The 144,179-nt window shown below is 36.2% G+C and overlaps 3 protein-coding genes across 4 annotated transcripts in view; 1 reads left to right on the top strand and 2 right to left on the bottom strand.

Annotated features, from left to right (window-relative positions):
• The window catches only part of Tsp66E (Tetraspanin 66E), a 39,241-nt gene extending 1,663 nt beyond the window's left edge, over positions 1 to 37,578 (bottom strand). The window contains exons 1-8 of one of the 2 annotated variants that reach the window (XM_089089530.1): positions 37,560 to 37,578; positions 37,343 to 37,385; positions 17,796 to 17,870; positions 13,934 to 14,032; positions 11,313 to 11,441; positions 9,982 to 10,164; positions 2,779 to 2,961; positions 1 to 417 (exon numbers count right to left, since the gene is read on the bottom strand). The exon at positions 1 to 417 is cut by the window's left edge and continues 1,663 nt beyond it. In XM_089089530.1, the coding sequence (XP_088945656.1) occupies positions 268 to 417; positions 2,779 to 2,961; positions 9,982 to 10,164; positions 11,313 to 11,441; positions 13,934 to 14,032; positions 17,796 to 17,861 (810 nt within the window). In that variant the 5' untranslated portion in view covers positions 17,862 to 17,870; positions 37,343 to 37,385; positions 37,560 to 37,578 and the 3' untranslated portion in view covers positions 1 to 267. Of the gene's footprint in view, positions 418 to 2,778; positions 2,962 to 9,981; positions 10,165 to 11,312; positions 11,442 to 13,933; positions 14,033 to 17,795; positions 17,871 to 37,342; positions 37,491 to 37,559 lie in introns of those variants that run through there. The other variant, XM_089089529.1, reaches the window with a different exon arrangement.
• Positions 37,579 to 53,890: 16,312 nt separating this feature from the next.
• Positions 53,891 to 95,177, bottom strand: LOC148952091 (uncharacterized). Its single transcript, XM_089088842.1, has 3 exons — positions 95,044 to 95,177; positions 66,321 to 66,504; positions 53,891 to 54,027 (listed from the first exon to the last, which is right to left on the bottom strand). The coding sequence occupies exons 1-3, from the start codon at positions 95,140 to 95,142 to the stop codon at positions 53,960 to 53,962; spliced, it is 351 nt and encodes a 116-aa protein (XP_088944968.1). The 5' UTR covers positions 95,143 to 95,177; the 3' UTR covers positions 53,891 to 53,959.
• Positions 95,178 to 95,284: 107 nt separating this feature from the next.
• Positions 95,285 to 138,814, top strand: LOC148952090 (arfGAP with SH3 domain, ANK repeat and PH domain-containing protein-like). The gene is made up of 7 exons (XM_089089133.1): positions 95,285 to 95,390; positions 108,986 to 109,270; positions 112,843 to 112,991; positions 120,158 to 120,412; positions 128,248 to 128,333; positions 128,620 to 128,773; positions 138,518 to 138,814. The coding sequence occupies exons 2-7, from the start codon at positions 109,072 to 109,074 to the stop codon at positions 138,812 to 138,814; spliced, it is 1,140 nt and encodes a 379-aa protein (XP_088945259.1). The 5' UTR covers positions 95,285 to 95,390; positions 108,986 to 109,071.
• Positions 138,815 to 144,179: the final 5,365 nt, after the last annotated feature.

Below are 144,179 nucleotides of genomic sequence, written 5' to 3'. Positions count from 1 at the left end.
AAACACAAATTATTTGTACAAATATACCAAAAAACACACATTTCTAAAAACAGCCTGTATATTACAGATCGATGAATAAAAACCGAAACATGATATGAGATTTAGTACTCGTGATCCACCATATTTTTCACAAAAAAAGTTAACAGCCCATTATGGTCCCTTTATAGTCGAACACAGGTGAACAAGAATTTAAATTGTAATAAGGAAAAACGAGAATAAAAATAAATGGCCTGCCTCTGTGGCGATTTATTCTGTGGCCATATGTGGCTAATATTTTATGAAATCCTCTTCAATGGCTTTACACAAACAAAAAGCAAAGAATATGATAAGCAATTGTGAGAGACCTAAACCAATGCCAATACCGATTAGAACTTCGAAATTGTATTCCACAAATGCGTTCATTTTGTACCAGCAGCCCTGAAAAATAAAATTCGATTGCACATTTAATAAAAAAAAAAATCCCCTTTTCACATACTGTCAACTTAGTGGTGCAATTTGGATACATTGCTACAAAGAAGAAATACATTATTTGGGCGAAAAGTCAAAATATGTAATTTTAATAGAACTTTCGCTAAATTCAAAACTGGAACCAGATATATCAATCGCCAGTATGTGGCGAGGAATAATTTCTCTGAATTTTATTTGTTTGACACAGACTAAAATCAAAAAAAGAAAAAAAAACATTATTACAAAATTTTTCGACAGAAATTAGGACTTTTTTCATACAAAGACAACTACAAAGATATTATTAGATAAGATTTTTTTTTTGTCCAAACCATAATCACCATCCGATTTTCTTTTTCCATTTATCACAGAAATCTGCATTAGAAAATATTCTAAAACATTGCAAATTTCTTCGTTTCTCAAAAACCCAAAATCAGAATTTTGCAGACAAAATAGTTCAAAATTGCTGCCGAAATCTGTCTGTTGAAAAAATTCCGATCATATATTTTCATGCAGCGTAAATAGTCTTATTCAATATAAAAAGTAGTTTTCTTGAGTCGAAATTGGGTGTCAAGTGTAATTCTATAAGAGAACTGTAAAGAATCATAACACCAATTTACTACGAGAAGCACAAATCACTTTCAGTTAAAAGCTGAGAATAATAAACCACAGCGAAATTGAATGGATTTTTTTTAACATTTACTCTGAAAGAATATCACATATTTCCAGACCACAGCACGCATGGCTCAGATGCCACATCGATTCACTTAATAAAAAAAAAGTCAAAAGAAAATTCATTGCTTGTTTGATAATATTTCACAGATCAATCAGTTATTTTAGGTTTGTTAGGTTTTTTTTTAGGTCTATACTTTTTTATGTTAGCTATTTGAGCATAGAGGGTCGAACATTTTAAGTACACTTTAGGGCTCAATTGTCTAATCGGTTTACGTGCGCCGAGCCTAGTCAATCATTTATGCCATCTGACATTTCATTTCAATCAAACAAGCATTTATTTTTCAGGTTAGTTGTTAGTTGTACGTGGCTTTTTGTAGATTAAGCGAGAATTTCAATTATTTCAGACACTAAACGCTTTAAATATACAAGGTAATCACCGCTTTATTGTTACAACGCTTTATTGTTTCTAAACATAGTGTGGACTTGTAGCTTTTATTAAAATCGAATTTTTAGCTAAATGTAGCTTTTTAGCTAAAATGTAGCTTTTTAGTTAAAATGTAGCTTTTTAGTTAGTTGTTAGTTGTACGTGGCTTTTTATAGATTAAGCGAGAATTTCAATTATCTCAGGCACTAAACGCTTTAAATATACAAGGTAATCACCGCTCCATTGTTACGAATTTCTAAACATAGTGTGGACTTGTAGCTTTTTAGCTAAAATCAATATCCTAATTATGTAAACAATATTTTTTGTTCGATCTAGCGTAACGTGATCAGAAACGTTCTAGTGAGAATTTAGCTAAAAAGAACCAACTTACTACTGGAAAAGAAAGGTTAAAAGAAAAGAAACTTCTATGAAACGAATTAAACTACTAATAAGGGCTGAAACATCCCAACATGTTGATAAAAACAACTGAAATTTAAAAAAAAATCTAATTAAAATATAATTATCATAGGGAACGACAAGTAAAAATGAAGCTTGTTTTTTTACTTATTTATTTTTCTTTGCATTTATATATAACTGAATATAGCATATAGATACGGAACTGTTCCCTTAATATTCACTTAATGACCTCAGTTTCGTCACCAAAATCTAGACTTGAGACATGATGGAAGGAAATGGACAGAACTGACGAACAAAGGAAGGGATGAATGGATGAATTTGCCAAGAAACAGTGACAAGCCTATGAATACAGCAGTAACGATTAGGTCAATGTGTGCATCAATCCTGTCAGAAAATAGAGCAAGTGAATGAACAGAAAACCAAGGTGGTTTTTCTGTTATTTCATGAGTTCCATGTGCCCTCGTGTGTTTCCAAGTGTATAAGTAAACTGCTACCTATGTGCTCCAATTTTTAGGCCTTCGATGCCATGTGGAAGAAGCTCTAAAAATATTTTGAAAAAAATATAAGTGATTTGTGCTTTGTCGTGTTTTTTTTACAGCATATACTACTTTTGACTCTAAGGAAATGTTTTATTATATTAACAGCCGACAGTAAAATATGAAATAAAGAATATGTTAGCATCTTTTTTATTATTTTTTTTCCTTTTTTTATTACAAGTTTTATAGCACCTTTTTTCTATTATCTCTTGGGAATAATTAATTATACAAGGCCATAAACCTTCATATTTATTAAACCCGAAGAGAAGAAAAATAGCAAACCTCTTCTGCATATGAGTTAGATGGCGTAGGAGCAAAGATACAGTTCGGATCCGCTGGCTTCATTAGAACCTTATCCTCGAGTTTACAGCATGCTTCCGGAACCAGTTGACCGGCTGTTTTATTCTTCATCCACAATGGGGCTTCATTGAAATCAGTATAACGATCAATTCCACAGCATGAAAACTAGATGGGACGAAGAAAGAAGGTTAACAAAATACATATACAGATGCTGACGTCCAGTCTCGATCTCACCGTATTATTTATTCGTTTCAACCCTTAGATATTCAACCTTTCAGAACAGGTATGACTAAAGTTTCACCTCGAGTCAATAACAATTTGCTCTTTTTCTGTTGCACTTGCATAATCGATATAGAATGTACACAGTATATGCGGTTATTTGTATCGAAAATTAATAACCGCTATCAATTCATAAAATTGTTTTCATAACCAGCCCCTAGGTAAAAGAGGAGTGTGAAATATTATTATTTTTACACAATTATCTATTCCCTAAATTAATTACTACTCCTACCCTTACATATTTTGATGAAATCATTAGGGCAAGTACGAAAATTAAAGGTTTACGATGTCTATTTAAGTTGATTGCTGCTACTTTTACCCCCCCCCCCCATATCCACAAAAATACTACAAAAAGACAGCAATTCTACCAGCCGCTGCACAGCAATCCCGATTTTATCGTCTGTCAATTTCAAAACACTGCATATTTCAGGAGTGATACTAATTAATAATATAAAATTAGTTTCCGAAATTAAAATAAATAATACAAATAGCAACAGCAAACCCCCTTCGCCAAATTCCTCCCTTAGGGGGAAGCTATAATTTATTTATTGGTTAAACTTCTTTCAAGCTTCAATCATAATTTCAATCATAAATGTCTTAATTTATCTTGCTGCGCAAGCCAATAATAAGGGGCTCCCACGACGTCAATAAAGCTAATAAACTTTTTCATGAAAGTACGAACCATAAAGTGAAGTCCCACTCACAAAAAGATTTCACCTTTTTGACTTTACAGCAATTTTTCATAGAAAGTAACTGAAACAGTCAGACATGGAGCCGAGAAAACCATCTTTTTAAGCATTTTTTCCTTTTAATAACATAAAAAAATATTTTTTTTGCTTTTATCAAGCAAAATATTTAAACAAGTATACATTATTATACTTGTAGACAGTAATTTGTATAATGTTTATTTGAAATTTTCAACACGTCTTGTGCTATTAGTTGAATTTTGTGGACTTTCTTGAAAAAGTTAAATAAAGCTCAACCTTTTTCCGACAGCAATAAAGTCAATAAAGTCGATTTATTAACTTTGTGGACAGCTTTATTAACTTTCTTGGCGCCGTGGGAACCCCGCATAAAAAATGGAAATAGTTAAATCTACTTCTTCATGCTGCAAATATAAAGTCAGGGTTTGCCGAGAATTCGAAGTAGTAGATGGCGGTATTGGGGCCGTATGGTCCGTATGGGCGATGCCAAGCTCCCTCATGTTGTTTGGTGTTGGGTTCCCTCCAGCAATAGCGTCAGCAATAGAAGGCGTGGACCGTAAAAAGCGTCGCTTGGCCGATGCCTAGAGAGGGAGGCTACACTGGCGGGTACATCTTTGATTCACCTGTGGACGCAAGCTCTCAGAGGTCGTCGTGGAGAGGCACCGTTGTCACCTTATGCACCGACCGGCGTGGGAGGAACTAAGTCTAAAGCTAGGTACCCATAGAAAGCGAATTCGCTGACGCTAGGCGAATTCGTCAGGCGAATATTTTCATCTTCGTACGTCCAAAATTCACAGTTCGCACCTTTCAACTCCGAGTCGAATTTTATTCGCACGGTAGATATTCGCAATACGAAATACAATAAACTTCTAAAAACAGGAAAATGAACAAGGAAAAGGGTGAAGGATCGTTTCAGCTTATCTCTCCGACGTCTTAAGGACAAAACCAGTAACAATCCACAAATATTTTGTTTCTGTCTTTTAGAAATCACATTTGAAATTTCGCGTTCTGTGAGGCATACCATGCGAATTCGCTGTCGTGATGCGGACTCACGAATTCGTCTGCGAAAAAAATCGCTTTCTGTGGGCACCTAGCTTAAGTAAGTTTGTACTATACTAAGTCGAAACAATGACATAACAAGGTAAAAATATTCGTAGGAAAATTCGAAACAATATTGACTACCATCTCCAAGAAGAGCCGTTAGTTACTGACAAAAATCTATAAAAATTCCTTTTCCCATCTCCTCTCTTTAGGCGCTTTGATCATCTAATGTCTCTCAATTTGACAGTTAGTTGCCCTTGGACAAGGAGACAAAAATTAAGAACGTAAAAAACCGAAGTAATTGTCAAGTAGATATTCCGATAGTACTAATTAAAGTCATTGTCGATGATCTTTCAAGGCCTCAGTCTTCAAATTTTTACCAAATTAACTCCACCGGTAAGTTCCCATATTTATGGAAATTAGGTTTGTCACCATGAAAAAAAAAATGTACTCAAGCAAGATTTTGCTGGCATCTAATGCATTATAATTGCCCCCATTTCTCCAAATAACAGTAAAGTTTTTTAGCCGAGTTGTTGTTGGAACAGACGATTCCAAATGTTGACCTAGGGCGATCTTGAAACTTGCGTTCTACATTGTTATTGTTATCATTATTGTCATGAGACGCCTCATCAAACTAAGTCGAAACTCAGGCCACAGTTGCTTGAGCACCAAATGCCACAATTACCACGGTATCCATCACATATTGCCAATTTATTATCACAATTGTCAATTTGTGTTTTAGTATGAGTCTATAAAGACAAGATAAAAATACCTTTTGCAATTACAGAATAACCAGTCCAAAAGAAGTTCCGTTAGCGAAAAGGTTGTGACAAAATTGCTTGAGCAAAAATAAAAACAAAAAATAATGGTTTGGGCCTAGGCACTAATTTCCCCATCCTTACCATTTACCTTGCCGGCTGTCAAACCTTGCTTTCCAAAGGTATATTCTCCAGGTTAACATCCAACATATGAAATGTTTCCAGTCGGTATCTAATTCACACTATTAGCACAAAATATAATAAACTTGAAAAACCTAACGCATGTCTCAATATTATACCAGTAAGCTTAAAAATCTTTGATTTAACCTTACCCCAATACATTGGTAGAATAAATCCTATATAATTCTATATAAACTTCAAATTCGCCACCATTTGATTAGAATCGTTGCGTCTCTTTTCTAACAGAACACAAGTAGTGAAATAGCTACACACCTATTTCGTTCCTCTTTCAATTTACAATGGTGTGCAACAGGTAAAGCTTGTAATGACTAATAGCCGGCGTCAATTTTTACAATACATGGGAACTTGTTGCTGATCTAACTGTCTTAGAAACATGTTTCAAAATTTAGAAAATAGCCCAATGAACATTCTGGAACTGATATAGGATGAAGAGGTTACTAACGATATGGCAGTTAATCCTTCGAACTGAACAATCTTAATAATTAATTGTGTTAAAATTCTCTCATTCTATCCCCTCTGAAATGTCGGTTAGTACTACGAAATTATTTGGTATTACTTTCTTCAACATGATATCTTACAAAATAATATCTTACGACATGCAAATGCCCCAGCTTTCTTCTTTAGACTTCTTAGAAAGTTAATACGTCCTAAATGACACTGTTTGAGAACTAAAGGGGAACAAATATTTGATTACGTTTTGCTAAAAGTAATCTATAAAACCCTCAACAAATTCTCTATGCCCTAGTCATTACCCCCCTCCCTAGACCTCCCTTCCTTATCCGGCCTAAAAAAAAGATCTCCATTTTTACCCCAACAAAAATTTTCACAAAAATATACAAATAGTTTCACCCATATATAATTTAGATGTGAATTAAGTAAATCCCCTCACCATCTTTCCGTAATTTTCTTTGTGTTCAGTTTTTCTTCTTTTTTTTTTTACTACATACCGTGTAGAGTTTATTTGATCCGTTTTTGGATAGGCTATTTTTACATTCTATATTCTGCTGATATCCTTTAATTTTTACAGGGCTTATTTTATATATTTGACACTAGATGTACATTGACAGAATTCGTTTTTTATTAATTTTCAAGGTAATTTTTGTTTATTTTGTATGAAACCCTTTAATTATCTTAGAGTTTGTGATAATCCTTTCGAAATATACATTACCCTATGACCAATACCATTATTATTATGCGTCTAATCAACCACAAAGACTTGTGTGACAAATGCGACTTGAGGACAAAAATTCCAAGAACTTTAGGACTCTCAACATACCCTGTTTGATTATTTGTCTGAATATAATTTCTCTTCCATTAAACAAAACAATGTTGCGGTTCTTTAAAATAAAGAATATCAAACAGTTCGTGGTAACGAACTGTAAGTAAGGAGCGACCCGGATCAATAGTAACCAATACTCTAAAAACGGAATTTTGAAAACAATATATACATCAAAAGAATCAAATTTTTGTGCTTATTTCAAATATATAAGTTTCACCAAGTTTAGTTTTACCAATAAAAAATTATGCGCCTGAGTAAATTTGCCTTATTTTCGAAAAAAGAGTGCAAAAATCCCAAATGACGCTAATTGTTTCTTATAATATTTGAACATGCTTGGGCACTGAATGTATTTTAATTTTGAACAAGCTTAGGGAGCTAGTTCATTCCACAAAAGTCAAACATTTCCAGGTGCTGAGGCCAAATTCCCATCAGTGCCCATCAGCCTTTTGATACACGGATGGTGAGATGCCGACTTCTCTCTCAAATGCGATTTATATTCTGTTATTTAACTCATATTGTAACAGGAACTTTCGTACTCTTCTAACTCTTCTTGATTTTGGAATAAATTAACGATGAGAAATTAATTCAAAACAAACAAGTTTTTTCAAATGAAACTAAAGAGTAATGTTAAAACCCAGAACGGACAGACATTATTCCGTGCATGAGGGTGTTGTCCCCTCCTTAATACCTTGCTCTTTACGCTAAAGTTTGACTGTTTGTCCCAATTTTTTAAGAACGACTTTTGAAACACAAGGACCGTTTTAATTACAATAGGAAGCTTTTTAAGTGGTAAAAATTTTAGCGCGAAGAGCAAGGTTTTTGTGGAGGGAGGGGGGATAGCCCCTTCATATACTGTATATTTTCTGTCCGTTTTGAGTCTTAATGTTGCTCCTTACTTTCATTTGAAAACTTTTTTTTCTTATTTAATCTCTCTAAGGCATTGGGAGGTTATATTGAGTTTATATTACTAACAGAAATTAATAGTGAGATCAACCTATTTAGAATTTATACATCCTATTAGCCATTGGAATTTTTCGGAGCGGGAGAAATAAGGTAACTGACCCCCTTGAAATGACCCCTTTGAAATATCTAATTTATGTACACGATACAATTACTACTGCATAAAATCCATAGCGTATAATTTGGTAAAGAAAAAGGAGACAATAAATAAACTTTAAGCACAGATCAGTGACCCAGCAATAAATCAGTGCTTCCAATTTAAGAATAAAACTAGTTCTGTAATTATAACCCGACCGCTAAATCTTGAAGTACTGGAAAATAATACGCACTTACTGCGTAGCCACGATTAGTAAGAAGGTACTTGTCCCTGATAACAGTTTTGAAAATTGTTCCTGGTGGAAATTTTTGAAAATTGTTAGAAAGTTTCTGGTGCAGAAGTAAACAAGAGAACATAAATCTATGGAAATGTCATAATGACACATAGGTGCTGACAGGTCCGACCCTAACCTGGGAGGTCGAATAACGAAAAAGACATTTTCTGTCACAAATATTCGAGGACGACGCATCTTCAGACCAAACCCAGAGGGGAGGTGGAATACCCATCGTGTTCAGTTACGAAAAAACTCTTTAAATATATTGAAAATAACTACACTCAGTAACAATAGCAAGCTTTGGGGATTTCAAATCTAACCCAGGATTTCATAAGAGATCAGTACGTGTTTGACATTCATGCTTTGGCATCAGTCTATAAAAAATAAAATAAAAATACCTTTTGCAATTACAACAAAAGCAGTGGAAAAGAAGTCCTGTCGAAAAGAAGTTCTGGTAGACTCCAAATTTTTTGGGGAAGGCGAATTTGTCTGTGTGTAATTCCCGGAAGCAAAAGCCAAAACAGACCAGAGCAGGAGAAAACACTTCATGATCGTGTTATTTTTAGGACCGCGTTAAGTTGCTTTTATCATTTTTATAAATATTCGCTTCTTCTTTCACATTAAAGAGCTTCTAGGTTTATAACAACAAACCCTCGATTTTTGTCGATTATTAATTAAAAAGGAAAATCCTCAAAAGAAATTATCAAGAGAAAGTAAAATTGATAGTAATTTACGGAGCTTGAAAAATTATTCAACTTTATTTCTGCTCATCTTTGGCTTAACACAGTTCTTTACTTTTCTTTGAAAAGCTTCTTCCGTTAAAAAAGTTTTCAAAAATGAAATTCTGTCTCTTTTTAATTGACAGAGTTTTTTCATTGATTAGATAAAGAATATTCTACATCTTTTCGGTTTTTCTCTACAAAAATCCAGATTTTGGCTTACTATTTATGCGTTGGACAAAATTTTGCAACATTGTATGCAATACAACGCTTTGGATTAATGGGTAAATGGAAACTATTTAAATATATGGATTGAAAATCTACACAAACTTTAAGGCTCTCAAAGTTTGGCTATCCCAAAAATTTTATGGCTATCCCAAAATTTTTATCGGACGTCTGCAGAATAAGCGACGTGTGAGAGGCTGGCTTGCCCTCCAATCGCTTTCGACTCTTAAAAAGGGCACTAGAACTTTTAATTTTCAATCGAATGAGCCCCCCTTCAAAGTTTCTAAGACAACTTTTTCCATACGAATTACTTTGGTGAAAAATAAATTAATGAAAAGCAAAATAATACATAAAGTCCCCTTAACCCTTTAATTAGGCAACGCTATAGCGCTGCTTATGATAAATGTATCCATTTTATCGGCTGGCAGTTTTTAAAGAGCCTTATATTTCCTAGGACTACATATAAACTTTATTTATTTCATCAGTTGAAATATAATCTCCCTCTAGCTTTTAGGGCGAAGGAGGTTTATTCCCTTGCATTTTTGTCAGCAACAGAATTCTTCTTGAATACAGCAATGAAAGAAAACAAGACGACAGACTATTCAGTGAAAGAGCGAGAATTGAAAGCGGGACTAGGACATCATTTACCTCCGCCATAGCAGCATTCCATGCAAGAGTAATGGCATCCGCCTGTTTCATGGTGGTGTAGTGATCCTTGATAGTTTGAGTTAGGTAAACCTTGAGCTGTCTCTCCGTTTCGCGTCGATAAACAGCGGCCAAAGTACCAGCTGCTATTTCCATCGTAAAAATCAGCACAATGAAAACACCATACTGCAAATAGTAAATAAGAAGAATAAAAAAAAATATTTACAACTATTGCCAATTCACCTTAATTTTTACCTTATTATATATAAAAAGACAATTTTACCAATTGAATATTTAATTCAGTTGTTATTACCAAAACGAAATTTATCAAAGACTAACCAAAAGGGTCGTGGTAACAAACTGTAAGCAAATAGCACCATGTGTCTATTGTAACTAAAAAACTAAATTTTGAAAAGAATAAATATGTTCAAGTTAAATATCATATCAACCTGAGGCAATTTGCGTAATTTCAGAGGGGGGGGGATAGAAACAGTACACCGTCATATACGAGGGTGGTCTGAAAAGTTTACGACCTAACATAGATAAAAGAATGTTGATCAAATTTATTTTAATTTTCTACATAGTCTCCTTGTGACTATACACTTCTCCAAGCGATGCTCCCATCTCTTTAATCTATCAAAATAGTACTCGGCATTCTTCTCTGCAAAATAATTGTTAACGAAGGTGATTGCCTCCTCATTTGACAAAAATTTTTGTCCTCCGAGCCCATTTTTTAGTTTAGGGAACAGAAAGAAGTCGCTTGGGGCTAAATCTGGTGAGTAAGGTGGATGGTAAACAGTTCAAACCGTAATTCATGGATTTTCGCCATCGCAAATGTTGAGGTGTGAGACGGGGCGTTGTCTTGGTGAAACAGGATCTTTTTTTCTGCTAATGTGGCCCTTTATCCGCAATTTCTGCCTTCAGATTGTCAAGTAAAGATGCGTAGAACTCTCTTGTAATGGGTCTTCCCTTTTTGAAGAAAATTGATTAGGAGAACTTCATGACTATGAGCTACATTTCTAGCTAGACAGCTGGCACACACAAAACTACTCTGAATCGTTATTCCAGGCATAGACAAGAAGAAATTTTCTCTGTTCTTTCCAAACTATCACAACCCCCTACCCCTAAAAAACAACTAGATACTAGTCAGTTATTTAATATTTTATTTTTTTAATCCACGCCATTTTCTGGGCTGTCTGGATGAGGAACTTCAACGGCAGATTCAAGTAATGTTTTTCCTTAAAACACAGCAACAGAATATTGTGGATTGTTAGAAATTGCGATTCGGCTTACTACAAGATTCATTAGCCTATATAGTGAATTAGTGATCTTACCAGCATTAATAAGAGCCTTGACTCTTTGATAGCACCACAGTAACCAAGGAAACTGATAATGAACACAAACGCTCCAGCGGATATCAAGATATAGGCTCCCTGCTCTATTACTGGTGGCTGACTATATTGCTAAAAAAGAGAAGGGGGAATTATTTGAACTTGTTTTTAGAACTGGAGTGTCTCACTTCAACTTGATATTGTTATTTCCAAAAAAGCACAAAGCTTCAAGACAGAATACACACTTACATACACAAAGAAAAACGAATATACACTTAAAACCAATTATATGATCTTTAGCCAAACTGGTGTTATAATTACTTACCTGAAAATTTTTTTTTTTTCGGTGATTTTGTAATCAAGTTTTCGAGACAAAGTCCCAGGGATCTTTGTTGGACCTGTACTGGAAGAAACATTGCAAATTTATATCATCTGAGGCTGCGAGAGGCCTAGGTTTACTTCAATGTTTTCGTAAATTTTCTCAGTATCTGTGTTAGAAACCATTTATTGTATGATTATTCAAGCTTATATTTTGTGCGGATATACAGTTTCGGAAAGTAATTTTTATATCAATTACAGAAGAATTCAGAGCAAGGCGGTTCATATAACAGAATAATATGCTAATTTTAGTCATTAATACTTCTTATAGATATTTGGTATTTTATAGGTTAGTCAGTTAAGCGATCATCAGCTCTACCACTAGAGTACCAAACCTTGAATGGTATTTCACCAGTTTATTTTGCTGAAACATTATTCCGATTATCATTTGTATTTCACTAGGAATGCAGATAAGCTTGTATATGAGGGACGATTTCCTCATTTAAATCAACATAATAAAAATTACTTCTTAGTCGTGACATAGAATGAGAGCAGGTTGCTGGTCAGGATGATAGTTCAATTTTTCTTTTCGTCTTTCTGTTATTCTAAATTTACCCTCTTGTCTGTTTTTTTCTTCATGCTTGTACTGTTGATTTAATTCGTCGAACCATTGTGCACCTGCCACTTGACCTTCTGGCAATCAGTGGGCTTAATTCGGGGGGATGGGTATGTGCCCCATAGATTTTGAAAAATACCAATTAGGGCATTTTGATTGAAAAATGCTTTTTTTCACTTTCATTGAGAAATTGAATAAAACGACAGATCCGCACCCCCTAGATTTTGGAAAGCACTCCTCCCTTCCAAAAACACATAATTGTGAATTGGCACCACTACTAGCAATGGTTGTTTTTTAGATTTTTTTTTCATTGTATAAATTGATTGATGGACAAAAGATATTTAAAATTCCATCATGACTGAAAAATAATATTATAGCTCAATCCAAGTGATTAAAACAAGATTATTGTACTTATATGCACCAACATTGGGGATTTCGATATGGCATTCTTTTCTTTGAAAATAAAGCAGAAATGAAAAGTATATATCCCCACACCAATCCCATGATAAGCCAGCGCTGCACCATCACCATCTGTGCTAAGACATCATTTGTCGTTATTCCTCAGCTCCATGTAGCACTGCTGCAAATTCCCGATGACCAATCGGTGTCATTAGTTCAGGTTGACAGAACTGCAAACTACCTATTGACAGCCCCTGTAAGGCTTCTTTGCCATGCTGAATTGATTGGCTGTGTCTTAACTCGTCATCATTTTGCTTTTATCATCTTTTTCGTTACCAGAACTCAAAAAGAGGAATAGAACTGTAAATATCCCTTACGAATATTCTCCTTCCAACATTCTCCAACCACTGCTTCAATACGAATATCCCTGAAGGAAACAAAGGTGACAAAAGTGCATCTCAAGCTGAAATGCGATTTCCTTGGTTCTAAAATTTGTAGACCTCTTCGGGTTAAGGCTCTTCGGCCAGGGTGATCCGAGTGGCACACTAATCTTTTGAATAGTCGATATTTTTAGAGTTTCTAGCTCCTTTTTGGACATTCTCTCAAAAATATGTTTTAGCAATCGCAAATCGCTTTTTAGTCGAACATGAATAATAGTAACCATTTACAATTCAGTGATAGCAAATTATTATTATTCTTTTAAACAAGTAACAGTTACTTTCAAAAACTGTTTTAATTTTTGGTTATTTTAGTAGGCCAAGGCCTGTAGGCTGTAGCTACTGCTGTAACCATGAAAACATTGACCAAAATTTACACTTCGTTCAATAGCGATAATACACTCAATTTTTGTTGTTTTTGGCATTCAATGGGTAATTGAAATCATTGAATTGCGTGTCAGAACTCAATAAGCTGTAATTCGTCTTTTTCTAGATAGAAAATATTGGTGTATTTATCTGTCCAGATAAATTAAAAACCTTCCTGTTAGAACCTTTCTTGATATGTCCTATAAAGCTGCTACATTTTTCATTCTAATAGGTTTTTCCACTTCAACTATAATTTTTGGCGCAATAGGAACAACATAGGTGTAGAGAGACGGAGATTTATTGATGATAAGAATTACACTTATTTAATAAGGAATTGCAATTGGTTATAGTCACCTGTATTGGACGTGGGGATAGTAGTATATGTACGTTTACTGCAAGAATCAAGCCACATATACTGGCACAATTTGGGCGCTTATATCTTGTCTTTTTTTTTACATCGAAAGTAAAATCAATAAAGGTGACTGTACCTGTAATGCTTCTTGCTCAGTTAATCTCATCAGCGCAATGAAGGAGTTTTGGTCAGCAGCCAGCCATATACCAACACAAAGTACAACCATGCCGCCAAACTGAAAAAAAAACAACCAATTATTGTATAGAAGCTTGAGCTTTCTAATTAAAGTCACTATTCAAGTGTTTCTTTCACTTTTGCTTTATTATATAGTCTATTTTTACTGAATCAAAGAGTCGCATAGGGTTATTCTTGGACGGATTTTTTTTTTGTTTCAAAATCCAATAGAGGGAAATGAGTCTTATATTGAAATAATGTACAATTCGAAAAAGAATGGTTAATATCAAACAACACCTTGAGGTACTCCTTGACATTGACGGCCAAAATATTAAAATATTTGTGATTTTTTTTTCAAAAAAAAAAGATATGGACATTTGTTGTGATCCGACATAATTTTCTACTGGTGTGGATCCCACTAGAGGCGAATGAACAAAAAACTTCATTATGTGTATAGTCTATAAACGCTGCAAATGTTCTATAGCCGTCTATAAAGGGATGAGATATTTGATAAGTAAATTGTCATTAGAACAATACAATTCGTCAAAAAAAGGAAGAAAAAGGCGAAAGTAGTGAAAGAAACGCTTGACGTTAGGCAAACAAAAAGATCGACAATTTTTTGTAGCAAAAACAGCAATGTTACCAGGAGTTTACAATAGATTCTCTAAAATTGTGACGACATAACATGCGTCCGTATTTTGAAAATCAGATGTCAAGTATAGACACTCAAATTGTTTTCGTGAAACAAAATTCCGGCGCGCAACTGTGCCGGCATGTTGGAAACGGTGGCTGGCGTTTACCCCCTCACCGGCGAATACCCCCCGCGGGCAATAAGCCTCCCCCCCCCAAAAAAATACACCCCGTGGAAAATAAGGCTTTCCTAGTTTAGAATTTTATTTGAGTTTTATTTTTTTAACTTCCGTAGGGGGATGGAATTTTGGTACTTGTGTATTATGCGCCACTCACAAGTTTACGCTGTGTAAAATTCGAGAACACACCTTTTTTTTTGTTAGCTTGTTCGTTACTTTAGAAATAGATTTGCGCTATAGATTTGCAAATTAGGAGGGGGATGGGGTAAGCATAACGGGTCTGCATGCAAAATGTGTTTGGTACAATTATTCTGCATATTAGATAGATAGATAAATAAGTGTATTTTAAAGCCAAATATACGGTCATGAACACAGTAAATTAACATAAATGAATAGAGTGAATGGGGGGGGGGGTGTTTAACTCCCCCAAAAAATGCCCTTCCATTTTTTTAATTTCCGTAGGGAGAAGGAATTTTGGTAATTGTATATTATGCGCCACTCACTCAAGTTTACGCTGTGTAAAATTCGAGAACACGCCGGTTTTTTTTTTTAGTTTCTTCGTTACTTTAGAAATAAATTTGCACTATAGATTTTCGAATTAGGAGGGGGGGGGGGGTAAGCATAACGGGTCTGCATGCAAAATGTGTTGGGTACAATTATTCTGCTTATTAGATAGATAGACAAATAAGTGTATTTTAAAGCCAAATATACAGCCATGAACACAGTAAAATAACATAATGCCTTCCCTTGTGCTTTTGATTTGGAAGTTAAGCTGGATAATGCGTATTTTGTTAAATAATACGTATATACTTTGCAAAACAAACGGAATCAAAAGTACTTTCAGCGTCGCCTCAACGCGGCGGGGAAGTGACAACAGGGTGATGTTAGATATGACTTTTACGAAAAGAAAATAATAATCAAAGTAAGGATTAATTTCAGATATAAGCATCCTGGACCCAAAGCTCTTCTTTTTTCTATATTACTTGAAAATGGTTTTCCAGTAGCTAATAATTTCGCAGTGTTGTTAATATCTAACTCCACTCTGGCTAAGCACGCTGAATCTATTTATCTGTAAACTCAAAGCTATAAGAAGAGCTGACGCATTTGTAGTAGTCTTAATTTAAGGGTTTGGGGATATGATGGGCGTGGAAGGGGGAGGGGGTGTTGTTGCCCTCCAGTCACTTTCGACTATTTGAAACGGCACTAGATCTTTTAATTTCCAGGGCAACTAGGCCCCCTCCCACGTCACTTTTTCCCAAAATCGTCCAATCAAAATTTTGAGATAGTTTTTTTTTTCTTCAGCATAGCTATAAGGCCCAATAACTATGTCTTTAGAGGTAAAATGACCCCCTACATCCCCTGGGGATAGGTTTTTAAGTTAAAAAAATCGTCCTTTGTTTTATCTGTTATTGGGAAGTATGCATACATTTTTCGGGTGGGGAGGACGAATTTTCTGCTGGGAGAATTTTAAATAGTTTCCAGGAGATGAAATTTCAAGAAGAAATTTTGCGCGGGGTGAATTTGCAAGAATTCATATACGAAATTTCTTTATATGTCTTGCTTTCTCTTTGCCAATTTAATTTTACGCGTGGGGATTTTAAGGGTAATTGTCCGGGGTAAATCTTTGCCAGGATTGAATTGTCCAGAGGATATTTCTATGGGGAGGGGTATTTTTCGTGGAAGAGGGCATTTTTGGGGGTGGTAAACCCCCCCCCCCCTCCCATTCATTATATTTATTTATGTTATTTTTCTGTGTTCATGGCCGTATATTTGGCTTTAAATTACACTTATTTGTCTATCTATCTAATACGCAGAATAATTGTACAAAATACATTTTGCATGCAGACCCGTTATGCTTACCCACCCCCCTAATGTGCAAATCTATAGCGCAAATTTATTTCTAAAGTAACACAGAAACTAACAAAAAAAAAACCGGTGTATTCACGAATTTTACACAGTGTAAACTAGAGCGAGTGGCGCATAATACACAAGTACCAAAATTTCATCCCCCTACGGAAATTAAAAAAAAATGAGAGGGCTTTTTTTGGGGGGTTAAACACCCCCCCCCCCCTCCATTCACTATATTCATTTATATTATTTTACTGTGTTCATGGCCGTATATTTCGCTTTAAAATACACTTATTTGTCTATCTATCTAATATGCAGAATAATTGCACCAAACACATTTTGCATGCAGACCAGTAATGGTTACCCCCCCCCCCCTAATATGCAAATCTATAGCGCAAATTTATTTCTAAAGTAACGAAGAAACTAACAACAAAACCGGTGTGTTCTCGAGTTTTACACAGTTGAGTGAGTGGCGCATAATACACAAGTACCAAAATTTCATCCCCCTACAGAAATAAAAAAAATAAAACTCAAATAAAATTCTAAAATTTGGAAAGCCTTATTTTCCACGGGGGTTAGGCTATTTTTTTTTGGGGGGGGGGGGTATTTTCCTCGAGTGGGTAATTTTCGGGGGGGGGGGGGTATTCGCCGGAGGGATATTCGCCTAGAACCGTTGGAAACACCATTTGCTTTGCGCATTGTATATTACAATGTGGAAACCACTTCTCACCCTTACCTGCTTTCCATCCCCAATACCAGTTATAAAGGATCAAGTAGGAGTGGATCACGACAAAGCGACTGACTCTATTTTGGCTATAACAAAATATTGCGACATTAGGTGGGATTCAACCCGCCGAATTACATTGTCTTAAGTTTTTCCGAGCCTCATTGATATCAAGATCGCAACTGGTACGAAAAAAAGAAGGATTAAAAATAACTCGATCTCTAACCTAACATTGTTATTAATTTCTTTATCATCTTTGACTGTGCTCATCCTCACAATTTTTTATTCCATAGTCAGCCTCAAATATAAGAATTTTGATACGTTGCTATGGTATCCACAAAAATTCACACTTTACCCAAAAGAATCGGGCCCTAGACCCCCTCCGGAAAAATGAAAGCTTTGCACTAATTTTCAGGAGAGTAGTTAAGCTGTGAGATACTTACAAAGAAGAAAAAATTTAGAAGGCATAGCAAATATTTGACCAATGTTGCTCCGCAGCTTAGGCCCATCTTTGAAACCTGCAATTTAAAGAACGGATTTAGAATGGGATCATATTTCTCACGCCAAGACAACGCCCTATAAAATACGAGCCCAGAAAACAGAATTAAGAAAAGCTGAAACTTTCGGAAGCTTTAGTCAAAAGCTATATTGTCAAGGAAAACTTAAGTCTTAAGAAGAGAATGGTAATTAGTTCTGAAAGGGGTGCAAATCCAGGGAAGGGCGGGTTTGGGGCCTAGGTCCTCCTAAACTTCATAGCTTTTACAATATACTCCACATTTTAAATGATCATCACATAAATACACACATGCTTTGCCAAAAATACAATATACTCCACATTTTAAATGATCATCACATAAATACACACATGCTTTGCCAAAAATACAAAATAAATCCCACTAAAAACTGGGGATCATGATTCAAATGGAATTCGGGATCCCATGCCAACGATTATAAAAACAAGAGAACAAAAGAAAAAAAAACAACATTCTTAGCGTGACATTAAAAATTTCGGAAATCGGAAGGTCTCTGAAATGCCCTAAAACCTGACTACCTTTAGGCACTGAATGAATAAAAGAAAAAAGAATCTAATAGAAAATATTTTACTGTAAGAAAAATAAGCTATATTTTCTTTATGAAACATTAAATACGAGCTAGATAATTTAACGTTAAAAAAAAAAAAAAAAATTTAAAGACCCTGCACATTGCAAACGCAAAACTTCACGTAACGCTTAGTTCTAAAGTTATTATATTTCACTGTATGGTTCTTATGTCTATTTTCTTTGTACCAAAATAGGCTAGTCATTCTACGTAAAAAAGAAAGGACCTGGAGCAAACTGCAACACAAATGATTTTTAAACCTAAATATCATCTGGAAAATACCGTACAGAAAGTCTGCAAAAACCCAAAACCAGGAAATCCCCCAAAATCGCACTAAGACTCACATTTTAGCCCCCCCCCCAAAAAAAAAAGAAGCTTTGGAATCAAATAAAAAAGGGCCTTTTATTATGCATTCGGACCTGCTGAGAACGAATATCAGACCAAAAAACATATAAACGCCAAATTTTGCGGAGAAAAGAATGAATTCAGAATGGCATTTTATACCTTATCTTACTAACTGAATTACACAAAATTTAGGTACGATAGTACGATCTCGAATTCACATAGCAAAAACTTCTTAGGCAGCCCAAAAGACCAAAAACACATTTTCTTTTAGCATTTGAGTAACACTAAAAAACATACACATTAAGTTTACGCATTAGAAAAGATATTTGTAATAAGAAATACGTACAAACGGTCCATCATACCACCAGCGATTTCAACTTTCTTATTGTTAAGACAGTTGTTTCTATTACGATTACGACGGAAGTTTCGATTGTAGGTAGTGATACAGATTGTTGGTTCCACTGATTCATCAACCCCCCCCCCCAAAAAAAAACGAGTTTGACTCGGTTAATTATTGTAATTTCTGTTCGTTTTGGGTTTCATTTATTTATCAATCCTGATTTGTGGTAGTTTCACGCTTGGCATATTAGTTGATTTTAGTTTTCCTCATTTTTTGTTTAATGGAGTTCTTTACTTTTTTTTTAACAAATAACTTTATGGAAAAAGTTGTTTTCAATTAATTTCTGCTTGTCTTAGATTCACTTAGTCTTTTCAGGGAAAAAGAAAAAATTACTTTAAACGTTTTCGTCTTTTAAAAACTTATAGTTTTGCCTGCTATTTGTATGCTGGAGAAAAATTTTCAGCAATTTTTAACAACATACACCCTTTTAAAAATCTGGACACAATTAGTACTGCTTAATATAGTTTCATACCTCCTCTAGTTGATCTGAAATGGAAAACTTGATACCATTCGCAAAGAAATCTGTTTACTTTCTTTGATAGCTTGGATACACTTACGCTATTTTGATTTGTTTAAATTTTAAGAGCAGAAATGGGAGGGTTGGCGTGGGAGGGTGGGCGCAGGAGGGGGATTAGTTGCCCTCAAATCACTCTCGACTATTAAAAAGGGCATCAGCCCTTTCTATTTTCAATCGAATGAGCCCTTTTCGAAGTTCCCACGACAACTCCTTCGAATTCGGAGAAAAATTTTCAGCAATTTTTAACAGCATACACCCTTTTAAAAATCTGGACACAAATAGTACTGTCAAATTTAGTTTCATAATTCCTCTAGTTGACCTGTAATGGAAAACTTCGATACCATTCGCAAAAAAATCTGTTTACTTTCTTTGATAGCTTGGATACACTTACGCTATTTTGATTTGGTTAAATTTTAAGAGCAGAAGTAGCCCTGAAAGTATGAACTTAATACCCTCAGTGGTTCTTGGGATAGTGCTGAGATGCCTTATTGGGAATTAGCATTATCACAATGCATTTTGATTTAATTTAAAGGCAACATTTAGTTCTTAAACATATAAAAATTGGATTTGAGGAAGACTAAAATCTATTCTATAAATCATATACAACTTTCTATATAAACCTTATATGCCCCCAGGGCATAACTTACAACCCTTGCACTGAGGACTCTGAGGGGGCTATCATCCTAAAAGACCTAATTTCAAAAACTTTCAACTAAGTTGAATAAAATGCATAACTAAAAATTTTGAATTTATGTGTTTTAGGAAATGGGGGCGTGATAGGGGCTTTAGTGTCTCTCTAATCACTTTCAACTATTAAAGAAGGAACTGGCCCTTTAAATTTTTAAGTGAATAAGCCTTTTTGAAGTCTCGATGACATCAATTTAAGTAAAAACTTTAAATGCCACCAGGGTATAAATAACAACCCTTGCCCTGAGGACTGTGGGGGGAGGGGTTTGATCTTCAAATATCAAATTTCCGAATCTTCCAACTACGCTGATTAAAAAGGATTCATAAAATTTTGATTGGATGTGTTTGGCGAAAAGGAGGGCGTGAGAGGGGGGTTAGTTGCCCTCAAATCCCTTTCGACTATTATAAATGGTACTAGTCCTTTTTAATTTCAAATCGAATGAGCCCTTTTTCAACTTTCTACGACAAAGATTTCAATAAAAACCTTATATGCCCCCAGGGCATAACTTATAATCCTTGCCCTGAGGGTTGTGCGTAAGTGTCCTCCTTAAAAATATTTTTTATATCTGTAAATAAACTACCCTTAACAAACGGGCTATCTCAAAATGTTGTTGGTAGTGGTTTGGGAAAATAAAGGGTGTGGGGGGGCTAGCTGCCCTCCAATCAATTTCGACTATTAAAAAGGGTACTAGCCCTTCGAATTTCCAGTCGAATGAGCTTTTATTGAAGTTTCTACGACAACGCCTTCTTTAAAAACCTTATATAACCCCAGGGCATAACTTAAAACCCTTGCCCCGAGGGATGTGGGGAAGTGTCCTCCTCAAAAACATATTTTCTATCAGGAAATCAACTACGCTGGACAAAATGGCTATCTCAAAATTTTGATTGGATGTGTTTGGGGGAATGAAGGGCGTGAGGGGGGGGGGGGCTAGTAGCAATCCAATCGCTTTCGACTATTAAAAAGGGTACTAGTCCTGTGAATTTCCAATCGAATGAGCCTGTTTTGAAGTTTCTATGACAACGCCTTCTATAAAAACCTTATATCCCCCCAGGGCTTAACTTAAAACCCTTGCCCTGAGGGTTGTGGGGGAGTGTCCTCCTCAAAAAAATATTTTATATCCGGAAATCAAAAACGCTGAACAAAATGGCTATCTCAAAATTTTGAGTGGATGTGTTTGGGGGAATGATCGGCGTGGGGGAGGGGGCTAGTTGCCCTCCAATCACTTTCGACTATTAAAAAGGGTACAAGCGCTTTGAATATCCAATCGAATGAGCCTGTTTTGAAGTTTCTACGACAACGCCTTCTATAAAAACCTCATATGCCCCCAGGGCATAACTTACAACTCTTGCACTGAGGGCACTGAGGGGGTTGTTATCCTAACAGACCTAATGTCCAGAACTTTTACCTACGCTGCACGACTTGAATGTCTAGTAACTTTTAGTATGGGTGTTTGAAGACAAGATTGATGTATGTGGGCGGTCATTCTCTCTCCAATAACTTTTACCTAATAATAAAGGCTCCTGCTATTTAAATTTCAATGCGAACTAGCCCGTTTGAGGTTTTTGAGACAACGCTTTCAATAAAAACTTTATATGCCCCAAGGGCATAACTTACAACCCTTGCCCTGAGGGCTGTGGGGGGAGGGGTTGCCATCCTGAAATACCTAATTTCCAAAAGTTTTAACTACGTTGAATAAAATGGCTATCTAAAAATTGTGATTGGATGTGCTTTGGGAAAAGGTGGGAGAGAGAGGGGGGTTAGTTGCCCTCAAATCACTTTTGACTATTAAAAATGGTACTAGTCCTTTGAATTTCAAATCGAATGAGTCCTTTTTCAAGTTTCTACGACAAAGATTTCAATAAAAACCTTATATGCCCCCAGGGCATAACTTATAATCCTTGCCCTGAGGGTTGTGGGCGAGTTTCCTCATCAAAAATATGTTTTCTATCTGGAAATCAACTACCCTGAACAAAATAGCTATCTCAACATTTTTATTGGAGGTGTTTGGGGGAATGATGGGTGGAGGGGGGGCTAGTTGCCCTCCGATCACTTTGGACTATTAAAAAGGGCACTAGCCCTTTGAATTTCCAGTCGAATGAGCTTTTATTGAAGTTTCTACGACAAAGCCTTCTTTAAAAACCTTATATCCCCCCAGGGCATAACTTAAAACCCTTGCCCCGAGGAATGTGATGGAGTTTCCTCCTCAAAAACATATTTTATATCTGGAAATCAACTACGCTGAACAAAATGGCTATCTCAAAATTTTGATTGGATGTCTTTGGGGGAATGAAGGGCGTGAGGGGGGGGGGGGCTAGTTGCAATCCAATCACTTTCGACTATTAAAAAGGGCACTAGTCCTTTGAATTTTCAATCGATTGAGCCTGTTTTGGATTTACAACGACAATACCTATAAAAACCATATATGCCCCCCAGGGCGAAGCCTAAAACCCTTGCTTTGTGGGTTTTGGGGGAGTGCCCACCTCAAAAAAATATTTTCTATCTGGAAATCAACTATGCCGAACAAAATGGCTATCTAAAAATTTTGACTGGATGTGTTTGGGGGAATGATGGGTGTGGGGGGGGGGGGGCTAGTTGCCCTCCAATCACTTTCGACGATTAAAAAGGGTACTGGCCCTTTGAATTTCCAATCATATGAGCCTGTTTTGAAGTTTCTACGACAACACCTTATATAAAAAGCTCATATACCACACGGGCATAACTTAAAACCCTTGCCTAGAAAGCTTTGGGGGAGTCTCCTACTCGAAAACATATTTTCTATCTGGACATCAAGTATGCTGTACAAAATGGTTATCTCAACGTTTCTATTAGATGTATTTGGGGAAATGAAGGGCATGGGGTGGGGGCGAGTTGCCCTCCAATCACTTTCGACTATTAGAAAAGGGTACTAGCCCTTTGAATTTACAATCGTATGATCCTGTTTTGAAGTTTATAAGACGACAACTTCTATAAAAACCTTATATGCCCCAAGGCCATAAGTTAAAACATTTGTCCCAAGAGTCGTGGGGGAGTTTCCTCATCAAAAAAATATTTTCTATCTGGAAATCAACTACGCTGAACAAAATGGCTATCTCAAAATTTTGATTGGATGTTCTTGGGGGATTGATGGGCGTGGTGTTTTGAAGTTTCTACGACAACGCCTTCTATAAAAACCTCATATACCCCCAGGGCATAACTTAAAACCCTTGCCCAGCGGGATTTGGGGGAGTGTTCTGCTCAAATACATATTGTCTATCTTGAAATCAACTACGCTGAACGAAATGGCTATATAAAAATTTTGATTGGATGTGTTTGGGGGAATGATGGGTGTGGAGGGGCTAGTTTCCCTCCACTCACTTTCGACTATTAAAAAGGGTTCTGGCCCTTTTAATATCCTATCGCATGAGCCTGTTTTTAAGTTTCTACGACAACGTCTTCTATAAAAACTGTATATGCCCCCAGGGTATAAGTTTAAACTCTTGCCCTGAGGGTTGTGGTGGAGTATCCTCATCGAAAACATAATTTCAATCTGTAAACCAACTACGGTGAACAAAATGGCTATCTCAAAATTTTGATTGGATGTGTTTGGGGGAATGATGGGCGTGGGGGGGGGGCTAGTTGCCCTCCAATCACTTTCGACTATTAGAAAACGGTACTAGCCCTTTGAATTTCCAATAGAATGAGCCTTTCTTGAAGTTTCTACGACAACACCTTCTATAAAAACCTTATCTAATCCCAAGGCATAACTTAAAACCCTTGCCCCGAGGGTTGTAGGTAATTGTCCTACTCAAAAAACTTATATTCTATCTGGAAATCAACTACGCTGGACAAAACGGATATCTCAAAATTTTGATTGGATGTGTTTAGGGGAATGATGGGCACGGGAGGAGGGCTAGATGCCCTCCAATCACTTTCGACTATTAAAACGGACACTAGCCCTTTGAATTTCCAATCGAATGAGCCTTTTTTGAAGTTTCTACAACAACACCTTCTATAAAAACCTTATACGCCCCCAGGGCATAACTTAAAATCCTTGCCCCGAGGGTTGTGGGGGAGTGTCCTCCAAAAAGACATTTTCTATCTGGAAATCAACTACGCTAAACAAAATGGCTATCTCAAAATTTTTTTTGGCTGTGCTAGGGGAATTGGTGGGCGTGGGGTGGAGGCCGTATGGTCCCTCCCATCGTATTCGCAAATTAATCACGGTAAAAGCTCTATGAATTTATTCTCGAAGGATCCTTTTTTGAATCTTATGCGACAACGTATTCAATAAGAACTTAAAATGACCCCAGGGCATAACTTAAAACCCTTGCCCTAAGGGTTGTGAGAGAGTCTCCTCCTCAAAAAGATATTTTCTATGTGGATATCAACTACGCTGAACTGAATGACCATCTCAAAATTTTGATTGGATGTATTTTATTTTCAATGCTGTAAGAACTGGAAAAGAAACTATTTGTAATATAATTCGTTTTCAGTTAAGCCCCACTGATGCAGTAGGTTTTATTTCATTTCACTGTATTTTTTATTTCACTGTAATTTCATTTTTATTTTCAATGTTGTAAGAACTGGAAAAGAAAATATTTGTAATATAATTCGTTTTCAGGTAAGCACCAATGACGCAGTAGGCTTTTAGTTTTTATTTACAGTTAAGGAAGAGGGCAATATCCAAACTCTTGTTTTTAGGGAAACTATATTCGTCTTGAACAAAAAAAAATGGCTATCTCAAAATTTGTATCGGATTGGTTTGGAGAAAAAGAGCGTGGGGGAGCTAGGGGCCCTCCGATCTCTTTTGACTCTTAAAAATTGAACTCGAACTTTCAATTTCCATTCAAATCAGCCCTCTCTGAAGTTTATAGAAACATCCCTTCCGTAGAAACCATATATGACTCCAGGGCATAGCATTCGACGTCTAGCCTCGAGCCCAGGGTGGTGCTTTTTGCACGGGAGTTTTTCTTATCTGAGCTTTGAAGTAGCTTTAGTAAAATAGATAACTAATAATTTTAATCGGATGCACTTTGGGGAGAGAGGGCGTGGGGGGATGGTTTCCCTCTGATCTCTTTTGACTCTTAAAATCCGAACTAGAACTTTCAAATCAAATGAGCCTTCTCTGAAGTTTATAGGAGCATCCCTTCCACAACAGCTGTATATGCCCTCCGGGCCCTGAAGGATTGTGTCAACCCCAGAGTTTTCGTTATGTGATCTTTGGGCCATTTTGAAAAATGGCTCTCTCAAATTTCTTATCGAATGGGTTCGAGAAAAATAGGACGTGGAGGGGGTGGGGGGAGGGGCTAGTTGCCCTCCAATCTCTTTTGTCAATTAAAAAGAGAATGAGAACTTTTAATTTCCAATCATATGAGCCTTTTCCGAAGTTCATACAAGCATCCCTTCCATAAGAACTATATATGCCCCCAGAGCAATGCTTACAACGCCTGCCTCCGGGCCCTGCCTTCGGATGGGCTTGGGGGAAAAGGGTGTCTGGAGGGGGGCTAGTTGCCCTTAACTTTCATGATTCTTAAAAAGTGAACTAGAACTTTAAAATTCCAGTCAAATGAGCCGTCTATGAAGTTTATACAAGCATCCCTTTCATAAAAACCATACATGCCCTTAGGGCATAACTTAGAATGCCTTCCACTAGGCCTTGGGGGTTGTATTAGCACCTGAGTTTTTCTTATCTGACCGTTTAACTATTTTTAACAAAATATCTATATCAAAATTTTCATCAGATGGGTTTGGAAAAAGAAGGCGTGGGGGGGGGGGGGGAATAGCTGCCCTCGGATATCTTTTGATTATTAAAAAGTGAGCTCGAACTTTCAATTTCCAATCTAAGGAGCCCTCCCTGAAGTTTATGCGAGCATCCCTTTCATAAAAACCATATATGCCTCAGGGCATAACTTACAATGCCTGCCCCCGGGCCCTGGGGGGTTGTGTTGACACCTGACCTTTTTTATTTGACTTTTGAGCAATTTTGGCTATCTCAGAATTTTTATCATACGCATTTGGAGGAAAAGGGGCGTGGGGGGGGGGGTAGTTGCCCTCCAATCTCTTTTGACTGTCAAAAATTGAACTAGAAATTTCAATTTCCAATCAAATGAGCCCTGTCTAAAGTTTTTACGAGCAACCTTCCAATAAGAGCCATATATTCCCCCAGGGCATAACTTACAACGCCTGACCTCGGGCCCTGGGGGGTTGTGTCGACCCCCGAGTTTTCGTTATATTGTCTTTGAACTATTTAAAAAAAAGGCTAATCTCTAACCTCTAATCTGATTTGACTCTTAAAATGTGAACTAGAACTTTCAATTTCCAATCAAATGAGCCCTCTTTGAAGTTTATACGAGCATCCCTTCCATAAGACCCGTATATGCCCACAAAGCATAACTTACAACGCCTGCCTCCGGCCCCTGGGGGTTTGTCTCGACACCCGAATTTTTGTTATATGATCTTTGAACTATTTTTAACAAAATAGCTATCTCAAAATTTTTATCGGATGCACTGGGGAAAAAAAGTTTGGGGGGGGGGGGGGACGCTGGTTACCCTTCAATATATTTTGATGCTTAAAAAGTGAAATAGAAGTTTCAATTTTCAATCAAATCAGTCCTCTCTGAAGTTTATACAAGCATTCCTTCCATAAGAACCATATATGCCCCGAGGGCATAACTTATAACCCCTGCCCTGAAGACTGTGGGGGATTCTCCTGCTCAAAGACATAATTTCCAGAACTTTCAACTACGATGATTTATTCTTTAATAGTAATTTCTGGTCGTTTTGAGTCTGAATTTTAACAGGTATTTGTATCTAACTTTTTTTGAAAAACTTATTTTTTCAGAAAGTTCTTTTTTAAATTGATTTTTTGTTCATTTTTGATTGAAAAAAGTTTCAAGTTTTTAAGAATTCCTTATTTCAAAATCAAACTTAAAAAAAAATATCAAATGTTCATCAATGTATCAAAACTGGTATCAAAGTAACAATATCAAAGTGAAAAAATAGGGTTTGTGTCAACCTTGGAGTCTTTATTATCTGATGTTTGAACAATTTTGAACAAAATGGCTATCTCAAAATTTTATCAGATGGGTTTGGGGAAACGGGCGTGGGGGGGGGGGCTAATTAACCTTCGGTCTGTTTTGAGTCTTTTAAAGTGAACTAGAACTTTCTATTTTCAATCAAAAGAGCCCTCTCTGAAATTCAAGCATCCCTTCTATAAGAACCTATACCCCTGCCCTGAAGACTGTGGGGGATTCTCCTGCTCAAAGATATAATTTCCAGAACTTTCAACTACAATGAACAAAATGACTATATCAAAATTTTCATTGGATGTGTTTTGGGAAATGGTGGGCGTGGAAGGGGTGTTAGTTGCTTTCCAATCACTTTCGACTATTAAAAAGGGAACTAGCCATTTAAATTTCCAATCAAATGAGCCCTTTCTGAAGTTTCTACGACAACGCTTTCTATAAGAACCTTATATGCCCCCAGGGCATAACTTACAACCCTTGCCCTGAGGGCTGTGTGGGGGTTGTTATCCCCAAAAACCTAATTTCCAGAATTTTCAACTACGTTGAACAAAATGGCTATCTCAGAATTTTGATTCGATGTGTTTGGAGAAAAGGTGGGCGTGAGAGGGGGGTTAGTTGACCTCCAATCACTTTCAACTATTAAAAAGGCCACTAGCCCTTTGAATTTCCAATCGAATGAGCCCTTTTTGAAGTTTCTACAACAATGCTTTCTGTAAAAACCTTATATCCCCCAGGGCATAACTTACAACCCTTGTCCTGAGGGCTGTGGGGGAGTGTCCTCCTCAAAAACATAATTTCTATATGGAAATCAACTACGTAGAACAAAATGGCTATCTCGAAATTATTATTGGATGTGTTTGGGGAAGTGGTGGGCGTGGAAGGTGTGTTAGTTGTCTTCCAATCACTTTTGACCTTAAAAAGGGCACTAGAATTCTCGATTTTCAATCGAATGAGACCCCTTTGGAGTTTCTACAACGACCCCTTCCATATGAAGTGCCTCTGGGAAAAATATAGGCAACGCTATAGCATTGCCTCTGATGGGAGGGTGTAAAGAGGGAGGCTATGAATAGATTGGGATGGAAGAAAAGCACGCATAGCTGTGTTGGCCTCAGATGGCTTGGTGCTGCAATGAATTGTTAGTAGTAGTAGTAGTACGTGTCAAAACTATTACCATAGTATACCTATATCCAATTTTAAAAGAATTTCAGACCTGTTGCATATCAATCATTTAAAAATGATTTGCATATGGGTAACAATGGAAGTAAGAATTTTGTTGTTTAGGGTGTTTTTTTTTTTTGGTAAATTTGTAGTTTTAAACATAATTTAGCTAGGATGAAAGTGAATATATTACTTGATGCCTTTTTTATGCTCTTTCATACTTCAATAATTGCTTCTGGGGGGAATTACATTCTGAGCCATTAATAAGACCCCAAAAGGTAAAACAGAGAAACCAAATGTTAAAAACTTGACTCTAAAAGAAATGTCTAGTGAGAAAAAATTCTACTTGCAACAGATTCAGGAATGGTAATTTTTATTTTCTTTAGTCTTAATAGTAAAATGTGATTTTGGAAACAAATTTGGAGGGATTTTTAGAAAGAGCCCGAAATCCCTATAAAAATGACATCACAGCAAAACTGACATCATTTTAGAGGGGTTTCTGGCTTTTTGAACAATTTCAGCAAATTTATTCTCACAATACCATTTTACTGTTAAGACCAATGGAAATAATAATTACCATTCTTTGATCAGCCACAAAGGGTGATTTTTTCTCACAAGTCTGTTTTTTTAGAAAATTTTTTTTTAAACTGTTGGTTACTACACGCTGTTTTTAGCCGTTTTATTCCTTTGAGGGCTCAAAACATAATTTCTCCTAGAAGCAATTATTGAATTATGAAATAGCATAAAAAAGGAAATGATGCACTCACTTTCATCCTAGCTAAATTATGTTGAAAGCTGCAAATTTACCATCTGTTTCCAAGTTTTGTATAAACATACAGTCTAGGACTATATATAGAACTGTAAGGGGGATGCACTTGTGACTGAAACAGTTATTATTTTAGGAAAAAGCACAAAAAGGCATCAAATAGTATTTTCATCTTGTCCCTAGCTTTGTTAGGAAATCTCAGAGACTAAAATCTACAGCAAGTACTTCAATGTAAGCATAAATCACCTTTGACAAAGTGCTTCATCCTTTTAGAAAATTGAGAATAAATAAACTTTACAAAAGATGCAATTTTGGAACCACTGTCAAAATTTTCCTTCAAAACAGGATAACTCTGCTTAGTTGTGACTTGGAACAATATCTCTTGAATCTGTCATTATATTTTGACAATGCAAAACGTGGACACTATATCCATTACACCCAGATAAGAAAAGAATATTCAATTCAATCAGGTTCCTGATTCTAACACAAAATGAGCTCCTGACAATTTTTTTAGCTACGAAATGTTCAAACTGTCATTACTTGGTTATTTTTTTTTTTGCAAAAAAAAGAGTTGTGATCAGCATCAATGCATCACAATACATCTGATCTTCTCTGAAATGTAGCCACATTGACTTTTTCTTTATAAAATTAAGTTAAAATGGCAGCTAATATTATATTGACAAAACTATGTTTCAAGTGTTGAAAATTCTTGTCTGATGTAGTGGAATACCAGACCAACTAAAAATGTTTCTTCAGCTGAATTCAAATGTAGATATTGGCTTCTATTATGAGATTCATTTCTTTTGAGAATAGGCCTATCTTGTAGTAACCTTGTTGAAATTTTCGACAGAAAGCAACAGGCCCTGTTGATATATAGGTGACTTGCTTGAAACTTCACTGAACATGTAAAACAGATGAGAAACGATTAGTATCGAAATCAAAGGGTTCTTTGACAAAAACATAGTTGTCGAATTTATGGGTACTTTCCCAACAACAAGAGATTTTCATGATGATTATTTGTAATAATATTTCATATGAAAAAAAAAAAAAATTTTTTTCAATTGTAGTTTTACTGATTTGATTTTTTTAATCATCTACTGATCATTTTACTGATCATTTTTAATCATTTTACTAGATTTTTTTAATCATCTGAGGAACTGCTGCTTGGCCTCATATTTTTAAGCATTTGACTTGGTTGATCACAACACCCTAATTCATTTCTCAGTTAATAATTTTAAGTAGACCCTTTCTTAGTAAATTTTATATATGTTTTCTTTTAAATAGATCCCAAGCTATAAAATACAAAATATTCTCTCTGAATCCCTCCCTAGTTAGCATATAATTCCCCAAGGAACCTTGATAGGAACACTCTTATAGGTAGTATTCATTAATGAAATTGGCAAGATTCCCTCAAAGCTGTTAATATGTAGATGACTAGCTGATCCTTGAAGCAGGCCTCCCGCTAGATTTTTTGTGAAAAATATGAACTTTTGACCACAAAAATATGAACTTTATGAACTATTGATTGCGCTTTTTATGAACCTAAATTTACAATAGGTGCACCTCAGAAACTGTCCGTGGACACAAAAAGTGGCGGTTGGTGTGCAAAAATTTGCACATTAGGGGGGTGGGGGTAATTTTATTTCTGATGTAAATGAGAGGTAATTTTAAAATTTCCCCCCTACCCCCCTAATGTGCAAATATATACCCTGAATTGGTATATAAGGGGGTGGCGGCTAAAAATGACAAAAATGACTATTATATTCGCAAAGAGCATAAAAAAAGGCATCGAGTGGTATATTCACTTTAGTCGTAACTCAATAATATGATTGGGTAAATATTTACCCAAAATACAATAGTACAAAATAGTCCACTCTACTTGTTCCTTTTTTTTGGCAAAACATAACAAAATTAAGGACGACTTCCGTTTGTTTACCCTGCTCTGTATCCGCTCAACCTCTCAGGCTGCCTCATCATCTTTGCGCATTTTCCGGCTCAAAGCCTCAATCAAATTTTGTGTGAGGCTTATTTCTACAAGTCTTTGGCATCTATGGCTTTTCTCAGCTTTTCATTAGCTTCTTGAAGAAGCCTTTCTGCTACTTGTCTCTTCTCCTTTTCAACTGACTTCTTCTCAATCAAATCTTTTTCCAGGTGTTCAATGGTCTTCTTCTCTTCTTCTTCTTCTATTTAACAGCAGGCGGGCTTTTCAGTAATACTATTTAGCCCTTTTCCTTTTGCTTCACTCTGTGGGCTACAGAGCTACTGGCTTGATTGCCTCATGATTATTAGATATTTTCAGATATCTTTCAGTAGATCTTTCGACTCTAGGGGTTCAATTATGAGATGATAGATGTCGATTTCTATGCTCTGTGTGCAGGTATAGTTGGCTAGGCTCTTGGCTGATAGTGAGATTTTGTGGTGTTTGAAGCATTTTAACAGTTTACAAGTATGTTGTGCAGACGTCAGCATATTACATTCAAATAGATAATGGTCAATTGTTTCATTATTCATATTACAGTGCCTGTAAAGAGGGGACAGGGGAATTGAACCACTTGAATTAGAAAACTTATACGAGAATGCAAGAAAATTTAGTCCATTTGTTCCAGAACGAATTCTATGATAAATTTTAGAAACATGCTTATTGGGAAAGGGGGAAAGGATAGGATTAATCTTAATAAAATTAATATCTGATAGCCTCCATCAGTAAATATCTCTAATCAGGATTGGTCTCCCACTTGGCTGGTCAATATTTATAGCATTTTTTGCTATTTCATCAACCTGATGATTACCACTTATGCCAGAGTGGATAGGAATGTACTAAAAATAAGTTTTTATGCCACTTGAAGCAAAATTATCTATAATACTAAGACAATGATAAGTGTCAATGTCCAACTTGTACTGAGGAGCTGAGGCCAGCAACTCAAGGCTTGATAAAGAGTCGGAATATACAATAATATTATTTGAATTTGCAATCAATGGTTTTCCTTAAGGTGTATCAGTCAAAGCACTTTGCTTGACAAAACGGCTGGCAGTCATCATTACTAGTCGACGCATTTCGTCATTCAGAATGTTGATAAGTGGTTCTTCTTGTTGAAACAACTCTGTGAACTGAGCAAATAGCTTTCCAAAAGATATGACAAAGAGGACTAACACTTTAGTTGTGGTACACTCGAGACTGCTAGAAATCTCTTGCTATCCACTAGACTTTATCAATTCTGGTCTTTTCTTAGAGATGAATTTCAGGAAATACTCATTGAGAGCATCCCATTGCTCATCAAGTCTCTCAGCTGAAACAACAAGGGTTAGCCATCGACTTGGCACATGTTTCAGCTAAACGGGCAGGCCAACCACTAAAGAAGTAGAAAATTCGAATCGCAAAATTGGAAACTTTGGATCTGTGATGGTCCAAACCTTTCAAAAAAGCATTGTGGACTATGTGTATGTTGCCTGTCCCAATGTCAGCTAGGCCTTGGTTGCTGTGCACAGTTCTAACTTCGGAATCAAATAACCTCCAAACTTTCTTGTTGACATTAGGTCCATCACTTCCCACCATCAAGACTTGATGGAGATCAAGGTTAGCATCCTTTAGAGCTTGTAGTAGGTGCTGATGTAAATCTTCCACTTTTGCATGTCCTATGAAAAAGGACTGTAGGTGGAGTACAGAGACTCTTTCTTCACTAGATACTGGTCTCCAACCAGTATCTAATCATGATATTCAACTTCTTTGCACCTTTGGCATTTGTAGTCTCATCATAAAGCAATGCCAAGTAAGAAGATCCAATGTCGTGTAGAAGGTCCTTGCAAAAAGCATTAGTGTGAATCCATGTAAAAAACAAAAGAAAAAGAAAAAAAAAGAATAATCAATCAACTTATGATCTTCTGCCAAGAAGTTATGTTACAGTTCATAAGCTTAAATCAACTATTTAGGAATATTACTACTAGAAAACTCTATGAAGGTAGCAAAGACTCAAGACAAAAAAAGGAAAAGACTAAAAGATAGCTTAGTACAAGAAGATATAGGGGCCAAATTAGATGTAACAAATTAGAAACCAAATTAGATGTAACAATGTCTTTTTGAACAGAAGAAAATGTATGTTCACAAAACATGCTGAGTGTTACAGCTTGAAATGTTCTAAATAAAACTTTTGCACCTACATTTGCTTTGCTTGTCCTTTATAAGGAAAAAGACAGCAACTGCAAGTGCTTTCCAGCTGATGACAAGAAATGAACTTTATGAACCTTTTTTCTAACCATTTATAAACCTAGGTTAAAAATATGAACTTTTTTCATAATTATGAACCCAGTGGGCCTGTATGTCATAGAACTATCAAATGACCCATCACAATCCTACCCATGTTTTGGACAAAGCTAAGAATTTACATACAAAAGTAAATTCAACTAAGTCAAATATAATGCCAATAAACTTCTTAAAAATTTTGAAATCCACTAACATTTTCAACTGTCAAATCATTTATACATTTACCCTATAACTTGGTAAATATTGAGCAGTTCATATTATTGATTTAAAAATACAGTGGACATACCACTAGATGCCATTTTCTATGCTTTTTTTAATATTATAATTACTTTTCTTCCAAATTCAGTTTTAAGGCTTTTTTGGACTGTTGAAAACGATAATTTCTTTCTATGTTTTTTTTCGGTATAAAAAGGGTTAAAACATTTGTTTCAAACTTTCTATTTCATTATAAAATCCATTTTGTTTAAGTTGTGTAAACCGCAATCATTGATTTGTCACAATTATGTTGGATGAAAAATTCAGAACAATTTCTCCATTTTTCCATCTACCATGTTCCTACTGTTAGCTTTGATGTTTTTTAAAATATAGGTGAAATGGCAGTTTACAAGTGGCCTAACAAAATAAGAAGAAAACATAGCAGGTTTTTGTTGATTTTTTTGGATTCAATTTAACCTTGACAAATCAATGTTTGTGAATTATACAACTTTTACAAAATAGATTTACAATGAAATAGTAAATTTGAAACACATGTCATAACTCATTTTTGTGTCTAAACAATGGTTCCATTGTAACTGAACCCCTGTATAACCAAACCCCCGTGATACTGAACCCTTGTGCTACTGAACCCTCATGCAACTGAACCCTTGTGCAACTCAACCCCATTTAACTAAACCCCCATGTAACTGTAACTGTGTGTAACCATGTAACTGTGTTTTAACAGAACACAGCTAATGAGCAAAAAGTGATGAAAGAGAGGGGTAATACCAAACTCTCAGCTACTATTCTTGGGAGACATCTGACAGTTTATAAGTGACCATGGAATTCCTGTGTTGTTTTAAAGTCACTTTTCTGTGAATAGGCAGCATGGCGGCAAAGTGCACCTGGTGACAATAAATCACATCAGTCCAGTTTTTGTCAGGAAAAAATTACTCAGTGATAATTTATTGCTCCCACTAGCATTTTGCACTTCTAGGTCCGGGCCTAGGGACCTAGTGGTAAGTCCAGGCCTGAGCATGGACATATTTCCTTTTGGTGAATTGACTTTTGCTTTAAGCACTCTCTGAAAGTTCCAACTTAATACACAAATCCCATTTTGAGATATGCCATTTTGAAAATCTGCATGCACATAGTGTCTTTTGATTTAGTTCAAGTTCCACCTCAAATACCTCATTCTCTCAAATTTTCAACTTGATATGTGTAGCCTTAATAATGCTAGTTTAATAGTAGCAGAGGTCATAGTAGCAGCAGGAGAAGTAATAATAGTGTTGAATTAGTAGTAGTAGTAGCAGTATTAATTGCAGCAGTAGCAGGTAGATGCCCCAGAAGTTTCATCTTGATACACTAAACTGTTTCAAAAAAAAATTGCTGATACACCTGTATCAGCAATCTGTATGTTATTGCAAGTTACCAATTGTTAAAATTTAAGGTTTTTATAGAAGGGATGATTTTAAAAAACTTTGAAGGAGGCTCATTCAATTGGAAATTGAAAGTTCAATTTCAAATAATCAAAGGTAATCACAGGACAATCCGCCTTTCCCTCTTAACCAACATCCCCCCCCCCAAATACATTTGATCAAAATAAAAATAAACATTTTGTTCAAAATTGTCTGAAGAACAAATAACCATGCCTTTCGGGTTAACAACCCCACCAGCAGCCTCTGGGGCAAGGGCTGTAAGTTAAGCTAGTTGCTCATTGCTAACACATAAGGTTTTTTGTAGAAAAAGTTTGTATGAACTTTGGGGGGGGGGGGCTCATTCGATTGGAAATCAAAATTTCCAGTGCACTTTTTCAGAGTTAAAAGTGATCAGAGGGCTTCCACCCCACCCTATTTTTCCCCCAAATATATCCAATCTAAATTTTATTTAAAACAGTTTAAAGGTTAAATAACTATACCATAGTTAAATAACTATGGTTCATAACCCTATTGTGTTTTACCCAATGTAGGTATGGTGGTTGAGTTGCACAAGGATTCAGTTATACAGGGGTTCAGTTACATAAGGGTTCAGTAGCACAATGGTTCAGTTGCATGGGAGTTGAGTTGCACAAGGGTTCAGTTGCACAGGGGTTTGTTTATATGGGGGTTCAATTGCATGGTGGTTTGGTTATACAGGGGTTCAGTTACATGCACACCCTAAACAATATAGAATAAAATAATTATTTTCAATGGTCCTAAAAGAGATTAAAATTTAAATTGCTAGAAAAGCAATTACTATATTCAGAAAGAGCATAAAAAAATGGCACCTAGTGATATATTCACTTTATTTGCAGGTCAATAATATGAACTGCTCAATATTTACCTATAACTCTACTCTCTTTGCAAATATCCCACAACAAAAAAAGCCCTAATATGTTAGCTGGTAAATTTGCAGTAGGTCTTGAAAGATGAAAGATGAAAATGTCAACTGATGTCTTTTTATTCTCTTTTATGATTCAATAACTGCTTCTGGGGCTAATTATATCTTGAGCCCTTAAAGGGGCCTCAAAGGTATTTCATTTTTGTAACCACACAAAGAAGTTATCAACACTAGTTAAGTTATTGAAAAGTGGTTAAAAACATTTCACTAGTTTATAAATAGGTTGTTCAAGAGTAGGCTAATATATTCCAAAAATACTTACTTATATCAATTCAAACCTCACTTATTAAGCAACTCAAATATAAACTGTTTTCCCACCATTTCAGGTTCTTCAAATGCCATCAACAAAAATAGCACAGAATTTTGAGATTTAAAACTTTGCTTTTGATAATTCAGGGTATATAGGCTATTTGCATGTTAGGGGGGTAGGGATGGGTAAATTTCATGGTAAATTTGCAGTGGGCCATATAATTTAGCTAGGATGAAAGTGAAAACATCATTTGATGCTTTTTTTATGCTCTTTCATTATTCATATAAAATACCTTCAGGGTCCCTATAAGGGCTCAGGATGCAATTAGGGTAAATTTTTGGCAGTTCATATTATTGACTTACAAATAAAGTGAACATACCACTCAATGCCTTTTTTTACGCTCTTTACAAATATACTAATTGCTTCTATCAGAAATTCAAATTCACCCACCCCCACCCCCTAATGTGCAAATATATAGGCCTACCCTGAGTTGGAATATACCATGAATGTCAACAGCAAAGTTTTGAATTGCAAAATTCAGTGCCATTTTTTCTTACAACAGCATTCAAAAACTTGAACTGGTAAGAAAACATTTTATATTTAAGTTGCGTAAATTTGAATTCCTGATAGAAGCAATTAGGCCTATTATATTTATAAAGAGCATAAAAAAATGCATCAAGTGGTATATGTTCACTTTATTCCTAGGTCAATAATATGAACTGCCAAAAATTTACTGCAATTAGCCACAGAAACAATTACTAAATTATAAAAGAGCATAAAAAAGGCATCAAATGTTGTTTTCACTTTCATCTTAGCTAAATTAGGCTATAAGGCCCACTGCAAATTTACCTGTTAGCCTATGTACCTTATCTTAAATGTAACTTTGAACTAGCCTATAGTTTTAATATACCAGCAATTTTTCAGCAGCCTACCTTTTTATTTATAAACTTTATTTGAATGATAGTCAAACACAATCTGATCTGATCTGACAGATTTGAGCCTCCTCTTGACAGCAATGTCAGTTGAGACTTCTTTCAATATGACTAATTTTCTTTCTTCTCAACACAATACCTTTAGCTGCAAATATTTTCAATGCAACAATAATTAATGCAACTCAGCTTCAATCTAAAAAGAAAAGTCAAACACAATTCAGTAGTGTTTATTTCTTTTCGAAATTGCGCTCGAGTTATTGTCAGTGTTACAAAATCAGATGCAAAGGATCATGCTTCCTTGAGCCCGAAATCCTGCTTTATGCAGCTTTATGCTAGGCTTCTATTTTTTCCCATGTTTCACGAATAAGTTAATGAGGGATATATTGTCGTTTGCTTTGATTAGTTTTCTTTCCGAAAAAACTTTCCGAAAAGAATGTTTTCAAAGGAAATTAAATAGCCATATTAAACTTAAGCCCAGCGGAAACAATTCCTATACATGGGCGCCCATAGGCTAAATTTTAGGGGGGAGGGGGGGGGGGCTTACCTGGTCTATTTGGCACTTCCAGTGCTGTATAATATTAATATCAAAAAAAAATATCATAGGCAGCATAGTGCTACCTAAGTAAAGTGCGATATGGGCACATTATATTCTTTATTTTTACTTTTTAGACCAGGGCACTTCTTATAGTTAAAAATGTCATAGAAACTTCAAAGAGAGCTCATGGAGGGCAACTCCCCCCCCGTGTCAATTATTTTCCCAAACGTATACATTCAAAATTTTGAGATAACCATTTTTTCAGCGTAGTTTGAAAGTCTGGAAATTATTACTTTGAGGATGACAACCCCCCGTCTATACGCACACAACCCTCAGTGTAAGGGTTGTAAGTAGTCCCCGAAGCCGCGCCAAGCCGAAATGACGGCGGAGAATGTGTGATTCAGTATCGGCAGCGGCGGATTTTTTTTTTGGCGGCGCGCCGCCGATTTTAGACCGGCGGCGTGCCACGGCGCGCCGATTTTTCTGATTAAAAATAATAATAAAAATTCCACTTCACCAAGCACGTTCAACCTCGATTTTAGTAAGGATTTTTAAATGGTTGGCTAAAAACATACAAGAAAAATATGACAAAACAGGAATTTGTTGGGCCGTGGGGAAAGTGTTATGTTTACCGTCGATCAAACCAAGTAGAATTCTCATTTTTAGCCACTAGACCCAGGGAAACCTATGATTTGTTTATGTTTAACATCGCATTGTTCCTATAAAATCCCGTGTTTAGTCATTTCCTTCTTATTAATGATTTGGGCTAATGCGTGTATAACTTTCAAAGTTTGAAGTTCAAACATCTCCTGTTCATCAAATACATACGAAAAGGAAGTGAAAAAACAACAAACAAATAACAACATCGAAAAAACACTGTATACAAATCAGATACCATGGCTTAACAACACCAACAATTTTAAACCAGCGTTTACATCACTACTGTTAAATTTGAGGCGCCTAAATTTTTTGGGCGGCGTGCCGCCTATTTTAGCCCGGGGGGGCGCCACGGCGCGCCGCTTTTTGTGGTTTAAAAAAATAATAAAAATTCCACTTCACCAAGCACATTCAACCTTGATTTTAGTAAGGATTTTTAAATGGTTGGCTAAAAACATACAAGAACAATATGACAAAACAGGAATTTGTTGGGCCGTGGGGAAAGTGTTATGTTTACCGTCGATCAAACCAAGTAGAATTCTCATTTTTAGCCACTAGACCCAGGGAAACCTATGATTTGTTTATGTTTAACATCGCATTGTTCCTATAAGATCCCGTGTTTAGTCATTTCCTTCTTATTAATGATTTGGGCTAATGTATGTATAACTTTCAAATTTTGAAGTTCAAACTTCTCCTTTTCATCAGATACATACAAAAAGGAAGTGAAAAAACAACAAACAAATAACAACATCAAAAAAACACTGCATACAAACCAAATAACATGGCTTGACAACACCAACTATTTAAATCAGCGGTTACATCACTTCAGGTACAATTCATGTAACAAAAGTGAGTTTGTTCACTCTGCCTGGAGTCATTTAACTTTTTGCAGTCACTATCAGTCCTGTCGTGCTAAAGAGCCGTTTAGCTGGGGCACATGTGGCCGGTACAGCCAGCTTGACGAGCGTAAACTGCCACTCGCGGGATCTGATACTAGTTTTGGACCTTGGGGTCCCACAGAATGCCGCAAATGGGCTTCTTCTTTGTATCTGCTGAAATAAGTTGTTTTATAAGGGAGAACAAACCTGCACCATAGGGCTCCTGTGCCCTACACTACAGAGGAACTAAACTGCACCTTTACCCTCTTTTCTTATCAACACGGAATAACCCTCCAAAATTCTTTTCTGAAAGAAGTGGTCAAGCTATAACGTTTCAAGTCAAAGTTTAAGGCTACTTCAACTTCAATGTGCTCTGCTAACTGTGCAAAAAAAATGTAATTCATTTCTATAGATATATTTCTATACTAGCTCTAGATAATCTACCCAGCGGGAAACTACCGCAAATCAGCATCGACCCAAAACGAACAAAAATAACAATAAATAACTGAGTCAAACTCAAAACGAGCAGAAATTAACAAAAGTTGGGCTCAAAATCCCTATGCCTTCCCAAGGCCAGAACATAATTTTCACTTTACTGAAATAAATGTAAATGTTTTGAATTTTATAACTTTCATAAATCAAATAATATTAACATTTTGATTACTAAATATCAGTATATGTGTATTAAACTGACAATGCATATTCATTTGTATTTTTTTTAGTAAAGTACAAATTATGTTCTGGCCTTGGGAAGGCATAGGGGTTTTAAGCCCAACTTGTGTTAATTTCTGCACGTTTTTAGTTTGACTCGGTTATTTATTGTAAATTTCTGTTCGTTTTGGGTTTCATTTATTTATCGATGCTGATCTGTGGTAGTTTCACGCTTGGTAGATTATTTGATTTTATTTTTGCTCATTTTTGGTTTAATAGAGTTCTTTACTTCTCTTTGAAAAAACTTATTGTTTGGAAACAATTTTTTTAATTAATTTCTGTTCGTTTTATATTGACATAGTCTTTTCAGGGGAAAAGAAAATCATACTTTAAATCTTTTCGTTTTTTTAAGAATTTAAGTTTGGTCTGCTATTTGTATGCTGGAAAACAATTTTCAGCAAAATTTAACAATATAGACCCTTATAAAAATCTGGATACAAATAATAGTGTTTAATTTAGTTTCATACCTCCTCCAGTTGACCTGAAATGGAAAACTTGATAACATTCGCAAAAAAATTTGTTTACTTTCTTTGATAGCTTGGATACACTTACGCTATTTTGATTTGGTCAAATTTTAAGAGCAGAAGAAGCCCTGAAAGTTTGAACATAATACCCTCAGTTGTTCTTGGGATACTGCTGAGATGCCTTATTGGGAATTAGCATAAACACAGTGCATTTTGATTTAATTTTAAGGCAACATTTAATTTTTAAACATAAAGGCAATTGGGTGGGTGGGGGTGTTAGGGGGATTAATTTCCCTCCAATTACTTTCGACTATTTAAAAGGGCATCAGCCCTTTCTATTTTCAATCGAATGAGCCCTTTTCGAAGTTCCTACGACAACTTCTTCGATACGAAGTGCCCTTGTCTAAACAACAATAACAACAAAAAATGATACATTATACCCACATCGATCTCTACTATAAAAATGTCAAGCCTTCCAATCACTATCAATTACTAAAAAGGGCACTAGACTTTTCGATTTCCAAACTAATGAGCCCTTTTTGACTTTCTACAACAACACTTTCCATGAAAACCTTACATTTCCCCAGGCCATAAATTCCAACCCTTACCCTAAGGGCTGTGAGGGTGGTTGTCATCCTCAAAAGCATAATTTTCAGAACTTTCAACTATGTTAAGCAAAATGGATATCTAAAAATTTTGATTGGATGTGTTTCGGGAAATGGTGGGCGTAGAAGGGGTGTTAGTTGCCTTCCAATCATTTTCGACTATTAAAAAGGGCACAAGCCACTCTAATCTCTAATTGAATGAACACTTTTCGAAGTTTCTACGACAACTTCTTCGATATGAAGTGCCCTGGTCTAAAGGAAAAAAAAATACATTGTGCCAACATCGTTCTTATATACCTCCAGGGCATAAATACAAAACCCTTGCCCTAAGGGTTGTGGGGGAGTAACCTCCTCAAAAAACATATTTTCTCTGTGGAAATCAGTTACTCTGAACAAAATGGCTATCTTAAAATTTTTATTGGGTATGTGTGGGCAAATGGTGGGCATGAAAGGGGTGTTAGGTGCTTTCTAATCACTTTCGACTATTAAAAAGGGCACTAGTTATTCCAATTTCAAATCGAATGCGCCCTTTTTGAAGTTTCTACGACAACTCCTTCGATACGAATTGCCCTGGTATGGAAAAATAAAATAAAAAAATAATACATTGTGCCAACATTGTTCTTTACTTAGACAGCTCGATTGCGCTGCCTATGACAACATCCTGAATTGCCTAATGCTCTTTTACTTACCTCTTTTCATCCGAAAAATCAGAAAGAAAAATGAACAGAATTTTAAAGTGGAAGGTAGAATTTTTGTTTCAAGAAAAATTTCTTCTTCTCCTTCCTACGAACCGATATACATGGTGAGCCCAAGGTGAAAGTATTTATCCTTAAGAAACAGATTATCCGGGATCACGGTTGAAGCCCGGAGGTCGATATCTATAACCAAAAAAGAGAGAGAAAAAAAACAAAAAAACACGGCGGCGTCAGCGCGCTGATGCAAGCTCGGTGGCACGCCGGCTTTTTTTTTCGGAAGCGCGCCGCCAACTTTTCGGCGCGGCTTCGGGGTCTAGTTGTAAGTTATGCCCTGGGGGATATAAGGGTTTTTTTTTTATAGAAAGGATGGTCATATAAACCTCAGAGCGTCGAAAGTGATTGGAGGTCAACCAATCATTTCCCTAAACACATCCAATCGGAATTTTTTAGATAGCCATTTTGTTCAGCATAGTTGAAAGGACCAGAAATTATGTCTTTGAGGGTGCCCCCTCCCATAGCCCTCAGGGAAAGGGTTGTAAGCTACGCCCTGGGGGCACACAAGGTTTTTTATAGAAATGGTGGTCGTATAAACTTCGCAGAGGGCTCATTGGATCGCTAATCAGAATTTGTATTGCTCTTCTTAAGAATAAAACTAGTCAGAGAGCAAATATCCTCCTCCTCCCCACACAAACAAACACGCGTCGTACTTTTCCGAAACGGATCTGTTAGAAATTTTAAGATGGCCATTTGTTGTTGTAGAAACTTCGAAAAGGGCTCATTCGGTTTGAAATTGAAAGGGTTAGTGCTCTCTTTAATAGTCAAAAGTGATTGGAGGGCAACTATCCCCCCACCCCCATCATTTCCCGAAACACTCCCAGTTAAAATTTCAAGATAGTTATTTTGTTTGACGTAGTTTAAAAGTCCAGAAATTATGTCTTTAAGGATGAACCCCCCCCCCCGCCACAGTCCTCAGGGCAAGGGTTGTAAGTTATATCCGGAGGGCATATATGGTTTTGAAGGAAATGTTAGTTGTATAAAATTCGGAGGGGGATCATTGGACTGAAAATCCGAAGTTTAAGTGCCATTTTTAAGAGTCAAATTTATCGGAGGGCACCTAAATCCCCACGTCATATTTTCCCTAAATGCATCCAATTGAAATTTTGAGACAGCCATTTGTTCAAAAATAATCTAAAGATCTTATAAAATGCCCTTTGGGGTTGACACAACCCCCCAGAGTATGGGAGTAAGGGTTGTAAGTTACACTCTGGGGGCATGTAAGGTTCTTATGAAGGGGTGGTCTTTTGAACTTTAGAAGAGACTTATTTGATTGGAAATGTATAATTCTAGGTCCATTTTAAGAGTCAAGCTTGATGAAGAGAAACTAGCCTCCCTCCATGATATCCTCTTTTGCACAAACACATTCGATCGAAATTGTGAGATAGCCATTTTATAATCAGGTGTCCAAAGAAAATATAACAATGTCTTCAGTAATCAAATATAAGAAATGTTTAGGTGGAAGTTGAACTAAATCAAAACAAACTATGAGCATGTGGGCTTTCACAAAGGTGACAAAGAAACATCTGAAAGACAACGTGTATTATTAAGTTAGACTTTTAAGAGTAAGTTGTGGGGGATTTTGAACAGGCTAGAAGCCACTATGTGTATACTTTTAATATTACCACTGCAGTTACTGTAACTAATGACGCTAAGGGTATTAAGGTCAAACTTTTAGGAAGCATTTAGGGAGAGTTCCAATTAAACGAAAAAACTGTATGCATTCAGGTTTTCAAAAAGACATATAAGCAATATTATAAGCAGCACCACTCTATAATAGCTAGAAAGATCATTGAAATATTTAAAGAAGCTAATTTAATTCAAAATTAAAAATTATAGTGTTCTTTCTGAGAGTAAATTGAGATTAGAGGGCAATCAGCCAGTCTCTAAGGCCGATTTATTTCCCAAATACATCTAGTCAAAATTTTGAGACAACTATTTTGTTCAGCATATTAGAATGGTCCAGCAACTATGTATGTAAGGATATTGGGCATGTCAACCCCACACAATTATGCGATTGGCCCAGAGTGTCTCCCAACATACAAATAGAAAGCCAAACTATGGATTTTTATAGAAAAAAAACGGAAAGACATGACATTTTTTTTTTCATGAAAATGACTATGTCAATAAAAAAAAATAGAAATTAATTTAAAAAAAGTTTTTCCACAAAACAAGTTTTTCAAAGAAAAGTAAAGAGCTCCATTAAGCCAAAAATGGGCAGAAATGAAGTCAAGTAATCGTCCAAGCGTAAAACTACCACAAATCACTATCAATAAATAAATGAAGCTCAAAACGAACAGAAATTAGAATAAGTAGCCGAGTCAAACTTGAAACTAGCAAAAATTAACATTAGTGACGCTGATAGCCCCCATGTCTTCTCAAGACACCATACAGCAGGCAAACAGCCAAACAACTATATAATACATACTAAAAATAAATGAATAAATCTTAAAGCGAATGAAATTAACAATTGAATATACAAATAATGCTTAAAACGAATAAAAATTACTACAAACAGAAGTTTGGGCACTTCTCACTTCCCTAATTGTAAAAGTATAAGGCCTACTGCGTCATTTGGGTGAACATCCCTTGAACAGTCCTTGGAAAAACTAATAAAAACAAACTGAATATTTGATATATAATGATATTAATTCCCGAAGGCTCAGCAATTCAAGATTTTATATCACTGTAATTATATTTTTATTTTCAATGTTGTAAGTACAAAAGAAAATATTTACAATATAATTCGCTTTCAGAAAAGCGCAAATGAAGCACTAGGCTTTAGATTTTTAGAGTTGGGAAAGGGGACAGTAGCCAAACTCTTGTTTGTAGAGATTTCTGTTCATTTAAAGTTTGATTCACATATTCAATTTAAGTTTTATTCGCTTCAAGATTTATTTATTCATTTATATTAGTATTGTTGTATGTTTGTTTAACTAATGTCTGTTTGTTTTGGGTTTTACTTATTCTTTAATAGTGAATACTGGTCGGTTTGAGTTTGAAATATTACAGGAATTTATTTCTGCTGGTTTTAAGTTTAATATGGCTCTTCACTTTTCTTTGAAAAATGTCTTCTTCGGAAAGTTTTTGTTACTTAATTTTTGTTCGCTTCTTGATTGCCAAAATTTCAAGTTTTTCAACATTCCTTATTTCAACATAAAATTTTTTCATCGAATTATCCAAACATCAAAGTGATGTTTTTTCTCAACAATAAAGTTGCACCTTTATTGGTGTTCAAGTTCAACATTCTCCTCAAGATTTACTGAAAGTAGACACAAATAGATGTAGTAGCAGTCACTGTCGGAAGTAGTCTCAGTTGCAATGACAACCAGTCTCATTTGCAGCCACGTCAGCAACAGTAGTAGTATTAGCCCTGAAAGTTTCCCAAAAATTTTGCTTCAACACCCTTAGCCTTTTTGGACACATCCATGATCAAACGTTCCTCCATTTTCTTATGATAAATTCTGCTTATAAGAAATGGAGCAATTGCAAAATTTACATTCCTTGCCCCGGGGACTGCGGAGCAAGGCATCCCTGGAGGCTTAGCTATTAGATGTTGATTATATTGATTAAAATGGCGTTTTAAGATCTCTATCAGTGTTAAAGAGAGAATCGAAAAGGGAAAGAAGGGTGGGGGGTGCATGTTCTGTGTTCCTTTTTTAACATGCCTCCCAACATGCCTTTGAAATCTCAAATTAATACCCTTAGCCGTTCCTTAGATAATACTGTTGTGTCCTTTTGAAAACCCTCCTACATATAGTGTGCTTCAATTTTGTTTGACATCCTCCTCAACATTTTCTAAAGGGTTTATCTTAAGATCCTCAGCCCTTTTGGAGACTCAGGATCAAACATACTACTTTTCCCCAATTACCGACCTTGCACATAAGCATTGGGCAACTTATATAACTTACAACCCTTGTCCCAGGGACCCTGGAGGGAGGGGGGTAGTCATCCCCAGATGTATAGTTATTTGACTTTATCAACTAGTTTGAAAGATATTTCTTTCCAAAATTTTTGGAGTGATTGTGATTAGAAAGCCATGGGAGAGGGTTGTTGGCCCTCCAGCTACTTTTCATTATATCCCCAGCATATCCTGAAAGTTTCAACTCAATACCCTCAGCCTTTCTTAAAATAATACAGATCCTCCTTTTTGATAGATTTAATGTTCATAGTGCCTTTTGATTTAGTATGACATGTCCCACAACATTCTTTAAGGTTCCACCTTAATGCCCTTAGCCCTTTCGGATATACCCATAATGAAATATTTTTCCTTTTCCTAATGATAAATCCTGCATGTAAACAATTGGCAACTTACATAATTTGCAATCCTTGCCCCGGGGGCTACGGGTGCGTGGCATTCTTTGAAGTATAGCTATTAGACCTTTTGACAATTCCAAATGTTCAATGAGTGTTGAGGAGAAGGAGCACCTAAAAACAGCAAAGCGGCGAGGGCTGGTTACCCTAAAATCTCTCTTCAACACCTCCTCAATATACTTTGAAATTTTCAACATGATACCCTCAGTTGCTCTTTAGATATTGTTGATATTCCCTTTCACAACGAGCAAGCCCATAGAATGTTTTGATTGGGTTCGGCATCCCTCTTATCATTTCCTCGAAGTCTCACCTTGATACCCTAGGCCTTTTAGGAGATCCGGGATCAAGCATGCCCTCTTTTCTTCTAAAAATCATAATATGTTAACAGTGGGCTAATTGCATAACTTATAAGCCTTGCCCGGAGGCTGGGAGGTGTGTCAACCCTGGAGGCATAGTTATTTGTCCTTTGAACTATTTTTCAACAAATTGATTATCTAAAAATTTTGATATGATGCATCCAAGGGAATAAGGGCATGGGGGGGTTAGTTGTCCCATTATCTCTTTTGACTCTTAGCAAGGGGACTGAACCTTTGGATTTCCAATCAAAGTTTATACGACCACCCCTTCCATAAAAATATATGTTAACAATAACATATGTTAATATGTTACAATATGTTAACAATAAGCAATTTGCATAATTTACAGCCGTAGCCTCGGGGACTGGGGGGCTTTTAACCCGGAAGCATAGTTTTTTGCCGTTTGGACTATTTTGAACAGAATTGCTACCTAGAAATATTGTCTGCTAGCATTTGGGAAAAACGGGCGGGGGGGGGGGGGGGATTGGTCGCCCTTTGATCACTTTGGACTCTTAAAAAGGAACAAGAACTTTGATTTCCAATCGAATGAGACCCCTCCAAAGCTAATACGGCCACCCCTTCCACAAAGACCTTATATATTAACAATGTGCAACTTGCATAAGTTACAGCCGTTGCCCCGAGGGATTTGTCAACCGCTGAGTTATAGTTATTTGACTTTCGGACTATTTTGAACGAAATGACTATCTCAAAATTTCGATCGGATGCATTTGGGGGGAAAAGGACGTGATAGGGGAGGGCTGGTGACCGTCCGATCATTTGCGACTCTCAAAAAGGGCAATAGAACTTTCGATTCCCAATCGAATGAGCCCTCTTCGTAGTTTATGCGACCACCTCTTCCATAAAAAACATTATATGCTAACAATGGGATCTAGCATGTCTAACAGCCCCTGCCCTGATGGCTGGGGCGGGGCTTATAAAAACCGGATCAACAGTTATATGACCTTTGGACTGTTTTTAACAAAATAGCTATATCAAAATTTTGATCGAAAGCACTTGAGGTAAAAGGGCGTGGGGGGGGGGGCGGTGTTTGTTCTAGACCTCAAAGTTTTATTACAACTCGATGCGGTTTTTAACACTGTTTTAAACAATAAATATGTAAAAAGCACGAGGGAATGATCATGAGCTTTGAATTGACCCTGTAAACGTCTCTCTACGATCTTGCAGTTACATGCTAGTTCCAGTGGCGTAAATTGAAGGGGGAGGACAGGGGTACCTGTGCCCTGTGCCTGGGGCTAGCAGTGGGAATATACAAGAAAGAGGATCGCAAGTCTCAGATTTAGCGTTTTTAACCATGGGTATTATAATGGTACCCTTTTTCATCCTTACCAGCCTTTTCATTCCAAAAACGGCACCCAAAGCGCAATTTTGGGTAGCAAATGTCACTTCGTGACGGCATTATTGATTATAATTTATAGAAAGCGATTAGATATAAACTAGCTTTTAAATGAGCTATTAAACAGCCCTCTATGATATTTCAGTGCCCCGCTAGCGGTAAAAGAAAAGAAAGAAAAAATAGGATACACCAGTGCTACATATGCAAAAGTGAGTAGTATCCCCCCAATCTATTCAAGCACACACATAGGGAAATTAACACAGGGAAATTAACAAGTGATTATGTTGTTTGATGTTTATTGGTTATGTTTTTTGATGTTTGTTGGTTATAAATGTTGGTTATGTTATGTTCGTTATGTGGTTTGATGGTTATGTTGGTTATTGTTTGATGGGCATGTTTGATGGTTATGTTGGTTGTGTTGTTTCTTGGTTATGTTGTTTGTTGGTTATGTTGTTTGTTGGTTATGTTGGTTATGTGATTTGATGGTTATGTTATGTTTGATGTTGGTTGGTTATGCTGTTTGTTGGCAATGTTGGTTATGTTTGTTGGTTATGTGGTTTGATGGTTATGTTGGTAATGTTGTTTGATGGTTATGTTGTTTGATGTTTGTTGGTTATGTTGTTCGATGTTTGTTGGTTATGCTTGATGAGTGTTGGTTATGGATATGGTTATGTTTGTTGATGTTTGTTGGTTATGTGGTTATGCTGGTTATGCTGTTTCATGTTTGTTGGTTATGTTGTTTGATGTTTATGTTGGTTATGTTGTTTGATCGTTATGTTGTTTGTCGGGAATGTTGGTTACGTAATCTGATGATTATGTTATGTTTGTTGGTTATGGGGTTTGTTCGTTATGTTGTTTGTTGGTTATGTTTGTTGGTTATGTTTGTTGGTTGTTGTTTGTTGGTTATGAGATTTGATGGTTATGTTGTTTGTTGATTATGTTGTTTCATATTTGTTGGTTATGTTTGTTGGTTGTTGTTTGATGTTTATGTTGTTTGATGGTTATGTTGTTTGTTAGCTATGTAATTTGATGATTATGTTATGTTTGGTGGTTCTGTTGTTTGATGGTTATCTTTGTTGTTTGATGTCTGTTGGTTATGTTTGATGTTGGTTAAGTTGTTTGTCGGTTATGTTTGATGGTTATGTTTGATACTTATATTATTGCTTTGGATGTATTTGAAATAAATGCTATTACTAGCCCCTCGCACTTGTTTCTATGCAAATTCCCAGGTATTTCAATCACCTGGAATGCGGTCGGGATACTAGGGAAATTAACAAGGGGGAGCTCCTAGCTCCTCGCAGCTGTACAATGTGGTCATCTGTTTCTACTGGAGCCCTCTGACGCCACGGCTGGCATAGGGAAATAGTATTGAATTTCTAGGACAGCCCTCCGACGTCACGACAGCCATAGGTTCATAGTATTTCTACCGGAGTCTCTGACGTCACGGTATACACCCCTTTTCCAGGCGCATGCCTATTTCTAGGTGAAATTCCCAGGGGTTTAAATTACCAGGAATGTGGTCGGGATAATAGGGAAATTAACAAGGGAAGTTCTTAACCCCTCACACGTGCACAACACAGTTACCAGTTCTATTAAAGGGAACTGACAACTCTGGACTCCAATGATGTCATACGACTTACCCCGTTTCAAACGGACAGGTCTAATATGCTTGACGTAATTTTATGTAACCCTACCACAGGAACCTCCGGGGGAACCTCCGTAGGTAACGTAACGCCTGCTCAAACCTTACGTAATTATTATGCAACACTGTCACGTAATATTTTTTTTTCACCCGAAACCCTCAAATTACCTTTTTCATTAACTTAATGGTGACACAGAATTTATGTAAGGTCAGCGCATCTCACACATGGACGGCGCATCCATCACCGGCAGATAATACCATTTTGACATTTTTGACCAAAAGCTTCAAGACATTTTCTTTTTTCGCTGTTTCATTTTTCGATCGAAACACATTTTATATTGTTCTTTTTTTTCTTTTTCTATAGTTCTTGACCCCACCAGAACTCGAAAGATCATTCCCCTCCAATAGTATTGTGCCTTAACTGGAAGGACTAAACTGTTATTCACAGTATTTTGTATCTGAACCCATATTCTAAAATTAACCTATTGCATGACAGCCAAGATTTCCCATTTCTGACAAACACTAGAATGACGCATTACTCTCCTAAGCTCCGGGATAAATTTGCTCTCAAGATATTAATAAAGGAAAATGCATGCCTTGCTTGTGCTAAAGAATACATCTAAAAAACACAGACACTGTAAATAAAAGATTTTATTATTTCAAACAAATTGACAAGCAATAAAACATAGAAAAAAGACAGCTAAAAAAACATGACTAAAATAAAATGTGAAAAAGCCATATCGTTAATATACGCAAAAAGAACTGTGTATTGTAGAAGATCGGGGATCCTAGCATGCAACCAGGGGGGTAGGAGGGAAGGGGAGTGATATTAGAGATGCATTTAAAGTGTTTTAAGAGCTTTTAACAAAAATATCCATTTCTTTGAGTTAAATTCATGAATATTTCACAATATCCAAACAATAGATTCCATCCACCACCTAGCATTCATTTTCAGAGGGACGCCTTGAAAATAGATGCAATTTTTAGGCATTATTATGGCTTATAAAAGGATAAATATAAACAATAACATGCTTAATTTAAGGAAAGACGAGGGGAGAGAACTTCAGGGAGGGGGAGCATCTGTGGGGGGGCGGGGGCCTGTTTTTCCGTCACCAGCTCAACACTGCCTTTTTATTCGTAAATATTTTTTTTAGTTGCACAAAGTGGTAATTTTGAAGTACTTATTTTTTAAATGTTTTATTTTTTTGTTACCCCACGGCGGCCCTCCCTGCACTAGGGTACCGGTCCGCTCGCTGGCCGCCTCCGAGGGAGTGTCCAGTCCACCGAGTGGTTTGTCTCAGTAATCAAAATGTTAATATTATTTGATTTATTAAGGTTATAAAGTAAAAGCATTTAAATTTTTTCAGTAAAGTGCAAATTTTGTTCTGGCCTTGTGACGGCACAGGAGTTTTGCACCCAACTTATGTCAATTTCTGCTCGTTTTGGGTTTGATTCGGTTAATTATTGTAATTTCAGTTCGTTTTGGGTTTCATTTATTTATCGATGCTGATTTGTGGTTGTTTCACGCTTGGTAGATTATTTGATTTTATTTTTGCTCATTTTTTGTTTAATGGAGTTCTTTACTTTTCTTTGAAAACTTATTTTGTAGAAAAAGTTTTTTAAATTAATTCCGTAAAAAGTTGAAATGTTTAATTTTCAGTTTTGATGATTAAAATAATTATTATTTGTGATTGAATAGACTCAGCTTTTTTGCGCATTAAGAATTAAAACAAACAATTATCTGAGCAGTGTCCTTGCTGACTACCAAATATATTAGCATCTGAAGCAGATCTTCCCATCTTTTGGAAAAGTTGTTTTTTGAGTAGCTAAATTCTAAAAACGTTTGTTATGTAATACTTTTTGCTAACAGAAATGACATAAATAAAACTATTGGGAACAAATAACCATAGGCACTATACACATTTTTCAATTAAAGAGACTAACAGTCAGGGCTTCTACTTCTAGGGAGATTACCCTATTTTAGGGAGAAACCACTTCTCTAAGGGACGCTTATTTTGAATCTAGGGACAAAGGGAAATCTGGGGTAAAGTGGATTTTTAGGGAAATCTGGGATAAAGCAAGTATTTTAAGGAAAACATTTATTTTTTCAAACAAAAGGCTGAAAAATTGTCAAAGATTGCGTATGCTCGGTTTTTAAAAAGCTTATGTAGCAACACTGGCTTACAGTGCTGTAACTACTGAGATTTTAAAAAGCTGAACCCTGGAATATTATTTAGGTAGCCTAGTATTTATTTAATTTTTTATGCCATGGCTTTGATTGGTCTAAACTACCGACATAATGGAGTATTGGTTAGGCTATGCAGCAATTGTGGGCAAGGTTAATATTAACAGATTATTCAGGTAACTAAGAAATAAACTTACCTTTATAGTCAGAATTGCATCCTGAATCAAAATTTTACATGCATTTGCGTCGGAAATGAACTTTACCCACTGAACTTTACCATCACTAAAATGAATTTAGTGATGGATTGGCTGAGGGTCTTACTAACTGAATCAAATAAGTCATTTAAAAAAAAATCGATTCCCTAGCAAAATATTGTTGAATTTTGTACAAACACTACTAACGTCAGCTTTGGAGCCAATAGATCTGCTTCAACGCTAATGAAAGCCATGGTGTCCCATATATTGAATGTGAAATGCTCATGCCATCTTATTCCCTTATGTTCATCCTATGCATACTTGTCACTTCCAAAGACACTAGAAGACTTGGCGCGAAATATCTAAGCCCACTTTTCCAAAAGCGCTTCCATATGAGATAAGTATGCTGAATTTCAGGAGTTCTTTCAATCCAAACCACTCTCATTTCTTGTACCGGGATAAACCCGTTGGTTGTTCCTTCAGGCCTGCATAAAGAGGCTTTTTGAGCATCAGTTTGCTAGTACTCAGTATGTCATAGAAACCACGTTTGACGACCCAACTGCAACCAATCACCTTATCTTGTAAACAGTACAAATCAAGTTGACAAAGCCATACCTTGAATTCATGGACTACTCTCTTGGCCTCTCCAATGAATTCAACAAAGTTCTTCAATCTGAGCTTCCAGTTCTTCACTCCCTAAAGGCAAGTGCCAGCAAATTTGTGAATGATTTTGCATCTAACTTCATGAACATGGACTATATTCGCAGTATTGCTTTGTTTACCGAACTGGATCCTTACCTTTCAAGTGAGTACCTGCCTTTAAACCAGACATATGTTGGAATAGCTGCAACTAATTCAATGCAAGGACTCGTAGAAGCTCAAGGGCCAAGTGATAATATTGATCTCTTTTATCAGTCTTGTTGAAAATACTATATATTCCTAACCAAGCACATCCAAGACCCTTCCAAGACGCTTCGGTTGAGCCAAGGAATTCAAGAAATTTGAAACCAAATCTCTAAGGCCACTGTTTGTGAGTTTTCCTTGCTAAGAGAAAAGTGTTGCCTCCAGAAAATGGACATAGAATGGAGGTTACAAGCAATGACTGATGTCACTGAGCTTCATTTGGGAGATGCCCATGTTGAAAACCTGTCAGTTGAGCAGTACTGGATAAATATATTTAATTGGAGACTTGCAGTGACAAAATCAAGTATCCGGAATTGTGGAAGCGCATATCACTGATCTTCTCTTTACCTTTTAGCAATGTACCAACTGAGCGGTTGTTTAGTCCCCTGAAATTATTTAAAACAGACATCCGAAATAGTCTCGAGAATGTCAAACTAGTCTCACCTGTTCGAGTCCATTACTGCTTGAAAAACGAAGATAGAACTTCATCAACTGTCAGCATACCGAAAGCTGCCACTAGCTTCAAGACGAAGGCAAACGCCAAGTGCGATGAGTTGCTGGAGATGACGCTTAATTAAACTTTCTTACGTGTTCTAGGTAGTGAAAAAGATTTTATATATATCATTATCTGAAGTAAAAATAACAATTTGATGCTGCGCTGTGCAGCATAAAAACGCAATCATGTAGATTGTATGGATATGTAAAGCAAAATATCCCTTCTTTCTAAGGAGAAAAATAGGGAGAAATCAGACCTAAACATAGGGAATATAAGGAAAAATTGATATAAAAAGTGGAAGCACTGCTGAGAGTATCTATTAAAAACAGTGGAAGGGTCTAAAATTAACTTTCTATTTTACCTTAATGATTATTCTGTGGCAGGAACCAATTTGGAACTAGAAGATATGTGCGCAGATATATTTGTCGAAAAAGTATAAAAAAAGTGAAAAATACAGCTATAGAAACTTTGAAAAAAATAATGGATCTACGAATAATGGTGGTATAAAAAAGCAAAGATAATTTTTAAAAGGTGAATTTTTATTTATAAACTATACAAAATGTCATTCCTGGAATCACATTACAAATGGATTATTCCGAATATTGTAGACAAGGTCACAAGCTTTGCTATAGTTTTCAGCATCTGGAAATATAAATAGATAAACATTCAACGAAAATAAACGATAAAGATATAAAGAAAGCTAACCCAAAAAGACTTTCAAAACGGAGTGTACTCAAAAACTAAAACGTTGTCTTAGGATCTACAAATACGGACAGAAATCATAAAGCTGTAGCTTAATTTTTAGTTTATCAGAATAAATTTTGTCATAGAAACCATTTCTTTCTTATAGAGAAGAGGGGATTAAATTCGATATAAAATGGAATACGATTATTCAGTTCAATAGCTTGAAGCTAACATGAACATGTGAACGAAACAATAAACAGAAATAGAAAAACAACAAAGACTCAAAGTAGTACTTTTTAAAGATAAAAACAATTAAATCAACAAGAAAAAGTCAAATATTAAAATCATCAATTACAACGACAAATGATACAGTTCAGAGGAATAATAGTATTTCGAAGCTTAGCAGATGTGTCAAGCAATTATGAATTAATCAATTTCAACCTGAGCTACGCGGGGTTGCTCAATAAACATACCTCCAAAATAGATTAAATTATCAAACACTCTTGAAATATCTGCAAAAGTAGCTAAAAGCATATCGAGTTTTAAGGCTTCATCTAGATAAGCGGTCGGCAAAGTGCAGCTCCAAAACCACATGTGGCTCTTCGGTTCCTTAAGTGCGGCTCAGACACAAATATCCACGGAAGGCGCAATAATATTTTCATTCAAGAAAAACTTGATAAGAAAAAAAAATTATATCTTATTTTAACAAATTACAATTCTTCTGTAGACCAAGAACAAGTATAATTTTGTTTAACACCGAATTTGATTTTATTAGTTTTCGTAAACGTTAACACAAACTATGTACGAGCTACCGGCTGAAATTATTCGTATGCTTCCGGCGCACTCCGGTGTGATACAAAGGTGCCACAAGTATGCACGCGAAATATCAGTATATATATATATATATATATATATATATATATATATATATATATATATATATATATATATATATATATATATATATATATATATATATATATATATATATATATATATATATATATACTGATATTTCTTCCTTACATATTCAAGAATTTTTTATTTATTCAAGTCAAAAAGTGAAAACATTTACATTTATTATATTTTCAGTGAAGCGCAAATTATGTTCTCGTCTTGAGATGCCACGAGGGTTGACAGCACTACTCGCGTCAATTCCTGCTCGTTTTGAGTTTGATTCGGTTATTTATTGTAATTTCTGTTCGTTTTGGGTTCTATTCGTTTATTAATGATAATTTGTAGTAGTTTTCTGCTTGGAAGATTATTTGACTTTATTTCTGCTCATTTTTGGTTTAATGGAGCTCTTTAGTTTTCTTTGAAAAACTTACTTTTCTTTGAATTCTAAAAAAGTCAAGACATTCAGGTGAAGCTCTCTGATAGGGTCGAAGGGGGGGGGGCTGCTGAATTAAATCAAAACACACTATACTATATGCATGAGGGCTGTCCAAAGGACGTATCTATGAAGTGACTTGGATTATTAAGTTGAAACTAAGGGGAGGATCAATTGAACAAAAGGCAATATGCGCACGCTACCACTACCACAACTACTACTCCCCCCCCCCCCCACTACTTCTACTGCTAGTGTAATTATTATCTAAGGTGAAAATTTCAGGAAATGGTGAAGGGGAGTTGAACCAAATGAAAACAAATTACGTGCAAACCGGTTGTCAAAAGGGCACAACAGTAATATTTTAAGAACTCCTTAGCGTATTATGTTGAAGCTTCTAGGACATGATAAAGGGGATAATCAATTGACGAAACGGCAATATGTGGACACTACTACTACTACTAACCCCACCCCTACTACTAATACCACTACTTCTATTCTGACTGCTACTAAGGCTAAGAGTACTGAGGTGAAATTTTCAGGAAATATTGAGGGAGAAGTTGAACTAAATTAAAATACACAATGTGTGTATCGCATTTTAATTATTTTCTTTTTTTTTTTGCTTTAATAAATCCAACATTATTAAGAATTTCAGAATATCAGTAGCCTATAAGTAATAAACTGTCAATCCAAATTCATTTGTTTTTTTTACTTCAGTAATCTTGGTTAATATGGTGAATTTTGTACGTAAGTTAAGTCTATTAATAATAAAAAAGAGAAATAGTACGAGAAATTAAAACAAAACTCGAAATAAGGAACGTTTTCAGTGAAGTGCAAATTATGTTTATGTCTTTAGAATGCACGGGGGGCGTCAGCCCTACTCCTCTTAGTTTGTGTTAGTTTTGAGTTTGACTCGGTTATTGTGATTTCAGTTCGTTTTGGTTTTCATTTCTATATTGGTGGCGATTTATGGTAGTTTTATGTTTGAAAAATTATTTGACTTTATTTCTGCTCATCTTTGGTTTAATGTAGCTCTTTACCTTTCCTTGAAGAACATTTTTTGTGGAAACAATTTTTTTGATTAATCACTGGAAAAGGTACAATACTATTGTCATATAACACAACTCCGCTTATATGTTTTATTGCCCCCACCTCAAAGCTGAACAGCCTCACACCATACTTAAGCATCACAAGATCCAGCAATTTAAAACTAACCGAGGTAAAGGATAAAAAAATGGTCCGAGTAGCATTTTCCCCAAGATATAATATTTCTTTTAGTTTAATAGTTAAAAATTTCATTTATGGGGTTTTATTTCATTTTATAGCCTCTTCTGATGAATTTTCTGGAAATATAGGGAATCACAAACCTCTTTTAATCACACCCTTCTCCAAATTCTAAGCTCAAACGATCTCTGCATCAATGACGCAAAGAACTGAAAGGCTTCATGTCTTTGGTTTAGGACAAGAATTAAAAAAAAAAAAAAAATTCAATGGACCAGTGGCAAATGCACCCCCCCCCCCGCCATGAGTATGGATTTCATTTGATTTACACAGCAATGTGGCAAAAAAGATATAGATAAAACAACCCATCCTCCTTCTTCTCAAAATCCTGACAATTTGCCAAATAACGTTATATTTTATAGATAACCTTTTTATCTGATTTTGAAAGTAAAACAATTGTCCTCAGATATCTGATTTTGAACTCTATCGGAAAGGGACCTTGCAAAAACAGTAGAAACTGTTTTCTATTTCGATTACTAGATAGAGAAACTCTTAGATAATGAAATGGGATTCATTTAAAATATCAGAATGCTAGATAGTAAAATCATAGGCCGCGCAATAGCGCTGCCTAAGTAAAGAACGATGTTGCCACAATGTACTATTTTTTTTTCTTCCATACCCGGGCACTTGGTATCGAAGGAGTTGTCGTAGAAACTTCAAAAAGGGCTCATTCGATTGGAAATTGGAGTGGCTAGTGCCCTTTTTAATAGTCGAAAGTGATTGGAGGACAACTAGCCTCCCCACGCCCATCATTCACCCAAACACATCCAATCAAAATTTGGAGATAGCTATTTTGTTCAGGGTAGGCTGTTTAATTTCCAGATAGAACTTATCTTTTTGAGGAGGACACTCCCCCATAACCCTCGGGGTAAGGGTTTTAAGTTATGCCCTGGGGGCATATAGGGTTTTTATAGAAGGCATTGTCGTAGAAACTTCAAATAAAGGCTCATTCGATTGGAAATTCAAAGGGCTAGTGCTCTTTTTAATAGTCGAAAGTGATTGGAGGGCAACTATCCCCCAAGCCCATCATTCCCCCAAACACATCCCATCAAAATTTTGAGATAGCCATTTTGTTCAGCGTAGTTGATTTCCAGATAGAAAATATATTTTTGAGGACACTCCCTCACAACCCTCGGGGCAAGGGTTTTAAGTTTTGCCCTGAGGGCATATATGAACGATGTTGGCACAGTGTATCATTTATTATTTTTTTCCTTTAGAGCAGGGCACTTCGTATCGAAGAAGTTGTAGTAGAAACTTCGAAAAGGGCTCATTCAATTGGAAAGTGGAGTCATATAAGAACGATGTTGGCACAATGTATCATTTATTATTTTTTCCTTTAGAGCAGAGCACTTCGTATCGAAGAAGTTGGCGTAGAAACTTTGAACAGGGTTCATTCAAATGGAAACTGGAGTGGCTAATGCTCTTTTTAAGAGTTAAAAATGGTTGGAAGACGGCATACACTTCGTTCGCGACCACCATGTCCCCAAACGCATCCACTCACAATTTTGGGGTAGCCATTCTGTTCGGCGTAGCTGATTTTCAGGTAGACGAAATGTTGTTGAGAGGGACACTCCTCTACACTCCCCCTCCAGGGCATGTAAGTTATGCCCTGGGGGCATATAAGGTTTTTATAGAAGGCGTTGTCGTAGAAACTTCCAAAAAGGCTCATTCGATTGGAAATTCAAAGGGCTAGTGCCTTTTTTAATAGTCAAAAGTGATTGGAGGGCAACTAGCCCCCCGCCCCCACACCCATCATTCCCCCAAACACATCCAATCAAATTTTGAGATAGCCATTTTGTTCAGCGTAGTTGATTTCGGATAGAAATTATTTTTTTTGAGGAGGACACTCCCCCACAGCTTTCAGGGCAAGGGCTGCAAGTTATGCCCTGGGGGCATATAAGTTTTTTATAGAAGGTGTTGTCGTAGAAACTTCAAAAAAGGCTCATTCGATTGGAAATTCAACGGGATAGTACCCTTTTAAATAGTCGAAAGTGATTGGAGGGCAACTAACCCCCCTCTCCCGCCCACCTTTTCCCCAAACACATCCACATTTTGAGATAGCTATTTTATTCAACGTAGTTTTAAGTTCTAGCAATTAGGTCTTTGAGGATGACAACCCCCTCACAGCCCTCAGGACAAGGGTTGTAAGTTATGCACTGGGGGCATACAAGGTTTCTTTAGAACGTGTTGTCACAGAAACTTCAAAAAGGGCTCATTCGAATAGAAATTGAAATGGCTAGTGCCCTTTTTAATAGTCGAAAGTAATTGGAAGGCAACTAACACCACTCTCACGCCCACCATTTCCCCAAACACATCCAATCAAAATTTTGAGATAGCTATTTTGTTCCACGCATTTAAAGTTCAGTAAATTATACCTTTGAGCAGGACAGTCTTCGGAGTAACGGTTATAATTTAGGCCCTGCGGGCATATAAGTTTTTATTGAAATATTTGTCGTAGAAACTTGAAAAAGGGTTCATTCGATTGGAAAATTCAAAGGTTTAGTGCCCTTTTTAATAGTAGAAAGTGATTTGAGGGCAACTACCCCCCCCCCCCTCTCTCTCACCCACGTTATCCCCAAACTTATCCAATCAAAATGTTTAGATAGCCATTTTGTTGAGTGTTGTGGATTTCCAGATAGAAATTATTTTTTTGAGGAGGACACTCCCCCGCAGCCCTCAGGACAAGGGTTGTAAGTTATGCCCTGGGGGCATATAAGGTTTCTAATGATAGAGTTGTCGTAAAAACTTCAAAAGGGGCTCATTCAATTGGAAATTGAGAGGGCTAGTACCCTTTTTAATAGTTGAAAGTTATTGGAGGGTAACTAACCCCCCTCTCAGGCCCACCATTCGCCCAAACACATCCAATCAAAATTTTCAGATAGATATTTTGTTCAATGTAGTAGAAAGTTCTGGAAATTAAGTCTTTGGGGATGACACCCCCCCCTAGCCCTCATGGCGAGGGTTGTAAATTATCCCCTGGGGGCATATAAGGTTTTTATTAAAAGCGTTGTCATAGAAACTTCAAAAGGGCTCATTTGATTGGAAATTGAAAGGGCTAGTGCCTTTTTTAATAGTTGAAAGTGATTGGAGAAAGACTAACGCCCCTCTCACACCCACCATATTCCCAGACACTTCCAATCAAAATATTGAGATAGCTATTTTGTTTAACGTAGTTGAAAGTTCTGGATATTAGGTCTTAGAGGATGACAACCACCCTCACAGCCCTTAGGTTAAGGGTTGTAATTTATGCCCTGGGGGCATATAAGGTGTTTATAGGAAGTGTTGTCGTAGAAACTCAAAAAGGGCGAAGTCGATTGGAAATCGAAAGGCCTAGTGCCCTTTTTAATAGTAGAAAGTGGTTGGAAGGCTTGACATTTTTATAGTAAAGACTGATGTGGGTATAATGTATTATTTTTGCTGTTGTTGTTTAAACCAGGGCACTTTGTATCGAAGGAGTTGTCGTAGGAACTTCGGAAAGGGCTCATTCGATTGAAAATAGAAAGGGCTGATTCCCTTTTTAATAGTCGAAAGTGATTGGAGGGAAACTAATCTCCCTCGCACACCCACCCTCCCATTTCACTTTAAGTTTAAAAACTAAATGTTGCCATAAGATTAAGTCAAAACGAACTTTGTTAATGCTAAGTCACAATAAGGCATCTTCACAGTATCCCAAATATATCATAGGATATCAAGTTTAGACTTTTTGATCAAATTGGGTTCTTAAAACGCTACCATAACAAATTGCCGTAAATTCGCTCACACTGTCGATGTAAATAAACAGATTTTTTGCGAATGGTATCAAGATTTTCATTTCAGGTCAACTAAAGGAGGTAATAAAATAAATTAAACACTACTATTTGTGTCCAGATTTTTAAAAAGGTGTGTGTTGTTAAAAAGTGCTGAAAATTTTTCTCCAGAAAACAAATAGCAGGCCAAAGCATAAATTTTTAAAAAAACGAAAGGATTTAAAGTATTATTTTCTTTTTCTTTGAAAAGACTATGTCAATATAAAACGAACAGAAATTAATAAAAAAAACTTGTACCCCAAAATAAATTTTTCAAAAGAAAAGTAAAGAACTCCATTAAACAAAAAATGAGCAGAAATAAATTCAAATAATCTACCAAGCGTGAAACTACCACAAATCAGCATCGATAATTAAATGAAACCCAGAATGAACAGAAATCAGAGGCAACGCTATAGCGTTGCCTATAGTAAATGCCATGCAGCTCCGATGTTTTATTATTTATTTTTTCCCAGAGGCACTTCATGTGGAAGGAGCGTTGTAGAAACTTCAAAAGGGGCTCTTTCGAGTGGAAATCGCGAGTTCTGGTGCCCTTTTTAAGAGTCAAAAGTGATTGGAGGGCAATTAGCCCCCCCCCACGCCCATCAGAACTCCCCACACCTCCAAGGAAAAGTTTTAGATAGCCAGTTGGTTCAGCGGACTTGATTTCCAGATAGAAAATATATTTTTGAGGAGGACACTCCCATAGAACCCTCAGGGCAAGGGTTTTAAGTTATGCCCTGGGGGCATATAAGGTTTTTATCGAAGGCGTTGTCGTACAAACTTCAAAACAGGCTCGTTCGATTGGAAACTCAAAGGGTTAGTGTCCTTTTTAATAGTCGAAAGTGATTGGAGGGCAACTAGCCCCCCCCCCATGCCCATCATTTCCCCAAACACTTCCAATCAAAATTTTGAGATAGCCATTTTGTTCAGCGTAGTTGATTTCCAGATAGAAAATATGTTTTTGAGGAGAACACTCCCCCACAACCCTCAGGGCAAGGGTTCTAAGTTATGCCCTGGGGACATATAAGGTTTTTATAGAAGGCGTTGTCGTAGAAACTTCAAAAAAGGCTCGTTCGATTGGAAATTCAAAGGGCTAGTGCCCTTTTTAATAGTCAAAAGTGATTGGAGGGCAAGTATCCCCCTCCCCCCCACGCTCATCATTCCCCCAAACACGTCCAATAAAAATTTTGAGACAGCCATTTTTTCAGCGTAGTTGATTTCCAGATAGAAAATAGGTTTTTGAAAAGGACACTCCCCCACAACCCTCAGGGCAAGGGTTTTAAGTTATGCCCTGGGGGCATATAAGGTTTTTTAAAGTAGGCGTTGTCTTAGAAACTTCAAAAAAGGCTCATTCGATTGGAAATTCAAAGGGCTAGTGTCCTTTTTAAAGTGTTTGGAGGGCAACTAGCCCCCCCCCCCACGCCCACCATGCCCCCAAACACACCTAATCAAAATTTGAGATAGCCATTTTGTTCAGAGTAGTTGATTTACAGATTTAAAATGTATTTTTGAGAAGGATACTCCCACCAAACCCTCCGGGCAAGGGCTTTAAGATATGACCTGGGAGCGTATAATGATTTTATAGAAAGCGTTGCTTTAGAAACTACAAAAAAGGCTCTTTCGATTGAAAATTCAACGGTATAGCGCCCTTTTTAATAGTCGAAAGTGATTGGATGGTAAGTACTCCCCCCCACGCCCATCATTCCCCCAAACACGTCCAATAAAAATATTGAGATAGCCATTTTTTCAGCGTATTTGATTTCCAGATATAAAATAGGTTTTTGAAAAGGACACTCCCCCACAACCGTCAGGGCAAGGGTTTTAAGTTATGCCCTGGGGGCATATAAGGTTTTTATAGTAGGCGTTGTCGATTTCCAGATAGTAAATATGTTTTTGAGGAGGACACTCCCCCACAACGCTCAAGGCAAGAGTTTTAAGTTATACCCTGGGGGCACATAAGGTTTTCATAGAAGGCGTTGTCGTAGAAACTTCAAAACAGGCTCATTCAATTGGAAATTCAAAGGGCTAGTGCCCTTTTTAATAGTCGAAAGTGATTTGAGGGCAACTAACCCCCCTCTCACGTCCACCTTTTCCCCAAACACATCCAATCAAAATTTTGAGATAGCCATTTTATTAAACATAGTTTTAAGTTCTGGAAATTAGGTCTTTCAAGATGACAACTCCCCCACAACCCTCAGGGCAAGGGTTGTCAGTTATGCCCTGGGGGCATATAAGGTTTTGTATAGACAACGTTGTCGTAGAAACTTCGGAAAGGGCTCATTCGATTGGAAATTTAAATGACTAGTTCCCTTTTTAATAGTCGAAAGTGATTCTAAGGCAACTGACACCCCTTCCACTTCAGCCATTTCCCCAAACACATCCAATCAAAATTTTGATATATAAGTTATGCCCTGGGGGCATATATAGTTCTTATGGAAGGAATGCTCGTATAAACTTCAGAGAAGGCTCATTTGATTGGAAATTGAAAGTTCTAGTTCACTTTTTAAGCGTCAAAAGATATTGAAGGGTAACCAGCTTCCCCTCCCCCCAATCCTTTTTTCCAAAATGCATCCCATAAAAATTTTAAGATGGCTATTTTGTTAAAAATAGTTTAAAAATCATATAACAAAAATTCCGGTTTTTTAGAGTCAAAAGAGATTGTAGGGCAACTAGTCCCCCCAAGCCCTTTTTTCCCCAAATTTATCCAATAAAAATTTTGAGATAGCAATTGAGTTAAAAATTTCTCAGAAGTCAGATAACAAAAACTCAGGTGTCGTCACAACCCCCCAGGGCCCAGGGGCTGGCGTTGTAATTTATGCCCTGGGGCATTTATTGTTCGTATGAAAGGAATAAACTTCAGAGAGGGCTCATTTGATTGGATATTGAAAGTTCGAGCTCACTTTTTAATAGTCAAAAGAGATCCGAGGGCAGCTAGCTCCCCCACGCCTTCTTTTTCAAAACCCATCTGATGAAAATTTTGAGATAGACATTTGGTTAAAAGTAGTTCAAAGGTCGCATAAGAAAAAATCTGGTGTTAACAGAATCCCCTAGGGCACAGGGGAAGGCGTTCTAAGTTATGCCCTAAGGGCACGTATGGTTCTAATGAAAGGAATGCTTGTATAAACTTCATGGAGGGCTCATTTGATTGAAAATTGAAAGTTCTAGTTCATTTTTTAAGAGTCAAGAGAGTTAAACTAGCCCCCTCCCCCACGCTATTTTTCCCCAACCCCATCCGCTACAAATTTTGAGATAGCCAGTGTTTTGGAAAATGTTCAAAATTGGATAACAAAAACGCCCCCCAGAGCCCGGGGGATAGGCGTTGTATGTTTACTTCTTTCGGCATATACGGTTCAAATGAAAGGGATGCACGTTTAAACTTCGGAGTAGGCTCATTTCATTGAGAATTGAAAGTTGTGGTTCAATCTTTAAGAGCCAACAGATATCCAAGTGCAACTATACCTCCCCCACACTTTTTTTCCCAAGCCCATCCGATAAAATTTTTATAATAGCCATTTCATTAAAAATAGTTTAAAGGTCAGATAAGAAAATTTCCTGTGTCGACGGAACCCGCCAGGGCCCGGTGGCAGGCGTTATGAGTAATGCTCTAAGGGCATATATAGTTCTTATGGAAGGAATGCTTGTATAAACTTCGGAGAGGGCTCAATTGATTTGAAATTAAAAGTTCTTGTTCACTTTTTAAGAGTAAAAAGAAAGCGAAGGGCAACTAGACCCCCCCCCCTCCTCCACGCCTTAAATACATCAGATAAAAATTTTGAGATAGATATTTTGTTAAAAATAGTTCAAAGTTCTGATAACAAAAAACTCCGGTGTCGACACAGCCCCACAGGGCCCGGGGGTAAGGGTTGTAAGTTATGCCCTCGGGGCATATATGGTTGTTATGTTAGGGATGCTCGTATAAAATTCCTAGAAGGTTCATTTGATTGGAAATTGAAAGTTCTAGTTCACTGGAGGGCAGCTAGCCTCCCCCCACACTCCTTTTATTTTTTTTTCCCAGAGGCACTTCATATAGAAGGGGTCGTTGTATAAACTTCAAACCCATTTTTTCACTTTGATATTGTTAATTTGATACCATTTTTGATACTTTGATGAATATTTGAATTTTTTTTTAAGTTTGATCTTGAAATAAGGAATTTTTAAAAACTTGAAATTTTTTTGCGATCAAAAACTAAAAAAAATTAATAAAAAAAACTTTACGAAAAATAAGTTTTTCAAAGAAAAGTAAAGGCCATTTTAAACTTAAGCTCAGCGGATACAAATACCTTTTAAAATTCAAACTCAAAACGACGAGAAATTACTATTAGAGAATAACTGAAACCCAAAACAAACAAAACTTAAATAAACAATCATAGCAAAAACATACAACAAGTAAGAATATAAATGAACAAATAGATCTTAAAGCGAGTAATGCTTAGATTGAATATGAAAATCAAGCTTAAAACGAAAAAAAATATTTTCCTATTGAAGTATAAATGAAACTTAAAACGAACATAAATTAAATAAACAATCAATGCAAACAAACATACAATAGATACTAATTTAAATGAATAAATAAATCTTAAAACAAGTGAAACTTAAATTGAACATGCAAATCAAGCAAACCAATTTTATGACAAATATTTTCTTTTGTACTTAATATTGAAAATAAACATTAAAATTATACTAACATTTTGAACTGATGAGCTCTCAGCAATTAATATCATCATACATCAAATATTCAGTTTAATTTATTAGCTCTTTTTAAAATTTTTAAAGACGAATATAGTTTCACTACAAACAAGTGTTTGGATACTGCCTTTCTATGACTTTCATGCATTCTTCTAGAAAATTTACATCACGAGACCTAAACCTAGGCTTCTGTAAAATAGCCCAGACCTAATGGAGCTTCTCTTTTTTGTGACAAACCATCAAACTGTCATATTTCCATTTCCACCGAGTTATCACAGGCCTGATGAGCTGTCTATCGCATACCTCTTTGACAGCATCACCGACTTTTGAGCTCTTTTTCAGAGCACCCTAGATAGCTGTACACTTAGGAAAAGAGACATGTCGCTGCCGCTTATATACAACACCATTCAAGGCTTTATCAGCATCTGTGGATGCAAGCAAATTGTGTGTATGGCTGACACGCCTGAAATGGTCTTAAAATGCTTGATTGCTTAAGTACCCTCAAGTACTTCTGTTTTTTTTTTTAAGTAAGAACATTAAATACTTTCAGAATATTTTACTTAAGTAGAGTAGAAGTACTGAGAATATTTACTTAACTAATTATTTAAGTCCTTTTAACTTAAGTAATTCCCAACACTGTCCACATCGAGCTCTGTTTGGCTAAGATGTCAATCCTCAAACAATTTAGATTTCTGTAAATTCAAATACACCAAACATAAATCATCTTTAATTAAGTTTTATTAAATTTTATCTCAATACAAAAAAAAGTTTAGTTTAAAATATATATTTTCGCACAATTTCGTCGTAATTAGATATTGTATCACTGAAGTTTTAAATATTCGACTACAGATGCTTAAAAATTACACAGAGATCCTCTTTTCTGTCAGCTATAGTTATTATTGAACTTCAAAGGAGCTTTAAAAAGACATTCATTTGCCAAATACAGCCCAAAATCTTCAATAGGCAACATAACTTTAGTTTTTAACTTTTTCTAATGCAACAAAGATCGTTTTCAGTTTTCGTTTTGTGTTATGCGAGTTTAACTTGCTGTTGGGGAAAACCCTGGCTGTTACTATTGTAACAATAGTACTATTCCTTTAAATTCCCTTTAGTTATCCTACATGTAACGAAGATACGAGATTCAGATAAAAGTATATAGATTAACAACTTACTAAAATCCCTCATCATATCAGAAGGCATGAGACTGATAGAACTCATATCAATTGTATTTCCCTGGGACACACCGTCAATTTCGGCAAATTCACCAGTTGTAAGAGACACAGGGCTGCCACTTGGAATTCCAACTTTCAGAATCATCCCATCAGTTGATCGTATTTCAATATACGATGCAGTTATCTGAAATTATTATAAATGAAGTATATTTAACATTTCTTAACAACATTTTCTAAGTTTATTTTGGAAAAATTCAAGACCTCGGTGATGAAATATGGTTTTAAGCTAGTTCAAAACTGCAAGATTTTAAGGATAACCCTGGCTCTCTGTATAAAAAAGTTCTTCTCATATTTTTCAACCTTCTCCACTTGGAAGAAGCTTTGGTGTTCAACAAGTGGTGGTATTCAAGGTTCTGTACTTAAACCATACTTTCATGAGCACCCGAACCAGATCGCAAAATTTATTGGCTGCCATTCCTGTATGTAAATGAGAATAATCTGAATCTCATGGGCTTTGGACCCTAATTGTAAAAGTCAGTTATGTCATCTCTGTATATGAACAAAAATAAATCTTAATACCATGACGTCAGCAATCTGACTGCAGAAGTTTGGTACATGTCATCATTCAATTTGATCAAAATGAACTTAGTTTAACCAGTTCGGTTGTTTCATATTACTGAATACAACAACTGGATATAGCTTACTGATAGCAGGGGAAGTTTTGAGAAATTCAGTATTTCTTATAAGCTAGTCTCAAGAAAACTAAGAACATGCAATATTACTTTCTCAGTTTATGCATACTAATATATGAATTTAAAAAAGGTCAACAGTAAAACATATATTTATAGAGTGCCATCTTCCCTATAGGTACATTAAAAAAGAGTCTGAATGTCTGAGTTCTGTTGAGAGGGGCATAGCTATGTATGCTTTAGAGGCTACAAAAAAAGATGGTAAAAAAAATAAGTTCATATTTGGGAAAACTAAGTTACAATTAAGTATAGGTCAAGAAAATAACTTAGCTGTCTTTAATTTCTCAAGGGCTGAATTCTAAAAGACTATCTGACCTTCTTCTTCTTCTTCTTCTAATTCACAGCAGGCGGGCTATTCAGTTGGTACTATTTAGCCCTCTTCTTTTTGCTTCACACTGTGGGCTACAGAGCTACTGTCTTGGTTGTCTCTTATTTATTAGATATTCTCAGATATCTTTCAGTAAATATTTTGACTCAAATACTTCAAATTTAAGATAGTAGTTTTTAGTTTCTGGGCTATGTTGGCAGGAATAGTGAGCTATACTTTCGACAGACTGTCAGATTGTTTGGTGTTTAAAGTACTTTAATTGTTTATTGTGCAAGGTATGCGTCGCGGTATTAGCGCAGTATATTCAAATAGCCACTGGTCAATCGTTTTATTATTCATATTACAATGCCTGCAAAAGAGGGGACAGGGGAATTGAACCACTTGAATTAGAAAGCTTATATGAGAAGGCAAGGAAATTTAGTCCATTTGTTCCAGAACGAATTCTATGATAAATTTTAGAAAGATACTTATTGGGAAAGGGGGAAAGGATAGGGTTAATCTTATTGAAATTAATATTTGATAGCCTCCATCGGTAAATATCTCTAATTGGGATTGGTCTCCCACTTGGCTGGTCAATATTTATAGCATTTTTTGCTATTTCATCAACCTGATGATTACCACTTATGCTAGAGTGGTACCTTATTTAAACATTAAACATCATAGGCGGGTAAGTAAAGAGCAAAGTCAGCTCTATATTTTATTAATTGAAAAAAATTATCACCAAAAAAAGTTTTTCAAACGAAAGTAAAGAGCTACATTAAACCTAAGACGAGCGGAAATAAAGTCAATCAAACCCAAATCACTATCAATAAATAAGCGAAACCCGAAACGAACAGAAATTACAATAAATGACTCAAGTTATAAACTTAAAAAGAACAGAAGCTACAGCAAACAGAAGTAGAGTTAACGCCCTCTAAGCCTCGTAAAGAACAGATCGTCACTTGCGCCTTACAGAAAACCATTCTTAACTTGAGCAGTAAGTTTTTACATGTCAAAACATAAATAAAAACCAAAAAGAAAACAAGCATATTAACCTAGATTACTAAAAAGATGTAATGGAATTCAGATTGACAGTGTAACTTGCTCCAGACTTCGATAAAGTGCCCTGATTCTAAGAAAGACCTAAATTCGTATTATTACCAGATAGTGGCATGTCTAAAGTCGGCCACAAAAGTTGCAGTTCTGATTGAGCACGTGCGTTATGGGTCTCGCAAGCTCCTGTGGAATATACGACCGGAAGTGAAAAAACTAAAGAACCGCACAAAGTTTTGGCTGCGATTGTGGAACGCTTGCGATCGACCTTCCTCCGGTGCTGTGTTTACAGTCAAGCAAAAAACAAAGAAAGAATACAAATCTTGCTTACGTAATGCAAGGCTAAACGCGTGGGACGCTCCAAATAGTAAAATAACTTGGAATAAAGTTATCATTAGCAGTAAGTGTTATCCCCCACCTCAGTCGGAATTAAACCTTATGAATTTTGTGCGCCATTATATTGACATATTTTCCGTATTTAATCAGTGTGTTCAGAAACATTTTTCTAATCTACTTAGTTCGGTCCTGCCAGTGTCTGTTTGTCAACATAGAGTCCCTGCGATAAGTATGAGTGATTTACATTGAGCGCTGAAGAAAGTAAGAAAATCACATTCTCCTGATTGTGATGGCCTATGCTTTGGGAATTTTGCTTATGATTGTCCATTATTGTTGAACCACCTGCAGTTATTATTTCAGATTTGTATAGCTCAATATCTGGTACCTGACAGTTTTCTTTCCGGTAGTGTGACGCCTATACTTAAACGCGGTAAAGATCCAGATTCATGCTCGAACTATAGACCAATTACTGTATCTTGCTTTATGAGTATGATTTTTTAGCATGTCCTTTTGCCTGAAATAACTTCTAAGTACGATTTTTCGTCTTTTCAACTAGGATTTAGAAGAGGGGTCGGTTGTCCCAAGGCGCATCATGTGCTCAGCCGGTTGTTAAAGGAAGCATTTGCCCAGAAGCGTTTATTGTATTGCTGCACAGTAGACATTTCCGGGGCTTTTGATAATGTTGTTCACGCCCAGGCCTTGCATTTCCTTGCTTGTTCTGGAGTCAATTATTCAGTTATTTCTACATTGCGATATTGGTATGGTAATTCTTATGTGCGTATTAAGTGGCTGTCAAATACTTCTGATTCGGTAGCTGTTAGGAAAGGCGTTAGACAGAGGGGAGTTTTATCTCCTTATATATTTAAATGTGTCCTCGCTACTTGTTTAAAACATCTATCTCCTACTGTGTTTTTTCGTGATATTGGTGTAATTTATATTGCATACGCCGACGATGTCCTTTTAGTTAGTTTTTCTCGTCGAGGGCTGGCTCAGAACTTCCTATAAGCTATCTTAAGCATGTAAGCTATCTTCTCTACTTAGTGATATTGGCCTATCTGTTAATATGGGAAAGTGTGAGTTTATGTGTTTTAATAGTAGCATTTCTGTATCTCCATTAAACCTCGGTTCGATTTCATTACCTTGTTTGGATAAAGTCAAGTGGATTGGTATATCGTTTTGCCCGTCTATTTACGAAACTTGCTCCGAGTTGGTTACTAATGCATTAAATAATAGTTGCGGGTCATATGGTAAGATATCTCCAAATAGAGGGCGTTATAATCGTGAGGGCCTAGCTCGGCTTTATAATAGTTTTTGCTCTCCAGGTGTAAATTTTCTATCTGAATTCCACCACTTGCTGAGGAAAAAAGATTTACGGAGAGTTAGAAGTGGTTACTTTAGATATTGTAAATATTTGATGTATTTACCCGGCCGTTTTAAAAATAGAAATAATTTATACCGTTATGGTGTCATTGATTCTTGCGTGCGACTGGCCAGTGTGTCTTCTAATATGATTATGAATACTAGTAATGTTGTTTCTGTCACTGACCCCTTAGTTTGTTTTTTTCATCGTGATATGGGTTAATTTGTATTTTTTTGTTGTTGTTTGATTTGGTAATGATGTTGTTATTTTTTCTTTTATATTTGCCATTACTCCGCAGTGTCATTTATAATGTTCATATGTGGGTCATAAATAAATTATTATTATTATTATTATATTGGCATTCATTCCTGAAAGTAATTCTGTATTTATTAGCGTAATAAAAGACGAAACGTTTAAAATTTATTTTTTATTCAACAAAGTGCACATGACGTTCTGGTCCTTATGAGGCACAAGGGACGTTAACCCTACTACTGTAGTTTTTGTTCTTTTTAAGTTTAACTTAAAAAGAACAAAGATTTCTGTTCGTTTTCGGTTTCACTTAGTTACTGGATTTATGTTATTTTACTCTTCAATTATTATTGAACTTTATTTCCGCTAGTCTTAGGTTTAATTTAGCTCTTTACTTTCTTTTGAAAAACTTCTTTTGTAGAAGCAGTTTGTTTTAAATTAGTGTCTGTTCATTTCTAATTGACATAGTTTTTTCATTGCTTAATAAAACGAATATTTACTAATTTTTTGTTGTTTTTTTTTCTCCTTAAATATCAAGATTTTGGCTTGCTGATCATATATTTGCCAAAATTTTGCAAAAGATTTTTGATAATAGTTGCACTATAGAACTTTGGTTACATGGATACGTGGAATACTAGTCAAATAAATAAATTGAAAATATTCGATCTTCTATAGCCTATGGTTGAAGCCATTCTGACCACTATCAGAGCCCTCTCAGCATGCTTTAAAGGTTTCAACTTCATTACCTTAGGTAATCCAAAGATATTGCAGACAAACGTTTTTGAAAACCTTGAAGTTGCATAGCGTCTTCTAATTCATTTCAACATCTTCCTCAATATGTCATGGAAGTCTTAATTTAATACCCTTAGCCATTCAAGAAACATAGCAGATATGTTATTCTGAACTTCTGGATTAACATAGTAGTTATAATCGCAAGTAGTCGCAGTTACAGTCACAAGTGGTTGAAGTCACAGTCACAGATAATTACAGTTGAAGTTGCAAGTAGTCGCAGTCAAAGTTACAAGCAGTTGCTAGTAGTCGTAGTCACAGTCGTAGTCAAGTCACTGAAGGTATTCAAAGACAAAGTGACAACTAATTGGAGCCAGGAGCAGAAACAGGCACAAGGAGACACATTCACAAGTAGCCACATTTGCAGTCACAAGTTGCCGTAGTTGCAAATAGTCACAACTGCAAGTAGCCACAGTCGTAGGTAGTCGCAGTTGCAATGAGTCGGATTCCCAAGTAGTCGCAATCACAGTCATAAGTATTCACAGTTGTAAGTAGTTGCAGCCACTAGTTTTTACAACCTTAGTCATAAGTAGCCACAGTCAGTCGCAAGTTGTCAGAGTCTTAAATTGTCACAGTAGTTTTGGTAGTAGTAACAGTAGTATCGATACTAGTAGTAGTAGTTAGCATGTAGTGTCTTAGTTAATTCAAAATCTATATCAACATACCGTGAGTTTCAACTTAATACCCTAAATCTGTTTCTGATATATTGCTGATACGCCCCTTTGATAACTTGCTTGCACACTAGGGTGACCACAAAAAATCGATGTCGGAATTGTGTTTGTCTCAACCCCACAAAACGATTCCCTTTTCCAGATATTGAGATGGCCGAAATTGGAGCTCAGTTAAGCGACGTTAACTCGTGCTGCTCGTTGCTCAAAGTTTGAAAAAACCAAATTTTTAGCCAAAAAGCTCACATATGGAGCCATAACTCCAGAATGGTAAATAATAAAACACGTTTAATATCTCAAGAGAAAGCCAATGTTGTTCTTGAAACTTTATATTCTATACATAATTGTTGTCATTTTAAGGAAAACAGAGTTATAAAAGTCTTTAGTCGCAAAAACGCGACCTGGTACCTTTAGGAGCCAATTTGGGGCATTCTAAGAATTTTACGGGTTTTTCCATAATCTGTCTCGGAATTAACATTTTTTTTATTAAAAAGTATTTTGAAAGTCAATAATGAGCTTTTTGTTCAAATTTAATCTTTTATGATATGGGGATCACCTGACTAGTTTACCAAAGAAAGGTCCGTTTAACAGGTAAAAAGGAAAAGGAAACACAGCATAAATATCGAACCTGGTAGACAGCATCTACCAGGAAATTGGGATCATGGAGGGAATGAACGTCCCTGAAGAAGCTCTAGAAGATCCAGGGCCATCTGAAAGCAAGAGGATAAAAGTTTCATTTGCAAGGGTTTTAAAGACATTTTAAACATGAAATTGTTCATTTTGTTAGGTCAACGTAATGTATCCAACAGAAATGCCACAAGAATTTTAATAGCTACTCTAGAAGCACTAAGTTTTAACCCTCTAAGTACAAAGTTTCGAATAGTTCATTACACCATAAAAGGCAAATGTCCAGAGAACAATATTCAAAAAAAAATTTGATAAAGTAAATATTCCTGAAAAAGAGCCCCTGGTTGTCTATTTGGATGGTAAACTTTTACCGGGCGTTTTAAAAAATGAACAATGTGAGTGAATAAATATTGCAATTTCATATGGTGAAAAGGAATAGTTGCTGGGAGTTCATGTAACAGCAAATAGCTCAGGAGAGGAGCAAGCCATAGCCATATATGAATACCTACATTAATTAGGTCTTTCCAACACTGTCAAGGCTATGTGCTTTGACACTACAGCATCCAACACAGGAAGACTCAAAGGAGCATGCGTCGTATTTGAGCAAATGTTAGGAAGAGAGTTGTTATACCTAGCTTGCTGTCGTCCTATCTTGGATTCTGTTAAGAAACGTATTCGACACAAAAATAGGATCAACTACTGGGGGCCTCAACCAGACATTTTTAAGATTTTCCTCACTGCATGGCCCAAGATAGACAAAGGAAAATACGACATAGGTATCAGTGACAATCTAGTACAAAAGCAGCTAATTCTAGAAGTAATTGCAAATGTTACTGCTGAATTCGAAACCAAATTAACGGAGAGCCACCCCAGAGATGACTATAAGGAGCTATTGCAGTTGGGTCTGGTATTTATTGGATCTTTTTACTGCAATATTGTGGGTTTTAGAACTCCAGGAGCCATTCATCATGCTAGGTGGATGGCAAAAGCTATTTACTGCTTTGAAATATTCTTTCTATCTATTTTTCTAGTTAAAATTTATTGTAAAGCTTTGTTCAATGCTTCAAAAGCTCATGTTGCACCAAAGCAAGATTTAAGTATTTTGCATAGTCTGCTAGACTATAAAGAATATGACAACAACATAGCAAAAATAGCCCTGACAAAATTTTTGAACCCTTTGTGGTATTAAAATGCAGAGTTGCTGAGATTATCTTTTTTTGATCCCAACATTACAGACGACGAAACGTTGTTAATGGCTAATAAATTGCTCGGTAGCACCAATGAACCATCAGAGCACACTAGGGTTGTAAACCCGAACTTCAGGAAAGAAAAATTTAAACAGTTAGTTGACAGAGGATTGATAAATTTAACAACTAAAGAAACGTGTACATTCTTTGACCAATTTAATATAAAAACAGATTTCCTATGACAACATCCAAATACCTGGCCTTAAAATAATGGCTACAAAGGAGGATTGAAAATTTTCAAAAAATTAAAAGTAGTTATTGATATGGCTGAGCATTGCGTTAAATTAATAACGACTTTAACAACCTTCTGACAAAAGATAAAGGCCAAAAGCAAAATGTCCTCCAAGTTGTAAGCAAATGCCAAATATTACATCCTGACGTTTCACAAAAGCTCTAACAAAAGCTCACTACTTTAACAAAAGCTCTAGGACAGATTAAATAACAATGTAAAATTATCAACTCATAATTGTACTACATCTGTATCATTTTGGGTTGGTTTTGTGTGTATTATATGCCTGAATTTTATATTTTAAAACAAAAAATGTGATCAGACTTATCAGTATTACTTTTTTTTATTATATTCCTGCTTTAAACAAAAAAATATACTACTTATGAAAAGTAAGCACTTAATAAGAAAATACACAAAGTGCACTCCTAGTGGTAACAGGTCACGTTTTTGGGGCTAAAAACTGTTGTAACTCGGTTCGACTTAAAATAAAAACAATTATGTATAGAATATGAATTTTTAAGAACAATATTGGCATTCTTTCGACATATTAAGAGGGCTTTTATTATTTACCGTTCAATATGTCAGCTTTTAGGCCAAATATTTGAATTTTTTTTTAACTTTGAGCAAGAAGCAGCACAGGTTATCGTCATTTAATAGAATTCAAATTTTAGCTATCTCAAAATCTGGAAAGGAGAATCGTTTTTTGAGGTTGAGACAAGCAAAATTCCGAAATTTTTTCCCCCTGTATGAGCTCTGGTCACCCTAATGCACACAGTGTTTAGATGCAGTTCAAGATTCCCTGCAAGTGTTACCCTTATAATCTTAGTCTTACTAGTAATAGCAGCAGCAGTAGTAGCAGCAGTATGCACATATTGACTTTTAATAAGTTTAACATCCCTCAACATGCTCTGAAGATTTCAATTTAATACTCTTAGCTGCTCCTGAGATATTCCTTGTACCCCCTTTAGACAATCTCCATGCAAATAGTGGGCTTTGATTTCGTCAAAATCCTGGGGGGAGGGGAAACTTGGAGCCAATTTTGCCAAATCAAATGAAAATGACAGTGAAAACTGAAAAATGATCCATATATTACCATAAAGGAAAAGATATACTAAAGAAAACTGACCTGTTTCTCTGGACACTTGAATTATGCAGGCTTATCTTAGTTTTGACAAGATTCTTTGCAAAAACTGAATTTCAGCTGGCGATGGGGGTCAAACTGTGGTCAGGGTTGGGGGGCAGTTGCCCCATAGCAAATTACACCCCTGCCAGAGACTTCCACTTTAATGCCCTTAATCTTAAAAGTGGCAGTGACAGCACTAGTAGTAGGAGTAGTTACAGTAGTAGAGATGGTACAAGCATGGAAATAGTACCATTTGGTTAATTCCTCAATACACAAGCTTCTTATGCCAATTAAATGGCCTTTCTGTTTCAAGAATTGTTCTTGAAGAATAGGGACAAAAAGTCAAACTTCAACATAAGTTCAAGATGTCAAGGGGATGTCAAATTTATTTAGTTTCTCATCGTTTTTCTAAAAATTTCAGGAAGAACCTTTGGACCTTTCCACTATGCTGAACATAATGGCTATCTCAAATTTTGATTGGATGACTTTGGGCAAAAAAAGGGCTAGTTAACCTCCAATCTTTTTGGTCACTTAAAAAGGACACTAGAACTTTTAATTTCTAATGGAATGCAAGGAAGAATTATATATAGTACTAAAAGGGTTAAAAAGTAATAAAACCCTGTGGGCTGATAGTGTAGTTAACAAGTTTTTATCTAGAAATTAGCCTTGTCTATATTCTACAATCTCTTTGATTGGATGTTCCAATTTCCTTGTCATTTTCTACTGTGTGTGTGTGCTAGGGTAAAACTTCAATTTTTTTTTTATTAATTTTGGTTGATTTTTTTAATGATTGATTTATTGATTTTTATAGATAATTTTGTTTTTTAATAATGTGTTAGTATTCTTTTGTTTTACGGAGCTTACCAAATACGATGTTGGTCAACGTCAATACTAACATCTAGCCTATTCAATGTTTATTTTTTGTTTTGCAAGGATTACCAAATCAGACGTTTGTCAAACAAACTGTTTTGTTAACGGCTTATAAATAATATCCTAAAACTTTTGTTTTAGCCAAAACCCAATTGACTGAATGTCAGTCCATGATGGGAGACATTGATAGCTTAAGCACTCTTTTAAGTTACAGACCCAGACCCCTCTACCAATCTTCTAGGACCACTGGCTCAATACAATCACTCCTGGGGAAAATCACAAAAAAAAAAAAAAAAAAAACATACATCCATGGTCTTACTTTCAGCAAAAAATACAAAATACCACATTTTTGCAGATAGGATCTAGAAAACTCAACAATGGTGTTCTCTGATACACTGAATCTGATGGCGTGATTCAAGATTCCTTGAATTTTTTGGGGGTTTTCCCTCTTTTTCAAAAATCTGGCAGATTTTCTCAGGCTTGAAGCTTTTAATGGGCAACATTAAACTTAATGAATTGGAGTTTGGCTACTATTGGGCAGAGTTGCTCCTTACTAGCAGTACGTTACCACAAACTGTATGATATTTGAGAAAAAGAGATGATACTTTAGCATAAGGAATGGAGGGTTGAAGGGGGAAGATACCAACCCACCTCACTTAGGTTAAATGATAACTAAAGTTTATCATAAGTTACCTTTCACTGAAATTTGAACAAATCTTATTTTCTATATTCAATTTCATTTTGTTTCAATGTAATATTCAGCACTATTCTAAACAGTGTCTTTTGTCTTAGCTCTACCTTCTCCCTCAAATCATAACTCCACATCCCCTCCTTTTGACACTCTCTGAAAGTATCAGCTTAATATCCCAAGTCAGTCCCGAGATACTGCGGATTTGCCATCTTGATAACATGGCAGACATAGTGTCTCTTTAATTACCTTGCTACTTAGCAAACCACAGATTTGAAGTCCCAAAGAAGCTTACAATGCATAAATATTATGTTGAATTGGAAACCGAAATCCTGTAGCCCCTTGCCCCTCCCTAAACATAAAGTTTTAAATCCTCTTACCCCACCTATCTGTTTTCCTTACCTAACAGTAGCTGAAAGTTTCAATTCCATCCCCCTAGCCATTTCAAGATATTCCAGATATGCTATTCCACTGACCAGGATTCACAGAGCAACTTTTAATTTACATCAGCATTCTCTTGGTCCAAGGACTTAAGGATATGAATTTTGTGTTGATCAATGAAAATATCAAAAATTTTCCTTTCATCAGTTTCCCCTTTGTTTTTCACTAGCTTACAAAATTGGACTATGAGCAAGGCTTAGTAATGACTCATCTCAGTCAAGCAAATTGCAAAAGACAGTCACCATAAAATTATTTTCAGACTGATCCCAGATTGCAGCATAATCTTGCAGATAATTTCGTTGTTTCTTGCATAAAAAACTATTCTATGTTTTTGTTTCAATTTTGAACACACAGTAACAGTAATACTAGCATTCAACATTAATAACATTCCAAGGAATGTTAATGATTACCCTTTAGATTTTAAAATGGATATATAATGGATAAGTTATGTGCCAGTACAGATTATATACCAGTTGCAAACTAAAATAAATTAATTGCAAGCTTTTGCTTTGCACACAGTAGGATTTTACAAACACTTAAGCTTTTTTTTAAAATACTGGGCCATTTTACAATACGCTTCACTATTATGATGATTCTATTTCAAAAACTCAGCACTAGCTAATACAAATAACAAAGTTTTAGTAGCCTACTTATTGAAATGTTGAAGCCAGTCAATACTGTAGTTTTCTATTGTAAAAATAACAATGAATGAATGCATTTAATACCCACCAATAAAAAACAGAGCATAAAAAAAAAAGAAAAACCAAACAAAAAACACAAGACTCCAATTCTTCCAAGGCTCGATAAAATCATGTACGTTAATGTATAATAAGCCATTACAAAAGAGGACTGGTGGATCTCAGTGTAGGTGAGGAGAAGTGTGCTTGAATCCTCAATAAACATGGCTCTATGCCCAAATTTCTTAAATCTCCATGAGCCTTCAGATAAACATAGAAGGAGGTTAAATTAACATATAATCTCTCTTGATTTCTGGGAAGATTTTTGGCTGGATTCTCCAGGAGATCATTCTCAAAGCATTGTTTTACAAATATTAAACTTGACTGTAAGAAATGGAGGTTTAAGGAGGGAATAGTAACCCTTGCTCACATTTATGAGAGCCTTGGATACAACAGATTGCAGCAACCAACTATCACCTTAATCCATTTGAGAGCTTTAAGGTCCTCCAGACCTGTAGTGCTCTTGAGTTGATGACTCCCAATTGAACCTCCACTGCCTCTTCTCCCACTCCTTGTCAAGGTGGCAATTGAAAGACTGGATGGAGGGAGCGCTGACAGTTGAGTCCTTCAATGGATTCCAATGGTTTATGACTCTTTTTGAGAAGTACATTTGACGGGTTCTCGATCGGGAGCTTAACTTTGGCAGCTTCTTGGAGTGTCTTCTTTTGTAATGATGGCTGGTGCTATGACTGCTGCTAAAGATGGTAGAGTTTTCTTCTCGAAGCTAGTAAGTCAGCATCATATCGCTACGCATGCGTCTGTAGAGAGGGTAGGTAGCTTAAGTTGCTTGAGGCAGTCCTCATATGAAGTTGATTTTAGGCTTTTCACGCACTTTATTGCTCGCCTCTGAACATTTTCGGTGAGCCTTACATCTTGCCGATATGAAGGACCTGCAAGGCACATGCCAAAATCAAGATGGGGTCTGACGAGAGCTTTATATAATTTTATGAATATTGTTGCCTCTCGGCTACTGATGGTCCGTCTTAATAGGCCACGGCTGGAATTTGCACGGGAAACAACATGCTAAACACGGCTGTGGAACTTCAACTTGTTGTCGATGATGACACAAAGGTCCCTTTCTTCTTCTTTATTCTCAAAATGCTCCCTTGGTTTTGTGATGGGATTGTAAATTGAGTAGGTAGCCATTGGGTTGTTAGGTCCAAGGTGCAAAATACAGCATTTGATTGTATTGAATTGAAGGAGCCAGTCTTGAGCCCAATCCTGTAGCCTGTCTATGTCATGTTGGATGGTCTGTGGATTTGCAATGCCAAACAGTTTGGCATCATCAGCAAACAAATGCATGCTATTATCTACATGATTGAAAATGTTGTTGATGTACATAAAAAAAGGGTTGAGCCTAGTACAGTTCCCTGTGATACCCTGCTCATTACCATGGCCTCATGGGAGTAGATTGGCTGGCCACCCATCTCAAATAAGCGTACTTTCTGCTTGCGCTTGGGGAGGAAATTCATTAGCCAGTCTATCACAGCTGAATTAATGCTGGAGGCAGATAATCTGGAGCGCAGTCGAATGTGCGGTACCTTGTTGAAAGCCTTGGCGAAGTCCAGCAGCAGTAGGTCAACTGGATATCCTTGGTCAATCAGATTTGTAATTTCTTTGTAAGATTCTAATAGGTTCGTTTCGATAGATTTCCCTGACTGGAATCCATGCTGCTTGGGCAACAAGATCTTGTTTTTGGTTAAATGTTCGAGAATTGAATCATTGAATATGCATTCAAGTATCTTAACAATGGCTGAAGTTAGGCTAATAGGTTGATAATTCTCAGATTTAGTGTGATCATCTTTTTTGTATACCGGCGTTATGTTGGCTCTTTCCAGTCTGCTGGTAGCTCTCTAGAGATAAGTGACGTCTGGAAGATTCTCGTGAGGGGCTCTGCGGTTTCTTTTAATAGTCTGGGATGTATATTATCGGGCCCTGGCAACTTGTTAGCATCTAATTTCAGGAAACGTTTAAGCACATCAGTAGACAATACCGTGGTGCTCTCCATTAGGGCTTTTACATTGTACTTCAGTGGGGAAGGTAAAGGGCCATCTGGTTCAGTGGTGAAAACTGAGACAAATTGTAGGTTCAGTAAGTCAGCAAGCTTGTTAGTGTCTGTAGTTTCTTCACCTTGCTCTGTTATCAGTTTTTTGATACACCAACTATAGTGGTCTTGGCTAGAGACATACCGCCAAAACTTCTTTGGGTTTGTCTTGGCTTTGTCAGCAAGTTTGGATTCAAAGCTTGTGTACAAGGCCTGCATCAAGTTTTTAAGTTTGTTCTGGCTTCTTCTTCTTCTTCTTCTATTTAACAGCAGGCGGGCTTTTCAGTAACACTATTTAGCCCTTTTCCTTTTGCTTCACTCTGTGGGCTACAGAGCTACTGGCTTGATTGCCTCATATTTATTAGATATATTCAGATATCTTTCAGCAGATCTTTCGACTCTAGGAGTTCAAATATAAGATGATAGATGTCGATTTCTATACTCTGTGTGCAGGTATAGTTGGCTAGGCTCTTGGCTGATAGTGGGATTTTGTGGTGTTTGAAGTATTTTAACAGTTTAGAAAGCAATTTATGTTGTTCAGACGTCAGAATATTACATTCAAATAGTCAATTGTCAATTTTTTCATTATTCATATTACAATGACTGCAAAGAGGGGACAGGGGAATTGAACCACTTGAATTAGAAAGCTTATATGAGAATGCAAGGAAATTTAGTCCATTTGTTCCAGAACGAATTCTATGATAAATTTTAGAAAGATACTTATTGGGAAAGGGGGAAAGGATAGGATTAATCTTATTAAAATTAATATCTGATAGCCTCCATCGGTAAATATCTCTAATTGGGATTGGTCTCCCACTTGGCTGGTCAATATTTATAGCATTTTTTGCTATTTCATCAACCTGATGATTACCACTTATGCCAGAGTGGCTAGGAATGTACTGAAAGTAAGTTTTTATGCCACTTGAAGCAAGATTATCAATAATACTGAGACAATGATAAGTGTCAATGTCCAACTTATATTGAGGAGCTGAGGCCAGCAACTCAAGGCTTGATAAAGAGTCGGAATAAATGATAATATTATTCGAATTTTCAATCAAAGATTGGTTTTGCTTAAGGTGTTCTAATGCCATGATTATGGCATTTAACTCAGCAGACATTATAGATAAATTATTAAATAATCTCTCGCCCATTGCAATTTTCAGGTGAGGAAGGAAAACACCACTTGCAACCTTCTCATTGATTTTTGACCCATCAACAAATATTTGGAAGTGATTTTTATAGGTAATTTTATTAAGTTCTGCAAATTTTTTCTGAAAAAAAGCAATGGGGGTTAAATCTTTATTCCATTTTGAAAATTCAGTATTTATTATGGGAAATGACCAATTCCATGGAGGGGATTGGGGGAAAGTAGGTGCAATAGACTTTGCTGGTACAGGGAACTTCTTTTGAATATTGGCATACTCATCTGCAATACCTCTATACATGGCTGGATTTCTTAACCAATTATGTAATGTGTATGGCTTTTGGGAATATTTCTCTCTTTCTTCTTCTTCTTCTAATTCACAGCAGGCGGGCTATTCAGTTGGTACTATTTAGCCCTCTTCTTTTGCTTCACTCTGTGGGCTACAGAGCTACTGTCTTGGTTATCTCTTATTTATTAGATATTTTCAGATATCTTTCAGTAGATCTTTTGACTCAAAGAGTTCAAATATAATACGATAGATATCGATTTCTGTGCTCTGTGTGCAGGTATAGTTGGCTAGGCTCTTGACTGATAGTGAGATTTTGAGGTGTTTGAAGCATTTTAACAGTTTACAAAGCAAGGTATGTTGTGCAGACGTCAGCACATTACATTCAAATAGGCAATGGTCAATTGTTTCATTATTCATATTACAATGCCTGCATAGAGGGGACAGGGGAATTGAACCACTTGAATCAGAGAGCTTAGATGAGAATACAAGGAAATTTAATCCATTTGTTCCTGAACGAATTTTATGATAAATTTTAGAAAGATACTTATTGGGAAAGGGGGAAAGGATAGGATTAATCTTATTAAAATTAATATCTGATAGCCTCCATTGGTAAATATCTCTAATTGGGATTGGTCTCCCACTTGGCTGGTCAATATTTATAGCATTTCAGGGGAGCATTTCTATTTTTATAGCATTTCTATTTTCAGGGGAGTGGTGTTTTTTACATTTCTTCCATTGTCTGCTTTTACGGAATGATTTCCCTCTTAATCTCTTTTGTCTTTATTGGGAGTGTTCTTGGTTTGGGAACGAGCTTGCTCGAGGTGTACTGATTTGCTTTGCTTATCAGTAATTCTCTGAAGCACTGCCATTATCATTCTAGAGAACCAGATATGACGTCGTCCCATCTGATGTTGTTGAGATCCATTCTAATCTTCTCATAGTTAATAAAGGTTTTCTTGATGTAGTGATTTGTTAATTTGAGGAATGTTGTTCTAATGTCTATGGTGACATGATCACTCTTTCTGATTGGGGGCATGTAAGAGGTAGAGAGGAGAGCTTCTGGTCTCCTGAGAAATACCAGGTTGAGAAGGTTTGGTTGCTGTCCCTCCCTAAAACACGTTGGCTGGTCGACAATCTGGTGGAGAAGGATATCATGAATAATGTCAATGATTGGGCTTGTGGGACCAGATGAGAGGTAGGGAAACTGGGCTTTCCAGGAGATGTTAAGCAGGTTGAAGTCATCTGCAATTAGAAGATCGCCTTGATGGTTGTCTGCAATCTTGCAAATGAGCTCTGCTAGTTTCCAATCTGTTTCCTCTGGTGACAGTGCTGATGGACTTCTATATACACAGCTAACTCTGACAGAATGGTCGTTTTTATTCCTTGGAACTGAAATATCAAAGAAAATGGTTTCAGCATAGGGGCATCTGGTGAAGTAGTCAATTGGGGTGACAGTGTAAGAGGATTTGACCAGTGTAAAGAGCAATCATTGTCAATAGAAACCATAACTGGTTTCTTAATTTCTGAATGAATTTCTGTCACAGAAAGTATATATATATATATATATATATTAGAACTTAGGTCCTCCTGAGCCATCTGTGGCGCATAGGGCATCAACAAAGCCTCAGTAAACATCACATATTGGCGCTGCAGCGAGTACATCCTCCCACTGGGGTTGTAGTGATGCGTGAGCACTGCATAGATCACAATTGTATGTGCATCTGAGCGTGTTCCTTGGTCTTCCCCTCTGTCAATGCCCATAAGGATGCCATTGCTGAACCTGGTTTGGGATTCTGGAGTCCTCCATCCAAAGGACATGGCCAGTTCTTCTGTGAACCTCAATGTTGCTGACTTTTTGATGCCAACCAATATTCAGCATGCATCTCAAGGACATGCTCTTTGTCTTTTGAATGCTCGGAGTCTTTTCTCTGTTTCAACATCTAGCTTCCACCACTCACTGGCATACAATAGCATGGACAAAATATTGCCATTAAGAAGTCACAGCTTTAGTGCAAGCAAGTACTTCTTTGATTTCCATACTGGCTTAAGTTTGTTGAAAGCAGTGTTTGACATGCCAATTCTTCTCTTGACCTCACTTTGCACCTCTCCTGTGCAATTGACCCAGCTTCTGAGGTACTTAAATTCATGGACTTGTTTGACTCTAAGATTTTTGCACAGAAGCTCAACTGGCAAGCCTGATTTTGTTATTGATTTAGTCTTGGCTATGTTGATGTTTAGGCCAACTTCCTCCACTTTAATGCTCACTTTGTTAAGGAGCTCCTGGAGTTGCTGCTTTGTCCTTTCCAGAAGTACCACATCATCTGCAAGGTCAAGGTCCAAGAGGATTTTATTTCCAACTGTTACTCTGAAGCCAGTTGCTTCTCTCAAAACATAGTCCATTAAAATGACAAATAAAAAAGGTGATAAAACACATCCCTGTTGCACTGCTGACATAATTTCGAAGCATCTAGTTGTCCTGTTCTCTGTCTTTATGCAACATTCCATATTTTTGTAATAGGCCATGGTCAAACTTATTATTTTGTTGGGGACACCATAATACTGTAGAATTTCGCAGAGTGTGTCACAGTCCACAGAATCAAAGGCCTTTTCAATATCAATAAAGAGCATATACCATGCACACACACACACACACACACACACACACACACATATATATATATATATATATATATATATATATATATATATATATATATATATATATATATATATATATATATATATATATATATATATATATATATATATATATATATATATATATATATATATATATATATATATATATATATATATATATATATATATATATATATATATATATATATATATATATATATATATATATATATATATATATATATATATATATACATATATATAACAGAACCAGAGGAATAATTTTTCAAAGCATTGAGTCCAAGAGAAGAGAGATCTTAAAATGTTTTCACACAATTCTTTCTCCCTTAAAAGTAAAGAGAGCATAGAGCAAAAGCTTGAAAGATTTTTTCAGGTCCCTAGTTTGGTCTGTATATATTATCTTGAAAATTGTCTAGGCTCAACAGAAGCACAGCTAATACAAGGGAGGGAAACTTATCTCCCCTTAATCTGGAAATGTTAGGGAGCATACTGAAGCATTGACCAGGGAGTCTCTTATTCTCCCTAAGAACCTGAAGTAGCAACCTCCCAGGAAGGTGTTAGAATACCCAAGAGGTGACAGTTTGTTCTAAATAATTACTTTCTGGACAAATTTTATGCAACACTTCTGAAAAAGTAATCTAGTTGAATAAAGCTTTAAGAAAGTTTCAGAAGCTGATATTTAAGCTGATTCTTGAAAGTTTTGTTCACTTAAATCTATTATTTTCTTTTTAATATGGTACTGTAGAAAGTTTGCCTAAAAAGTAATTGTTTGCCCAACAAACAGTAAGATATAGCGGTAAAATTGGTTAAGCTATATAATAGAGCAGAAATCAGATAGGGAAAAAGTAAATGTACCATTATCTTCTCTATTCAATGCTCTTTCCAAATTAATTTAATAAAACAAAATTATTGCTTTGCAGATTATGCAACATATACTTACAGAACCAGCAAGTAAACTGACTTCTAACATTTCCTAATGTTTGTAAAATTCTGAAAAACTAGCACTTTACTAAAATCTATAGAAAACCTGTTTCAACAAAGAACCTATGATGTATGGCAACATTCAATTAAGGGACATGTATATTATTAAGGTAATATCTGGGACCATCAAGGGCAGGGGGTGCAGTGTCAGAAAAGCAACCATGATACTTGAAAACAGCATAGAATAAGGAATCTAATACTAGTTCTTTTATTAGTTTAGCATGTTTCTTTCAGAAGAGGCCAGCCACTGAGCATTAACCCCAATTTTTTTTTAGAGAAATCTTTAAAACCAAACAAGTCAGGATTAAGCAAAAGAATGAGGCTAAAACACTTTTTTGTTCCTTGTTTGAGCAGTAGATCTATTTCTCAGGCTTTCAATTTTATAGCACAGATTGCCAAAGGCTAGTGGCCTGTGAAGGGGAAAGGGGCAGAGATAATTAATTCAAAATACCTTCCCATGAGACCATTGAATTTTCTGGATCTGTTCATTAGAGCAATTCTAGATTTAATGATGAATCCTGAATCCAAAAAGTACATAGGTCAACATTTCCATTTGGCCTATTTTTGAAAATTCAATTCCTATAATTTCAGCAGAGTTGAGCCATATCAGTACTTTGGTACTTGTCTATTATCCCAACCACACTCAAGAACTGAAGTTAGGTCAATCATATTGATATATACCAAAATCTGATGAAAATATAGGCTAATAATTTAGTAACAAAATTACAGAAACTACAACAGAGAATTATGGAAAGCAGGCTTCCATAATACATAATATCAAATACCTGAGGTTTCAAAGATCTTTAAATATATTTCCTATATTCAGAAAAAAAAACAATTGATATTACCTTAAATTACCTTAAATCGCATTGTCCAGTGAAATAAGGAAAGATCCTGTAGAGTCACTGGTCAGTGACAATGGGGAGTCACTGATTCGGCGGCGTCCCACTCTGTTTTCCATGGTTTGGTGGACCAATTCTTATCAATGGCAATCCTGAATGCATTGACAGAGGGAGCGGTGACAGCTGCATTGGGTAGACTGTTCCAGGGGCCCACCACTCTATTGGAGAAGTAGTGGTTGTGGAGTCTGCTGTGAGCTCTCTTCCTAAGCAGCTTCTTACTATGCCCTCTTGTCCTGAATGATTTGTCAAGTTGTAAAGGACTCTGAGAAGAGGAATCAGCATGCAGTAGCTTGTAAGCCATAATGATATCGCCCCTCTGCCGTCTGTAGACGAGTGTTGGGAGCTGTAGTTTGTTCAGGCGAGATGGATAGTTGAGGTTCTTGCATCCATCAACAGCTTTGGTTGCGCGCCTTTGGACAGACTCTATTTTCTGTTGGTCACTCTTATTCAGAGGTGTGGCAACACACATCCCAAACTCCAGCAATGGTTGCACAAGACCCTTGTACAGCTTCGTCATGACTTTAGATGATCTGCTATGTACTGTACGCTTAATTATTCCGAGGGTCTGTGATACTTTGGCAACCGCTGTTTGTTTGTGTTTGTTGAATTTTAATTCTTCATCAACGACTATCCCCAAATCTCTTTCAGCTACCGAGGAACCAATCGATTGTCTAGAGCCACCCCCCCCACTCATATGGCACTGCCACTTCTCATTCTTTTTCCCGAAATATACCGCCTTGCACTTCTGGATGTTAAACTCAAGCTTCCATTGGTGGGCCCAAAGGGAAAGTGCATCCAGGTCTTCCTGTATGGTGGCTCTAGTCGCTGACGACTCCGTGGGCCCAATGAGCTTTGAATCATCAGCATAGATGCTCATCTTATTTCTTACATCCCATGGAGCATCATTAATGTAAATATTGAAAAGTGTTGGGCCCAAAATCATTCCCTGGGGCAAGCCACTATCAACTCCAGCAACTTCTGAGAAAAACTCTTGCCCGTTATCCCCAAACACTCTAACTTTCTGGTTTCTTCCTGAGAGGAACTGCATCACCCATTCAACAACCTCCACATGTATCCTGGTAGCTAAAAGTTTAGCCTTCAAATGACAATGGCAAACTTTGTCAAAAGCCTTTGCAAAGTCTAATAAAATCATATCAGCAGGGATACCCTGGTCTAGCAGTTCAGTGACACATTCATATGTGTCAATAAGATTTGTCTCAACCAAGTGTCCAGATCTGAATCCATGTTGGCTATTGGTAAGTAGTTTGTTGTCAATCAGGTGTTTCATAACAGCAGTGTTTGCAATTCCTTTGAGGATTTTACTGACTGTTGAGGTGATGCTAATAGGTTGGTAATTGGCAGCACAGTTCCTGCTTCCACCCTTACAGGAAATCCAAATATTACACAGGTGTAATATTTGCATTTTGCAAATATCACACAGGTGTAATATTTGCATTTCTCCAATCTTGAGGGACTTGTTTTGTGTCAAGAGACTTCTGGAACAGTTTTGCTAAGGAGAGGGCAAGCTCCGCATGAGCCTCTTTCAAAGTTCGAGGGTGTACCCCATCAGGGCCAACTGACTTATTTGGGTTCAATCTTTTGAGCTGTGATTCAACATCGAAAGTGCTAATAGTAATAATTTGCATTGGTTTCTGAATATCATTCCAGAATTTGTGGCAAGGGGTCATTATCTGGAGGTGTAAAAACTGACTTGAACTGCTGGTTCAGACCTTCAGCTATATTTCCAGGGTTGCTTATGGTATTCCCATTAACTGAGAGTTTGGTTACTGAGTGTCTTCTGGGCTTTTGAGTGGAGGCATACTTCCAAAATTTCTTCAAATTTGTTTTCGATGCTGAAGCTAAAGACTTCTCTTGCTAGTAACTTCTCGTGTAAGGTAGCAGACTTCGTTTCGTATTTGTTTGAATTTGTCATGATTAGCCTGCATTGGGACATCCTTGTACCTTCTCCAGAACTTCTTTTTCTTCCAGACTGCTAGCTTGATTTCTTGTGTGATGAAAGCACAGTTTATAGAATTAGCAGTATGATCATACCCTATCTCACCCATTATAAAAACCCAGACCAAGGTGCGAGTGCTCCAGAGAACGTTTTTGCAGATAGAAACATAAGCGGCATTAGATCTTTTCACAGGTAGACAAGTCAGATTTCTCTTGGACACGAAACAAGTGGAAACCCGCTATTACGAATAATGCACTTTGTAACCATTTCTCATTGATTGACGGAAACAGACTAACCTGCTAATGTAGAAATAAGTGGGAGGAGCTTTTTGTTTGTACCAAGAATGAAGACCAGAAATGATCTGCAATAGACTTACTGGATAATTCTATAAACTGTGGATGAAAGGGAGCGTTCTTGGTCTTTGTTTCCAAGTGGTTGTCATGTGTTTTGCGATTGTCTCACTGAGGACCCTTTTCATCTCAAGCCAAGCTCCCACTACATTATTCTTTTCGACAAAAGACCAATCTTGGTTACCCAAATCTTGCCTGACCTTGTTGTAATTTGTAAACACATGTTTTCTAAAATTGATGGTCTGCAGGTACAACTTTAGTCAACAAGTTATGGCTATATGGTCGCTTGCGCCAAAAGGTGGCTCTGAGTCTATACTTTGGATTGCCTCCTCATCTTTGACAAATAGGAGATCTAAGAGAGATGGGTTCTGGCCCTCTCTGTACCTAGTCGGGAAATTGATTGTCTGGTACAATGAATGTTCTTGTAGGCATTTGAGGAGTGTGCCAACCTGGTCATTGTTATCTCCTGTAGCAGCATAACCACTAATCCATTGGATCTGAGGCAGGTTGGAGTCTCCAACAATTACAATATTATGGCAAGGACGACTCATCACCAAACTTATAGAATTTGCAATTGCGAGGTGAGAACTTTTCTGGCAGGGAGAGCTTGGGCTTCTATAAATACAACCTATAATTAAGGGGTGACCCTTTAGCTCAATTTTTATCCAGACCTGCTCCACCCACGGCTCATACTGAGAACCAAGATTAAGGTCTCCTACCTTCAGTGATGACTTGACGTACAGGACAATTCCTCTTCCTTCTGGTTTTGACAGGTTTGAGATTATTCTGAATCTGGTAATCTGGATTTGTACATCAGTCAGTGGCACTGAAGTATACTTTGGTTTAACTTCAGTGAAGGCAAACACACTCACTTCAGGTCTTGCTGAAACTACAGCTTTTATTTCATCCATTTTTGTGGTGATGCAATCCACATTACTGTAAAGCATTAATAGTCTGTCTTCATTTTCAATATGGGCATCACCAATATCACTAAATTCTGACTTGCTCACTTCAGTTGCTGCTGAGTTAAGGGTATATATTTACATATTAGGGGGGAGGGTAACATTTATTTTTGATGCAAATGAGAGGTAAGTTTAAACTTTACCCCATCCCCCTTAATGTGCAAATATATGTCCTGAATTGGTATATAGGTGAATTTTTTGCAGTTCATATTATTGACTTACAAATAAAGTGAACATACCAGTTGATGCCTTTTTTAATGCTCTTTACAAATATAATAATTGATTATATTGCAAATTCAAATTTACCCCCCCCCCCCCTAATGTACAAATATATACCCTGAATTGGAATATACCATGAATTGTTGATGACCAAGTTTTGAATTGCAAAATACAGTGCTATTTTTGTCAACATCATTCAAAAAACTTGAAACAGTAGGAAAACATTTTATATTTCAGTTGCCTAATAAATGAGGTTTTAACTGTTATAAACAAGTATTTTTGGAATATATTACTCTTGAACAACTTACTTATAAACTAGTTATATGTTTTTCATTGATTTTCAATAACTGAACTAGTGTTGATAACTTCTTTGTGTGATTACAATTCAGGGTATATATTTACACATGAGGGGGTGGGGGTGGGTAAATTTGAATTTGCAGTAGAATTGATTATTATATTTATAAAGAGCATAAAAAAGGCATTGAGTGGTATGTTCACTTTATTGTAAGTCAATAATATGAACTGCAAAAAATTTACTGGTATATATATGGGTGGGGGTAAAATTCATTTGTGGCAAGTGATTATTATATTTGGAAAGAGCATAAAAAAAGGCATTGAGTGGTATGTTCTCTTTATTCATAAGTCAGTAAATTTTTTGCAGTTCATATTATTGACTTAAAAATAAAGTAAACATACAACTTTTCTTTGGCATTCCAGAAAAATAGCAATGGGTTTTTGGACCAACCCTTTTTACTACAGCATGCTACAATGTGAGGGCAAGAACCTGCCATCTTGGTCAAACTTTCACTTATAATTTGTCAGCATAAATTAAAAATGTGGTCTCTGTTTTGAAAAGCAATTAAAAAGAATAATTATATTTAAGAAAAATTCCTCTTTGGTAACAAGATGTGAGGGTTTGAGTTTTACATAATTTTGATCCATTGGATGCTGGTTTTTTAACCTAATAATCATTTTGTCAGAAATGAATTTTACCTACACCCCTAAATTTACCAATTTAGGGTATATATTTCCACATTAGAGGGGGTGTGTGTGTAAAGTTTAAACTTATCTCTCATTTACATCAGAAATAAAACTTACCCCCCCCCCTACTGTGGAAATATATACCCTGAATTGGTATATATAGGGGTAGGGGTAAAATTCATTTTTGACAAAAATGATTATTATATTTTGAGCATAAAAAAAAGCATCAAGTGGTATGTTTACTTTATTTGTAGGCTAAGTCAATAATAGGCCTATAAAATGCAAACAATTTGGTAAATTTTTACCAAATCATATTATTGACTTAGCCTACTAATAAAGTGAATATACAACTTGATGCCTTTTTTTATGCTCTTTACAAATATAATGATCATTTTTGTTGGAAATGAATTTTAGCCCCCAACCCCATATATACCAATTCAGGGTATATATTTGCACATTAGTGGGGTGGGGGGAAAGTTTAATCTTACCTCTCATTTAGGCTACATCAGAAATAAAATTACCCCACCCCCTCATGTGCAAATATATACCCTGAATCAGTATAAATAGAGGTGGAGGTAAAATTCATGGTCAATATCTACAAAATCATATTATTGAGTTAGGAATAAAGTGAATACAATATTTTATTCCTTTTTTTATGTTGATTATGAATATAATAAGCTTTTCTATTGTAAATGAGTTTAAGCCCCCCCCCCGATATCGGCTATACCAAACCTAACCCGGACGGGACATAGCTCGGGGGGGGGGGCTTAAATTCACTTCCTATATAAATTATTATTATATTTGTAATCAGAATAAAAAAAGGAATCAAATGGTGTATTCACTTTTGTCCTAACTCAATAATATGATTTCGTAGATATTGACCAAATTCATTTCCAACAAAAATCATTATTATATTTGGAAAGAGCATAAAAAAGGCATTGAGTGGTATGTTTAGTTTATTTGTAAGTCAATAATATGATTTGGTAAAAATTTACCCATAAGTCAATAATACAAACAACAAAAAATTTACCCATAATTGAGGCTCAGAATCCTGTTTCATTTGCCTAAGTCAACTGGTTTCCAATATGTTTAAATTGCCCCTTGTCTAGAATTTTCCCACAAGTTTAAAAAGCACTAAAGACATTATGAAGGCCAAGCATAGTGTCAGAAAGCGGTAAAATTCTACTTTAGTTACTTTTGGTTATCTTGGAAAGGAGGTTGTTTTTTTAGATTAAACAGTCATGGTTTTTGTTAACGTATACTGTGTGGACCGTTCTTTTTATTTTTCTGCCTTACAGCCACGAATCCCCCCCCTCTATCTACTGGTACAATACTGCAAATTACGAGTTTTTTTTAACTCAAATGTCATCCTAGATTACAATCATAAAAATAAATCACTGCGAACCATACACAACTTCTGCTTTTAACCTTGTTCATTAAAATATATTCCAAAATCCTATTTAAATCCTAAGCCATCTAATTTTCAACCCATGCTGACTTTCTTTATGGTATATGAAACCAGGCTTGTTGTGATGTCACACTTACCTTATCAGAAACCCTTACCCTTGAGGGTAGCAAACATATGCCAATCACCTCTGTGTTGATAAGATCATTTAAACTGTATTAATTAGGGAAAGGATTTGACAAGACAGACCAGTAAAAATGACCTAATTGTTTATAGAGGAACAATTATGTCATAGAAGAGTAATTTTTAAATCACTCTTCCCCCAAAACTCAAAATTTTCTAAAATTCTAATTTAGAAGCTTATAAAGTATTTTTATAGTACTAAAAGATAGAGTGCTAAAAACATCAGAATCGACTTCAGAGGAGACGTTATATCACGGGAAGAGGTTTTTAAAATCCTCTTCCCCCCAAACTCAAAATTTTCCAAAATTCTACTTCAGAAGCTTTTAAAATATTTCTAAAGCACTAATAGATAGAGTGCTAAAAACATCAGAATCGACTTTAGAGGACACGTTATATCAAGGGAAGAGGTTTTTGAAACCCCCTTCCCCCCAAACTAAAAAATTTACAAAATTCAAAGAGAGTATATTTTTAAATATTTCTAATGAAAAAATGTATAGAATGCTAAAAACACTTGACTTTCCGACAGATAACAATTCATGTAAAGAGACGCGTTTATATTAATCCCCCTTTCCCCCACTCTCAAAAATTTTTAATCACTCTAGTTTAGAAGCTTTTAAAAAATTTCCAAAGCACTAATAGATAGAGTGCTACAAATATCAGAATCGACTTCAGAGGACAAATTATGTTATGGGAAGATGATTTTGAAATCCCCCTTACCTGTCCTCCCAGTCCCCCATCATACTTTACAATCTGGTGTATAATTTAAAATTTGAAAAGCCTAATTTTCCACGGGGGTATTTTGAAGTGGGGGGAGGGCGATTTTAAAAACCTCGTCCGGTGATATCACGCGACCTCTGACGTCGATTCTGGGACGGGGCATTTCAAAAACATCTTCCCATAACATAATTTATCCTCTGAAGTCGATTCTGATGTTTTTAACACTCTATCTCGTAGCGATTTAGAAATATTTTAAAAGCTCCTAAACTAGAATGTTCGAAAATTTTGTGTTTGGGGGGAAGGGGGATTTCAAAAACATCTTCACCTCATATAAATTGTCCTCTCAAGAGGATAAGGATTTTTGTAGCGCTCTATGTCTTAGAGACTTAGAAATATTTAAAAAGCTCCTAAAGTAGAATTTTAGAAAATTTTGAGTTTGGGGGGAAGGGGGATTTTAAATGCATCTTCCCGTGATATAACGTGTCCTCTGAAGTCTATTCTGATGTTTTTCACACTCTATCTTTTAGTGCTTTATAAATATCTTAAAAGCTTCTAAAGTAGAATTTTGGAAAATTTTGAGTTTGGGGGGAAGTGGGATTTAAGAAACATCTTCCCATGAGATGAGTTATCCTGTAAATATGATTGTGATGTTTGTAGCACGAGATGTCTTAGATATTTATAAATATTTAAAAAAGACACTAAAGTAGAAATTTGTAAAATTTTGAGTTTGGGGGGAAGGTGGATTTAAAAAACCTCTTCCCGTGATATAACGTGTCCTCTGAAGTCGATTCTGGTGTTTTTAGCGCTCTATGTCTTAGTGCTTTAGAAATATTTAAAAAGCTCCTAAAGTAGAATTTTCGAAAATTTTGAGTTTGGGGAGAAGGGGGATTTCAAAAACATCTTCCCGTAACATGATTTATCCTCTACAGTTGATTCTGATGTTTATAGCGCTCTATGTCTTAGCGCTTTAGAAATATTTAAAAAAACTTTGAAAGTAAAATTTTGAGTTTGGGGGAAGGGGGATTTCAAAAACATCTTCCCATAACATAATTTGTCCCCTGAAGTCGATTCAGATATTTTTACCGCTCTATCAATTAGTTCTTTGGAAATATTTAAAAAGCTTCTAAAGCATAATTTTGGAAAATTTTGAGTTTTGGGGGAAGGGGGATGTCAAAAACATCTTCCCGTGACAATATTTGTGCTCTGAAGTCAATTCTGATTTTTTTATCACTCTCTCTATTTTTGCTTTTGAAATATTTAAAAAGCTTATAAACAAGAATTTTGGAAAATTTTGAGTTTGGGGGGACGGGGGATTTAAAAAAAATCTTCCCATAACATAATTTATTCTCTACAGTTCATTCTGATGTTTGTAGCGCTCTATGTCTTAGCGCTTTAGAAATATTTAAAAAAACTTCGAAAGTAAAATTTTGGAAAATTTCGAGTTTGGGGGAAGCGGGATTTCAAAAACATCTTCCCATAACATAATTTGTCCTCTGAAGTTGATTCCGATATTTGTAGCGCTCTATCTATTAGTGCTTTGGAAATATTTGAAAAGCTTCTAAAGTAGAATTTTGGAAAATTTTGAGTTTGGGGGGAAGGGGGATTTCAAAAACATCTTCCCGTAACAATATTTGTGCTCTGAAGTCGATTCTGATGTTTTTAGCACTCTATCTATTAGTGCTTTAGAAATATTTTAAAAGCTTCTAAAGTAGAATTTTGGAAAATTTTGAGTTTGGGGGGAAGGGGGATTTCAAAAACATCTTCCCGTGATATATTGTGTCCTCAGAAGTTAATTCTGATGTTTTTAGCACTCTATCTTTTAGTACTTTAGACATAGGCTATTTTAAAAGCTTCTAAAGTAGAATTTTAGAAAATTTTAAGTTTGGATAGAAGGGGAATTTCAAAAACATCTTCCCATGACATAATTTGTCCTCTAAAAAGGATTGGGTTATATTTACTGTTCTCTCTTGTCAGATCCTTTCCTTAATTAATACAGTTTAAATGGTCTTATCAACAGAGTTGTTTGGCATGTGCCTGCTACCCTTAAGGGTAAGGATTTCTGATAAGGCAAGTGAGACGTCACAACAAACCTGGTTTCATATACCATAAAGAAAGTTGGCATGGGTTGAAAATTAAATGGCTTAGGATTTAAATAGGATTTTGGAATATATTTTAATGAACAAGGTTAAAAGCAGAAGTTGTGTAAGGTAAGCAGTGATTTATATTTATGATAGTAGGCTAATATAGGATGAAATAGGAGTTAAAAACAACTAGTAATGTGCAGTAATTTACCATTATATAGAGGGGGGGATGAGTGGAGGTAGGTACTTCAAAGTACCTTCCCAGGACAAACCTTAGCATGTACATCCATCCCTGAAAGTTTCATTTTCCTAACCCAACCCCTTTCCAAGATAGCCAAAAGTAACTAAAGTAGAATTTTACCCAGAAAGCTTACATTCTTTATTTCACCTAAGAGTGAAACATTTCTTCCATGGAACTTTCCTAACGTTCTAGCATTAACACGAATGAATGTGTTATCAAAGTCAACATCCATTTCTCTACTTGTATTCAATATTTTTTTGAACCTGCTGCCTACACAGTCAGCAGCATTGACAGTTTTTAAAATCCATAAATAATTTCGATAAGAGCTTTATCTTTTATTAATTTCTTTCAGGAAGAAAAAGCAGTAAATAACCTTATGTGGCTTTTGGGTTTACACTAGTTTTTTTTATTAATAAGTATGACGTGTGGTCTAACAGGCTCTCATAATGATCCCAAATACAATTCCAGCTAAGTATTATGGTGAATTTGACTTTTATAGAATCCATATTTTAGTGATACAAGAAGTGATGAGTAATGTAGCCTCAGCAGTAAAACCTAGAGACATGGGCCTAGTTTTGACTTTAAGTAAAGATTACTTGACTTACAGTATGCAAAGATTGGGGTCAATATCTAGGTGGCACAGAAAATTTAGCTAGGATGAAAGTGAGAGCATCATTTGATGGGTTTTTTTATGCACTTTCATAATGTAATAATTGCTTCTAGGACCAATTGCATCTTAAGGTCATAAATGGGCCTCAAAGGTATTGGTGAATTTCTAGGTAGTGCTATAATTTGGATATCCACTCTTTGACTGTTGAAAAAAAATTAGTTTATAAGCTTAGCCTATATAAAATGCTACTAGGCCTATCCAATCTCCTTGTAGGCTAGGCCTAATTAAAAATATTTTTGCCATCTAGTTGGAAAATTTTGCCCATCCCTGTAGGAGAAATCTATTTGCCAATTATTTGACAAGAAATGTTTCCCCAGCAACACTTAATTCTGCCAACTAGCTGGAAACAAACATTGTCCCAGAAAACAATTCATTTTCCAAATAGTTGACTAGGCTAATAACCTCTCCCCTCACATCTCTAAGAATAGAAGGGTAAATTCATCAAATTTCCAAATAATGGCAAAATTTCAGTTTTAAAAAACATGGTAATAAAATAAAAAATAACAATGTTCTTGTGTCATGCTCTTTTTCAATATATTAGTTGATATCCTGACAACAAAGCAACCCTCCCTCCTTGATGATCCAAGTCAATATATACAAAACTAAAAGAAAATTCCCAAAAGTGGATGACAATTTTCTAGATGTTTTCCATAGAGATTGCCTACAGATTGTTCTGGCTACCCAGCTGACTGACCATATTTCAAACAGTAGGCTGAACAAGAAATGTGGTTCAATCCTGCTTTCTAGGGCTTTAATGAAATAAAGGTTGAGATGACTAGAAAACATTCTGCAGATGAAGGATGACAAATTGCCAAAGATTTTCCTTTTTGGCCCACTGTCTAGGGATAAAAGGAAAGCAGGTTGTCCTTGTCTGGGATGAAAGTATGTCATAAAGAAAGATTTAAAGGAAATGGGAACTTCCTGGGAGGGGAGAAGTTACTAGTTGGAAAATGGATTGTTTTCTGGGGCAATGTTTGTGTCCAGCTAGTTGGCAAAATTAAGTTTTGCTGGGGAAAAGTTATTTGGCAACTAGTTGGAAAAATTAAGTTTTGCTAGGGAAAAGTTATTAGTCAACTAGTTGGAAAATGAAAGTTTTGCTGGGGCAACATTTATTGTCAACTAGTTGGAAAATTTGAGTGTTGCTGGGGAGAAGTTACTAGTCAACTATTTGGAAAAGGAATTGTTTTCTGGGGCAATGTTTGTTTCCAGCAACACATGAATTGTAAATCAAGTATTTTGCAGTAGGCATTAAGACATGGCTAATTGTAGAAAAAGCCAAGACAGATAGTCCAAGTGATTGAGAGGGAAATCTGGAATAAGCTCTTTTCTGGATTGTATAAAAAATGATGTTAGAAGGAGATTGGATAGTAACATTCTATATAAGTTTATAAAGTAATTTTTTTCAATAGTCAAAGGGTGGAATCTCCTTTTTCAATAGGCTTTCACCCTGGCCTTTTTATTATAGGCTGGGCTACTTGAAACTGTGAGTGCACACATCTCTATGAATAGAAGGGTAAATTAGTCAAATTTCCAAATAATGGTAAAATTTCAGTTTAGCAGCACTTCTCAAAAAACATGGTAGCTAAAAAAATAAAAATAACCATGTTTTTATTTCATGCTCTTCTTCAATATATTAGTTGTTATCTTGACAACAAAGCAACCCTCCCTCCCTGATGATCCCATCAATATATACAAAACTAAAAGAAAATTCCAAAAAATGGATGACAATTTGCTAAATGTTTTCCATAGAAATTGCCTGCAGATTGTTCTGGGTACCTGGCTGACAGACCATATTTCAAACAGTAGGCTGTACAAAAAATGTTGTTTAATTCTGCTTTCTAGGGCTATAAAGAAATGTTAAAGAAGGTTGAGATGGCTAGGGCACATTCTGCAGGATGACAAATTGCCAAAAAAAAATCCTTTTTGACCAGCTGTCTAGGGCTAAAAGGAAAGCAGGTTGTCCTTGTCTGGGATGAAAGTATGTCATAAAGAAATATTTAAAGAAAATGGGAACTTCCTAAGAGGGGAGAAGTTACTAATAGGCAAAATTAAGTTTTGCTGGGGAGAAGTTATTTGTCAACTAGTTGGAAAATGAAAATTTTTGTGGGACAACATTTATTGTCAAGTAGTTGGAAAATTTAGGTATTCAGGGGAGAAGTTATTAGTCAACTAGGTGGAAAAATTAGGTTTTGCTGGGGAGAAATTGTTAGGGTAAATTTTTACCAAATCATATTATTGACTTACAAATAAAGTGAATATACTGCTTGATGCCTTTTTTTATGCTCTTCACAAATATAATAATCATTTTTGTTGGAAATGAATTTTAGCCTCCATCCCTATATATACCAATTCAGGGTATATATTTGCATGTTAGGGGGGTGGAGTTAAAGTTTAATCTTACCTCCCATTTACATCAGAAATAAAATTTACTCCACCCCCCTAAAGTGCAAATATATACCCTGAATTGGTACAAATAGGGGTGGGGGTAAAATTCATTTCTGACAAAAATGATTATTATATTTGGAAAGAGCATAAAATAGGCATCAAATGGTATGTTTATTTTATTCATAAGTCAATAATATGATTTGGTAAAAATTTACCATTATTAGTCAACTAGTTGGAAAATGAAAGTTTTGCTGGGGCAACATTTATTGTCAACTAGTTGGCAAATTTAAGTGTTGCTGGGGAGAAGTTATTTGTCAACTAGTTTGAAAAATTAAATTTTGCTTGTGAAAAGTTATTAGTCAACTAGTTGGAAAATGAAAGTTTTGCTGGGGCAACATTTATTGTCAACTAGTTTAGTTGGCAAATATGGATTTCTCCTATTCAACTTTTTAGAGAGGCCATGATAATGTGAAAGTACCAGTTAGGTTGTAACTTCTTTGTGTGGTCACAAAAATGAAATATCTTTAGGGCCCCTTTAAGAGCTCAAGATGCAATTTGCAACAGAAGCAATTATTGTATTATGAAAGAGCATAAAAAAAGCATCAAATGATGTTTCCACTTTCATCCTAGCTAAATTATAGTACCACCTATAAATTTACCAATGCATTTTATATGAATTATGAAAGAGCATAAAAAAAACATTAAATGATGTTTTCACTTTTATCATAGCTAAATTATATGGCCCACTTCAAATTTACCATGATTTGCAGTAGGCCATACACAATTCATTTGCAACAAAAAATGATTATTATATTTAGAAAGAGCATCAAAAAAGGCATTGAGTGGTATGTTTACTTTCATTTATCTATTTGTATATAGGATATTTATTTATAAGTCAGCAAATATGAACTGCAAAATATTTACCAACTTTACCCCACCCTCCTAATGTGCAAATATATACCCTGAATTGTCTATGGCAAAGTTTCAAATTTCAAAATTCAGCACTATTTTTGTTGACAGCATTTGAAAAATTGAAGAGGTAGGAAAGGGAATTGAAAATCAAGTATTTTGCAGGTTAGGTTATAACCTCTTTGTGTTTACCTTAATTACCTTAATTTGCACTTTGGAGTGAAATAAAGTCCATGCTGGATCTGTTCTGCTCCGTGTCAATGATGTTAATTTGGAATGTCACTGTGAAACTGGCCCAGTAATGTTGCATTATTTGGCAGCTGAGAGGGACTGTCCCACTTACATTTCCATGGCTTGTTGTTCTTGTCTTTGTCAAGTCTTGACTTGAAGGAGGCACTAGTGGGTGCAGTCACGGTTTTGTCTTGGAGGTTGTTCCAGTTGTTGGAAATATGCTTGGTAAAAAAGTTTTGGTGTATTCTGGTCTTCACTCTGTGCTTTGCTAAGTTCTGCGAGTGTCCTCTAGTGTTGTGTTGACCTGTATGCTTTGTGAGGAGGGTGGTTTTTGGTTGACTATTATATTTGTAGGTAGCAGCATATCACATCTGAAATGACTGAAGACCAGCATTGGTAGTTTTAGGTGCTCCAGTCTCTTATCATACAGCATATTGTGCAGACCCATGATGCATTTGGTGTCTTTGAACTCCTTCGGTTATTCTGGAGTCATGCTTGTAGGAGGGGGAGGTCAGGCATGTTCCAAAGTCCGAGAATGGCCTAACAATAGCTTTGTAAAGTCTCAGGAAGACAGTACAGGAGCAGCTGGTGATAGTGCATATTAGCAAGCCTAGACTCAAATGGAACGTCAATGGAAGTTCCTGCCCATGGAACTTCAGTTGCTCATCAACAAGTACTCCAAAGTCTCATTCTTCACGACTGGTTTGTAGCTGAATATCAGACTGCGAATTCTGGCCACGCATGGTATACTGGTGGTGAGGATTGTTATTGCCATAATGGAGGACACTGCATTTATAATTGTTAAACTCAAGCAGCTATTCATTGGTCCACTTCTGGACTCTCTGGAGGTCTGATTGCAGTCTTTGTTGAATGACTGGTTCAAAAAGTTTAGAGTCATCAATGTAAAGTTTGATATTATTTGTGGCCTCCTTTGTCATATCATTTATGTAAATGAGGAAGAGGCTGGGGCCTAGGACAGTACCCTGAGGAACTCCACTGACAATATCACATAGTTTGGAGAATACTTGATTGCCATTATTGGTAAAAAGTCAGACCAGTTGCTCTAAGTCTGTCAGGAAATTCGTCACCTGTTCTACTACATCATTGTGGATGCCTACTGCTGATAATTTGGCCCTAAGGCGTCTGTGGGGCACCTTGTTGAACGCTTTGGCGAGGTCAAGCAAAATAAGGTCAACAGGTAATCCTATCTCTGGAAGGTCAGTGATGATATAGTAGGTTTCAAGTAATTTGGTCTCAACTGACTTTCTGGGAAGGAAGCCGTGCTGGTCTAGTGACAGTATACTGTTGGACAGAAGATGTGTTAGAATTTTGGCATTCACAATGCATTCCAGGGTTTTTGCTACAGCTGAGGTTAAGCTGATTGGCTGATAATTCTCTGCATTTGTGTTGTCACCTTTCTCGAATATTGGTGTAATGTAAGAGCTCTTCCAATTGGAAGGCACAGTCTTTGAGTTGAGGGACTTCTGAAATGTTTGACATAATGGAGTTGATATCTCATTTGCCAGTTCTTTTAGGAGCCTTGGGTGAATGTTACCCGGCCCTGCTGACTTATTAACATCTAGCACTTCAAATTGCTTTGTGACAGACCCCAGAGTAATCATGATAGGTGGCATAAGGGTCAGTGGACTGTTGAGGAGAGGACTGTCAGGCTCATTACCATAGTAAACACTGATGCAAATTGCTTCGTGAGTAATTCAGCAATTTCTTGTAGGTCAATCAATCAATCAATCAACTGTAGTGATTCAAGGCGTGCGTCCTGAACATCAGATCATGTGCCCCTCTTCTCTTTGGATTGGGTTGACAATGTATCCCAATCTTTGAATATTTCTTCTTCGTCAATAGTTTCCATGCCATCAGATTTCTTCAGTTTCTTTATTGAATGTCCACTATGATCTTTGCTGGATACATAGTTCCAGAACCTTTTGGGGTTTCTCTTGCCATCATCTGCAAGCTTGGACTCAATGTTTGAATATAGTTGTTTAGTGAGATTTCGTAGTTTATTTTAAGCCTTTGCAAACTTTTCATAGTGATAATCTTTCCCCATTTTATGGTACTTGTTCCAGTATCAGCTTTTTTGGTTTCATTCTCTACATATCTGAGGGGTCATGCGTGGGAGTGTCTTGGGCTTTGGCACAAGTTTGGTAGATGTATGCTTTTTCTGGAGCATTGTAAGCTCTACTTGTAATCTGATCCACTGTTGATCTACCTCCCCTTGAAGCAAAGACCCCCAATCCATGCCTCTCAACTCTCCTTTGATTGCTGCATAGTTGGTGTAAGTCTTCTTGATATAATTGTTTGTTATCTTGTGTAAGGCTAAGTTGAGACAAGGTGGTCACTTTTGCCTAAAGGGGGGTGGTAACTTATGCTTTGTAGCTGTTCTTTATTCCTAAGGAATACCAAATCAAGGAGGGTTGGTCTCTGAGAAAGTCAATGCCTGGTTGGCTTTTCAACTATCTGAGGTAGGATCAGATCATGAAGGCACTTAGAGAAAGGTTTAGAGGAGCTTCTATCCTGCTGGAAAGGGTCAAATGGGAAGCTTTCTTTCCAGTGAAGGGTGGGGAAGTTAAAGTCACCAGCTATCAGCAAATTCCCTTTGAAGCTTGCAGTTGCCTTAAAGAACAAATTTGTAATCACTCTTTCCATTTCGAGCTGATCTGAGGCAGAGGGGCTCCAACATATGCAGCCTATTTGAGTTACCACCATGTTGTTGTGATCAGTGAGATCAAACCATATAGCTTCCACATATCTGAGCTGCATGATATACTAATTTATTGGGCACTGTAGGATGCTTTGACAAGTGCCAATGTACCATGTCTACAATTTGGTGACTGTAAATTCGAAATAACAAAATATCCAGGGAACTTAATATGGGATTCAGCCAACTTAATACTACTAGACTTCGGTTAAACTTTGGTCAGAAGAACCAGATCATAATTTTTTGAGTAAACAGCAATTTTCAGCTCATTCAGTTTGTTAGTAAGCTGGTCAACGTTAGCAATAAGAGCAGAAAAAGTTGGACTTACTCTTTGTAGGTGTTTCTTACTTTGGTGGTTGGTCTTGCAAATGGGCTTGTCCATGTGGTCGTCTAGTGAGGCAAAGGTTGTTGCAGCCATTGATGAATTTGCAGTCCAAAAACTTTTATAGTTCATTTCCGATTTGGAAACTTTGGGGCCCCTTTATGGGCTCAATGTGGAATTAGCCCCAAAAGTGATTTTTATAGCCCCAAGCTCTTCATTTCTGTTCGAGATCTATCTCGACCCGTTGATAAAATACATAGAAGCCAGAATAACGGGTATCAGAGTACTGCCAACTTTAGTTCTCAAGTCTGAGGCCTTTGTGGATGATGGAAATTTCTTCGCCGATGGAGTGAGTGACATTAAAACAGTAATGCGGGGCCCAGAATGATACGAGAAAAATTTTGCCGTCAGGACTCACAAGAAAAAGAGCAAGATCCTCCCGTTAACAAAAAGTCCAAAGGCGAGTTGGATTAGGAGCTTGGAAAAGGAAACTTGGCTGGAAGTCAGTCCTACAGTAAAGACACTTGGCGTGAAGTTATCAGTTAGAGGAAATTGCCGGCAGAACGCATGGGAAAAGGAATTAATTGAAATTCAGTGTTTTCCATGTGACGTAGATAGAGGCAGGAATCCTTCCTTGTTCCAGAGATCAACTTTCGTCAACATGTATTGTGTATCAAGAATACTTTATCTGGCCCCAGTAATACCCCTCCCGGAACCTATAGCAAAGAAAATTGAAACCTACATGTGGCGTTTTATATGGAGCGGTAAGCTAGAAAAACTGAGCAAGAAGTTGCTCTTTTGCCCAAAGGAATCGGGAGGTCTAGGAGTACTGGATTTTAGAAAACTGTACCAAAATATGCTTGCTAGAATGACACTTGAATTTTTAATGGACCACAAGAACACTTTCAAATGACCAGAGAGCGGTTGGTTCCCCTACTAAACAATCCTAGTTCAACAAATTCAGACACAAACGTCCCAGTTTTCATGAAAGATTCTTTCCCGATATTAAAGCAACTGCAAAAAAAAGGGCTTCTCATGGAAGATAGTGGAGAAATAAAAACTGAGATAACCTGAATTTTAACTCCCGAAGAGGAAAATAACAGTTATCACGTAAAAGGAAAAGAACCATTTGTAAATTTTGAAAACGCCTTTAGAAATCTACATTCTTTCCCCATGGAACCAAAAGTGAGAGGGCTTATGTATCAAGTCATACACATGATTTTGCCTTATCGAAATAGAGTGTCACGTTTCCTGAGAAATGAAGATAAAAAAATGCTCTTTTTGTTTTGAAGTAGTGGAAGATGGTTTAGACCACGAGTTCATCAAGTGTAATGAAAATAAGGGAATTTTTCAGTTTGTTTTTGATTTAAGTAAAAAGTGCCAAATTAAAGTTCAAAGCAATGAATAAAAGAAGAAGCTGGTGAATTTTGACATAAATGCGGATTTGGAAGTGAAAAAGAAAAATTCTCTGTGTTATATTATTGGAAATATGTGTCATTATGTGTGGAGTAGAAGGAAAAGAAAGAATGTTGTGTGTTTAGAGGGTTTTAGGAGTTTAATTGAGAAGAAAATTGAATTATTGAAGATAAGAATTGAATGGAGAGAGTATTATTTTATTTTGAATTATGAATCATTTGTAAATATGGTGGGTGGTAGAATAGAGTGAGAAAGTAAGTAATGGAGAGAGTTGAGTTTTTTATTGGTAAGAGATAGTTTTTTGTGTGAGTGAATGATAAAACAGCGTTGCAAGTAATGTATTTTAATTAAAATTATTGATATTTTTTTTTTTTAATTAGCAGCAAAAAAAAAAAAAAAAAAAATTGGAAAAAAATGAAGTTTAAAAATGGGGTTCGGTGGTCATTTCAGCTTATTTGTTTTTCGTAAATATTAGTGTGTTTATTTTTGTGTGTTGTAAAAATAAGCTGAAATGATAATGTAAAAGAGGTTGTTTTTTTTATTTTTTTTTTATTGGGATTTTTTATTTTTTTTTTTTTTTTTTTTTTTTTTTTTTTTAGTAGTGGCTTCTTTGCAGAATTGGAATTTGAGAAAATTTTGTCTGTTGTTGTAAATGGCCACAGCAAGCGGGGACTTCCTGTGGAGGGGGGACGTCCTCTCTGCAGGAGAGCATTTTATTTTATTGTTAATAAAAATAAAAAATTATTTTAGTAGAAGTACAATAATGCGAAGACCACTATTTGGCTGCTAATTTTAGTAAAATGTAGAGTGTAGGTGGCATTTAGATTTTTGTAATGTTTAAAAGTAGTTTTTTTTTTCATGTTAGTGCCACTGAGAGGAGAGGAGGTGGGATTTAAGAATAAAAAAAAAAGAAAAAAAAAAGAAAAAAAAGTGATTATTGAATTATGAGAAAGCCACCAAATGATGTTTTTACTTTCATCCTAGCTAAATTATTGTGCCACCTAGAAATTTACCAAGATTGGTAACAGTACACTGTATCAATTGTAGCATTTTCACTCTCTTGTAACAGGACCTGGTGTTTTTTTCTGCCTTGCCTAGGATCTGAAATTCAAATGTTACTTTGGAATTAGTAACATCTCCAGATTCCCACTCTCCCAAAAGAAATGCTATTATTATTCTGAAAAGTACTTTAAACCATTCTAAAGTATTTACTTTGCCAATGTTATTCCTTAAGGTGCACTAATAAACTTTACCCCTATAGCCTAGGCTGACTACCCTAAATTGTAGACATGCTATGAAATTTTCATATGCTGAATTTGCTATATTGCTTGTTTGCCATTGAACCAATTTGAAGTAAAAATTCATGTAGGCCTATAGAAAATTTATTACATATAGGCCAAATATGATTCATGAGTGCCTAGCCCATATATTACACCATTTTAGGGGAAGTTTAGGTGATAAAGTTTATTGGTATGCCTTAGGGAATGAGATAGGTTAAGTAAGTATTTTATAATTTTAAAAGTAATTTTTTTTGAATTTATAATGTTTCTATTTTGATAATAGGACTATTGTAGATTAAGACCCCAGCCATCAGACAGTGCCTAGTCTTGGACAAATATATTGACAACAGGCTCCTAATCTATGACATTATATATATATAGGTTCAGATCTTTGAGATTGACTGATAGGTCAGGTCTATCAGTCAGGATTGGCTGACTACAAAGTTGAAAAACTTTGTATTTCAACAGCTGAATTTTGACAAAATTCATCCTTATAGTCTCTTCTATTTAAACACAATTATTCTTCTTCACAACACATGCCTTAGATTAACTATGCTCAAGACAGAGTCTGTTAGTGATTTAGATACTTTATTTTATTTTAAGATCATATGTCAAAGATTGCATAGAATGTTTCAAGATCAGGCTAAAACTTCAAAAGTTTCTCCAAAATTATGCTCTAATATTCATTAAATTAAAACAAAACTCCCCACTGAAGTAAGGAACAGCATTAAAATTTAAAACCAACAGAAGCTATTCTATATTATGGGACTGTCCATTCCTGAACCCATGCTCTTTATGCTAAAATCTTAAAATTCCCCAGAAATACATCTAGTTAAAATTCAACAGTCCTTGGTTTTGAGCAGTCTTTCTTAAAGAGTTGTGACAAAAATTCAAACTTAAGCACAAAGAGTAAAGGTTGAGGAAGGGGCGGCCCTCCTCACATACAAATTAATTTCTGTTTATTTTGCATCTTAATGTTGCTCCTTAATTTCAGTAGGAAAGACTTTATTTATACAATATCTTGTCATTTTTCAAGTTATACAAGATAATCTGTCTTCCCCCTCCATGGACCTCTCCCCCAATCCCTCCACCACAAATATTTCTTGTTAAAAATTTCCCTTGCTTTCAGCTGAAAAAAACCTTTTTTAGTTTCATTTCTGATTGTTCTTAAAATCATGCTAAAAATTCCCTTCACAGAATATCTTTCCTAGACCAACCTCCCCCCTCCCAATTGCTGTGTATTCCCCAATAACTAATACTATGTGTACACAATGGGCAAATTTCATAAATTACAGCCCTTCTCTGCCTGTGTTAAATTTCCCCTGGAAGTTTTCCTTGGAAAATTTCCTCCCAACAGAAAATTCTAACTTTTGGAAATACCTCCCCCACCCCCACAAAAAAATTCCGTATTTTCCTAATAACAAATATTATGAGTACCTTAAATAGTGGACAAATTGCATAACTTACAACACTTTCCCCAGGGACTGTCATCCCCTGAGACATAGTTATTTGACCTTCCAACTATGCTGAACCAAATGGGTAACTAAAAATTTTGGCCAGATATCATTAGAGGAAGATGGAGAATGGGAAGAAAGCCAGTTGCACTCCAATCTTTTTGGTCATTTAAAAAGAGCACTAGAACTTTAAATTTCTCTTTGAATGAGTGTTTCTGTAACAAAATTGCTATGTTTCTGTAACAAGGATCAGAATTTCTAAGGTTGCATCAATACTGAAAGTAGCAAAAGGAACTGAAATGCATTGTAAAAATTTGCTGATAAATCTGAGCCCAAGAGAAGAAGAAAGGCAGAAGTGAAAATGGGACAATTTTACTGTGCATACTGATGCCAAGATTATTTGCCACTGGACTTGAATCTGAGGAACTTTTAAGATATTAATTGCTCATAGGTATGACTGGCGTAGCAGATGTCCATCTGAAACCTAGTCACTAAAAAAAAGAAACTATAACACCAGTCTCAAAATGTAATTTTGAAGTACACATCTGAAAAAAACTATGGTATTACTGACCATAGTTGCACAAATTTGTGTACCTAGATTGTTGTTAAACCTGGACCTAGATGATTCCAACACATTATCTTAAGTTGCAATTCTGGGGCAATAGAAATTTACCTATTCAGAATAGGAGGACATGTCAGAGCAGGTTAGACTTTCTTGTGGTCAGATGTTGCACCACAAAGAATTGCTAATGCATGGCTCTAGTGCAAATATCTTGCAAAATATATATTGTATGGAAATAATTAAAAAGACAAAGAAGATTATTGTTTGACTATTTTACAATGAAGATGGTTATCCATCTCCATAGTCCGCACTTGATTCTTTTCCTCAAGAATCGTCAACAGTTGGAACAAACTATCTGAAGAAACAGTTGCTGCTGAATCTTTTGATGTTTTCAAACAAAGGCTGGGTGCTGAGTGGTCCTACAGAGATTGTAAACTCAACTGGGATGCTGCTGATCATCCAACTGCACCTGGTCACTAAAGAGCTTTGAAAACAACTCAAGTTATCATTCTGGAGCTCTACAAGGAGAAATCCTTAAATTGCTCCAAGCTACAATTTAAAGTAATTATATGTATGGAGATCTTGCTGATTGCACATGTAGAAGCAAGACCCGTCAGTGTAGAAACAACAAACACTAATCATCAGATAAGGGGAAGACCTAATGCACTAGTTTCAGAGCCCAAATACTTTAAATGTATCCAAGTGGATGGCAGAAAAATAGATGCTTTCCATACAAGACTGAAGTATATTGGGGCATGCTTAAGTGCTGGAATTATAAATTTTGTGATGAAGATCTGATTGAAAACCTTTTTTGGACCAGATTTGCAGGAAGAATTCCTTCTGATGTGGAATATGCTGACATTGTTGGGAGATTCACTTCCTCAACTGACGGCTGTACTTATCAAATAAAGCCATTTATATTTAATATTCAGTTCAATTGGAATAATTTTAAAATTATGGGTATTGAAAGTAAGACTGAAGAGCCTAAACTGTTCAGACCCAGATTGAACAGACTCAAGCCTATCAAAGGGGACTTTGGTGTCAGACTCATAAGCAACTTAAAATAATATAATTAATAATTAGCTCTACAATGGTTTGCTTAGCTTTAAAATTACAAGTTGCATACAGGGGCAACAAATCATGAAAATGTAGTAGGGGAAAAATATATTTTTAAAATCTAGAGGGGCATTTTTTTATATTTTTGCTTAAAATGCAAAAAAGGGTATTTTTAAATAAAACGCCAAAAAAGTGATTGTTAAAATCCTGGGGGAGGGGGATTAAAAATATAGGAAGGGTGTAATTGCCCCCTTCCCCCCAATTGACCTGCCTTGTCATATATTCACAGGCTCATATGTATAGGTCTATGATTGCCTCTGTTGAAGGATTTGGCATCAGTCTGTAAGTCCATTGAATTAGTCAGTGGCATGTGCTAAGCATAAAACTATATAACTAGGCTACATATGGAGGTCTTTTTCATTAAAAGTTGAATTCCCAGGTTTTCCTGATTTTTTTTAAGTCATGTATGGTTGTGTAAGTTTCCACTGACAAATTTAAATAATTAAAGTTCTTTTTTAGTGTCCTTGGTACTATAAGGGCTTTCCTCTCTTCAATTACACGGGTCTCACAAGGGAGAAAAGAAAGTACAGCAAGATAATTTGCTCATAATTACATATTTTCAACCCCTTGGGGGAGGGCACAGAGGATTTGCCTATATGGCATGGTAGAGATAAAAAAAAAATATAAAGAAGTACATTTTTAGGCACCATTTTTTTTCAGGAAGATTGTCCATTCGATTGGTCCATGTAAAATGTCCCTCTCCCCTCTGTGCACAGTTCATTCATCACTAAGTAAAGTATTCAGCTTATTAGTTTTTATGTGTCCATCTGTTCTCATTTTTTAGGATTTATTCCACGTAGGTGTATTACAATATCCGACAACCCTATTAAAAAAAAAAGAAGCAAGATTGAGACGTTTTGTTCTACTATACAATTGTAACAGGATAACAACAAATCTTTCAATTGAGAAGCTGTTTGCTTTTTCTTTGCCCTTACAATATAAATGCAAGGAAACTAGATGTTAGGCTCCATTAACATCTTAGTACTTTTCAATTTAAATATATAATTGTTTCAGGAAAATATGGATCACCACAATTTGGATCTATTGTGACTTTAGAAGGTGACTTTAGTTGTATTGTGTAACAAGTGTATAATTCAGAAATGCCTGGCTCTATCACTATAGAAGATTTTGCCAAAGAAGCAAAAGAGGACTTTAATTCTCCAATTACATCTTCTTTTGCATCAAAAATGCCACAGTGTAAGCAAAGTGTTATAGCTGCTGAAGAAGCTCTGGATGAAGACAAAGAGGTGCTTGTTAAGCTGAAAAAAACGTTAAAAGCTCTGACTGCTAGTGGAACTTGTAAGTAATTTTTACCAGCTATTTTTAATCTGTTCATTTATTCTTAAGGACTCCAGTAATTACCAGCTATGGCATTCAAAAATATAAATTTATTCTTGTTTCCTCTGATTTTTCAAGATTCTATATCTTTCCACTCCCTGCTCAAAGCCGATTTACTATGTAAAACTATGGAAATCATTCATTTTTTTTTTAATATATAGTGGGTATAAGGAGACAGAAGCCATAGTTGGAGATACAAAAATAGGAAACTTATCCGGTTTATTCCAGAACAGGATGTATAAAAAACGAAATTATGCAAGACTACTGATGTTATTGAAATGCCTCAGTTTTTGAAATGTATTTTTGGGACCTTTGTGCATCAGAATATACTGCCTCATTTGTCTTGAAACTTTAAGATTTTGCATAGTTTCAGCTCTTGTTACCTGTTTTAATTTTAAGTGATTGTTTTTTGTTTAAGTCTGATTTCAGATCAGTAACTTATTTGTTGAATCAATATGTATATTGCTATGAAATCAGTGTTTGTTAAGTGGTTGTTTTTGCATCTAACTTTAGTCTTAGTCATGGGTCTAGAATTGCTGAAAAACAAAACATGTTTTTCTCGGTGGTTTGGATCATTTTGGAGCCAAACCCTGGTTTTTTTGGGGGAGACTGAGCCCCTCCCTGGCTTCGCCAAGGAGGGGTCTTGGTGCCCTGGCCTACCCTATTCAAAGTCTATGGCATTCATCAGTTGAAAATTGAAAATTATCTTTTTTTTTTTTAGGGTGTTCAGATTACTGAAAACCTTGTAAAGAGCAACACGCTTCCCAAAATAGTCACATTCAAAATCTGAGCGTCTGGGGAGAATATATATGGGCCAATAAACAAAATTCTTTTTTTTTCATATTTATCTCAAATACTTAGTACATTAATAATAATGTATTTCTTACCCGTCTACAAAAAGGGGGATGATGGAGTACTATATACAATGAAAAAAGGAACTTCAGCACTAAAAACTTATTTTCACCATAAATAATCAAATCAATCTGATAACAGGAAGTTTGCTCTTTGAATACTATGCATAAGAAAACATTCAGCAAGGGTAACAACGGATTAGTTGGTGAGTCAGCCAGGAAATTTCGTTTAGTTTTTTACACTTGATGCTATAAGAGGGATGTCTCTTACTTCCACAATTTGCACATTTCATAGGGGCAGAACATGATTGCTCACGACTAGAGGTATTTCCTCCAGAACAATAGAACACTTCTGCCGCATTTTTACATTTGGAAGCTACGTCTCCATAACGTTGGCAATTGTAGCTGCGTTTCGGAATAAACAGGAATTTCTCTATCCGAAAGAAATCATATTCGATCCGAATACCGTGTCGGATTGCAGAGGAAAGGACACTCTGTGTCAGAAAATACATTTTGAAAGTTGCAATACGGATAGCTCTTGTGCATTCTGGTGAGGCAATTTTTAAGTCTTTTTCTGCTACACAACTAGGTATCCCTTTCACAACGCCGATGTAGACGGGCTTAGTAACTTTCGTTGTCGCAGTTGCGCTTTTCAGGTTTCTTGCAATGTTTTTCAGTCAAAACTCGGTCAGAAACTTTGATCAGCCAACTACTTTTTGATGACATGATACAAACATTAGTATCGCTAATGCCACACTTCTCAATAAACTGTCTTTTTCTCGTGAGATTTGATGCTTCAGGTGGATTAGCCACAACAATGGAGAAAAGTTTTTTCTCAGAAACGTTCGCTATCTCCTTGTTCGCACATGCAGCACCTTTCACGGGTGAGTTCGTTGGCGTTTCGAATTTTATGTTCAGCGCTTCTTCCAACTTGCGTTTGATTTTTAGCAGCCGGCGCGACAAATCTGCACGTGCCTTAAAACTGGCTTTGGGGACCTCCGAAGGATCTTACATGCAGAGGACCGTGTCGTCTCTAATATCCTTTTCTCAAAAAACGACATAGCAGCCGTATAGCTCAATAATTAGTTCTTCCTTTGTACCGTCCTAATGGGCATTTATCTAACCACCAGCTTTAGATAAACATTTTCTTGAGTTCAAAATCGATCCTTTTTTGTAAAAATCGGACGCCACAAAGCACACATCTTTCTTATCAATTTCAATCTCACTGTCAACTGTCAATGCATTGCGAAATATAGTTCAGCAATCCATCCCAGAATACTGACATGACGCCAGCGCACAGCGGAATATAGCAAGATGTTCACTTGTCAACTGCTTATGAATGATCAACTGCATTGTATAGCTTTATATTTGCATGGATTTACAAAATGGATATACCCAAGAAAAAAAAGTGATCAGATGCTGGTTAAAAATCGTAGCAATAAATTCAACATCTGAAAATGGTAACTGTGTAGTGTGAAAATATTAAGGACTATTAGTGTCTTTGACTTGGAGGTCTTGATTTGTGGCCTTGCTATCTCTTAAATCAGCGAGTTGCCAAAAAAAAACGTGCAAGCTCTCAAATACTGTTTGCCAAATTTTAGGATGAAACACTTAAACTCATGTTCATGGTTAGAAGTTTGGTTCAACACATTGACCGTTATACTGTTTGGCTTGGATTGATAGTTGTAAGGGAGTCGGACTGTATTTAATGAGTGTCCAAAAAAGGGAAGAGGGATTCAGCAATAACTCTATACTGAATACTGGACTGGAGGCATGGTCATAAAGCCAGGGTGGGTTAGGAGTCTCAGGAGGTTGGGGCTGGAGAGGTGAAACCGTTTGCATACAAAAGTAATGCAAAAATCTCTGCTTTGAAAGGCAAAAAGACCCAAACATGTCTTCAAACTTGGAGTCGTTTCTATTCACTGTAAGCCAATTGGACTTTTTTTGGTTGCCACATTTTTTCACTGTTATTTGATGTTGACAATTTAGATACCACAGTAGCTGCAAGGCAGAAGCCAGAGTTGTGTTTTTATTGTCACTTGATTATGCACTACCTTTTACGTTTTGTTTGTCTAAGACAAGTACTGTAATGAACTGAATTTTTATTTTTGTAAATATTGCGAAATCAAATGCAGATGTTGTCTCGTAAGTCCTACCTATTATGAAAGCGGGATAGTGATCTTTTGTAATCATAAACGGCCTATAAGATATTGTTTTGTTTTTTTTTCGTATTTTATACTCCTTCAATTTCCTATTTTGCCAGTAAGAGTTAGATTAAGTATTTTTTTCTTCTTTAGCAGGCACGCTTGCGGAGGTTCTGTGGGATATGACCTCTCCCCTCTGAGCGACACAGGTATTAGTAAGGATACTTCAAGACAGGGGCGTCGTTTGGGGGTGGCAAGAGGGGGCAGTTGCCCCCCAATAATGTGGATAAAAAATATTATAAATCCCATGCCCTTTGACTATTCAGACATGGACCCCTCTTGCCCCCCCCCGCCCCAATAAAAATGCTGCAGATTCGCCCCTGCTTCAAGGCAATCCAGAGGATAGTCAATGGAGGGTATAACCTCGTTTCCACATCCAAAATGTTTGCTTTTAGAATTTCACTTTTCTACAAAATGCGCCAAAAAAGTATCCTGGGTCTTAATGTAAACCTAAACTCCGCTTTTATTGAACTTTTAGCTCATGCAAAAAACGAAGAATTGCTTTGTGACTATTTAGAAAAGCTTGGTACAATGGATACTCAAAGGGAGCCTGAGTCCGCTGTGGGACCTCCGCTTCAAAAGTTTGCCGTATTAATAAGAAACATGACTATAATCTTCAAAACTCTGGTAAGTTTATAATTATTTCTATTGTAAATAAGCTCGCTTTCTAATGCGTTTAATGATTAAACTATTATAGGCTACTTTTATTTCTTTTGCATCTCATGGCTAAGAGCGAGTAACGTGAAAAGGGAGAAGTAGTCACATAGGGAAATACAAATCTCTTTAGTTGGTTGGTTACCTGCATTCACCAATTAGTTTGGACGTTGTTCAGAACTTAAGATGAACGCCCATTTTATATTCAAGGATAGCCTAAAACGGGAGAGTTCAGAATTTAATAATTTAGTAGAGGGGCTTGAAACTAAATAAATTTGCTTGAAGCAAATGTGAAACTAATAAATTCTGCCTATTTAAATTCAACATAGAAATTCGATTCTGTTGACTAGGGGCACTAAACCACGGAAGTTTAGGGGGAGGGGGAAATGTATTTTTCAAATGTTAAGAAGTGGTAATTTTTTCAATGTGAAAATACCAAATAAGGTATTTTTAAACGAAAATACCCCGAAAAGTGTGTTAAAAATCTAGCGAGGGGGGTAATACCCTACCAACGGGCATAATTTATGCTGTTTGTAAAGGCACTCACCCCTTTCAACAACGCTGCTTAAGACTAAAGTTTGACTCTTATACCCCAATACTTCAAAGATGAATGCTATAACACAAGAGCAATGTAATTTTTTTTTCAAAATGCCTTAATGAAAAAGCTTATATATGCGTATTATCTTTGAGCAATGAAAGTCTAAATTCAAATTTTTTGAAAGGCAGTCGGCAAATAAATCATGTAGCCTAATTACAAACTGGCTCTAAATATTGCCCTTTAAAGGTCTGGGCACACGTAGCTGATTTCGGGAACTGATTTCGAAATCAGAGCCGATTTTAAAAGAAATCGGCGTCGATTTGAGCTTAAGAAGTTTTCTAGTTTTCGGCGCCAATTTTCATCGTGATCATCACAAAAGAAATAGGGATACAAATAAATAGAAAATAAATAGTCAGAGATGTCTGTGGTGAAAGACCCCGCTACTGAACTGAGAACTAAGCTGAGATCAATCATGCAACTATTAACTAACTCCAGTTGACTATTTGTGTCCATGATTTTTAGTTTTGAAAATCTTGCGCAATAAATTTTTCTTCCCGCTATCGTTTGTCCACTGAGCTGCTGAAATCGGTTCCCGGTTCATTCGGTTCAATCAGTTAACACTAGCTAAACTTTAGCGTTATGAGCGGGGGTGGAGAGGAGCGGCATGCCCCTTATATAAAGGATAATTTTTGGCCATTTTGAATTTGAATGTCACTCTTTCTTTGATTAAAAAACTTCTCTCTTAAATTTGAATTTTCTTTGAGTGATAGAAACCAGCTTATATATTTATTTTACTTACCAATGCTTACACAAAATGTGGCGAATTGCAAAACGAATTCTCGAAATGCATAGTCACTGATGGAACTGCGTTTTGGGACACCTGATGTGTGTTTCAGTTCATAGAATATCAAGATATGTCTATCAACATTGCAAGAAAATTTAGCTTGTCCAGAAAAAGGACAAGCTAGGCCAAGGAAAACTCATAGGAGATAACACCTTTAAAACTTTTTTTTAACTGTACAAAGAAATTCGGTGTACCTTCTTATTCACCTTCTCACTCACTCTTCAGAGAATTATTTGAGAAAAATACGAGACACATCAAAATGCAAAATTTCATAAAAAGTATGATTGGAATATAGGATTTCGGGACCGGCCTCTCCAAAATTTTTCCTGGAAATCTAGAAAGGACGCATTGTAATTATCGTTGGCTCTCGAAGGTATATTAATTAAATGTTATAGATGAGCCTTATAGTGTAGGATCCCTAACAAGTTTGTTTTTGGATTCAGGACAGTTTCAGGTTGTTTCGTTTTGATACTAGTCATCAAGCCAGGAAAATTTTTTTTTTTATTTTTGGAAACTGGAGATTTGTCAAACTTCAAAAGGAAACTTCTCTTCGCGGCCCCATATTAAACAGTCCGTGGTAACGAACTGTAAGTAAGGAGTGACCCTGCTCAATAGCAACCGAAACTCTAAAAAACGGAATTTTGATACCAGTAGATGCATCAAAAGAATCTTATTCTTAGGCGATTTCAAATATATGTTTCATCAAGTTCAGTCTTACCCATCAAAAGTTAAGAACCTGAAAAAATTTGCATTATGTGCCAAGTTTTTGTGATTAAACGCAACTTGATATTTTTGGGCAAAAAATAAACTTTCCAAATTTCGCCCTGCGCTGTAGTACAATCAAGGGCGCACCTTTTATTTAAGACAAGCACCTTTTACTGTGACCAACAACTTATCTGGGGTAAAGGCTTCGGTCCCAAAGCCATCCTCCTACCTGTATGCCCAACGTTTTTCGGTGATAAAACAGCCATAGTGCCCATTTTAGTCTAGTGGATGCGCCACCTAGTCATCTCTTAGGTCTAGGTTGGTGTCCGTGTAACTGAACCCTCGTGTTCCTGAACCCCCGCGCAACTCAACCCCATTTAACTGGACCCCGGTGCAACTCTACCCTACTTAATCGAACCCCCGTGCAACTCAACCCCATTTAATTGAACCCACGTGCGACTGGACTTTCGTGCAGCTCAACCCACGTGCAGTTTAATCCCATTTAACCGAATCATTCGTGCCCCTGAACCTCCATGCAACTCAACCCCATTTAACTGGGCCCCAGTGCAACTCTACCACATTTAATTGAACCCACGTGCAACTGAACCCCCGCTTAACTGGACATTCGTGCAGCTCAACCCACGTGCAACTTAGTCCCATTTAACTGAACCCTTGTGCCCCTGAACACCCATGCCCTTGAACTACCAACTCAACCCCATTTAATAGAACCCACGTGCAACTGGATCTTCGTGCACCTCAACCCACGTGCAACCCAACCCCATTTAACAGTAGCTTACCCCATGCAATTCAACTCACGTGTAACAACTCCATTTAACCGAACCCTTGTGCAACTCAACCCCGCTTAACTAGGCTCCCCTGCAACTCAAACCCATTTAAGTGAACCCCCTTTTACTTATCTCCCATTTAAATCAAGCCTCGCTTCACTGAACTCAACCCGAGGCTTAAGAATAAGTTTGAACAAGCGCTGATTAGAAGCTCAAAATTTGCTATTAGCTTCGTCCGCAGTCTCTAACTTACATTACGTATCCATTTGAGCCAGCTAAACTAATTTGGACCAAAGAGAAAAAACCGGCAGAGCCACGATTGCAACTCATTTTCGTCACTGGTAACCAATGAAAACGCTTTTCTTTCAGCATGCTGCTTGCGTGTCTTTCGCGCATGTCAAAGTTGATAATTGTTCTCTAATCAAGTTAGATTTTATCTATTTTCGGTCTAAATGACCGGATTCTGATATTTTTTTTTTATCGTAGGTGATCGAATATTTCAATTAATTTATTTTAAAATGTCTGAATGTGGAGGAGGGAGGGTAGTTGAATTTGGGCCTTAGCTTTAACATTAGAAATACTGTAGGCTTTTCTCAGGTCGGGCTTAGATTTTAATAGGTGTAGTCTCTAGTCTAAGAAGAATACAAAAAAGTCAGAAAGAATTTGGAGAAAAGTTGAAACGTATCGGGAAGACACCAAAGTTTTACAGGCTCAAAAATTCCTGCTGAAAAAAAGATGGTCTAAAAGATTATTGTGACGGTAGCGATTATTATGCTTGTAAATAGGTTTGGATAGTGAATCAATCGTCTTTTTATTTGGAACTATCGTGTTAAGTATGCTATGTAACACCAAAACGAGTCACCAATTAATGCACTCCTTTATGGGGTGGGGGAAATAAAACACGAATCCCGGGAACCTCAGATGGTTGCCATGGCCGCCCATAAGGGGACAGGGGGGGGTCGCGCCCCCCCCAGGCTGAATGATGCTGCCTTATTTTTATATTTTTGTTCTGAGATTTCTATTATATAGTATTAAAAATGCCAATTAGACGAGGTTTGCCACCTCCCTGGAATTCAGCTTATGGGCGCCCATGACGGTTACCCATTTCAGCACCCCTAAGATGTTCCACTGAATGGCTAGTGCTAGGGAGAAAAAGAAAGAAAAAGAAGACACTTCCTGGTATCAAGCACTTTTTCGTAAGTTCCAAGAATTAAATCGGTACTTGTCTATTATATAAAGCACATTCGAGAAGTGAAGTTCGGTGAATGCTAACGAAATAAGACAAAACATGATGAAAATGCAATGCTTTAGTAACAAAATTATGAAAACTACCACAAAGAATTATGGGAGGGGGGCACCCAGAGCGCGTAACCTAAAATAACCTAACCTAACCAAAATACCAACTAAATATTTAATTAAAAAAAAGCTATAATGTTGTTTGTGAAAGAGTCGGAAGGGTATTGTCTGGTAAAGGCCGTGTGAAGAACCAGGTATTCGTAATATGAATTCTAGAATGTGTTTTATATTTTAGACAAGTAGGCTACCTTTTTTCTTGAAATAAAGAATTTATTGAAAATACATTGCATCTATCATTAACGAATCAGCTTTGTATTAGAACGAGATTTTTAACTTGGTAGTTTTTTTCAAAACTTTCTTTTTCACTTGCAAAGGTAACTGGGAAGGAAAGTATTAAAAAGGGGGATTTTAAACACTAGTTTAAGGGTTTCCGAATATAGAGATTTCAGCGGTGTCCACCGCTCAAATACATTTTATGGTTTCAAGTCTTTACACCCCAAAAATGATACTAAACTGGACTTTGGTGCCATAAAGCATTTTATCATTGTGTTGTCATGACGAAGTTATAAAAAAAAACTCATAAATGTGAATATTAGCTTTCAAATGACATTGACCAGCTGTCGACTATGTTCTAGTGCCCTATTAGTACTGGAGAAACAAAACGGAGACAAGAAGACTTATCAGCGTTTCCAGCTCTTTTTAAAAATTCCCGGGAATTTATTTCGGCAATAGACTTTTACTGTTAAGATGAATTTAAATGATAGCTATCATTCCTGAATCAGCATTAATGGACGTTTTCTTACGAGACAGTGTTTTTTTTTCTACCGAGTTTTTAAGATTTTGGCCACTGTGGGCTGTGGCTGTCTCTGTACTAGGGTGCTGCGACCATGACCTTCAAGTGTGTTCTGGTCCTGGGGATGAAAAGTTTCACTAATTTTTAGATATATAGGACAGAAGGATAAAATGTTTTTAAAAGGCCGTGGGGGTAGTTTTACATCGAAGCAACGTGAAATAAAAAAAAAAAAAAAAACTACGAAAGAATTAACCAATTAATAAAGACCATTCCATTTGAGTTAGCTTTTGCCACCTCCGACAAAACGCGCTGAATTACATTTTCTAGCTATATTCAGGGTGGCCACGACAACCAAATAAAAGTCACCAGTTTCTCACCAAGAAAATCACCAGAAACCACCAGATTTTCACCAAGAAAATCATCAGAAATCACCAGTTTTTCACAAAAATCGCCAAAAAAAAAATAACCAGAAATCAGTGGTCAACAATGATAATCTTTACGCCAAAAAGACGCGTTGGGCACCCTGAGCTAAGACATTATGTTTTTCAAAGGCCTCAACTGCTCAAGAAGGAAGAGAATTTATACCTAAAACCGGAATTCCAGGCAGACTGAAATTGTTACCTAAAATCCTGTTACTGGACATGAAGAGCCTTTTTATTTATTTAACTACTATAATACTTTTCTTTGTCTTTACTTTGCAAAATCTTTTCTTTTTCTTTTTTCTAGGTTTCCATTGAAAAAAATATCCCCAATAATCCTCTTTTGTCCTCAAATCGTATTTCATTTGCTTATGAGTGTTTTTAATCCCCCTGCCATAGATGGTATCCTTAGTGGTAAACTTTAGCTCTAAAAAAGACGACTCAAATGGTGTCAATTTCTTATATATTTATTTTACTTTCGGAAAATTGTCGTGGGTCGAGTCTAAGCTGAAATATCAGACAAGCGGTGATAAATCTTATTTCCCTGTTTCCTTAGACGAGAGCCCCTTGAGACTGAGCACCCTGGTTTCTTGAGACTGTTAAGTCCTTTGAAAAAGACCTAGCCTAGGCTGCTGAATCTGTGTTCATGTGGGACTATGCTTTCTCTACCTGAGAATTTTTTTTTCGTTTCTGAACCTCAATCCGTTTTTCACATATGGGACACATATGCATGCATTTATAAATTAAAATCTTTATCTACGGGGAAGTTGATTGCCAAGCTAAAAGGACAGACAGAAGCCCAGTATAACGCCACTCTTTAGAAATAACGAATACACACAAGACAAAAAATATAAAAGTCACTGATTATTTCACCTCAGTAAGACAGCGAAACCAATCGTGCATCGAATGTCAAACAATTTGGTAAAAAATCACCAAATTAAATGAAAATCACCAGATTAAAAAAGAAAATAACCAGATTCAAGAAAATCACCAAAAGGATGAAAAATCACCAGATCTGGTGATAAATCACCAGCGGTGGCAACCCTGGCTATATTGTTGATTTGAGGACGGCTGAGCTGAATGAGGTAGATTTGGATGGGATTGAGTCAGACAGGTTTGGGCTAGACGGGGACGGAATTGAATGAGGATTGAGGTAAATGAGGGTTGAATCGCACAGAAGTTGAGGTGATTGGGGGTTGAAATCAGTGTGGGTTGAGTTGCACGAGTGTTGAATTACACGGATGTTGAGTCGAATGAGGGTTGGGCTGAATGGGGCTGATTTGCTCGGATATGGAGTTGAGTGAGGGTTGAGTTGTTCGACGGTTTAGTTTTAAGTGGTTCGTCTACACGAAATTCAGTTAAATGAGGGTTGAGTTCAATGGAGTTGAGTTGGACGGGGGTCCATTGAACGAGGGTTGAGCTGCACTAGGTTTCAGTTTAAAACGGGGGTTGATTTGCATGAGCGCTCAGTTTAACGGGGCAGTCGCACAGGTTTTGAGTTGCACGAGGGTCCAATTGCACGGGGGCTCAGTTAAACAGTCGTTCAGTTACACAGGGAACGGTCGTTCAGTTACACAGGGGCTCAGTTGCACCAAGGGTCAGATGAACGAGGGTATGGTTACATGGGTTCAGCTGCACTGGGTTCATTTTAAACGAGGGTCCAATATCCTATCTTGTTTTCTTTCTTTTCTAAAGTGAAATATATGAGTGTTATTCTCTGTCTTAGTTTAGTTAATTTACCTATTTTATGTGCATCTAGCTTCAACAAATGACTCATAATATCTGCTTCCCAATCGACAATTTACTGAAAGGAGACTTACGAGACATCCGGGGTGATTTGAGGCGACCTTTCGACAGAGCGTGTAAAGAGTATGAGGCTAAGTATGCCAAGCTTGAAAAGGAGAAAAAGGCTCAGGCCAAAGAAGCAGGTCTTATTCGGAGCGAGGTGACTCCAGCAGAGTTGGCTGACGAATTGGACAAGGAAAGGAAATTTTTTCAGCTGCATATGTGTGAAGTAAGTCTTGTCTTCTTAATTTCTTACAATTGAGTCTATTCAATTATCGTTTCTTAACAGAACTCGCTAGAAGGACCTTAAAGGCTCTACGTGAACGAGTGAGCTGTGATGGACTACGATAAAACCACATGAACTATGAAAAAGGTATATAGTGTGCATGGCTCCTTGAGACGTGCAATTTATTTTGAAGGTCCGACAAGGGTGAAAAGGTTAAGAAACACTGCATTGAATAACTTTATAGCCTCCGTTTCTGAGTTAATTCAATTTCTTTGAGCAATTAGTTTATTCAAGACCGAAGTTTAAAGACTGAGGACAATTTCTTTTTTTCGAGTTGTTTTTTTTACTTATAGGTGTTGTGTGAATTGTAGTGTAGGTAGAAAAAAGAAAACTATTTGTGGTTTTGACATTCTAATAATGAGCGAAATTTACTGGTTTGGAATGCATCGGTTCCTAACCATGGGTGCACGCACCTTTGGGGTACGCTGAAAGATTTTGAGCGGTGATTTTAAAATGATTGTTGTCCAGTTACTTAAAATGGCTCTTATATAACCATGATATATTCTCAATAAACTCGCTAAGTTAACCAAAAGTTGACTATGTTACCGAGCTACCGATTATTTTTCGATGTTTTAATATTGTTTCTTTAAATTTTAAGTTATTATCGAATTGTTGGTAACTTTGTACTCATATAGGGATTGAATCCAGAAGTAGACAGAAACAAGTCTTATCCGACTAATTGTCGAGGAGAGGGAAGGTTTCCCGAACCTTATCATTTGCAAAGCTACCACAATAGGTCATCGTATTTCAACAAAACTTAATTGGAACTAAAAGATATTATCCTAATTATTGCTTTAGAATGTCCACCGGCCACAGTCAGACCTCTTTTAGGAACCGGAAGAAGGCGTCCCTGAATTTCTGTAATAAAGGACACCTACCACCGAAACGATCCCTCTTAACGTTTTGAAATTTTAAGCTGTAGTTTGGGGGGGGGGGGATTTTGTGATTTCATATGTTCTTTCTTATCACTAAAGACTATTTACTGGCGTTGTTGTGCCAGAGCAATCAGAGGATAATATTCGTGAGCTGGCTAGTGAAGCAGGCTTCTGTTTCCAATAGCATTCGTTACTAACGGAAAGCTGCCAAATATTGACAGGCTAGTGAGAATTCGCCAGACTTGGAATGCGAATCGGGGTTCACTAAATTATTACCCCTGTGGCCTTGAAATAGCCTATGAATTTCGCTATCTTAAGTTTGTAAATCAATAATTTTGTGACAGCCTAAAAATGGTATTTCTAAACACCTTGCAGAATCATAACTGAAACGTGGTCACTAACGTCAGTGGCTTGAGATAAGCTGATTAGACCCATGGAAACGCGATAAGTTCTCAAATAATTTCTTTGCAGTCGGCATTCGCCATGTTTTTCGGCTACAAAGGATGGTAGTTCAATGTTTGCTGTTATAAAAAAGCTAAGCAATGGACGGTCTTATAAGCCTATTGATTATTCGAGATTCGCACAATGTGCCGTTAAAACGCAACTTGTCACGAATATTTGACGTAGCGAGGAAGGGTTGGAAGGCTCCAAAAGATACACGGCTTTTGTCAGAGGTAATGGGGCGTTTGAAAAATGTTGAATAGAAAAGGAGGGCATCCAAATAAACTATCGTCGAATGGTTTCCAGATCTGATGACTGTATTGCATTGGTATCGCAACCGAGCTGCTGATTCCTATCAAAAATGGTAAAGTAAACTGGGCTTATCATCAGGCTCTTTGAAATTGCCAAAATATCAAATGTTTGACAAAATGACCCCTGCTTAAGAATTACAATGACATTCTGCTTATTTTGTGTGCATCAAAGTAATACTGATTTAACTTGCTTGGACAGAATATTGTCCTTCCCGAAATCACGCTCATAACGAACTTAGGGTTCCCTTAGTAGTGGCGAGTGAAGTGGGTCAATTGAATCCTTCGGGAGGCAATTTCGAACAATGTGGTGTTTGCGTATCTCGAAGACCATGGTACAAATCGTTGAATCCTTGATAATCTTACATGGAGCTGATGACCTACTCCAAGCGTTGAAGTGAATCATATTTTTAGCCGGTTGAGACATCCAAGCTTGATGCTATACTTACTTTGACTCAAGTCCCATCCGTCCTTGGAGGTCGTTCTGGGGCGTCTTCTTTCATCATTCTATTGATGTATTTCCTGTATCCACTTCTGTCTTTTGCGAGGCGGAGAAGGTGCGGTAGGCTAAGCAACTTGATGCAGAGCTGGGTAAATACTCGATTGTTTTTTAATGTTATTTTCGGCAAACAAAATATTTGATTAACTCAAATCTAGGGAACATCATAACCTTATTTACGCTCCCCTGTGAGATAATGAAGAAATCAGACACGCCCGTCAGGTAATTCTCTGACCCACCTCCCAAGAGTAGCTATATTGAAATTAAAACGGCATAGGTCCAATTTTCTTTCGGTATACAACAACTTTAGTAAATACCGGAAGAGCAGTGGTGTCACTTTCAACGGGTGTCCGGAAGAATTCGCCTTTATCGGGAGAGAATGAATAGCAGAGCTGCAAATCATAAGATGTAATTACTCGCTGTCCATTGATAGTTACATATATGTTTCCTTTGGACAACAAAAGACGAAATTTTGGCAAAGTCATTAATTATTACACACACACAGGAAAAGGGTGGTTTACTTTATCTTCAATCTAGACTGTCTGAAAACAAAAGTATTTATTTACATAATGAACTGAATGTAAACGCTGTCTAGAAATGAAGTATTAAAATTGAAAGAAAGAATATCGTTTAGTTTCTGTGAATCATCTTCTGTTTAGACGTAATTTAAAAAATGTTTTACTGATTTGACCTTTATGCTCGATAAGATTGTAATAGTCGGAGATTGCGACGACATCAACCCTCATCCTCTTTACCAAATATTCGATTTCCAATTCAGCTTATATATAACCCGTCAAAACAAAAAAAGCGCAGAGACCCTATATGACTGAATGTAACACGAGGAAAAGAAAAGGAGAGAAAAACACATAAACAGAAAAATTAAACAATGAACCCAAAATAAACAATATTTACACTCGCAGGAACAGAGGAGACCAATCGTGATTAAGTTCAGGGTACTTGTTAAATATCCCGACCAGACGTGAGAAATATGGTCTGTTTGATTTGTTTAAAACCGGTTTCTCTATTTGCATTCGGAGACAATTAGCATACGCTCAGTGAGGTAAACAGCTATGTAGGTATATTTTAATTATATATTTAATATATAGAGTTGTTATTTTGGTTAGGTTTGATATTTAATATAATGAGTTCTGGGCGGTCTGCTTTCCATAATTCTCTGTTATAGTTTCCATAATTTTATTACTAAATCATTACCTTTTCATCATATTTTAGTATATTTCATTATGATTAACCGAACTTCACTTCTTGTGTCGGGTCGAGGTATTTAACAAGTACCAAGTTTACTGACAGAAGATTTGAAATCTTCCGCTATTTTATCAATAATTGTAGATGAAAAATGAGTGTATTTTAGATGAATTCAAAACAAATTAAGACGAGAAAAAGAACAGCCATAATCTTTCTTTCTTTTGCTATTGAAGTATAAATGAAACTTGAAACGAACAGAAATTTAATAAATAATCAATGCAAACAAACATACAATAACTATTAATTTGAATGAATGAATAAATTTTAAAGCGAGTGGAACTTAGGTATCGCCTCCTTCTCTCACTGTTTAAAACGACCTTTACTTTCTTTGAAAAACATCTTTTTCTGAAAGTTTTTTTAAATTAATTTTTGTTCGTTTTTGATTGCAAAAAGTTTCAAGTCTTTAAAAATTGCCTATTTCAAAATCAAACTTTTATTTAAAAAATCAAATGTTCATCAAAATATCAAAACTGGTATCAAAGTAACAATATCGAAGTGGAAAAGTGGTTTTGTATCAACCTCGGAGTTTTTATTATCTGATGTTCGAACTATTTTTAACAAAATGGCAACCCCAAAGTTTACATCGGAAGAGTTTGGGGAAAAAGGGCATGGAGGGGGTCTAATTTCTCTTCAATCTGTTTAGACTCTTTAAAAGTAAACTAAAGATTTCTATGTTCAACCCAATGAGCCCTCTCTAAAGTTTATACGAGCACCCCTTCTATAAGAACCATATTTATTCCCAGAGTATAACTTACAACGCATGTCCCTGGGCCCTTGGGGGTTGTGTCGACCCCGGAGTTTTATTATCTGATGTTTTAACTAATTTCAACAAAATGGTCACCTCAAATTTTTATCGGATGGGTTTATCCATCAAATAAATCCAAAGGCGTGGAGGGCGGGAGGGGCTAGTTGCCCTCTGATCTTTTTTTACTCTGAGAAAATGAACTAGAACTTTTAATTTCTATTCAAATGAGCCCTCTCTGAAGTTTATACGAGCATCTCTTAAGTAAGAACCATATACGGCCCCAGGGCATAACTTAAGATCCCTGCCCCTCTGGCCCTGGGGGTTGTGTCGACACCGGACTTTCTGTTATCTGGCCTTTGAACTATTAAAAAAATGGCTATTTCAAAATTGGTATCGAATGGGTTTGGGGAAAAAAGGGTGTGTGGGGGGGGGGCTTGTTGCCCTCGGATATCTTTTGACTCTTAAAAAGTGAACGAGAACTTTCAATTTCCAATCAAATGAGCCCTCTCTGAAGTTTATACGAGCATCCCTTTCATAAGAACCAAATACGCCCCCCGGACAACACATACAACGCCTATCCCCCGGGTCCTGGGGCGTTTTGTTGACACCGGAGTTTTTGTAATCGAATTTTTGAAAAATTTTCAAAAAACTGGCTATCTAAAAATTTGCAGTGGATGGGTTTGGGAAAAAAGGGTTGGGGGGGCCATTTGCCCTTAAATCTCTTGACTCTTAAAAAGTGAACAATAACTTTCAATTTCGAATCAAATGAGCCCTCTATGAAGTTTATACGAGCACCCCTTTCATAAGAACCATGCTGGCCTTCGGGGCATAACTTAAAACATCTATCACCAGGCTCTGGAGGGTCGTATTGACACTAGATCTCTTCTTATCCGACCTTTGAACCATTTGTAACAAAATGTCAATCTCAAAATTTTTATCAGATGGGTTAGGAAAAAGAAGGCGTGGGGAGGGGGGGGGGGCTAGTTGCCCTCGCATTTTTTTTACTATTAAAAGTTTTATACGAGCATGTCTTTCATAAAAACCATATATGCCTCAGGGCATAACTTACAACGCCTGCCCCCGGGCCCTGGGGGGTTGTGTCAACGCCAGAGTTTTTGTTATCTGACTTTTGAACAATTTTTAACTTAATGGCTATCTCAAAATGTTTATCGGGTGCATTTGGAGAAAAGGGGCTTGGGGGAGGGGGGGGGGCTAGTTGACCTCCAATCTCTTTTGACTCTCAAAACCTGAACTAGAACTTTCAATTTCCAAATGAGCCCTCTATGAAGTTTTTGCGAGCATCACTTCCATAAGAACTATATATTCCCCCAGGGCAGAACTTACAACGCCTGCCCTGGGACCCTGGGGGGCTGTGTACGCCCCGGAGTTTTCGTTATATGGTCTTTGAACTATTTTTAAAAAAATGGCTATCTCAAAGTTCTTATCGGATGGGTTTGAGGAAAAAGGGGCGTGGCGGGAGGGGGAGGCTAGTTGCCCTCTAATGTCTTTTAACTCTTAAAAAGTGAACTAGAACTTTAAATTTCCAATCAAATGAGTCCTCTTTGAAGTTTATACGAGCATCCCTTCCATAAGAACCATATATGCCCCCAGGGCATAACTTACAACGCCTGCCCCCGGGCCCTGGGGGTTTTGTCGACACCGGAGTTTTTGTTATATGATCTTTGAACTATTTTTAACAAAATAGCTATTTCAAAATTTCTATCGGATGCATTTGGGAAAAAATTGTGTGGGGGGAGGGTTGAGCTGGTTATCCTCCGACTGTGGGAGGAGTGTCCTGCTCAAAGATATAATTTCCAGAATTTTAATTACGTTGAACAAATGGCCATCTCAAAATTTTGGTTGGATGTGTTTGGGGAAATGGTGGGCGTGGAAGGGGTGTTAGTTGTCTTCCAATCGCTTTCGACTATTAAAAAGAGCACTAGCCCTTTGAATTTCTGATCGAATGAACCCTTTTTTAAGTTTCTACGACAAAGCTTTCTATGAAAACCTTATATGCCCCCACGGCATAACTAACAACCCTTGTCCTGAGGGCTGTGGGGGGAGTGTCCTCCTCAAAAAAGTAATTTCTATCAGGAAATCAACTAGGTAGAATAAAATGGCTATCTCAAAATTTTGATTGGATGTGTTGGAAGAAATGGTGGGCATGGAAGGGGTGTTTGTTGCCTTCCAATCACTTTTGACCCTTAAAAAGGGCACTAGAACTCTCGATTTCCAATGGAATGAGCTCCCTTTGAGTTTATATGATGCCCCTTCCATATGAAGTGCCTCTGGGGGAAAATAAATAAATAATAAAACATTGGAGCCGTATGGCCTTTACTATAGGCAACGCTATAGCGTTGCCTCTGACTGTGAAATTTCATATCCCGTAAAAATCACACACCCACCCATAAAATTTAAGAAATTCTATTAGACTGTCAAAACCTGTGAGCAAACGACAATCAAAAAGCGGAGCACCGTCCTCATTGGGTATTTTCGGGTATATTTTTGATTCATGAATCCTTTATAATAGTTTTTTTTTACGGCTGATATAAAATAAACCTTTTTTTTCTATACCATATACAAGTCTTTTTTTGGATCACTCAAAAGGGTGCCTTTTTTCCGCCACCCGGTGTACGTCTCACAACGACACGTCTTTCTACCACGCAGAAATACGGGTCTATTATGGGCCCAGGGTCCATAATAGAACTCTGGGGGTTCTATTATGGACCCCTAGGGACTATGCCCCCTTGATCTGCGCCTCCTATCGAGGTACCTTCTGTAAGGCATTACCCTATCCGCCACCCGGGGAAGTGTTGAGTGGCCTGGGGGAGGCCCCTTCTAAGAAGTACACTCAGTAAACATAATGGTAAAAAGGCCAATCATATTGATTATGTTATTTTAAATTGAAGATACAAGGCACTAGGGTATACAGGGGTGCCGTAAGTGATGCTAAAATGAAGATCATTATCTAATAGTGTCTTCAATTCATTTAAAGGTGAAATTTAGGAAGGGGAACTATCTTTCAAGTAGATATAACGTTGATAGACTCCAGAATGAGACTTGGCAGGAACTTTCCAAGAACTGTTGGATATGAAAGTGGATAGTTTACAACTCCAACTCTCCGTGAAGCTGGAGGAGGGCATTAAAGTGTTATTTTAATTAGATTATAAACGGAGGGCATGGATAAAACTGCCGAGGATCTGAAAGTTGCACCCGGACATCAATATAGTCAGATGCTGTTTTGACATATTAAGAAATCGTGAGGAATTAGTCAGCCTGGACTTGTCCCAGTTAGGAACGGAGCATTAAACAGTGATAATAAAGTTTTAAAGAGAAATGGGTTAAACATTTTGAGAAAAAAACACCAGATTTTTTGACAGTCTGAAAGTGAAGAAAGATTAATTTTTACAAGGGAGAGTTAGAGGGGATACAAAAAGGACTGAAAAATAGCAAGTCATCTGTTGCAGATATCGTGGTAAATGAGTCTTTGAAATATGGTGGTAAAAAGTGTGCTTTTAGGAAGGGGAGAGGAGTCGTTGGCTAAATTTTCACTTTTAATTGCTCAAAACTCACTTTTAGTTAGCTGCTTGATTATGTACCAGCCTTTATTGTTTTTTTCAAGACTATATATTTTCCTTTCCTTGCAGTACTTGATTCGGGTGAATGAAATAAAAACGAAAAAGGGAGTTGACCTCTTGGAACATCTCATCGCATACTACAATGCTCAAACTAAGTAAGTTGTCTTCTTTATATTATAATCATCGGTTCTTTTCTATTTGCAGCTTTCTTGTTCTTCATTTGTGTCATATAGGGTTTGCAAAGCAACTTTTTAAGGTAATTCATAACTAGGCCTCGATACCAAAGGAAGTTTCGCAAAGGTTTACACCAGCTGTTGCGTATGGGCTAAAGTTGTAGAGTAACGTGTAATGCATATTGCGTTTACGAAAGAATATGTTCCGGTTCAAGTTTAGCTTTGGCTCTTGTAGCTAATTGTTCTTTTTCTTGTGTTCATTTTTCAGTTATTTCGAAGATGGAATCAAAACAATGGAACAGTTCAAGAATTTCGTTCAAGAGCTATCGGGAAAGTTGCAAAAAATTCGCCAAAAGCAAGATGAAGAAAGACGCCAACTTGTAGAGATCCGGAATCTTATTAAAAGCTCCCCTGGATTGGAAGTAAGAAGATTTTCACTCCGATGATTGCTTCTGCTATGTACCTTTCTCTTGTGCTCTCTCTCTCTCTCTCTCTCTCTCTCTCTCTCTCTCTCTCTCTCTCTCTCTCTCTCTCTCTCTCTCTTTATCCATGTCTTCTCCCTCTCTTTCTCTTCCTCCCTCTGTCACTTACTATCAATCTGACTCTCACGACGTAACTCACTCACTAAAAAATAAGATATCAAGTGTATGTAAAGATTATCATGTGTATGCCAAGAATGTAGTTTTGACAAATTCTTTTTTTCCCTTTTCTTATGATTAAAAAATGATTCACTCAAGGATTGTTGCTCAGCAAAAATCGAAGTGAAGTCAAGTAAAATACTGGCTTAAAATGGAATAATTTGTATGAAAATAGCCCTTTTTCGAGGCTTTTCTCAAAAGAAGGACAATAAGCCCCTTAAATAGTTGCTCTGCTCCAGTTCGTATATATATATATATATATATATATATATATATATATATATATATATATATATATATATATATATATATATAGGACCTAGAGCATGGAGGCTTCGCCGCCGGGCCGCGGCACTTGGCAAGCCTTTATATATGTATTCTTACTGTTGCTTGTCTTCTAAACACAGATAATTTGAGCCTTTTCTTTATATCATGACGTCCAAATGGACCTTAATTAGAAGTAGTGCCTTTGTAGAATTATGTTTTTTTTATTGGACCTTTAACTTTTTCCTTAGCTTGTCTTTTATCATTATGAAAGATATATCGCCGAACCTTTGTTTCTTTTAATTGTTCAGATGTTGGGACAAAAACTTGTTTTTCTTCCAATGATTTATCTAGTCCAGGTTTCTGATTTTCAAAGGTATGGTAGGCATTTATAACCTTATCTATGTCAAAATCAAAAACTAAATTATCGTTGTTATCTTTTTCAGTTTGTTTGGCTCGTTTTACTTTGGCACGTCTTTCGTCATTACTAAATACATGTCATAGAGCCTTTGTTTTCTTTAATAAAGATATGAGATGAATTGATTACCTTAGGCACGTAAGAATCACAAACCCAATCATCATCGCTATCATTTTCAATTCTGACACGTTTTGATTCTCGCTGTCCAGGTTGTTTTTAGTTGACTCGCTCACATGTTCGGTGTCGCATGTCTTCTAACCGCGCATGTCTTTGCTCTTCATTTTTATTTTTTACTTGCTCACTTGATCGGTGTCGCATATCTTCTAACTGCGTGTGTCTTTTCTCTTCATTTTCATTTTTGACACGCCGCCGCTGTTTTTGCAACCGCGTGTGTATTTGTTCTTCATTTTTATTTTTGACTCGCTCACATGCTCGGTGTCACATATCTTCTATCTGAGTGTGTCTTTGCTCTTCATTTTCATTTTTGACTCGCTCACTTGCTCGGTGTCGCATGTCTTCTAACCGCGTGTGTCTTTGCTCTTCATTTCCATTTTTGACACGCTCTAGCTGTCGTTTTTGCATATTTTCTAACCTAGTCTTTTCTCTTCATTTTCCTTTTTGACACGTTTTTGGATTTTGATTACTTCAGACAATTTAGCAAGGGCCTTTGCTTTAGCTGCCCGTATTGGTGCTGTCGCAATTGATGGTCCAGATTGTTTATTTTCACATCTTATCACGTTCTATAGTTCAGGTGTTGGTTCCATAGAATCATCATTTTATAGTAACTGCAATTGCAAATTTTCGTTTTTTGGGCCTCCCAACAGACATTATATTATATAAATAACTGATGCGCTGGAAACTCAACAATCTTATTTATGCTATGCATGACATCATATAGGAAAATGCTTGTATGATGTACTAACATAGTACTTGACGTCCTTTGCAAAAGCCTAAATTAAGGCTCTAAGAAAATTTTCTCAGACTTCTGACCTACTTAGATCGTTTTTTATTGCGAGAATCCCAAGATATCAAATTTTATGAAAAAATATGGAGCCGTTTTTGTAAAAAAAAAATACATAAATATACATACAATTATTGCTCGTTTCTAAAGATAGTATTTATATATTCGTATTTATATATAGTAGTATATATATATTCTTCAGGTTAACTAATCACCGCACCTTATTTGTTGCAAAAAAAAGAGATTTTGTTTTTTTCAGTTGGGCATTCGCATTGTTTTATTTTGATTCATCATATTGTATGTCTAATACATATCTAAACCTGATCAATTCCAACGTAGTAGGCATTCCTAACTACATTATCTAATTCATAAAAAAAAATACAAATAAATACAGCCTTTGAATTAAATGCAAGCAAAACACAATTCAAGTTGTTTCAGACGAAAGTAAGAAGTGACGTTAAAAATTAAACGATCAGAGATTATCGTAAAAATTAGGGTGAGTGCCACCTCCTAAATATCAGCCCTATGTGCTAAAGTTTATGTTATGCTTTGCCTAAAGTATGTTAGGGCGCAACAAATATAGCTAGTTGATATTTCGCGAGCTTTTTTTTGAGCTGATTGCTTTGCAAAACATTTGAACTTAACATTTACTTTTTATTTTATTTTTTGTAAAACAGATTGTAATGGCTATGGTGGCAATTCATTCACAAAATGTTGTGAAACCAGTTTAAACTTTATCGTGAAAAATTGGTATTCCGAAATGGGTGTGTCGAATCTAAAAATTATCGTGCATTTGTAAGGGATTGAAAGGTATACTGAAAATAAATATGGCGAACGAAAGGGAAAGAAATTCGTTAGCAAAAAAAAAAAAATATTTGTCGTTTCATACTTAGAGAGAGTTTTCTTATGGTAGTAGCCTCTTCGCTAGCAAATGATAGTCGGCAGTACTCCTTGATGTCTTTGGATGGCACTGCTATTAACCAAATGAATTATTGTCTGTAGGTTTTGTTAAGTAGGAACAGAATAAGGAAAGCTATGTTTCAAAATAGTGGCCTATCATTTTCAGGTGTATCTAAAATTTTAAATATAGAAATTTTGTTATTAAAAAAAATTGAACAGAATCTTATTAAATGTGCCATTTCATGTAAAATATTCGGCTCTGATTTTTCTGAGTAGTTCTTCAAATCTGCACCTAAATTATCTTTTGGTGTTTACAATGGGCAAGCCTCTATTGGGACCCCGTCCCCATTTTAGGGGTGTTAGACTTTATTAAATATTAAATGTTTATATTTTTGTACAACAATTTAAGGGCATCTTCTATGGCAACAACTTTTGATCTCTCTCCATTGGATATAATAAATACGTTTACTCGTGTATATTACCCTTTAGAGTCCAGGTCTCATGGCCATACAAAGCAATCGAGATAATCAGATTGTTGAAGAGATAGATTTTTTAGCTAATTTAAGATTTAGCCCCACTTCCAGATTTTCCAGATAGTCTCTTGAAGCTGGAACTAGTCGGCATTTGATATCGGTCGTATGGCAGTTATCAGCAGTCAGGACTTTTTATGATAGATGACTGGTCGGCCGTTTGAGTACGTGGGCATATCTCGCTGTGAATGGTTATAAAAGGATCATTTTTTTGCTTGTGAAAAGATGTCGCTATGATTTTTTTTTTCTTTTTTTTTGCGTTTATTAGCATGTTGAAAGTTTTCTTGACTTGGCTGATGTAGTTCGCCTATCTTTGGAGTTCTGCAGCGGTTGAAGACGTTTAATCACTATAGTCAGCATATCTAAGCTTGCAATCAAGGATTCCACATGTCTCTTCACCGTATTTGGCTTGTATGAGTGACTGTATAGCATGCAGATAGTGATTGAACAACTGGGGTGATAGAATACACTCTTTAAAATAGCAGAGAAAGTTGCAAATTCATCTGAAAAACCATCCAGGTTAAGTATTTGGCTTCTAAACTGTTCATACAAGTTCAACTAGGACACCGTAGTGCTTTAGAATGTGACATAGGCTTTTCCTCTAGATTGGGTCAAAGTCTTGCCGAAAGTTAATTATAGTATTAGTAGGTCTGTGTCAAACTCGATGAATAGGTTCATAAACTGTCCGTCAATGAAGACTTTGGTGGCAGTTGAGCGCCCTAGTTGAAAGCCATCCTGGTATTTGCCCGGAACGTAGTCATACCTAGTTCAAAATGGTTTACAGTACATGATTAGGTATAATTATATTGGACAAAAAAAGTTGAACATTGATAAACAGAAAATTATCTGAATCCAGAGGCTCTTTAGTCTGGACAATATGAAAATAAATTGTTTTATTTTTTGTATGCATTTGCACGTGCATAAAATGTATTTAATGCTTTAATTATTATGTATATTAGGAGTGTGTTCAAGAATTAATTTTAGAGGGTTCAGGTCGGGAATGGGGAGGGTGGAAGTGAAAAGAATCTTAAATCAGGCTTATTGTATTAAAAATAAAGGATATCATAGTAAAAAGTAGTATTGTCCGGGTTGCAGCGGTAACTAGCAGCCTAGTAAGAGACAGATCACGCCCCATATTAAAAACTAAAGCAATCCATCACTCCTATAAACAGTGTCACATCAAAACAAGAAATACACTATTAGAACCGCCTTGTCCAAAACCTCTATATAGCAAACTTACCGTCCCTTGGCTTGAACAACAAGGAAAATATATTGGCTTGAAAATCAATAAAAGTGGCTGCAACCATGATATTATCCACATACGGCATCTTTCTTTCTTTCCTTTTTTTTTCTCCTCAGCTAGCTGGCCACGGGAGAATCATAGAGAGCTGTATATTGGCTTATTTTAAAGGAAATTGCAACATCTAGTGCCTTTTATAATTAAAAATAAAATAGTCTTTAAAATAGAATCAATCTTGACAAAAAAACTGGATTTTCGTGTACAAGCTTGATGATTGACGTTATAATCGTCTATAGGTTATAATCATATGTGACATAATAAGTGAATGCAATATTTATATACGTTCATCTTTCGACAAGATTATTTTATTTTAGTTCTAACTTCAGGATCGCTAAAGTTACTATGTAAACTGTGTATTTCCATTAAAAAGAAATCATTTTTTATTTTAATTTTCAGTTCAGGATTGCTAAAGTTATTATGTAAATTGCAAAAATATATATGATGTCTGAGCAATAATTTTAATTTTTTAATTAAAACTAGAGCAATACTTCAAAAATTTTAAACTGTTTTTTTTTTTTTTTTGCTAGGTTCTAACTACTCGACATGTAGCTAGCAACCGAATAAGAGACAATCACGCCCCATAGTAAAAAACTAAAATAACCCATAACTCCTAGAAATAGAGTCAGGTCAAAACAAGAAGTACCCTATTAGAACCGCATTGTCCGAAATCCCTTTGTAGCAAACTTACCGTCCCTTGGCTTGAACAACAAGGAAAGTATATTGGCTTGAAAATCAAGAAAAGTGGCTGAAACCATGATATTCTGTATATACGGCATCTTTTTTTTTCTCCTCGGCTAGCTGGGCACTGTAAAATCGTAGAGAGCTGTATAATGGCTCATTTTAAAGGAGATTGCTACATCTAGTGCCTTTTTGTAATAAAAAATAAAATAGTTTTAAAACAATCAATTTTGGCAAAAAAAACTGCATTTTCATTTACAAGCATGATGAACGACGTTCTGCTGGAGCCAAACTGGTTCTGACTTAACCCGTAAAGTACGCTATGTATATTTGCAAAGAAAAAAAATTCAACTTTTTTTTTATTTTAGTTTTCAGTTCAGGATCGCTAAAGCTATTATCTAAACTGCAAAAATATTTATGGTGTCTAACCAGTGATAGTAATTTTTTAATTCAAACTAGAAAAATACCTGGAAATTTTAAAGTTAGTTTTGTTTTTTGTGTCCTGGAACCAAAGTTATTTTTGGCTTAACCCATAAAATACGTATCTATATAGCGATGTCCTATATTTCCAAAGAAATAATTCAAGTGTTTTTATTTTAATTTTCAGTTCGGATTCGCTAAAGTTATTATTTAAACTGCAAAAATATTTATGGTGTCTAACCAATAATACTAGTTTTTTAATTCAAACTAGAAAATACCTGAGAATTTTTAAATTAGTTTCGTTTTTTGTCTCCTGGAACCAAAGTCTTTTGGCTTAACCCGTAAAGTACGCATCTCTATAGCGTTGTTCTATATTTCCAAAGAATTTTTTTTTTCAGTTCAGAATCGCTAAAAGCTATTATGTAAACTGTAAAAATATTTATGGTGTCTATCCAATAATACTAATTTTTTAGTTCAAACCAGAAAAATACCTGAAAATTTAAAAATTAGTTTTTTTTTGTTAGGTTCTTGCTACTCGACACGTGATTTCATGGATTTAATTTTAAACATTTCCGGGTTGCAGCGGTAGCTAGCAACGTAGTAAGAGACGATCACGTCCAATGTTAAGAAATATAAAAACCCCTAACTCCTAGAAAAATAGTCAGATCAAAACAAAAAGTACACCATTAGAACCGCCTTGTCCGAAACCCCTATAAAGGAAACTTACCACCCTTTGGCTTGAATAACAAAGAAAATTGCATTAAAGAATGAACTTTAGTCCATAATAATCTTGGTTGCACTGGTTGCTTGCTTTTTAGTAAGTTATATTAAAAGACGAACATTTGAAGACCAAACCATTACATACAATGCACTTAGTTAGCTGCCTGATTCTTTGAGGTTCATCTCTTACTACTCCAAAGAAGAAAAAGCCATAGGCTTTTTCCTGTTTTATCAGTTTAAGGAGGGTCCTAAGGTCCTCTTTGTGCATGTTAGGAAAGGGGGTGCGTTTTGGCACATCTTCGATTAAAAATAAAAGCAGTTGATTTTTCTAGAAAATTTTAATATATAATAGAAAATAACAGAAACAGAGATATCGGGGGAAATAGATTTGCTGGAAGTATGAAGAAACATATAAACAAGTTGGGCGTAGCAATATTAAACGTAACCCTCTCTAATTGAGGGCCAAATTTGACAACACGGAGGTATGTAATGTGAATCTTTTAAAAACAGAATTTCAGTGAACTTTTTGGAATACGAGTAACCTATATTCTAAGCATATAGAGAGGAATGGCTTTATGGCGGAGAGGGGAGGGGGTTGAAAAATGTGTGGATTATGTTAAGAACATTAGAATTTATCTATTGAAGATCTCGAGAGGGGGTTGGGCCTCCTGGATAAACGAAAGGAATCACACCTAGTTTAAAATACTTATAGTACTTGATTCTGCATAATTTGTGTTTGACGAAAAATTTGAATATTGGTGAATCAAATGTAAAAATAATTCAGGAACTTGGAGACTCTTTCGTCTCGAATAACGGACCCCGTGAAGATGAATCTTTTATTCTTTCTTAGATCATATTTGCCGCCTTGCAACACGTTGTTGCATCAAGTTGTGTCAATGCTCCTGTTATTAAACATGCATCTTAAGTGTTACCTATTAGTGACATATTAGTGACATCTTAATTGTTAATAACTAATTACATATATATATATATATATATATATATATATATATATATATATATATATATATATATATATATACATATATACATATATATATATATATATATATATATATATATATATATATATATATATATATATATATATATATATATATATATATATATATATATACATCATCATCATCAGGGACGTATGCAGGAATTTATATTAGAGGGTACATGCGCAAAGTGAATGAGTAAAAAGGAAAAAAAAATCATTATATGCAAAATGAAGTAAATCTGGGATATATAGTGTTTTTGTTTAAATAGGGAGGGGGCAATGACCTCTTGTGTATGTGCTTAATCAGATGTGAACGGAGGAGACTTTGAGGGAAAGGTGACATTTTAGGGAGACACAACTTTGACAGAAAACAAAACGATAGATAAACTGTATGAAGAATATAACGGATAATAATAAAAACAAATATAAGAGATATGGGGGGGGGGGTCTGAAAGCCTCCCCTAGCTTCGATGTCGGCCTGAACCTTTTCCTTGACAACTGTTAAAATTCACTTTCTAATATTGCTGCCGTTTTTCAGAGCAAAACTAAGGGTGCAATTTTAAAATTTTTATTAATCAGGGAGGCAATCCCTATTCTGAATTAGGGTGTAGTTTTCAGTTAAATTTTCACTAATATATCATACAAAAGCCCACGAATCTGTCAAGCTAAAAATAAATCTACCATGTTTTGCCCCAGGCTTCTCGTTTTTACCCCTCGTCCCTTCTCGACGGCTTTATTGTTTTAAAAAATAAAGTTGTGAAACAGAGTCAAACTTTAGCGTAAAGAGCGAGGCGTTGAGGAGGGGACAGCTTCTTTCATATACGGAATAATTTCTGTTCGTTTTAAGTTTTAATGTCGCTCCTTACTTTCAGTTTAAAAAAAAACTTGTTTTTTTTTAGTTAATTTCTGATCGTTTTTGAATTAATGCAGCTTTGATTTTGGCTCACCGCACATGAATAATTAAAACGAAATTCACATATTAATTTTCCTTTTTTGGCTAATTGGCTTTCTCGAAACTTTGTTCTGACGTAACTTACGAATTAACTTACGTAACGAATTTTTATATTCGTATGTTTTTATTACGTATATTAGGGAGTTCGCTCCCTAGTCAAAACCTCGCTCTTTTCGCTAAATTTCGAATTTTGTTCTAATCACAAACCCCTGAATCACAAAAGCCGGTTAATTAGAATTGATAGCTCTTTTGAAAGTACTAAAAAAAAACTTTAGCGTAAAGAGCGAGGTATTGACTAGGGGGTGAACCCCCTCATATACGTAATAATTTTTGTTCGTTTTAAGTTTTAATGTTGCTCCTTACTTTCAGTTGAAAAAAAACTTGTTTTTTATTTGATTTCTGATCGTTTTTTAAATAATGCTGGGAAATCTGGCGCCCCCTTCATAGAAATGTCCCATTCCCCAAGGAAATATCCTCCATGGAAAGATCCTCCCCCCGAACCCCTACACAGACCCCCCCCCCCCCCCAGAAAAAAATTCCACCTGAAAACGCCGGTATACTTCCCAATAACCAATACTATATGTAAACAATGGGCAAAGTTCATAACTTGCAACCCTTCCCTCGTGACCAGTGGGGGATAAAGTCATCCTCAAAGACATATTAATTAGATTTTTTTGACTATGCTGAACAAAATGGCTATCTCAAAATTTTGATTGGGTGACTTCGGAAAAAAAATGAGCGTGGGAAAGGTCCAAGTTGCCCTCCAATTTTTTGGTCACTTAAAAAGGGCACTAGAACTTTTAATTTCCGTTTGAAGCCCTCTCACGATATTCTAGGACTACTGGATCGATACGATCGCCCCTGAAAAAAAAAAGAGAAAAGAAAAAAAATCCACATTTTTGCAGATAGGAGCTTGAAACCTCTATAGTAGGGTTCTCTGATACGCTGAATCTGATGGTGTGATTTTCATTAAAGTTCTATGACTTTTAGGGGTTGTTTTCCCCCTTTTTTCGAAAATAAGGCACATTTTCTCAGGAGCTTAACTTTTGATGGGTAAGCTAAACTTGATGAAACTTACATATTTGAATTCAGCATAAAAATCTGATTCTTCTGATGTATCTATTGGTATCAAAATTCTGTTGTTTAGAGTTTCGGTTACTATTGAGCCGGGTCGCTCCTTACTTACAGTTCGTTTCCACGAACTGTTTGATAGAGTTTGAAAATCCATCTATGCCTACACATTTAAATTCTAAGATACATTTTGTGCATATTATATGGCAAATTTTATTCCGCTAGGTGGCTTTTCTGGTCGTTCATGTGCCCTCGTCAGAGCTGTTATTTTGTTTCTTTTTTATTGAACCTAAATAAAATATTGCCAGGTTCCAAATCCAACTGGAGTGTACAACCTACACCCTATTCACAATCAAGCGAACAAATCTTATGGCGCAATGATAGTTGGGCACCTTCTCAAAAAATCAGAGGGAAAAGTTCGTAAAGTATGGCAGAGACGTCGATGTGAAGTCAGAGATGGGATTTTGACGATTTATCATGCAGATGAATCGAAAGCACCGACTGAAGTTAATCTGCTTACTTGCCAAATAAAATTAGTACCTGATGAAAAAAGATGCTTTGATCTCGTTTCGTGTGAGTATTTTATTATTTTTTTTGTCGGTTAAATTTGAATTTAATTGAGCTGAAAACATTCAATCGATTAAATTAGGAAACGCAATGAGATCGTCTTTACCTAAGGATCAATTTGTTATTCGTAAAACTTCCAACCTTACCTGTTCGATTTCGTTTAATTTCTTTATTTCATTGCAAACATGATTTAAATCTGTTCTCTGAATGTCTTGAAATTAATTCTTATTTTTTTTTAGTTTTCGTTTTCTCTCTCCTGGATACTTGAAACCGTGCAGATTTTACGAGTTCTTAATTAATTTGTATTTTTAATATAAGTTGCCTTTTATTGTCCCCTCCCCCTCCCCTCTCCCTTAAAATGTTTGTAGATTGCTCATTACTGCTTGTTGCAAAAATTTAGATTTTTTGTGTATTCTGTTAGCTACTACTACTACTACTAACAACTCACCGCAGCCCCAAGCCGCCTGAGGCCAACACAGCTACGCACGCTCCTCCATCCCAATCTTCGTCACATATCGCCTCCCCAATTGTATGCAAATTTTGACGGGACATTTAGAAAACGTGCATGAAGTCGAGGCTGACTTTCACTTTTTAGGGCCTTTGTATATACGTTTATATTTAATACATAAAACATCGTTTTACTTCAGTTCTTGGTTCCTTGATCTAAAAGATGAAGGTTTTTTCAATTCCCATGCACCTAAGTTCGTCACCTTCTTTTAGTTGAATTACAACTGCTTCTTTAAATATGTCAGTTAGCTTCATATTCCCGTTTTTCTTTTCTTTTTTTTTGATTTGAAATATTTAGTTTGCCCCTGGATTTAAACCTGATTTATCGTTATTATTAATTGGTTAACAAGGCAATCATTAGAATGCATACTTCAGCCTTCTCAAGCTTTGCATTTTAATCAAATAATTATAATTGCGATTATTAATCAGTCTACTGAAAAATTATACGTTGCAAATTTGAATGCCTAACTTAAATGAATGTCTTCTAGTTGATGTTAGTGAAATAGGACCTTTGTTCTTTGCAAACCCAGAGGGATAATAACATTTTGCTTTTTGCCCAATTTGGCTAAAAATAATCTTTTTTGTATATATAATCTCAAAATTAAGATTAGTTTGCTAATGCTTCTAGTCAAGCGCGTAACCAGGATTTTTGCTCGGAGGGGGGGGGGTACACACAAAACTTCAATGATGCATCAAAAACTGGTTTATATGCATTTTGTTATGTTTTTATGAGTCGGAAAAAAACTTCTGTGTGGTTTAAAACCTGAACCCTCCCCCCTGAATACGGCCTTGCTCTCAGTCGATTCCTAAATTATTAGTGCTATGATGTTTGAAACTGCCTATTATGCTTGATTATCAACAAATTTTCTTATAAAAAAACAAAATCTTGGCTTGTGATCAAGGCTGTATTCTGGGCAGAGGTTACAGGGTTTGAACCCCTGGAATGTTTGCCTGACTCGTAAAAACGAAGTTTTTTGTACACCCTCCCCCTGAACAAAATACTAGATACGGCCCTACTTGTGAACCTTGTCAGTTTTGAACTTGCATGACGTCTTGTTGATTTATTTCCTCAGACGGGAGGAATATATTTTGTTGATTTATTTCTTCAGACAAGAGAAAAGTCGATCATATACTTTGGCCCGTATTCCAATTACCATGAATTATTGGATGGAACATCTGTATTGGATGTTTTAAAATTTGGGCTTGCCTATTTGCTGATGCATTAAACACCAATTGTTGATTGATGGATTTGACTGTTCACACATCATTTATCCATACCTTTGATTGATTGACCGCTTAATTTACTATCCGTTTTTGAATTGATTAGGTTTTTGGAATGTCATATTGATATTATTATCAAAAGGCGGGGCGATCTTCATTACAAATTTCTCAAGCATTAGATATCGAAAATGTTGATTTTGCCAAGATGTCCTTGGTAGTAATAAAAAAGAAGTTAACTAGATATATAAACCCAGGTTTCAAAAATTTTGTAATTTACTCTATTTCAGGGTAAAATCGACCGTTTTAGGGAAACTAATTTTCCATCTAGGAATTCAGGACAATCTAAAGCTAAACTGCTATTGCCAGGGGCGTAGTTACAGTATTTTTATGGGGGGGGGGGGCAAGAAGGAGGGCTATACACGCGGTAGTGAAGAAAAGTAACAATTTAACAAATACGCTACTTGGTGAATTTAAAAACATATTACGCAATACATTATAAACAATAAATACACATTAAACAATCATAAATATAAGTGCTGATGCTCGGCTGCACCTAAAATTGTCAGCAATGAGCTGCTGCAGACAACAGTAGTATAGCGTAAACAAGCGTTCGGGTGGGCGAAGGTGAATGTCGTTTACCCTCTTTTTCAGCCAGATTCACGACTAATGCTGCATTACACATCCCCCCTCCACTTCCCCCCACCCCACTACCAGCACAGGATGCTTAATCTCATAATTGAACCAAGCTCTATTCTAACAGCTGCGGGTATTGTGCTATTCATTTGCTCGTAATTTTGAATGGATTTTGACTCTGCAAGATTTAATTTGTTGTATTATAACTTCTTTTGAATTGATTTGTTTGTGGGTTTGCCGATTTATGTTAATGAATAGCATTGATATCAGCTGCCCAAAGCCGAAACAAAATTCATAAGCAGCGCAATAGTGCTGTAAGTAAAGATGTAGGATAAGTCAAAGTATTACCAAGATTGTGAAAAGCTATATTGTGACATATTGCCAACATTTAAATAGCGATCTTTTAAATTTGAAAGTATTTGAAAAATAAAGTTAGAATTATTAAGTTATCCATTGGGGATTGTTTGACAAAGAATATCCAGAAAATCGGAACAATTTTGGTATCATAGTGGCGGAAACCTTAAATTAATTAAAAATTGCCAGGGATGCCAATTGGAAATTGACTCCTAGAGTTTGAAAATTACCTTCCTCTTTGTTTCTTTGTTAAAAATTACACAAAAGTTTTTCTTGTGTAAATCTGGGTATGGGGGGGGGGTATGTATTTCCGGATGGGGTTACATTGAATATCGTTTTTATATCTGTAATTCCCTTCACAAGCAAAGCACGGTCTCCCAATGCTGCGTGATAAAACTGATAACAATAGAAAAAGAGAAAGGGTTGGTACCGCTTATGCATGCCCGCAAAATTTGTAAATTGTGAGAAAAATATACATATCTTGTTTTAATCCAATTGATTCTAATCTCAGCGGATATTTCGTACAGCGTGCTGATGCAGAGATAAATGTCCCACAAGTAGCGCTGGCGTCGTGTGAAATGCGACTAATTTCAGTCATAATTCTTAGCACCTTTATGTCAGTTCTTTTTTTTGGAGCTGGTTAAAAGAAATATTTAGAAAAGTGAAAACTGCGAAAAGGCCGGATAAAGAGCTATTGGAACGATTGGGCCCCGCGCTGCCATCAAAATGGACAATTTTTTCAAATTGGGAAATATTCTTAATAATTCTAGTAAGCGTTGCTTCTGGAGAGATTTTCCAGGCTAAAAACAATAGAAAACTATCTGATATTAAGAATGCATCAGCATAGATTAATTAGTTCGGCAATTACGTCGATTGAAAGGGAAGACACAAGAAAATTAGATTTTCAAGCAGTTTTAGAAGAATTTACAGAACAAAACATAGAAATATGTAAATCCTTGCATTCATATTCGGCGATGTAAATTTCAAAAGGCCTTTTCAGTAGTTTCGTAATATCTAGAGGACAAAAGAGGACATAAATGTAAGCTCAAGAATGCACAGGTGAAAATGAGCAACCTAGACCGTCATAAGGGACATGACCAATCCGAGCAGCCAAGGCAAAAGGCGTTGAAAAAAGCCTGAAGCAATGATAAACAAAAATGAAGTACAAAGAAATGTGTAGTTAGAATACTTGCAAAAACGACAGATACAACGATTCAAAACGAAGATTGAAGAAGAAAAAAAATAGGTGGTTAAAAGATAAGTGGCAACAAGAATTATAACGGCTCAAAAACGAAAGTGAAGAACAAAAAAATATGCAGTTACAAGTCGTATGACAATGAGGACCAAAACTAATGAAAAATACAGAACAAAGAAATATATTGTTAGAAGATATACGATAGCGATAACAAAGAAAAATGCAGTTAGAAGATAAGCGGCAGCGAGAGTTACAAGCAACAGCGGGAATCAAGAACGTGTCAAAAATGAAAATGAAGAAAAAAGAATTGTAGGGTTAGTAGAAACGTGAAAGCAAGTATAAGAACTTGTCAAAAATAACAGTGACAAGAACAAAAGATTGTGCTGTTAGAAGACAAGATACATCGAGAATCAGAACGTGTCTTAAATGAAAGTGAAGAGGAAAGAAATATCATAGGCAGCGCGCTAGCGCTGCCCAATTAAAGAACGTTGTGGGCAAAATGTGTTTTTTTTGTTTTTTTTTTTTTTTTTTTTTTTAGCCGGACACTTTTTATCGAAGGTGTTGTCGTAAAAAATTCTAAAAGGGGTCATTTGATTTAAAATTGGAGTGGCTTGTGTCCTTTTTAATAGTCGAAAGTGATTGAAGGGCAACTAGCTAACCCCCCCCCCCCACGCCCATCATTTCCCCAAACACATCCAATCCAAATTTTGAGATAGCCATTTTGTTCAGCGTAGTTGATTTCCACACAGAAAATATGTTTTTGAGGAGGACACACCCCCACAACCCTCAGGGCAAGGGTTTTAAGTTATGCCCTGGGGGCATATAAGGTTTTTTATAGAAAGCTTGTCGTAGAAACTTCAAAACAGGCTCATTCGATTGGAAACTAGAAGGGCTAGTACTCTTTTTAATAGTTGAAAGTGATTGGAGGGCAACTAGCCCCCCCCCCCCCACGCCCATCATTCCCCCAGACACATCCAATCAAAACTTTGATATAGTCATTTTGTTGAGCGTAGTTTAATTCCCCTTAGAAAATAAATTTTTGAGGAGGACACTCCGCCACAACCCTTGGGGCAGGGGTTTTCAGTTATGCCCTGGTGGAATATAAGGTTTTTATAGAAGGCGTTGTTGTAGAAACTTCAAAAAGGGCTCATTCGATTGGAAATTCAAAGGGCTGGTGCCCTTTTTAATAATCGAAAGTGATCTGAGGACAACTATCCCCCCCCCCCCACGCCCATCATTTCCCCAAACACATTCAATCAAAATTTTTAGCTAGTAATTTTGTTCAGCGTAGTTGATTTCCAGATAAAAAATATGTTTTTTAGGAGGACACTGCCCCAGAGCCCTCAGGGCAAGGGTTTTAAGTTATGCCCTGTGGGCATATGAGGCTTTTATAGAAGGAGTTGTCGTAGAAACTTCAAAAGGGGCTCATTCGATTGGAAATTCAAAGGGCTAGTACCCTTTTTAATAGTTGAAAGTGATTGGAAGGCAACTAG

Source organism: Artemia sp. Qi Xiang Cuo, chromosome 5, assembly GCF_049724085.1.
Source record: "Artemia sp. Qi Xiang Cuo chromosome 5, ASM4972408v1, whole genome shotgun sequence".
Classification (NCBI taxonomy): Eukaryota; Metazoa; Arthropoda; class Branchiopoda; order Anostraca; family Artemiidae; genus Artemia; species Artemia sp. Qi Xiang Cuo.
This window is presented reverse-complemented; position numbering and strand designations above follow the sequence as displayed.

Coding starts and splice junctions, on each gene's coding strand:
- LOC148952091 (XM_089088842.1), bottom strand. CDS start 95,142: ATGGATGTTGACTTTGATAACACATTCATTCGTGTTAATGCTAGAACG. Junction 66,505..95,043: donor TCTTAGGTGAAATAAAGAAT/GTAAGCTTTCTG, acceptor TAATAATTTCAG/ATAACTGCATCGTATATTGA. Junction 54,028..66,320: donor TGATATGATGAGGGATTTTA/GTAAGTTGTTAA, acceptor TTATATTTCCAG/ATGCTGAAAACTATAGCAAA.
- LOC148952090 (XM_089089133.1), top strand. CDS start 109,072: ATGCCTGGCTCTATCACTATAGAAGATTTTGCCAAAGAAGCAAAAGAG. Junction 112,992..120,157: donor CTATAATCTTCAAAACTCTG/GTAAGTTTATAA, acceptor ATGTGCATCTAG/CTTCAACAAATGACTCATAA. Junction 128,334..128,619: donor TACTACAATGCTCAAACTAA/GTAAGTTGTCTT, acceptor TTCATTTTTCAG/TTATTTCGAAGATGGAATCA.